The following is a 139,148-nucleotide window of genomic DNA, read 5'->3' on the forward strand; positions in this document are numbered from 1 at the left end:
TTGTGGTTGGGGTGGGATTTTGGAGTAGTCTGGACATCCTGTGCAGCTGAAGAACGAGGCAGCTCGTTTCTCATCCCTCATTCTGGCATTGCTTTCCATCACCACACCCTTGTGTTTGCCAAAGCAAGGCTGCCAGGGACTGTTTGCTCTGGTCTTTACTGGGCAGCAGTGCTTGAATTTGCAATCTCCCTGAATTTCAGATGGAGAAATCAAATCTAAACATGCAGGAAAATATCTTAATGAATATCTTCTAAGCAAGCACCTCTCACCTGCAGAGGTTTTGGCACTGCCTCCTACTTCAGCCAGGCCACAAGGACATGGTTATCTCATTTCTGCACAGGAAATTCCTGCCTGTGCCCATGGAAATGCTGCTTCTCCAGCTTGATTTTAATGATTTTTTTTTTTTTCCACAGATGACTCTTTAGAAGTCTGATTCATTCTTATGGTCAGTCAATCTTTTTCCTAATATTTAGGAGCTCTTTAGAATTATGAACATTAGATATGGAAAATATCTAGCTCTTTAATTTTGACCAATAAAAGTCCCTTCTAGGCAGTTTTTATGCCAGGTTGAGAGAATCACAGGCACCAAAGTGAAAAGGGACAAATAAATTATCCAGTACGTGCCCAGATGTGTCCATGTCACGGACTGTGCATGAGTGCAGGATTTATTGGCTATAAACCCTTTGCTCTGTCCTGGACTTTATGCAATGGGAGTGCACACACCATTGGAAAAGGAGCCAGGAAAATTCTTTCCTGGACCTTTTTTTTTTTACCAGGTCACTATAAATAGAGCTTTTTACTTTGATTTTAAATTCTGTGGAAGTGAAGAGTGCCTGTTCTTCATGCTAAAATACAAGGATAGGATTTTTTACTGCTTTTTCCTCCCAGCAGTAGAATACAATTGTCCAGGCAGAATTGAGAGATTAACAGTTTTTCCTGAATAGCAGCTGTACACAGCACACATCCCTGCAAGAGGGTGCTTTCCTCCTAGAGGAGTTTACAATCTGAATTTCAGGTGCTTCACAGCTTTTAAAAGGGAAAGGTGCTGTGAATAGGCAATATTATCATCCTTAATAATTAAAAAATAATGAATCAGAAGCCAAAAAAGATGTAAAATCTAGTATGAATTGTGAAATGTTTACTAAATAGAAAGAGATTTTGAGTTTAAACTGTTTTGCTGCTTGGTTTTTTTTTTTTTTTTTCCTGAGCAAGCACCAGTAACTATTCTCTTCTTTCTGTGAAAGCTGAATGTCATGGATCACCTCACCCTGGGAGCCTCAGAGAAGGAGGAGGCAGCAAGAAGATGAGTCCTTTTTGTGTTACTGCATTTTTGAGGGCACGGAGCAGCACAGAAGTGCTGGGGAGGTGAGGGGTGGCTGCAGCACAGCTTGGGAAGGGAGGAACCTCACTGATACCCACCCATGGCACCTCCTAGAACTGGCTCTGGTGAGGGAAAAGCCTCTGTGTGTCACTGGGAAAAGTCTGCAGTGTTCAAACCCCGCAGATGTTGTTCTGCCTCAGCCTTGAGGCTTCTTTATGAAGGAGATGAATCCCAAATTCTGCTGAATTTCTCCTTTGCTGCTGTAACCTCCTGTATGAACGTTTTATTCTGGGCTGAGGATGCTTTGTGTAGTCTGGGGAGTTGTGCTCACTGCCTTGGCATTGCCAGGGAGGATTGGGCTGGCCTGTGTAGGAGCAGTGGGCAGGGTTACATTTTGGGGCTGTATTTCAGTTTTTAACCAAGCCTGGTTTGTGTGCAGAGCCCCGGGGAGGGCAGGGCAGGTTTGTCCCCACAGGGGTGGCTCTGGGGGGAGTCCCTTTGCAGCTCAGTTTGCTCACAAGGTCAGAAAGAATCTCTGGAACTTTGAACAGAAGCCGCCTCGATGCAGCTTTGAAATGCTGATTTTTAACTCCTGTTTTGCCAGAGGGCAAAGCAGCACTGGAAGTGCTGATGGAAGAGGACAGCACGTGGTGGTTGCAGATGTTTTATTTGTTATTGCAAATGTTCCTGCCTTCCTGCAGCTGCTTGTCCTCACCCTCTGCCCTGAGGCTTGGGAGGAAGGAGCCGCTGGCCAGGGCACTTCAGGGCAGCCAGGAGCGGGACTAAAGTCAAATAACAACTGCTCTGGGTGATTCTTTCCTCTTCCCCTCTCTCCCTTGTTCTTTCCATGCTGCTCAGGTGGAGATTTTTTCACCTGTGACCGTACATGGGTGTGTGTAACCAAATACCAGACCTTTATTGATTAAAAGATGGTTTTGCAATTCCATTCCTACCTGTGTCAGGAAGGGAGGAGTGGCAGTGTTAACTCCAAAAAGGACCCACTTCCTGCAACTACTGGGATGTGCATTTGTGGCTCTTGGGTATTTATTTACATAAAAGCACAATAAAACAGCCATAAAATGATTTTTCAGGTAATTAGATTATATCTAAAAGATGTGCTGAACATTACCTGGAGCACGTTGCATTTGGCCTCAGTGCTGTTTGTGCAGCCTCCAAATTTCATTTCCAGCAAAACACAAGAAACTATTAAAATGCAACAGCAAAAGCAGCCAGGCAACCAAAGGAAATACTTTTAATGTTCTTATTTAAAATTAATAAGTATCTATTAATGCACACTGCCCTGGCTAAATGGGAACTGAAATAAATGCCATTTGCCAGAGTTCAGTGCAATAAGGAGTTCTTGGGAATTAACTGGAGATTAAAGCTGATTATGGCTGGAATTTCTTACAACAGTGGCTTTCAGCCCTGTTCCTCTTAGGCCTGGAATTGTTTTTTAGCAGTGACATGGATCTGATTTGATCCTACTGGCAAGCAGCACATTTTTTGTTTATGGACCCTTTAAAGCAATCCAATTTATCTTTAGGAATTGGGGATCACTGATTGGAAACTTTTTTCCTCCAAAGCATTTGTTTTATAAAGGAGTCCATATATTTATATGTTTGTGTTTTGCTGCTGTGTGATGGATGCAGCAGCTGGATATCTCCATTTGTGCTTTTGTGATATTCCTGTCCTGTCCTGGAAAGGCCTCTCCTGCCTTCTGCTGTTTGAAATGAACAGTGCTGGGCCTGTGCCAGGTTTTTAAGGGGAAATCTGCCATACTCACTGCTTCCTGTGCCTTCCCCCATCCCCTGAATTTGTGAATTTGGCCCCTCAGAACGGTTGGGTTTGGGTTATCCATCAGTCTGGAGCAGGGATCTTCCTCCCAGTGCAACCTGCAGAACGCCAGACCAGACTGGAAGCTGGTGTAAATCAGCTCAGCTCTATTCCCCAATGTCCCAATCAGCAATTATCAGTCTAAATGAAGAATTAAGAGATCATTAGCACGTTCATTAATGACAACAACAGAGCATTATGGAAATGAACTCTCAGCTGTACTGGAAATCTCTTTAGCACTCTCCTGCTGAATGCCAGGCTCTGTTTTTTCCTCAAAATGTTTCACTTGTCGGAGTGTTCTGACACAAAAAACATTTTCAGTCCACTTTACAAACTTCAGGCACTGCAGTGGGCACGGGGAGCTCATTTTGGGTTTCGTGCTGACATTTCCAAGCTGGGATTGAGTGATGCTGATGTCCTGTAAGGCTCTGCAGGACCAGCTCCTGCTTCCTCCTGGGTTGTGCTGCCAGTCTCTCACTATTGACTGTAAACACAAGAAGCTGTGTGTGATGAGTTCCATGTGACCTGCTGCTCCCTTTTCATGATCTTCTGATAAAGCCAAAGCTCCTGAGCAGTAAAGTGAATGTAAAACAGCCCCAACCCCTCCCAGTCCTTTGGGAGAACCAGGGATCTGCTGGCTGAGGGGTCGCAGGCTGGAGCTCAGCCTGCTTTGGGGCTGGCAGAGGGTTTGTGGGGCTGTTTGTGCTGCCCAGCTGAACCTGGAGGTGCCTTTATTTTGGGATTGCTGTGGTTTGTTGTGCCTTGTCCACAGTGAGTGTGGCACGAGCAGAAATCAGGGATTTCTGGGTTTGTGATTTTTAATTTTTGTGTCATTGTAATCTCAGTCCACAACCTGACTGTGATTTGCTGTTGTGAGTGTGGCATAAGCAGGAATCAGGGATTTCTGGGTTTGTGATTTTTAATTTTTGTGTCATTGTAATCTCAGTCCACACCTGGCTGTGATTTGCTGTTGTGCCTTTGTGAGTGTGGCACAAGTAGAAATCAGGGATTTCTGGGTTTGTGGTTTTTTATTTTTGTTTTATTCTAATCTCAGCCACTCCTGGCTGTCCCAGCCAGGCCAGCAGAGCTGCAGCCCTGGAAGCTGCTCCCTCCTGGGAGGAATCTCAGCCACCCTTTTGTCTCTGCTGCCTCTTGCCACGGGGTTGGGAGCCACTGCTGGTGGGGCTGAAGAGCAGAGGTGAGAACTGCAGAAAAAGCAGCTAAATCCTGGCTTTGAGCCATGCCCAGAGCCTTGGGCTGAGGTTGGTGAGCTCTGCCTGGGCTCTGTCCCAGCTCCAGCTGAGGGTGAAACTCTTCAGGCCAAAACCTGCTTCAGGGCATCATCTTCTCTTGTGGCTTGGGTTTCTTCCACCGGCTTTGGAAAAGTGATTAAACACTTCAGTTATTTGACATGTTTAATTTTTGATTTTAATGGACATGGCTACGGTGGTGAAGCTGAGATGCAAACATTCCTGTGCTGCTCTTGCCACGCTGGGCTCTGTGTTGGTGCCGCTGCCTTGGTGGATTTCTCCACACCAGAAGGGTTTGCCCTTTCTCCTGGCACAGACAAGAGCAATCCTGGCTTTAGTGCAGGTTTGGCGCCGGGAATGACCTCGTTAAATCCCAAGAATTAATTACACTGGGTCATCATCCTAATGAGCCTTTGGAGGGTCAGCTGCTTGTGTGAAAAATCAACCTGATTTTTATAATTTCAGTCAGATTCTCTCTGAAGTGGAAATCATCCTGAGCCTTGCTTTTTCCTTGGAGATCATTGCAGTGCTACAAGCAAGGCCTCTGGTTGGGTAGAATGGCAAATATTTAATATTTAGATTTAGTTCATAGCATAATTAGTACCTGTCTATTTTATTTCCTAGAGATTCTATAAACTAAGGCATAATGGTATTTGATGTGCAAATTCACCAAATATTTCAGCATTGGATGGTGAACCAAATTTCCATTGAGGTAAAATTACTGCTTCAATATTTGAATCCCAGCTCTGACAGCACTTAGTCCATCTCCCAAATGATCTAAAGACTCCACATGTGGGTGGGAAACATTTTGTTGAACTTGGGTCCAATTTTTTATGTCTGATTTTTTTACTTAAAGAAGTAAATTTTAGGTTTATTTGAAATGCAGTTGGAACATGGTTAAGGAGAGGTATAATCTCATTTTTTATGACAAGCACATGAATCTTTGAGTCTTTAGTTTTGGGTTCCTGAATATCTCTAATATGTTCTTGGTATGTTCTGTGGGCTTTTAATAATTGAAATTTGGTGATAAATACTTGAAATTTGAAAAAAAATTGAAATTTGATGATTTAATAATTGAAATTCTGGTGATATTTTAATAATTGAAAATTCAGTATAATTTTAGATGTAAAGAATCTTCTGCAGAACACACGAAGTGGCAAACTGTGCCTGGAGCTGGTTGGAGAACCAGTTTATCCAACCAGGACCTCAGGCCTGGCCTAGATCCCATTGGCCAGCAGATCTGACCTGTTTACAGAATAATTTGTGCGTTACTGGAGTAGAATGTGGGGAAATGATGGTGTGTGTGGAAAAGATCGCATTGTTGTTTTTGCTGTGATTTGTCTGTGCAGTGAAAAGCAGGTGTCAAAGCCCCCGGGTGGTGGTGGAGCACAGGGTGCTGGGGGAGCTGTGTCACCCTGTGCCCAGGCTGGGGACAGAGCTGCTGCCACCAGCCCCTGCCTCAGTGAGTGCTGGGCTCACCAGCCACAGCTTTGTGGGGAAAATTGGATTTTGTGCCATGTCCTGCCATCAGTTCTGTGCCCACCCCCTGCCTGCTGGTGGCTCTCTCTCCTTGCCCTGTCCTGTCTGAGCTGTACCCATCGTTATTCTTAATTGTTAATTTGTTAACATGAGAATTTATGAGAATTTTCTGTCAAATCTGGTAAAATCACTGGGATTTCTTCAGCACAATTAAAAGATGACATTTATGGGGTTTTTTTTTGTTGTCACTGACTGATGGCATCTTCACCTTGCTCTGCCCCAGCTGCTCTGTGCTGCCAGGACAGGGTTTGTGGTGGCATTAATAACCAAAATCAGCCTGTGGGGACAGGGATGTGCCCTGTGCCAGGGAGCAGCTCCCTCCTGTGCCCTGTGCCAGGGAGCAGCTCCCTCCTCCTGTGCCAGGGCTGAGTTCCTGAGGCGTGGAAATCGCCACCTTTGGTGCTGCTTGTACTTTACCACAGGTGCAGTTACAGCACCTGCTACTGCACACTCAGCCTTGCAAAACTGCTGCTCTGGATTTCAGTGTTCCTTGAGATAAATTTCATTGCTCCTTGGGATAAATCAAGCTGTGCCAGGGAGGTTTAGGTTGGATTTTGGGAAAGATTCTTCCCCCAGAGGGTGCTGGCACTGCCCAGGCTCCCCTGGGATGGGCACAGCCCCGAGGCTGCCAGAGCTGCAGGAGGGTTTGGAAAATCCTCCCAGGGATGCCCAGGGTGGGATTTTGGGGCTGTGCAGGGCCAGGGGCTGGATTTGATGGTCCTTGTGGGTCCCTTCCCTTTGATTCTGTGATTCTCTCCCAGGTTCTGTGGCTTGCTCAGGTCATGGCCAGGAGGAGCCAGAAAAACCCGTGAGCAGCTGTGAGGGCAGTTCTGGGCAGTTCCTGTGACATTGTGTCTGCAGAGGTGTCCTTGAGTTATGGAAAAGGCTTTCCTGGCCCAGCATGGCTCAGCTTTTACCTGAGGATGCCTTTTACCTCAGGGGACCTCTGTGCACAGGCTGCAGCTCCTGTGCTGGTGCCAGCAGAGGAGAAGGAGCACTGGGGCATGGCAGTGCCTGCAGGGGCTGCTCCTGAAAAGCAGAGAACAACCCTTGCCTCCAGCCAAACCAGTCTGGTTCCCAGCTGAGGGAGCCAGGCTCAGCCAGCAGCACATTTATTTATTTATTTATTTATTTACCTAGGCAGCTTTAGGCTCTGCCTTACCTGGGATTAACTCATCCTTGCCATCCACGCTCCTGTGGGACCCCCCAGCCCCATCTCCCACCTCTGGGGGCTGCTTGGGAAAGGTGTCCCAGGGCTCCAGCCCCTTCAGAACCTCCCTCACAAACCTCTGAGACCTCTGGTGCAGCTTCTGCAGCACCTCCTCATGGAGAGGCTCCGTCAGCCCTTGTGCCAAAGCTGCCACCACACCCTGTGGCAGCATCCCAGTGCTTGAGTGGTGGGAAAAACCTTCTGCTGTTTGAAATCTGGTGGAAGATCCAACCCTGTCACATGGCAGGAGATGAGATGAGGTGGTGAGTGGCAATAGGACATGAAACGAACGACAGGCACACTGGAACTTCCAAGGTAAAAAGAAGAAAGTTTATTTCTCCATCTCAATATATATATAATTCTAAAAGTGATCCTGGATTGGAGGATGGAATTGCCACCTCTCCAACGACACTGGTCAAACCAAGAGTCCATCAGATTTTTCCTCCTCCAGAAAGGAATGCAAAACCAATCATTATTTACATAAAAGTGTCTGAGAAACTCCTTTATAAAAATGTAATCATCAGAAGGCTTAGAAGAACAAGGCAACAGCATTGGGAGAAAACTCTTCACTGGCTTGGAAGATCATCTCATTCCAAACACCTTCCCAGGTGCTCCACGCCCTGTCCAACCTGGCCTTGGGCACCTCCAGGGATGGGGCAGCTTCTCTGGGCACCCTGTGCCAGGCCCTCACCCCTGAGGGTGCCCAGCAGCCTGGGGTCAGTGGCAAACAGAAACGTGTCCCCCTGTTTTTACTGCACTGCATTCATCTGGAATCAGCTGAACCTGTTTGCAGAGCCACTGCAGCCTCTGCAGGGATAATCTGGATAATCTGGAAAAGGGCCCTAAGCACTGGGAATGTGCCATGCAGGGAGAAACACAGGGACAGCAGCAAGGGGCAGCAAAAGGAATTCCTTTCCTCCTTGTTGTATTAAGATAGAGTTCTCCGCAAAACCTCGATAGCTGATGTGCTTGGCTCTTTTTTTTTCCATCTTCCAGGAGTGAAAATGCTCTTTATTATTTATTTTGTAGTTCTCCTGGTCCCTCAGCCCCCAAGGGGCAGGGACACTTTTGGCCTCTCAGTATTTGTGTTATCTTTGCCCTGCTGGGGCCCCTGAACATTAAACTGCCCTGCCAGGGAACAGGGGATGTTTCCTGGGATGTGTTATCTCCTGCAGAAATGTAAATAATACCCTTCCAAAAAACAACTGCAGAGGTTCTGTTCAGCTTTTTTGTCCTGGGGTGCTTCTGTTGTGTGTTGCCATCTCAGCAGTGGCACCACTTCTGGGCTTGTCTCCTTTTCCTTGCTTCCCCCTTAAAAAAGATGATGTTTTGCAGTAAATACATTTCAAGTGAAGCTGAACCAGCAGCCATCCAAAAACGCTGTCAGACCCCCCCATGTGAAGGTAAGGAAAAGCATCTCTCTTAACCTGGCACCTTTACCTGGCTCACTTCCTTTTGGTTTTTTTTTTTAAATAAAAATTGTGATCTAAGTCATGGGGAGCAGTGGGTGCAGCCATGTCCTAAGCCATGACCTGAGGGGCTCCCAGAAGCCAAATAATCACAAATATATTTACAAACCTCGAAGCAGATCAGGCCCCTTTGTGCAGTGCAGTTAAATCTGTTCCCAGGAAAACTGGAGGTGCCAACCTGTCCTGTAAAACAAAAGGGATTGACACAGCAGCACAAACTTCAATTTGCTGCATTTGCCTGTTGCAAATGCCTGGATAACAATCCCAGACACAGGAAATTCCGTGGTTTTTGCTCACTTTAGGCTAGAAAACAGCAAATGCCCCTCCTGCCTTTCCTGTGCCTGGAGCTTGTTGGCTCTGCTCTGTTTCTCACCTGGCTGCAGCCTGGCATTGATGGATGTTTAATTGCTCACACACCATGCCAGGAATAAAAACTTTGGATTTCATGCTCTGGGAAGCAGAGGGGGCTGTGTCAGTGCGGGCAGGCTCCTGTCCCCACCTGCATTGTCCAAAACCATCTGTGCAGCCCAGGATGGAGCTGAGCATGGGCTGAGTTTATAGTGGCAATAAAGAACAAGCCCTGAAGATGCTTTTGGAAACAAAACTGTTTCAGCTGTGCTGACCTTGCATGGGGAGGGCAGCACAGCCTTGAGTGCCTCAAGGTCACCTGCAGTTCCCTGGTGGGTTTCTTTTTGGTTTTCTTTTTTTGTGATGCTTTTCCCATAGCAAACGTGAAACTTTTTGTAATTTCTGCCCTTGCCTCACCTCATGCAGGAAAAGGAATCCCAGAGATGTGCGCAGTGCCACCAGGGGTGTTCTCACAGCCCCTCTGCTGGGATGGAGGACATGGAGTGGCCTCTCCTCAGTGCCCACAGCTGGAATTTCCAGCACAGAGAACCAGCGGGGACAAGGAGCTTGAGAACTGCAAAAAGTGTGGGATAACTTAAGGTATGGAATGTACTGAAATAGATGTTTATTATTGGGATATACTAAAGCAGCTGGGAATTTGAACACAAGAAAGTGGAGAAAAAAGTTCTAGGGGAGGACGGCAGGGAGGGCTTGGAGGCAGAAATCTTGGAGAGGGGGAAGAGCAGGGCTCTGTCAGGGCCTCCCAAGATTTATCAGGGCATAAAGGAAATCTCAACAGATAAATGAGCTCCAGAATATAGAAATGAAGATGGGATTGGGAAGGAAAAGCAGCAGCAGCAGGCTGGAGGCTGAAGGTAACCTAAATCCTGCCACACATTGAAAAAGTGCTTCACCCCATTTTTGTGGTGCTCAGGGCAGAGATCCAGAGCTGGAACTTCCTAAATAAGATCAAACCCAAAGATGGATTGTGCTCAGCTGTGTTTCATCCCAGGGAACAATCAGACTTAAAAGTCCAGCCTGGCCAGCTCTTCAATGGGTGACTCATCACTTCTTCAGTGAATTTCAAGATGAAGGATTCATGGAGAAAATAGAAATTTGGGTCATTTGCTGGGGAAGAAGATGGAAAAAGAAAATGAGTGAGTAGAGACCACATCATCCAAGCCAAGGCACAAAATGAGCTGTAAGTAGGAACAATTACACAGTGCCTGAAAGATAGAGTCTGTTACTGAGAGAAGGGGAAGGGAAGGGGGAACTCTCAGTGTTGCACCTGAAAATGCATGAGTTGTGGAGGAATGGCAGTGAAAAAAAAAGAATTGATATAAATAGATAAAAAGATTGAGCAGCTGCCTCCCTACCATGTGCTCTCATTTTCTCCTGCTGCCAGAGAACACGGATTTGTTCCTCATTTATTTACTCCTAATTACTGAGATCCAGACTTCCCCTGATGAGATAAATGCAGCTCAGGATGCTGGTTTCCCCCTTCTCTTCCCTCAGGGTGTCTCCCCAGCATCTGCATCCAAACCCTGGGGAACTCCACCTTTCCATCCCCAGCCCCCTCTCCAAGGTGCCTGTCTGGCAGGAATCGGTCCAGCTGCACAGGGCATGGCACATCCAGCAAAATCTGGACTGGGTCAGTGGGAAAGGGATGGAAAAGAAGGGGGCAGAACAGGGGGAGTGTGTGCTCAGAGGGCTGGTGGAGGTTGTTGGCACGGCTGACAAGGGCAGAGCAGTTCCAGCTGGTATTTATGAGGCTGCTCTTTCCTTTCAGGGTGATGAACAATCCTTTTTTCCTGGCTGCTGCTGCTGCAATTGCTCACCTTTACCTACCAAATAATACAACCCTGCTCCTTTCCCAGTTGTGTTTCTGCACAGCAAAGCCCCTTGTTACGTGTGCCAAAATGTGAATTGTGCAGATTTTATACATCCACAGTTCTGCTGTCTCCCTGAAATAACCTGTGTCACCACAGCTTTGCTCTCTGCCTTGCAGAGCCTCTGTGGAGGAAAAACTACCAGGAAAGGAAAGTCATTCTGGAACGAGCTTTGCTTCTTGGTTTTTGGCACAAAAGCTTGTCCAGAATAGCTGAGAACCTGAGCAGAGGAGCCCAGTGGGACCTGAGCTCGCTGGGTTCAGAGAGGGGCAGAGCAGGGAGGTTTCTTTCCATCGCTGCCCTTGTTTAGCAAACACTTCCCCAGATCCAAGCAATCCTCTTATCTGGCAGGAGCACTTCTCTAAGCCCCCTCAATCATTCCTGGTGTCCAGAACAAGTTGTCAGCCAAAATACTCTCTGAGAATGGTGTTTGTTTTCCAAACACAGCTCTGCTTGGCGGCTGCAGCGCCTGCACAGAGATAAAAGAGACATGGCTTGGCTCAGGAGCTCAGATCCCAAGGGAGGGGGCACCTGGGCCACCTTTCCTCTGCCCAGAGGTGCTGCCAGGTGGAGACAGCTCTGTGCCCAGGGGAGAAGCTCCAGGTGCTGAGCAAACACCCAGTTTGCAGCCAGAGGTAAGATTTGGTGATGTGTGCAGGGCAGGGAATGGGATTTCTCCTCATCCCAGTTCGGTTCCAAACCACAGCCACTCTGGGTCTCCCCTCTGGAGTGTTTTTCTCTCTGTCTGTGGTTCAGTTGTCACAAAAAAGCTGTTTTGGTGCAGCTGCATTTTGACTGAAAAAACCTGGAGTGGCTCTGGAAGGTGTTTCTGTAAATTAAGCAGCCTGAAAAAGCAGGGTGGTTTCATTGTGCAGATGGGAGCCCCTGATTGATGCAAGCCACTAATGCAATTTGAAACTATGTAATGTTGAAGGAAAAAATAATTGGCAAATTATCTCCCTTACCCTCATCTTGATTCCTAAAGTGTCCCTTGGAATATCTTAACATTTCCAAAAGAAGGGTTTGCCTAAGTAGCAGTGTCTTGACAGCAGAAGGAGTTTTAGTTTGAGTGAAATTCAGAGAAATTTCACTGAAATTGAGTGAAATTCCTGTTTCTAAACAAGAGGGATGGGGAAGGAGCATGGGGGACTCTGTAGCTGTGCCCCTGATTTGGGGGTTGTGGTTAATCAGCTCCAGAAGTGACAATGAATGAATCAGCCTTGGAAAAACGCTTTTGTTGGATTTGTCTGAGATAATTTCCCTTTATTTATTTATTTATTTATCTATTTATTTACATTTTCTTTTTCATTTCTTTATATATCAATAATTGGTTTATATCTATTTATAATTCAAAGTTATTTAGTTGTTTATTTCTATTTTAGCAATTGGTTTATATTTTATTGTTAGTTCGCGTGTCCGTTTCTTTGTATTTCAGTAATTGGTTTATTTATATTTTATTGGTCGTTTATTTATATATTAGTAATTAGTTTATTATTTATATTTTATTTATTTATTTATTTATTTATTTATTTATTTATCTGCCCATGCCACGAGCCCTGGAGCTAAGCACAGCCCCCATGCTCGTGCCTGCAGCCCCTCACCTGTTGCAGGCATCTTTCATGAAAAATCCTTTCTTAGGATTTTTCCTTGTGAGAAGCTGCAGTTTCAGCAACCAAGAGTAACCAATGGTTATCAGCTGCTGTGGAATGCAACAGGTAGACCCGTGATTGGTCTCCTGTGGATGTTTGGATTTCCTGACCACTCATGGCAGAGCTGGCTCTTGCTCTCTGTCTGAGACACAGATCTTTGTTATTCATTATTTCTATTCTTATCTTAGCTAGCTTCTGAAGAAACCTTTTCCTTTCTATTTATTTTTAGTATAGTCTTAATGTAACACGTATCATAAAATAATAAATCAAGCCTTCTGATCATAGAGTCAACATTCTCGTCTCTTCTTCATCCTGAAAACCCTTGTGACCATGGTCACACTCGCTCCTGCCTGCTCTCCCTCCTTAGCTCCCCTGTGCCCATGGAGGACACGTCCAGCCAGGAGCCAGCACCCAGCAAAGCCCCCCTGGGCTCCCTCGGGCCACCCGAGGCTCCTGCCACCTTCATCATCCTGGAGGAGCAGGAGCCCCCAGGCTGCAGCCGCCGGGAGCTGATCCTGGAGAAGGCCAGGGCCGCCTGCAGGTGCAGCCCCGGGGCGCTGGGCCGCGCCCTGCGCCGGCTGCTGCCCGTGCTGGAGTGGCTGCCCCGCTACGAGCCCCGCTCCCAGCTGCTCGGGGACGTGGTCTCGGGGCTCCTGGTGGGCGTGGTGGCCATCCCTCAGTCCATCTCCTACTCCCTGCTGGCCAACCAGGACCCCGTCTACGGCATCTACACCAACTTCTTCTGCAACATCATCTACGCGGCCACGGCCACGTCGCGCCACGCCAGCGTGGGCTCCTTCGGGGTGCTGTGCCTCATGGTGGGGCAGTCGGTGACGCGCCGCCTGCAGCTGGCAGGCTATGGGGACAGCAGCGCCGCCCTCGGGGACAACTCCAGCTCCCCCAGGAACGGGACAGAGCCCTGTGACAGGAGCTGCTATGCCATCACCGTGGCCCTTTCCCTGAGCTTCCTCGTGGGCCTTTACCAGGTACAAACGTTCACTCTGGTGCTGTTTCCTCCTAGGAATGTGTCTGAGTTTGAGGTCTCTAAGTGTTGGGTCAGATTTAAGAGTCCTGAGAAATGCTTCTAGACCCCAACACTTGAATATTTGTGAATGCAGTGATTTTAAAAGTGCAAACACAGCTGAATTGGAGCTGTTTTCCTCCATGGGATAACCAGGTCCTTGGATGTGTCTGAAACATCCTCAGCTCAAGAGAATCTTGGATCTGTGAACCACCTTCCCAGCACCCCAGTCCTGCAGCTGGGCAGCTCAGAGCAGGTTTGGGGCAGACCCTCAAGGACCCTGCCATGCTCCCTGGCAGTGTCCCCATTGCCTAGGCTGAGCTGTCACAGCAATTCCAGGCTTTTCCACTGGGACAGCTGAAATTCAGGGCATCCCAAGTGAGTGCTACCCAGAGCTGCTCTGATGGGGTTGCTTGTGAGGAGGCAGCAGCAGGGACCTCATAGGATTTTCTGTGTGGCACCCCCAGCCACGGGCAAGTGTTAAAGGTAGGTCTCTCTAGTATTCCATAGCCCAGATTAACTCCTGAAGACAAATTCCTCCCATGGAATGCTCAGCACATCCCCAGACAGAGTAGCCAGAGCTGCTAAAGTGGCAGCAAAGTGACATAAGTTGCCAGCCAGCCCTTCCAGCCCTTCTCACCCGTGCTGCAGCTGTGGCTGCTTTGCTTTTCAGATCCTGCTGGGGGTTTTACAGATGGGCTTCGTGGCTGTCTACCTGTCAGAGCCTCTGCTGGGTGGCTTCGTGACAGGCTCCAGCCTCACCATCATCACCTCCCAGATGAAATATCTGCTGGGCCTGAAGATCCCCCGGCACGAGGGCGTGGGCTCCTTCATCCTCACCTGGGTGGACCTCTTCAGGCACATCCACAACACCAACATCTGCGACCTGCTGACCAGCCTGGTGGCCTTGGCCATCATAGTGCCTGTCAAGGAGCTCAATGAGCGCTACAAGGAGAGGCTGAAGGCCCCGTTCCCCATCGAGCTGCTGGTGGTCATCGCAGCCACCCTCATCTCCCACTACTTCGACTTCGAGCAGCGCTACAAGGCCGCCGTGTGTGGGGACATCCCCACGGGCTTCAGGAAGCCCACTGTCCCAGACATCAGCCTGTTTCCCAGCCTGGCACTGGATGCTCTGCCCATTGCTGTCATTGGCTTTGCCATGACCGTGTCCCTGGCAGAAATCTTTGGCAAAAAGCACGGCTACGCCGTCAGCGCCAACCAGGAGATGATCGCCATCGGCATGTGCAACCTCATCCCCTCCTTCTTCTACTGCTTCGCCAGCTCTGCTGCCCTCACCAAGACCCTGCTGAAGGAGTCCACGGGCAGCCAGACCCAGGTGTCCGGGCTGGTCACCTCCCTGGTGCTGCTGCTGGTGCTGCTGTGGATCTCCCCACTCTTCTACTCGCTGCAGACCTCCATCCTCGGCGTGGTCACCATCGTCAACCTGCGGGGCGGCCTCAGGAGGTTCCGGGACACCCCCAGGATGTGGCAGCTCAGCAAGCTGGACACGGCGGTGTGGTGGACGACCATGCTGTGCTCCACGCTGGTCACCACGGAGATCGGGCTCCTGGTGGGCGTTTGCTTCGCCCTGCTCTGCATCATCTTCCGCACGCAGCGGCCGCGCGCCACGCTGCTGGGCAAGGTCGGCGACAGGGAGGTCTACGAGGACCAGGCTGCCTACAAACAGCTCAGCAGCATCTCCAACATCAAAATCTTCCGCTTCGAGTGCTCCCTCTACTACGCCAACAAGGATTACTTCAAGGCTGTGCTGTACCAGAAAACCGGGCTCAACCCCGTGCTGCTGGCGGCCAGCCTGGGAAACCGGGCACGGCCAGAGCCAGGCAGCACCAGGGGCTGCTGTGCCTGCCTGAGACAGGGCAGGAGCAGGGCTGAGAGCCCTCCAGGAGATGCCTGTCCCCCCTCCACAGACATGAACACCCTGATCCTGGACTGTGGGGCCATGCAGTTCATAGACACCGTGGGCCTCTCTGCACTCAAGGAGACGCACCACGACTACAAGGAGGTCGGAGTCCAGGTGCTCCTGGCCAACTGCAACCCCTCCATCCGCCAGCGCCTGCGGGAGGGAGGCTGGGCCGGCCGGGCAGGCGGCGCTGGGGGCCAGCTGGCCTTCCACAGCATCCACGATGCCGTGCAGTTCGCTGAGCGCTGGCACCGCGGGGACAGCAGGGACAAGCAGGCTGCTCTCCCGGAGCCCGAGGAACAGGACTTCCAGGCGTCCCTGTAGCCCTGGGTGCGAGGAGAGGTTTCTAACGGGGGAGCAGGTTCGGTGTTTGTGCTGTCAGAGCGAGCAGGAGGGGCTGGGATGCTCTGCCAGTGGGGCAGCAGGGTGGGAAGGGTTTGGGGAGGGCCGAGCTGGGGATGGAGCCAGGAATTCGGGAAGGGTTTGGGGAGGGCCGAGCTCGGGATGGAGCCGGGAATTCGGGAAGGGTTTGGGGAGGGCCGAGCTGGGGATGGAGCCGGGAATTCGGGAAAGGTTTGGGGAGGGCCGAGCTGGGGATGGAGCCGGGAATTCGGGAAGGGTTTGGGGAGGGCCGAGCTGGGGATGGAGCCGGGAATTCGGGAAGGGTTTGGGGAGGGCCGAGCTCGGGATGGAGCCGGGAATTCGGGAAGGGTTTGGGGAGGGCCGAGCTCGGGATGCGGGGCCAGAGCTGCGCCTGCCCCGCGTGGCCGCTGGAGGGCGCGAGTGAGCCGCGAGCGGGGCCGGGGCCGGCCGGGAATTCGGGAGGGAACCCCAAAATCTCATCCCCACATCCCAGCCCATCCCTGCTGTGACAGGGACCCCGAAATCTCATCCCCACATCCCAGCCCATCCCTGCTGTGACAGGGACCCCGAAATCTCATCCCCACATCCCAGCCCATCCCTGCTGTGACAGGGACCCCAAAATCTCATCCCCACATCCCAGCCCATCCCTGCTGTGACAGGGACCCCGAAATCTCATCCCCACATCCCAGCCCATCCCTGCTGTGACAGGGACCCCAAAAACTCATCCACACATCCCAGCCCATCCCTGCTGTGACAGGGACCCCAAAAACTCATCCCCACATCCCATTCCCACCCCCAAAAGAAATCCTGCTGGAGGGAATTGTGGTTTGGAAGCCCAGGGACGGGAGACTGCTGGAAATAAAGTGTGTGGAAAAGAAATCCTGTGGCTGTGCTCAGGAAAATGCCTTTTTGTGCTTAAAATTTTATTTAAAATGGATTTAAAAATTGTTTTCAATGGTGTACCTGGCTGCTTGCAGTCCTGGCAAGGCTGTGCCAGGGGGGCTGAAGTGACCAAAGGTCTCCTTGCAGGGAGGGATGGATGTTTGTGCTCCAGGTGTGGGTGGGATGCAGCTCCCAGGAGCTCTTTCCAAGGGTCCTCCCAGGCCATCCCAGTGTGGGGAAACTCCCCAGGGAGTTACCTCAGCCCCAGAACAGAGAAATGGGGCACTTCATGGGGGGAGTAAAACCAGCAAGGCAGTAAAAACCTCCTGTTACCTGACCCCAGTCTTGGTTCAGGGCTGCCTAGGACACCCCCCCTTCCCCTTTTGAGCAGCACTGCCATCATCTCCTTCACAAGTCTGTTTATGGAGAAATTGAACTGTTTTAATTAGGCTTCAGAGGTGTTTATGGCCTCAGTGGGGTCATAAAGGCCCAGCAGGAAATAAAGGCAGTGCTGGCAATGCCCTGGCACAGCCTGGTGCAATCCAGAGCCGGGATCCTGCAATGGGGCACTGATCACAGCTGGGACAGTGCCCCAGAGACACCCAGCACTTCTCAGGGCTGATGGCCTCTGCCCTGTCCTCTCCAGCCCTGGGGCCTTGCTGGCAGCCCCTGCCCTGCCTGCTTGCCCAGCTCTCCCACCCTTCCAGCCCAGGCACCCCTGTGCCCACGCTGCCCAGGCACTCAGGAATTGCTGGGTTTATATTTTCACTCTCTGTGAGAGGCCCAGGGCTGGAGCTGTGACCCAGGAGGGACAGGTGACACAGCCCAAGGTTGGTTTGCAGGCAGAGCTGTGGAAGGTCAGTCCTTGGGTCATCCTCCATCCCTTGGCTGGGTGCAGGGGAGGGCAGGAAGGGGCAGTTCCTGGTGCTGTGGGGTGTTGGGGAAGATGAAACAGGAAAGCCTTATCAATATGATTGCCTGGCAAAAGATGTTGAGAATATGGGAACTACGAGTGAGATTGAAATGAAAGCAAGCTCTGAGATCCCTCAGTTACTGAACAACTGGAAAACAATGGCATGGCCAGCTGAAGGTGATCCCCTTTTGATGGAACAACACCCTCTGCTTGCAGACAGGCCCAAGGGTCAGAGCAGACCCTACAGCTTGGCAGAAGGGGCCCAAAGAGGAGTTTTTAGAGTTTAAAATGTAACCCAGTGTGGTAATGTAGTGATTCTTATAGGCTGTATGGAAATGCTGTAGGATTTGTATCTTGGACTAGATTGGTCAGTGAGAATGAGAATATTCAACACAGAAGATGATTTATGGTATTGTAAGGGGAACCTCGCTCTCAGCTCTCAGCTCTTGTCTCTCAGCTCTTGCCTTTTACTCTCTTACCCTTTTACTCTCTCACCATCTCATCCTCTCTGCCCCTCTCCTCTCTCAGCCCTGCTCCAGCTGTGCCTGGCAGGGCCCTGCACCCAGGCCCTTTGCAATGAACCCCAAGTTCCAGCCCTGGCTGCAGAGATCTCTGCTCTCCATCCATCCCCACCATCCCACCCCCATCAATCCCACAGTGGGGGCTCCAGCTGAGGACACCAGCCCAAATCCCCCCTGTCCCATGGGCCTGGCCCCAGGACCTGTCCCTGTGTCCCAGGGGCTGCACCCCTGCTGGAGCTCCCCAGGGGCTGAGGAAAGGCCCGGCAGCTGAAAGCAAATGTCCAAATGTTCCCCCTGGCAAGCAGCTCCCTGCTCCTTGTGCTGCTGCCCCTGCCTGCCCGGGCTCTATAATGCTCCAGCAGGGGCACCAGGAGAGGCTTTGCTGCTGAGCCTTTGTCAGCCACAGTGGGAGCTCACTGTGCTACTGGTAATTATGGCTCAGCAGCAGCTGGACAGGTTTAAATCCTTCTGATGCTTTGAAATGCTCCCTCTGGGGAGCTTTGAGGAGTAAAGGTTGTGGCTGGTGCTGATTGCTTCCCCTCTGGAGACACTGATTGCTGCACCAGGGGCTGCTCTCCTCTCTCCCAGTGCCTCTTCCTGGGAAAAAACAGCCCCTGGGATGGCAAGAAGTTGCTTCTGCAGCTCTCAAAGTGCTCTGAAGCAATGGCAGTGCTGCCAGCATGTGCTGATCTGCCCATGTGCGCCTCCCCAGCAGAGAAAACTGAGCTGGAGAGCAGGGAGCTGCAGGTGGCGATGGCTCTGGATTTCCTGGGGTAAGAGCCAGGGCTGGGGACATTAATGCATCCCTGGAGAGGCCCTGGTGACACAGGAGCCAGCAGAGAGGGGCCTGGGAGAGCTGAGGGACAGAAAAAGGGGAAGGACAGGATGAGAGGATCTGAGGAGGAAAGTGGCTCTGGGTAGAATTCTTGCAGTGGCTGAGGTGCCTGGGATCCCCCCAGGGGCTGGGGAATCCTCCTGTAATTGCTGCTCTGCCTCTGCCCCTGCCCCTTTTCCACCCTGGCTGCAGAGGAGCTGCAGGGAGCCCTTCTGTCCCACTTTGTGTCACTTCTCTGCCCCTCAGCCAGGGAGAGGAGGCAGATCCAGCCCCCCTGCTCCCTTTAGTGACAAACCCCGCAGTCCCCTGTCCCTGCAATGAAAGCCTCTGGCATTCCCAGCCTCCAGATGAGCCAGAAAAGGCTCAAAGGAGGGCAGGGAGAAAGAAGAGATAAACGGCAAGGCAGGAAAGGAACTAAAAGCCCTGAATCAGGAGAGGTGAGTGAGAGCACCAGCATTGAACTGGACTCCAGTTCCAGCTGCACTGGAGCAGCTCTGGTCACCTGCTGCCCTTGCATTTATTGAAATCCTGCAGTTTGGTTTCATGTTCCACAGCTTTGGGGTTTTCAGGTTGGTGCCTGAACTCCTGGGAGCCACAACAGTTCATGGAGATGGCTGTTGCACCTTGAAAATAAAAAGGGTGCATAACCCACAGAGTTATGAAAAGGAGCTACAGAAAAGGTGCTTTTTTTTAAGTTTAAAGGCTGAAAAAAAGAGCACAACAGGAAGAAAATGTCTCTTTTTGTTTTCTTTCTTTGGTGGCTGGGGAGTGTTTCAGCAGGTACAATTGTGGTTTCTATAGAAAGATGAAATGTCTTGTGGAATCCCTGCCAAGCCTGCAGCAGCTGAGGCTCCCAGGCAGGCAGTGCAGAGCAGATCCCAGAGTTCACCAGGGCAGAGCAGAAACAAAAGTGCTGAACGCTGACATCTCACAGCTGGTTCTATTTCAGACCATCCTCACCAAGGAATCTGTGTTTTCTACCTCACATTAATTTATTCTTTTTAAAGAAAATGGCATTTGACCGGATTTTTGAGCTTCCAGCCAGTGCTTGGCCTTCTCTTCCAGACATTTCTGTGGATGTGACAGCGGGCAGGGGGTGTCCCTGCCACCCCTGCCATGCTGGGGACAGGATGGCACAGGGATGGGCAGCTCTGCTTGATCCCAAATGAGGGAAAAGGAGGAAATGAGGGCACCCCAAAGGCAGGACGTGCTGGGGTTTGATCCTGGAGCTTTATGGCAGCATCAGCCTCACCACATGGCTGAGACAATTGGAAGGTGGCAAAACTCATGTCCTGCCAGCAGCAGCCAAAGATTTCCTTGTTCCAGAGCATTTTAAAAACTTTCCAGCCAATAGCACATTGCTGAACTCACAGATAATTGTTTAGGCAACCACTAAAAGCACACCTACACCTGCTGCACACAAAGCTTCTCTGCTTTCTATTAACAATGCACAACACTTCATTATTAACCTCAAAACCTTCCACTACCTTGCTTGGCTTATTTTTCTTAAGGTCTATCTTAGCAAAGCCCAAAACTCCAACTATTGCTCCACGTCCTTGCTTGCTGTACCACTGTGACTTTCCCACTGTCACACCTTGCAGCTGCAGCTGGCTCCAGTTCCTCTGCTCTGTTTCTGAGGCCTCCTTCCCCAGCCTTCTGAAAGTCTTCTTGCCTTGGCCATTTCCCAGCAGGGCAGGTGAGGGCTCTTGGAGTGTCACACTGCTGTCCCTGCCCTGGGGCTGTGGCTGGACCACAACCAACCAATTCTTTCTATTTTTTTTTTATATTCTATTTTTTATATATATATTTTTAAATATTTTCTCTTTTTTATCACCCCAGAAGCTGCATTTGTGCAGATAACTGTGTGTGGCCCCAGGGAGCAGGGCCAGCAGCTGCTGCTGGTGAAAGGTGATTTATTCCTGCTGAGCCCTCCCCACCCTGTGCCCAGCCCATCCTCACTGCCCTTTCAGCTCAAAGCCCCTGCTGTGCCTGGCAGCTGCAGAATGGCTTTGCTCTCAAGGCTTTGCCAGGAATTTTGCTCAAACCAGGGTGGAAACTGCAGGAAGGAGATGTGAGAATGGCTGAAGGTCAAATGTGGCACGAGAGGTGAGTTAAATTTGGGTGGGGAACTCCTGGTGTGCGTTTCCTGGAAGGGCAAATACCGAATTTTCTTCTGCATTTATCGGACCCAGGGCTGGCTGTGCAAATCCCAGCTGTGCCTTGGAGTGCCAGCCAGAGAGGGGAAAAGCCCTGTGTCCATCTTAGCAAAGCCTGGCCTAAACCTGTGGGTAGCACAGCTTTGGGATGGGCAGCTCTGCTCAGCTCCTGTGCTGCAGATCCCCGAACAGCAGCCTGGAAACACGAGAGGAACGTGAGGAAAAACCATCCTGGGAAGTGGAGCCCTGGCAGGGGCTGAGCTCAGGACTCACTGCCCTGGGCACAGGTTGGTTTTACCTCTGGGGCTTGGCAGGGAGGGTTTGCAAAGCCCCTGCAGGCTCCTCTCGTCTCTTTGAACAGCTCTGAATAAAGAATTCTCCTTCTTTTTCCTTTTTTTTTTTTTTTTTTTTGATAGGGAATTAATAATCAGAAATGATGTTGCCTCACCAAGCAGGTAAAGGATTTGGGAAATTGGTTTTGCATCTCACAGAAGCCCCAGACAGCCCAGGGAGCTCAGAGGACAAGGGACAGCAGCAGGGGAGGAGCAGAGGGTCCCCAAGGCCAGGGGTGGGCAGGGGGAAATCTCTCTGCAGGTTTATTTTGGTTTGCGCTCAATCCGAGCGGAATTGGCTCCGTGCTGCCATGGAAACAGCAGCAGGGGCCCAACAGGGTTTGCAGCCATCTCCAGGGAGCCATCCTTGGGAAAATCACCCCAAAGCATCCCTGTGGGGCTGGGGGCCGAGGGAGCCACGCTCAGACAGGGCAGGACCTTTGTCACACCAGTGAGGGGACACAGAAACAGCACACACAGAGCTGGGGGGTCCTGCCTGGAGCAGAGCTGACGTTAAAAATCCCAGTGTGAACCCAAGGGGTGTGAAACCAGCAGGGAAGACACTTCAGGGGGAGTCTGCAAGGGTTAACCTGACAGCAAATATCTCATTCAGCCCAGCAAAGAGCAGGAAAATTACTCGGGTTTAATCTACTTTGTGTCCAGAAATATTCCATTAAAGAGGGGGGAAATAAATTCAGGGGGGGGGCTCGTGGGCATCCTGAGAGCAGAAAAAGAGGTAAAATTAATCCTATCAATAATCCATGATGAATGATTCACTCAGCTCTCTTATTCACAGCCCCATCAGTTATCTGCATTCACAGGGAGTTACACTCACATGGAATTACACACAGCCTCATCTGCATGGAAATGAGCAGCCCAGGAGGGCTCCGCATCCCAGGACTCCTCCCTGTGCTTGCCAGGGAAGAGAAGGAGCTCTGCGGGGCAGAAGGACAGACACCCACCCACCCTCAGCCCTGGGGGATGGCAGGAGGTGGATTTCTGCTTCCCTTTTCTTTTTCCTCCAAAACTTCCTCGCTGGAGCAGAGAACCAAGTGCAAATTGCTCATTAGAAATAGGATTTTGGGAAAAACCAGTTAAAATGATGGGAAGTTCTGTCACACTTGTGTGGCCTCCAGAGAGACTGAGATGGGCCCGGACTCAGAGAGCTCTCCCAGGGGGAGTCTCATCCTCACATTTCTGAGGGCTTGTTCAGTGGTTTCCAGCCCACAGATTGTAAATGTGGAATTTGCCTCCAGCTCTGACTCTCCAGGTGATGCTGACATGGTTGCCCCTTGCTTTGGTTCCACCTTTGGTCCTGAGATAACAAATTTGTCCAAGGGTCACTCTGAGAGGGTCTTTCAAAATAATTCTGTGCCCCTCCAGTGCCAGCTGAGCCAACGATGTCTGTGCTATGAACAGTGGCAGTTACACTGGTAAAAACGGCCCAAATGTTCTGCTTTAAAGCCAACATTTAACTATTTAACATTTAGCTGCCTTAAGCTGGGATTTAGGTTTATGTCTGCAGGTAGAGCTGTAAATAACCTGTGGGGAGTGGCTCAGAGTGCTCTGCAGACAGGGAGAGCTCCTACCACAGGCTGCAGAGTTGGATTATTTAAAAACCTGTCAGTTTGGGAGCCACCAGGGTGACCTTCTTCTCCCTGACCCTTTCAGTTTTGAGCTGGTGCCCACCTGGGCTTGGCTGGGCACTTTCAGCAGGAGCCTGGGAATGTGGAGTCCTGGCAACCCCCAGAGCTCGGGTGTGAGCGATGTGAGCAGAGGAGGTGCTGACAACAGAGAGACAAAATCCTGTGTAAGGACAAGCACCGACCCAGCTGATGCTGTAAATCAGCTGCAGAGCAGAATTTTCCTCCTGCCTCTCCTCTGATGTCCCTCAGAAAATCCAAACCCTGGGAAATCCCAGGAATTCAGCTGCTGCATCCCGACTTTCCAGCCCAGCTCTGGGTACCGATTGCTGCTGCATCCCAGGGTTAGTGGGGGATCTCAGAGGGAGGGGGAAAGCTTGCATTTCAAAAGGAACAGAAGGAAAGTTCTTCCCCAGGGGAGTGGGAGGCTGCGTGATCCAGCCGTGGGTAAAACCCTCAGAAAATCAATGTATTCCGGCTCCCTCTGGATAAAATCCCTCCCACGTGGGCAAAGGAGAGCAGGGCTGCTCAGGGGGGGCTCACCCAGAGCTGCTCTCTCTGTTTTTATGGGTTCCTGTCCCACTCTGCTCCTGGAGGGGCAGCAGGGAGGGATCCGGGGCAGGGATGGAGCTGCACCTGCAGCAGCAGCAGCAGCAGCAGCGAATTCCTCTGCAGAGTGACTGTGATTCAGTCCCGATGAATCACTCAGCCACTCTCCCTCTCAACCAGATCTTGGGATTCATCATTGTTACAGCAGGAGGAAAAGGAGGAGGGGAGGAAAAACAGGAAAAAAAAACCCCCAAACTCCAGTGCTTTATCTCCTTCTTTGATACTTTCCAATTTTCCTGTTTAAAAATTTAATTCCTTTTTTTTTTTTAGGCATCCCATTCAGGTGGAATAAACTTTTGCCAGTCCTGGAGAGGAAGCTGCATGGAGAGGAGTGGGATGGACCTTGGCCACAGCTGGGGCCAGCGCTGGGGCCAGGATGTGCTAACAAACAAACCTGCCCAGGTTCGCAACAGCCAGGGATGGAAGGGGCTTGGGCTCTGCCTTCTCCAGGCTCCAAATCCTCCCCTGAGCAGCTTTGACCCTGCCCAGAGCACTGCTGGCCCTCAGCCCACCTGGGCATTGAAAGGAGAGCACAGAAACCCACCCAGCCTCATTCTCCCCCTGCTGCAAACTCAGCACGGGCTTGGCTCGGGGCTCCACGCTCTGATTGTTCCCTTTTGTGCCGTTTTTCCCCTTTAGGAGGTGCTGCTGGAGAGCCTGGCTGGGAGCACCTTGGGAGGCAGGTGAGGAGCTGCTCTGAGCACTCAGATCTTGCCAGGAAGAGCTACAAGTGTTTGCTCCAGGAAGAATTTATATATCAATTCAGCATTAAAGCCAGAGGCTATTCTAGTGAGTAGCTACCATTAGTGCCTACTATTAGTAAATACTAATAATGTCCAGAAAGCTCACATCAGTACCACGGAGAGGAAAATGCAGGCAAACCAAAATTGTTTCAGGAACTCTTTAACAGCTCCACCCAGACCAGCTTCATTCACTTTGGTTTGGGTCCTCTGAGTCTGAGAAAATCCACTCTGTGACAAAGAGTTTCTTCATGGATTGGATGGGGTTTACTTTTCTAATGTTATTCTTCTCTGTCTTTCAGTTTCTATAGTGATGGACAAACACATGCAGCCTGGGTGCTGTTTGCCTGCACTGCCTGAAAACACCACCAAATTTTGGAGAAATCCATTGAAAAATTTTTGCCAAAACCCCCCAGGTCTTAAAAGAAATTAGTCCTATCAAACAAGTTGATAATGTGTTTAATATAAATTTACTTTTTGGATGTATTTTGTCGGCAAGCAGCAGGTATTGCGCTTCTGTGGGTGCTCTGGTTTCTCCTGCATCCACACACAACTGGAGATGTCCTTTGGAGGGGCAAGGACCTCAGCTGTGCTTAAAGGGCATGGAAATGCTCCAAACCAAATTACATCTGTGACCCTGAGTGTGCTCTGGATCTGCCTGTGAATGCAGTAATCTCTGAGAAATCCCAGCCCTGCACTGACTGTACAAAGGCACTGCAGCTTGAAAGCCCCAAGCCCCAAAGTGCAGCTCCAGGAGTGAAAGGTGAAGGAGCTGCTCAGGTCCCGGGTTTATGCTGGCTTTATTTCAAGGGGTATTTTAAAAGTTCAGCTGATGAGCTGCTTGTGGTGTCCTGCTCTGCCAAGACTGAGCTTTGTTAAGGGTGTCAGGGCCGGATTTCAGCTGCCAAAGCTCCAATAATGTCAGAGGAGCTGGGCTGATGCTGCAACTGAAAAAGCCCTTGCAGCGTGCTTGGAATTACCGCCAATTTTTTGTTTATTTTGAGAAATCCATTGAAAGATCTTTGCCAAAACCCCTCAGATCTTTAAAAAGCGGCTCCAATCGAGCAAGTTATAGTAACATGGGCTTGCCACGCTTCCCTTCTGCACGCAAGCAACCAAACCAAACCACCGATCCCTGAATCGCTGCGAAAGGGAGGGAGAAGCATCGGCGAGAATTCTCGGGATAAAGGGGGAGCTGCGCTGCCCACAGCGCCCGCACGGCTCCCGGGGCACCCGGGCGAGCTCGGGGTTGGTCTCTGGAGGGGACGGCCCCGGCTTTCCCCGGGCGGGGCGGGGACAGCGCCGGGCACCCCCGCGCTCCGTGCGGGGCGGGCCGGGGGAGGCGCTGCCCGCGGAGCCTCGGCGGGAGCGCAGCCCCGCAGCCGCACCTGGGCGGGCAGGACAGACCGACAGAATCCTCACCTGGGCCGGCAGGACAGACCGACCGCATCCCGGGCAGGACAGACCGCACCCGCACCTGGGCGGGCAGGACAGACCGACAGAATCCTCACCTGAGCGGGCAGGACAGACAGACCGCATCCCGGGCAGGACAGACAGACCGCACCCGCACCTGGGCGGGCAGGACAGACAGACCGCATCCACACGTGGGCGGGCAGGACAGACAGACCGCATCCATACCTGGGCGGGCAGGACAGACAGACCGCATCCACACGTGGGCAGCGGCCGCAGCCGCCCTGCCCCATCCCGCCAGCATGAGCGGCCGCGCCGGGGGAGCCGCGCCGGGCACTGCGGGGCTCTGCCCCGGCCACGGTGAGCAGGGGCCGGCGGAGGGAGCGGGAGGACGGGGCTCCGCTGGGCATGGGGCAAACCCGCCCCGGGGGGAAATGATCGCCGGCATCGCCCGAGGAGCGCCCCTCGGCAGGGGCGGGGGTGATGCGGGTGGGGATGCGGGTGCGGTGCCCGGTATTCCCCCATGTGCGGTGCCCGGTGTCCCACCCCGGGTGCGGTGCCCGGTATTTCACCATGTGCGGTGCCCGGTATTCCCCCATGTGCGGTGCCCGGTGTCCCACCCCGGGTGCGGTGCTGGGCATCCCCCGTGTGCGGTGCTGGGCATCCCCCACCGTGTGCGGTTCTCCGTGTCCCCCGGTTTCGCGGCAGAGCCCCGGGGCTGTGGGAGGGAGCGGAGGGGAGGAAGGATGGAAGGAAGGAAGGCAGGCAGGCAGGCAGGCGGGCTGGTCCGGTCGCGGTGGCACAGGTGAAGGTGGCAGCGAGCAGCACCCGGGGCTCCGCTGGCGTGAGCGGCTCCCGTGCCCAGCAGAGCGCTGGGATGGGCAGCACTGAGCCGCAGGAGGAACGGGACTGGGGCGGGCATGGAGCCCCTGGCACGGGGGAAGTCACCTGGAGGGAAGGGGAGGCTCGGAGGGCTCTGCACGAGTGGAAACTCGGCTGGAGCGAGGATGAATGGCTGTCCCTGCAGGAGCTCCGGGCACGGGCAGCTTGTGGCGCTTGGGGACAGCGTCAGTGCTGGGGGAACGGCTCGAGCATCTCAGAGGGGATTTCCAGCCCTAGCAATTGTGCAATTCTGTGGTGAGGAAGGTGTTTTCCAGGACTGGGCAGCTCCGTGCTGTGCCAGGGTCCAGAGTGCAAAGGCTCCCCAAGCTCTGTGTCTGTTCCGAGCTCGTGTCACTGAGGTTGGAGCATTTCAGTGCTGCTGAAGCTTGCTCAGAATGACTCCAGGGCGAGGGAGGCTCGCGGGAGTCCTGCCCAAGGCCGGGTGCTTTGATTCAGGTGCTGGGAGTGCAGCCAGCGTGTGGCTCCCACTCGGGGACAGACAGAGCAGGGTCACCCCCTCCAGCCCCGGGGCATCTCCCCTCGCTCCAAAACAAACTTCACCCTCGGGAACTTGATAGAAAGGTGAGTAATTAAAACATTACCCAGCTGCAAGTTTGTGCTGCTTGAGGGCAGTGAGGAAGGAGCCAAGTCCTGGTGTGCCAGCTTCAGAGCCCGGAGAGTGCTTTGAGATGTGTGATGTCATCATGACTTCATTTCTCCTTAAACCCAAAATACTTTCCTTTGAGAGGGAATAATATTGCCCAGTGTTCCTTGAAGGAGGATGACTTTTCTCTGTCCCCTGTTACTGCAGTTGGCTGGTTTTGCTTGGCAAAGGCAGGGTGGAGTTTTTAGGAGTTTATTTGGATTTTGTCAGTGTAGCAGAGGGTGGTGGATGGCCTGGCTGAGGTCACTCTCCAGGGAAGGCACCCAGGGATCTGCACTGCCACTGCGTGGGGGAAGAGCCCCAGGTGAGCCCAGGAGCCAGGGATGGGAGCATTCCCAGCAGGAATGGGGACTCTGTGATGGGCAGGGAGCAGCAGCACCTTCCTCTCCTCTGAGATCTTCCCTCTGTCTCTTCCATTGCAGCCTGACCTTGGCTCTGTCAGTGCTGTCCAATAACGCCGTTAAAAAACAAACATGAGTCAGGCTGAGTTTGCTTAAACAACAACTCCTTCCACACCGAGGTGTGTTTGTCTTATTTCCTCAAGCTGGCTCTGACCTGACAGACAGAAATAGTTGAGTTTGCCCAGGACTTTGTAAGCACTGATTTAAAAGTAAGAGTGCTCTGACTGAGCCTGTTGGCTCCTTCTAGGAAGTCTCCAAATTGTACATTCAGCTCCCCTGTGCCAACTGTGCTGCTGCAAGTGCCAGCAGTGCTTCTGCCTCTCCCCTCCTCATCCCCATCCTCTGGAGCCAGCTGGCAAGCCTCGATTTTTCCACCTTTTCCAGGTATTCCAGGAAGTCTGAGGCAGAACAAAGAGCAAGGGACAGGTGCCAGCCAGAACAGGCTGAGCCCTTGGGGCTGGAAATACCTGGAACCTGTGGAAGGAGTTCCCAGGTGAATTCAGGGGAGATGCAGCTGGATGTGGGATGGAGGATGCAGGAGCCCGTGTTGGGAGTGGGGCTGAGGAGGAGCTGGGATTGCCCAGCTCTCCTTTGAGGATGTCTGTCCTGCTCTCCACCCTCCTCTGCTCCTGCAGACAAGGAGGAGGACAAGGCCCCGGTGTCCTCTGTGGGGACTGGCTGTGCTGGCTGCAGGAGCAGTGGCAGGGGTGGAAGGAGAGCCAGGAGGGTGTGAGGAGGCAGCAGCTTGCCCTGCACACCCCACAGTCACACTGCACACCCTGGAGACGCTCCCTGTGCGTGTTGGTGTTTGAGAGCAGAGCTGCTGTTTGGGGGAGAAGCAGGAGAGAGCATCCCCCAACACCTGCTGCAGTGCAGGATTGCCCCTGGCGGGGTTTGGTCGCAGAGGCAAAATGGGAATGATCGGAGCCGTTCCACTGAGGAGCCCCTCTGGCTCCAGCTGCCTGGGGATCCAAAGGACTCGGCCTGGATCAGGTGGGATCAGCAGGAATTTCCCCATGGAAAGGGGGCTCAGGCACTGGAACTGCCCAGGGAGGGTTGGATCCCCACCCCTGGAGGAGGCACTGGGGGCTGGGGACAAGGTGGGGATGGGGCACAGCCTGGACTGGATGGGCTGGGAAGGCTTTTCCAAATGATTCTGGGATTCTGTGACTGCAGTAAATGTTGGTGTAAATCCTGAGAGCCCCATGGTTAAAATCTGGGGTGACAATGCCAAGTTCTGGGGGTTAAAGGAAATCTCTCATGGAACACAACTAATTAATGTCCACTCAGGTCTTCCCTGCCCATGTGCAGAGCAAGACACTGATGAGTGTCAGGTTAGAGACTGTCCCCTCTTCTGACCTTGTCATTCATTCCTTAGAGAGTCTCTGAAAAAAGCTCTCTAAAAAGACCAATACACCCCATTAAATGGTGCCAATGTTCTTTGTAAACCTGGTGGATCCCTGAGGAAGCAGAGTGTGAAGAACTCATTGTGGTGCAGTTTATGGGAGAGGGGGGAAAGTATTTAATGGCTTTTGCATTTAACCCCTTGCAGTTCTGTTTTCTGTGTCTGTGTTCTTTTCCCTGGTGCACTCTTTGTGGGACTACCTTTATTAGATTATTATTAACAGCAGGAGATGTTACCTTTGCCTCAGCTGGGGCAGAGGGTGGCAGAGGGATGAGCCATGTGCTTGTTCCCTCAGCTAACACCAACCCAGCCCCAGGATTTGCAAAGCAGCTGCCTTTAATCTGCTGTCGTTGTGTAATTCCATTAGAATTATTTTTATTAGAGCCCATAATGTGATTCAGAGCCCCCTCAGCCCTGGGGAGTGGCTGCAGTGTGGGGCTGCAGGGGGAGACACGGCCAGCAGGGCCTGGGGGAAAGCAAATTACTCTGCAGGAACACAAATGGAGCTTGGGCAATTTGATGTGATTAAGGAAACAATTAGAGAAAATGGCTGGAGGTGCAGTGGCCCCGAGGCTCAGGAGGAGATGCTGCTCTGGAGAGGGCACGGGGTCCTGTCCCCAGCCTGGCATGGGGAGGTGAGGGGGAAAAGCCACTCTCAGCCCCTCTCTGTGCGTGGTGTTGGGCGTTTCTGCCCTGCCCTGGTGCAGCCTGGAGGGTTTGGTTGTTCCTGGGTGGGTTTGCAGAGCAGTGCCCAGGTTTGGGTGATGCAGCAGGGGCTGGGGCTGTTCCTGCTCCAAGCTGAGCAGGGAGATCATTCCCCTGCTCTGGGGCTGTGTTTTCCTGGGCTGGGGCAGCAGTTCAGAGCCCTGCCTTCAGTGAATCTCATCCCAAACTGTTCTCACCCCCAAACCACCTCTGCTCTCCTCTCTTTGTGCCTGCAGTGTCTGGCTGTGCCCACACCTGCCTGAGGCTTCCTCCTTTGTGCTTGGGAGTCCTCAAAAGCTCTAAAATTCCACATTATCCCTGCCAGCACCTGAGGCGCTCTCAGAGCACCCATGGAAAGCCCACACCACCTTCCCCGGGTGCACAAGGGTTAATCTGGCCTCATTAACCCCCATTTTGGGTGTATCCATGGAAAGCCCACACCACCTTCCCTGGGTGCACAAGGGTTAATCTGACCTCATTAACCCCCATTTTGGGTGTATCCATGGGAATCCCACACCACCTTCCCCAGGTGCAGAAGGGTTAATCTGGCTTCATTAACCCCCATTTTGGGTGTACCAGGGCTGCTGTGCCATCAGAAGGTCACAATTAAACCTTTCTCTCGAGGGATGCAGCTGCAGCTCTGCACCCAGCAAAGGAGCTCTTCCCTGCTCATCACCCAGAAGTTGTTCTGAGGGGTCCTGGCCCTTCTGGGGCTCCTCAGCTCAACCAGGGGGTGCTGGGCTGGGCCCTGGCAGGGAAATGATTGGTGAGGTGAGAGCCAGGCTGGTTCCACATGGGCCAGAACAGCTTGAGGAGGATGTTTGGGGTGATCTGGCTCTTCGTGGCTGCTTTGACATCCCTGAAGCCAAGGCTGCCCCCATTAAAGCCCCTCTCAGAGCTCTGTCTGACAGAACTGCAGCTGATTTCAGATGAGCCAAGGCAGTGGAACGTGTTTCTTCCTCATGGGCCCTCCATGGGATTGTTACAAAAACATGTTTTCCCTACCAGGAAAAACTGCCAAGCAGAATTTTTATCATTCAGCAGAGAAGGGAAAAGGGAAATAAAATAGAAACCCAAACCCAGTCAACACTGTCCCCAGAAAAATAAGGGAAAGTTGCAGCTATGAATATAAATTAGGAATTAGAACATGTAGGTGTCTGATAAGGGAGGCTAAAGGAATCTGTGAAATAGTAATGAGCAGGGGGTTAAGGATGAAGGGAAAACATCTCCCATGAACAGTAAGAACCATCAGAATGTTGTGTTCAGGAACTGCTCTGCTGGGTTCAAATGGAAAAAGCAAAACAGGAGAGGACAGAGTTGGATTGAACCCTCCAAGAAACAAAACCTGCTGGGCTATCACCAAACTCCAGGTGGGAGAAGGCACTGGGCAGTCGGGGGCAGAAATGGGAAAGTGAGAGCAGAACAAGTCCTGTGGCAGAGGCAAACAGCAGCCAAGAGCCTGGGCTGCTGTGGAAAATGAAGGGAATGGAGTTCCCATTCCCTCTTGGTGTGGAAAATGAAGGGAATGGAGTTCCCATTCCCTCTTGCTGTGGAAAATGAAGGGAATGGAGTTCCCATTCCCTCTTGCTGTGGAAAATGAAGGGAATGGAGTTCCCATTCCCTCTTGCTGTGGAAAATGAAGGGAATGGAGTTCCCATTCCCTCTTGGTGTGGAAAATGAAGGGAATGGAGTTCCCATTCCCTCTTGGTGTGGAAAATGAAGGGAATGGAGTTCCCTTCTGCTGTGGAAAATGAAGGGAATGGAGTTCCCTTCTGCTGTGGAAAATGAAGAGAAGGAAGTTCTCTTTCCCTTCTGCTGTGGAAAATGAAGAGAAGGAAGTTCTCTTTCCCTTCTGCTGTGGAAAATGAAGTTCCCTTTCCCTCCTCCTCTTCTTTGCCTTCATCCCCTCCCTGCCCTTGGCTGTGCCTGCAGGCTGTGCTGCACAGGGACCCTCTGTGACAGGCACAGGAGATTCAGCTCTGCAGCCTCCAAAATCTCTCATTGGGGGCCAGCCTGAGCAGCCCAGCCTGCTCTGAAGCCCAGGGGCAGCAGGGAAGTGCAGAGCAAGCATCTCCTTGCTGGTCTGAGTTTAGGAGCCTCCCTGGTCAGCAGAAAATCATGGAGCTGATAAAAGCTAATTGCAAAGATGCCTTTTATGAGTGCCTCCTTTTCCATGGGCTCTGCTTGGCTGAGTTGTTTTATTGATCAGATCCCTTCTATTGCAGCTCAGGGAGGAAAACAAGCAGCCCTTCTGCACTTGTGTTTGCTTTTAATAAAATACAGCAAGCAGAACTTGCTGGGGGATGATTAAAACACAGACAGGGAATTGGGAGCTGGAGGAAGAAGGGATTTCCTTCTGCCTGTTCAGCTCAGGATTTCCCTGCTCCATGGAAGAGCCATTTACCAAGTAAATGCTAAAAGGGAGGAGAAATCTGGGTTGTTCACCTGTGGGGACAGTCTGGGGTGAGGCCAGGGCAGTGTGAGCACAAATATCTGGAAGCTGGGAAATTGTGAGCTCAGAGGAGAAAAGCTTGGAGCAGAGCTGAAGGGTTTCCAGCAGCCAGGAATTCCTGCTGCATGGAATTCTGGCCATGGGGAAGGGCTGTGAGCACACCCCACTGTTTGTCATTAGCGATAATCCCAGTGGTGGCAGCAGATTAATTCTGGATTAACGTTCCTCTCCTGCTCATTTGTGTGTGTTTGCACCCCAAGGGCTCCCTGCCCTCCCTGGCAGGGGAGCTGAGAGCTCCCCTGGCTCTGCAGTGCTTCCCAGGCAATTCCTTCCCTCTCCACATCCCTCCTTTCAGCAAACATCTCATCCCTCACTGCTCTCTGGCTGCCCAGACATTTATTGTTCCAGCTTTTGTTTATTTAAAAGCAAACACAAACAAAAAACAGAATCAGCAACGAGAGCCCAGATCAAGGATCCAAAAATAGGCAACCCAGGAGAGACTGAAAGCTCCAGCCTTGGCTCATGGGAACATTTTTAGGTGATGAGCACTTCACAAATCCCAGCTAAAAGGAGCAGCACCAGGGTGAGCAGCCTGGAGAGAGGTGAGAGGTGGCTGTGGGGTGAGCAGGACCCACTCCCCTGGGATTCCCCTGGGATTCCCTCCCCATCAGCCATGGAAACCTGCAGGAGGCTGCTGTGGCATCAGATGTTTATTGAAGAGGAGGGATGTGGAGAGGGAAGGAATTGCCTGGGAAGCACTGCAGAGCCAGGGGAGCTCTCAGCTCCCCTGCCAGGGAGGGCAGGGAGGCCCTTGGGGTGCAAACACACACAAATGAGCAGGAGAGGAACGTTAATCCAGAATTAATCTGCTGCCACCACTGGGATTATTGCTAATGACAAACAGTGGGGTGTGCTCACAGCCCTTCCCCATGGCCAGAATTCCACGCAGCAGGAATTCCTGGCTGCTGGAGATCTGGGGACAGGTTTGCATCCCCCAGGAGCAGGAATAAACAAGGGCAGGGGAAAAAGTCACAGCAATAAAATGCAGCAAGGAAGATTTAGGAGAGAGCCTAAAAATTCCCTCCATGTGCTTCCCCCGGGAGGCTGCACAAGGAGAATGTGGAATCTCCATCTCCAAATGTCAGGGTAAAGTATAGCTGGGTCTGCTGAGGCTGCTCCTCAGGGTCCCTTCCAGGCCTCCTCCTCCATCTGATTCCCCTCTCCATGGCCTCAGAATCTCCTTTACAGCCTGGAAAGAAACACAGAGCTGAAACAACTGTAGGACAGATTTCCTTGGTGGTGAGTTGGTTTTTGAAGTGACAAATGGGAACTTCCTGTTGGAAAAGCCCGACTGCAGTGTAATGAGATTTTCTGTGAAAAAGCCAAGATCACAAAGAAAAGCTGTTTGCTGGATCTGCTGCCTTGATGCTGCTCTGAGCTTTTGTTGGATCTGCAAAGTTGGTGCTGACAAAAGATTTTGGTGCTGTTTTCTCTTCGGATGTTCTTCCTCCAGACCAAAAGCCTGACTAAATATAATAAACCAAAGGTGCAGATAACAGGGCAGGAGGCTGTGCCAGCTCAGGGTTTCCTGCTTCCCTGTTCACTGCCCCTTCTTGCTGGCTGTCCTGGCTGCCTTTGAAAGGTGTGACGTGGGCAGAGGCTCTCCCTCGCCCTTCCTGAGTGCACCAGGATGAACATGCCAGGATCTCCAGGCTTTCCAGCAGCTTCCATCCCTGGGAGGTGCAGGGACAAGGCCAGGCTTGCCATGGGACAGGGTTAATGTGGAGGAGCCAAGAATGGAGGGAGGGACTTCTACAGGAGCCTGGAGTGCCAGGACACAGGGAATGGCAGAGAGTGGGTTCAGATGGGATGCAGGGTGGAAATTCCTCCCTGGCCCAGGGTGCCCAGAGCAGCTGTGGCTGCCCCTGCATCCCTGGCAGTGCCCAAGGCCAGGCTGGATGGGTTTGGAGCAGCCTGGGGCAGTGGAAGGTGTCCCTGCCATGGCAGGGGTGGAATAGATGAGTTCTGGGGTCCTCCCAGCCCAAACCATCCCATTCCATCCCATTCCTCCCAGCCCAAACCATCCCATTCCATCCCATTCCTCCCAACCCAAACCATCCCATTCCTCCCAGCCCAAACCATCCCATTCCATCCCATTCCTCCCAGCCCAAACCATCCCATTCCATCCCATTCCTCCCAGCCCAAACCATCCCATGTTTCTGTGATTTGGGCTGGTCCTTTCCATGCCAGGCCCTTCCTCACCCCGTGCTCAGCTGGCTCCAGTCCCAGGGCAGTGGGAGCCACTGGGGGAACTGGGGCTGCCGTGCTCGTGGCACTGGTGCCACCCCTTCCTGCAGAACAAATGCCAGGATAAATCACTTTGCACTCTGTCTCCCTGAGAGATGGGTTTATTTTTTATGTCACTAAGCAGGGTTTTGTGAGAGCACATCTCTGTTTCTATCATTAGCAGCACAAGTGCAGAGTCAGGGGCTGGGTACTCACCAGGCTGCTCATTGTGATGTCTCCACACTTTCCCCTCCTCCCTCACTCCCAAAGCAATGAACAGGAAATCCAGCTGCTGCCTGAATGGACACATTTCCAGCAATCTTCCTTAATTCTTTATTTGCTGTAAAATGAGCGGGGCAGAAACTGCAACGTCAGTTCCTCTCCTGGGGCTGGGCCTGCTCCTCCTCCCAGCCCAGCCTCTCCCTGCCCTCTCCCCATCCCAACCTCTGAGCTGGGATGGAAAGCAGGGTGGGGGAACACCCGATTGCTGCCCATGAATTCCTGCAGGGAACAGCTTCCAGGGAATTGCTGTGAGCAAAGCTGAGCGCTCAGTCCTGGGTGTCCCTCCCTGCCCTGACGCTGATTTGTGCTAAGAGAGCTCAAACTTCGCTTCTGCACCTTCCAGAGCAGGGCCTGGTGGCCTCTCCTGCCAGGCAAAGGGAAAATTCCGAGTGTGCTGCTGTGAATGAGGAAGGTTTGTAGCAGTGGGGAGGGAGCCAAGGACCTGCCTGAGCCAGGGGAGCAGAGATGGATGGAGAACAGGAAGGGAAACCCTGTGCAGCCTGTGCCTTCCTCCTCAAGCAGAGCCCTGAGGATGCTCCAGGGATAACTCAGAGCTGTGAGCACACACCAGACCCTGCCCTGCAGAGGGGACATCTCTGGGATCCCTCTGGCATCTCCCTCTGCTGCTCTGCACAGATCTGGGAACACCTGGGGGCACCTTGCCCTGGTCCCAGCAAACAAAGGGAGATCCCAGAGCTGCTGAAGGCAGCCCTGAACCAAGGGAGGACTCAGGGGGCTCTCCCAGGAATTCAGCCTGAGCTCGGCCCCTCTGGAGCAGGAGGAGAAGGAGAAGAAGGAAGAGGAGGAGGAAGAGAAGGAAGAAGGAGGAGGAAAAGGAGAAGGAGGGGACAAAGGAGAAGAAAGAAAATAAGGAAAAGGAGGAGGAAGAAGATGGGCAGGAGGAAGAGAAGATGGAGGAGGAGGAGGAGAAGGAAGAGAAGGAGAAGGGAAAGGAGGAGGAGAAAAAGGAGGAGGAGGAGGAAAAGGAGAAGGAGGAAGAGGAAGAAAAGGAGCAGGAGCAGAAGGGCTGCAGCAGACAGTGCAGATATGAGACAGCTTTGGGGAGGTCAGGACAGAAATGAGACAGGATTGGGGAGGTCAGGGCAGAAATGAGATGGGTTTGGGGAGGTCAGGGCAGAAATGAGATGGGTTTGGGGAGGTCAGTCCAATTGGTTCCATCACATCTGGGATTTCCAAGGTCAGGGGTGAGATGGATGCAGGACAAGGTCCAAAATCCCAGTGGGCACAGCTGGAGAAACTCATGAATTCTCCATCCACGTCCTCCATCCCCGGGAGAATCTCACCCACTGCAGGCTGCTCTGCCCCTTGCAGTGACCTTGAGGAGCCCTGAGCTCTGCACAATCCTGCAGAAATGCTTCTGTGCATCCACTGGGGTGTTAGGAAAGATCTCAGGGATTTCAGGGGTGCAGGCAGGTTGGTTACAGAGGATCCAACCCTGATAAATCCACATTTAACTTTAACAGCCACTGTGCCCTTGGCTGGCCCTTCCCAGCCTCTGCTGTAAACCATGTGCTCAGCAGCCTTTTAAAATTATTATTTATCCTTTATCACTGTTATTTTAGGTTGTATTGTGTCTGGAGGAGCTTCCAGAGGCAGCTGAGGATAAAAATCTTGGGACAAAAATCAATAAATTGGTACCAGCACTCCAAAATCCAAGATCAATAATTATTATTTTTAATTATCATAATTAATTTCATTAATTCCTAAGGGATTTACAGACAGGGTCTGGCCACAGTGGGCTGGGTCTCTCGTTCTGGTAGAAATTATATTTAATTGGAGTGAAGGAAATAGAATTAATTAATAGAATTAATGCAGTGGGAGAATCAGCTCTCTAGTTAAGGTGGGTGTTTATTCCTCAAAGGAATAATTTCTTTAAAGGGCACGTTAGGACCCACTAAAAAGTGCAGCACTGCTGGAGTTAGGGGATTTCAGGGTAAAATAAACTCAAAGCAGAAAGGTATATGATGATAAATGTGTATGGGGGGTTCTTAAATGATCAGGAGAGCAAGAATGAAAAATAGAAATTAAAAAAAAGAAATCCAAAATGACAAATTATTCATTGTGAGTGAGTGTGATGTGGCTTGGGAGGCTGCCAGACCATTCTGGGAACTGAAACCCCCCCTGATTTCCTTCCCAGCCCTGGGAAAAGCATCCAGGTAAAAGAAATGACTCTCAAACAGCTTTTACTTGGGAGCAAAATTTGGTTTTATTTCAATAGCAGTGACATTCCTTTTGTCATATCCAGGCTCTTTTGTTCCCTCCAATGCTGCAGCTTTGGGTGGAAGGAGCCTGGCAGCCACACCTGGAACTTGTTTTCCAAAAATAACATTTACTTTTGGCTAATTTAATACTTTGCAACTTCTCAGGAAGAGTTTTTCGTTTGCTTTCTGAGGGACTGTGTAAATATGAATAAAAGTCAGCTGTTTCATGAGCAGGGAAGAAAATAAAATAGAAAAGGAAAAAAAGCTCCTTTGGCAAACACCCACATGGAAGTTTTTAAAAGCAGCCTCAAACTGCATCTGTAGGCTGCAGCTCCTCCTCCACCCCTGTGTGTCCCTGTGCTCCAGAGAGGGAGAGCAAACAGGAATTCACCATTTCAAAGGCACTTTTTGGGGCTTTGGTAAAAATTTGCAGCGGTGCTGTGCTGTCCCCAGGCATCCCTGTGCTGCCAGGTGTGAGCCTGGAAACGAGGAGGGAATTCCCGAGGTAAGGTGGCAATTCCCTTCTGCAGCTCCTTTGTGGAGAACTTGCCAAGTTTGGATTTTCTGTGGCACAGTTTGGAGCCTCTGCAGGTGTTTGGGGCTGGCTCAGGCCCAGCTGATTCATAGCTGAGACCAGGGCAGAAAGGAGCTTCAGCAGGTGAAACGAAGGGAATTTTGCTGAAAATGCCCCAAAGCACCTTGAATTAAGAGGATTTCCAACCTTCCTGGCCAGCAGAAGCTCCTGCCCTGCCTCAGACCCCTGCCCCAAATGAACCCACAAAGGAAAACCTTTTATATCATATTATCCACAGAGATTTCAGGCCTTTCTTAAGCTGCTTTACCTGGTTGTGACCAAACCTTTTTCTTGTTTAAAACCACAGAATTTCAAACTAAAGACCTTCATGGATGCTGCCTGTGCCCTGTGCAGTCTCCCAGACCATCCCATCCATAAATCCCTGCAGTCTGAGCATGCAAAGTAATTTAGCACAGGAGGAACCCACCCTGAGTCCAGGTGAGCTCAAGAATAAGGAAAATCTCACTCCTGAGAACTCTGCAGATGGCTCAGCACTGACCTTCATACTGGAGGTTTTCGGATGTAGATGAATTTTAGATTAAGAACTACGAATCACAAACTCTGACAGCATTCAGATTCTTTTCTGTGCTGATTTGTGGGCTATTCACTGCAATTTTTTGGTTGCTGATGCTGCAGCTGTTTTTGTTCAGTTCCAAGGGACATAAAAGTCACAGGCTGTTGATTCCTTAGTCCTGTTGAATTATCTTAGGGACTAAGTCAGGTTTTTGTTGCTAATCCTTGCCACTGTAAATTCAGAACTAATTAATCCCTAATGCCCAATATTCCGTTAAAAATCTGCTGTTCCTAGGGGATTTCTGATCAATTTGTTTGCTGGAATATTCCTGGTGGCTGTAAGCGGCAGAAAGTCAGAGACTCTTTGTGCACAGGAATAAAAAGTAGAAAATTCTTCTCACGAGCAACATGGGAGCTGCAGGATGCGTTCAGGAGGATTTTTAGAAGTTTCTTTTTGATAATTTCAGAAGGAAGTGGATTGGGGCAGTCAGTGCTGCTGGGGTGGGGAGGCTCTGGGTGGGTGAGCTTAGAGCAGTGCTGGCCAAGCAGAGCCAGGATTTGAAGGCTCCTGTCAGGAGGAGCTTCAGAGGGGTTGAGGATGAGCTGGAGAGAGCCTGGGGAGGCTGGGGGGGCTGGGATCCTCCAGGCTGAGCAGGAGAGAGGCTGGGAAGTAGGGAGGGACCTGCCAGAGACACTTTTTTCCAAGGCAGATGTGGTGGGAGGAACCATCTGGTGTTTGATGGCACTGGCTCAGTGCCCCAAGCAGTGAGGGGATCCTCAGCACCTCCCTGTCCCACCTCAGCCCCTATGTGAGGCTGCCAGGACCCAGCTGAGCTGGAGGTTTCTGATGGAGGCCGTGGCTGTCGTTAGCTCAGCTCTGTCCATCCCTCATTGTGAGAGAATCCCAAATCCCCGAGGCTGGAAAAGTCCCAGCTGTGCCCTATCCCCACCTTGTCCCCAGCCCTGAGTGCCACCTCCACCTGCCCAGCCCAGGAGATTTTTTGCGGTTCCACAGGAGAATTGGGGCAGAGAAGGACACCCAGGCCAGGAGAGCCTCCTGTTCCTGCTCCAGCTGCAGATCCATAAACTGGGGCTTGGCACTGGGCTTCAAAGCAGGAGCTGATTTCCTGCTGGTGTTTCACAGCCTACAAACCCAGCTTATGGCAGCAATAAAAACAAACCAGGGGCTCTTAACTCTGACACAACAAAGCTGTGCCTGTGCCTGTGCCTGTGTCCCAGATGGGGAGCAGCACGAGTCCAGCACAGCAACCTGGGCAGGAGAGGGGCAGGAGCAGGAGCTGGGGCGTGGGAAGGACAAGTTGTGCTCTGCTGCTGCCTTCAGAGGCTGCCTGGAGCAGAGGCTGGGCAGAGTTACAGCAATAAATTGGTTTTTATTAAAAGCCCTTCACAGGACACACCTTGGGCAGTGCCAGAGCCCGGCCGTGGCTCCACCCCAGATGGATCCTGGCCACGAGTTCTCACACTTTGATAAGTTTGGGTCCATTTCCACGCTGGCTTCATTGTCCAATTCCAGCTCCAGGTGATGCAGTCCCACCCTCCCAGGTTGCTCCCCTCCATTCCCTGTTGTTTGCACTTTTGGGGCTGAAGCTGCAGCGGTGTCCTTGGTCCTGGGGCTGGAAAAGGATTGTTCTGTGGGACTGAGCTGTGAGGAGAACCTGCTGACACTTGATATGGAGTGCAGAGTTCTGTACCAATGCAGTGCAGAGGCTGGGAAATAGGAAAGCTCAAGCTGAAGGCATCAGCCCCTGCAGCAGGCTGGGAGTGACCAGCAGCAGCACCCCCATGGCAAAGCTGAGGGATTCCCACATTCGCCAGCATTCCCAGTCTGCATGCACAGGAAACAAACCAGTCACTGGACACAGAAAGCACAGCTGGTGCCTTTCTGGGGCAGCAGTTCCCTCACCCTGGTGCTGGTGTGAGGAGGAGAAAAGCTGGAAGGTTTTTAGGGGGGAAAATGTGCGTTCTGAGGAGGTTTGGAGAGTTGCGAGCAAAGAGGGAGCACAGCACAGATCAGTCGGGTGGTGAGAAAGGATTCACCCCTCCCTCTTGCCTTCAGCTGTTCATTGACATCTCTTACTGTATTTTTGGTCTTCTGAGAGAGCCAGGCTGTCCACGGGATGTCTCTGGGCTGCGGTTTGAGTGCAGCTGAAGGCTGGGTTTGGACAGCAGAGCTGACAGTAATTGCTGAAGGTGAGAGCAGCGAGCTGGGAGAGCTCCTAGCGGCCCTGTCACAGGCAATAACCCACAGGTTTTACAGCTGCTCCCTCTCCCTCACACAAACACAGCCTGGCAGAGGCAGGGAGCGCTGCAGATGCCTCTGCTCTGGAGCAAAGTCACCCTTGAGAAGTTTACTGCTGTCAATATTTGATCCAGGAGGACACAACCGCCCGGCCGTGCCCTTTCCTGGGGAGCAGCCCTTGGACTCTGCTGCCTGCTGGGGCTATTTTGGTGCTCGAGGATGAAATTTAAGCTTTGCCATTGACAGAGTAATGTGATGTGAGGCTGAGGAGGCTCAGAGGGCATGGCTGGGGGCTGTCAAGGCCAGGCTGGCACCCAGAAATGCTGTTTGCACACGAGGTGTGGCTGCCACTGTCACCCCAGTGCCACCTGTGACTGGGGAACCCCTAAACTCTGCCAGGTTGGGGTGGGCAAGCCAGAGGCTTTCCTTAAAGGGCTTTAGAAATATAAAGACATTTCTTCTGTGCTCTGTATTTCAAGCTGGACTCCATTTCATTTTTGGGGATGTGTCACGTCCCTCTTAATTTCTGTATTTAAGCAAAGTGCTCCATTTTGCCCTGCTGGAATGAGGCTGGATTGAATCTGCCCAGCAATCTGTCTCTGCTGACAGCTGAGGGACTCCTTATCAGCTCTGTCCTTCCTGGGGACAGAAGAGACAGCAGAGACAGGGAAGGCAAGAGGTGCTGTGGGAGGGGGCAGAAATTGAGGGAAATAAACCCATTTTTATCTGGGAGAGGACAAGGTGAATCACTTTGATATTTCCTGTTCCTCAAGTGTTGTCATGGGCAGGATATTCTCTTACAACACTTGGAGGGTTTTGGACTTCTCTGCAGTGATGAGCAAGAAGTTTTCTTTGGATTGAGGTGACTCTCATTTCAAAAATAGCAGTTTAGTGTGGGCTGGGGAGATCTGGTCCAGTTAACCCCTGCTAACAGCTTCTTTTTCCCTGATAATGATGGAGCTTTGAGGAAAATCACCACCCCAAAAGTGAAATGTGTGGGGAATCGAGCAACAGCTCTTTTTTTATTGAATCCCAGCTTCAGTTTAGCAGCTGTTCACCACAGAAAGTGAGGAGCCTCTTGAAATCATGGATTTAATGGTAAATGCAGTCTTTATTTATGTCAGAGTGGCTCTGCTGGTCTCAATCAGGAGTCCCACACTGGATGGGAGCTGAATGACTCCCTGCACTTCCAGGAACTCCTGCATGAGCTGGGGGGGACAGCGATTTCCAGGGGAAGGCTAAAGAGTCCCTAAACATCATCTGCTCTGTGTTACCCCATAAAAACCATGTGTCTGCCAGAAAACTGCACTGGCATCAGCCCTTACTGCACCCCACGCTGTGCTCCAGAAAGCTGGCAAAGCGTTATTATAAAGAGGATTTTTAATCTTACACTTACAAAGAGAAGAGCAAAGTCACTCAGTGATAAGTCCAGCTCTTCACTGAGAGCATGAGACATAGAAACTGAATTTAGTTTAGTAGATTTAGTTTATTATTTATTATTTAATTTATTATTTTAGTTTTAGTAGTTTATTTTTATTATTTATTTTAAAATAATTTTTAGTATTAAATAAATATAATTTATTTAATACTAAAGACTATTAAATATATACTATTAAATAAATATAATATTTTTAAATTTTAGTTGTTTATTATTATTATTATTATTATTATTATTATTATTATTATTATTATTATTATTATTTTAGTTTAGTAGTTTTAGTTTATTACTTAATTTTGGAGGGTTTTTTTTTAGTTATTTTAGTATTTTTTGTTTCATTTTAGTTTAGTTTATTTTTACATCTCCCTCCCTGCTCTGTGGTGCAGCAGAGAGTGTCACAAATGGGTAATTTTGATCACTCAGTTATGTCCAAAGGTATTGGCAGAAGGGGTTTGGTAGGATGTGGTAGAAGTGTGAATTAAAAAGGTTCAATGGCAAGGCTCACTCTGCTCCTTACTACAGGGAGGAAAAATACAAAGGAACAGAGAGTTAAAATTGATCTAGAATGATTTACAAATGATTTCCACAGTGACCAGAGACCCAAAAGGGTCAGGGAGATCCCCCAGTGAGTTGTGAGGCTCAGAGGACCCCTCTGCTCTCTGAGCTCCTGATGGAGTCTGGGTGCAGCTGGGTCCAGTCTGAGCATCCTGTGCACAGTTTGTGTCTGATGGAGTTGGTTACATGGATTTAATCACAATTCATTCAGGAACTGAGGTCTGTGATGAATACAGGGTGAAAAAATCCATTTTATCCATCAGCCTTGCCTAAGGGGGAATCTCTCAGTCTCAGGTAAGGAACCTTGTTGTACTTAAGGAAAAAAGCTTTTGGCTGGAAGTCAAATTGCACTCGCTGGGAAGGTGTGTGCGAGACTCCTCACTTGCTTTGTTCCTTGGTTAATGAGTCCTGGAGAGGCTGCCAGCTGCTCTTCACGTGCTCATGGTGCTCCATGTCCCTGCTCCCCTGTGAGGCTTTCCTGGAGGAATTCCTGCCTCTGCAGCCTGTCCCTGCCCATTCCTAGCTGGGTTCAGGTTTTCCTGGAGGAATTCCTGCCTCTGCAGCCTGTCCCTGCCCATTCCTGGCTGGGTTCAGGGCTCAAACCCATCCCTGCCAGAGCAGGAGGGCCAGGGTGGGTCTGTCTGGAGGGAAATGGGCTTTGCAGAGTGCTCAGCCCACCTGGGACTGTGGTGTGTCAGACATATTTTATGAAAAACCCTTTTGCCAGGATCTTTTCTCCTGACAAGCTTCAGCTTCTCCATGTTTTGCTGCTTTGGAATGTGATTTGGAGAACTGTTTACCCAGCATGTGGAATTGTTTTTACTTGGTGATCAGTGACAGCCACCTGTGTCGAGGCTGTGAGCAGTCACAAGATTTTATCATCATCCCATTCCTTTCAAGCCTTCTGATGTCTCCTTTCTCTTTTCTTTTAGTATAGTTTTAATATATCATTTTCTTTTAATATAATATATATCATACAATAATAAATCAGCCTCCTGAAGCATGGAGTCAAGATTCCCATCTCTCCCCTGGTCCTGGAACCTCTGTGAACAGCACCCCAATGGTGGAGCAGCTTCCCAGCCCAGCACTGCAGGAAATGGGGGTGGCAGTGACTCAACTCTGCTGTCAGCACTCAGCAGTGGCAGAGAGGAGCTGATGGGCTCAGGGACGGAGAGTGGCAGCGTCTCAGTGAGCTGCTGCTGGCAGGGGACACGGTGTGGCCATTGCTGCCATCTGGGGGCACATCTGGTGAGTCTGTGGGGCCTTGTGGTCACCTGCTGGCCACCAGCCAGCCCCCCATGGCTGTGACAGGTGAAATCTTTGTTAATGCCTCAAATCCAGGGGTGGATCCGTTCATTTATCCATTGATGGGGTTTATCCATTTTATCCATTTACCCATTCGCTGGGTTTTCCCATTTCCCTGAGGAGAGGAGGAGGAGAAGGGGCAGAGCCAGGCCAAGGGGACAGTGCTGTGTGCTGCTGTTCACAGGGGTCCCAGGATGAGGGGAGAGATGAGAATCTTGACTCCATGTTTCAGAAGGCTGTTTTATTAGTTTATGAGATATATTATATTAAAAGAAAATGATATTTTAAAACTATACTGAAAGAATAGAAGAAAGGATTTCATCAGAAGGCTTGGAAGGAAAGGAAAAGAAATGGAATGATAATAAAATCTTGTGGCTGACCAGAGAGTCCGAGACAGCTGGGTTGTGATTGGCCATTAATTAGAAACAACCACATGAGACCAATCAAAGATGCACCAGTTGCATTCCACAGCAGCAGGTAATTATTATTTTTCTTTTCCTCTGAGGCTTCTCAGGAGAAAAAACTCCTAGCCAAAGGATCTTTCATAAAACGTGTCCGTGCCAGTTCCTGTGCCAGGTGAGCTGAGCTCAGCCTGGCAGCTGAGCACCCCTGAGATCCCCAGTGCCACCAGTGCAGCCTTTCCCTGCTGCCTCCTGGATTGCCTTTGGGTTTTGGGGGGTTTTGTCTGTTTGTGAAGATTTTTTTACCCCGTTTTAGAAATTGTTTTTGGGGTTGGTTTGGGGTTTTTATTTCACTCTTATCTAGAAAGTTTCAGTGATTGTAGAAGACTCCATGATAGCAAGATGGTACAGATATTGTGTAACATCAGTGTTACTGATGCTAAAATGACATTTTTTTCTAGAAGAGCAAAGGAAGAAAGATGCCCCCTAACTGGAATTTTGACATACAAAACCACTGAAAAGTTTTTCATCCGTTTTGCAGGAGAAATCAGAATTAATTTTATGTTGATATCTCACAGGGTGAAACCACACCAGGTATTTTGTCCTATGGAAGAACTCCAGAGCAGGAGCACAGGAGAGTGGATTTTTGGCTTTTTCCTCCAAATTCAGGTTGGAGGTCAGGCCTCAGGGACACGGAGGTGAACCTCTAGACCTCTCCCCCTTTTCTTTGCAAAACACAGCAGCAGTTTTTGAATCAGCAGATTGCCCAAAGAACCACCAGCTGAAGCTTTAAGCTGCAAACAGGGGCCAGCCAAACTCTGCCTTTTTGACAAAAATATCCTTTTGACTCCAGCAAATTTCCCTTGCAAAATGCTGTCTAATACACACATCCTGAATTACTCCTCTGGCAAGCACCAGCCAGGTCTGCAGAGTGGGGGGCTCATTTGCATTGCAAAGCTGCCATCAGTGTCTGGGAAGGCTGAGGCACTTTTATTCTCATTTTCCTTTGAAGCCAAGTAACCACAGTGGCATTATTTGCATCTGGGCTGGCATTGACAGGCTGTGGTGGTGCCTTTCTCCCTGGCTCCCTGGAGACAGCACAAGGGGTAATCAACAGCCTCAAGTGCTCCGAAACTGAGCCTATTTTTTCCACTGGATTAGCAGCAGCAAATGCACAAGCACATTATTAAGATGGTGCATTCATTTCTTTGGAGTCAGGACGGAATTTTGATAGAGTTAAAAACCCCATTAATATTTACATCACTTAGTGGTGCTGGAAGTAAGTACATTTATTTTAACTCAAGCTGCAAAGCATTTAGTTCTTTGTAATTACAGCACTGCTATTAAGTATTCATAAGGCTGCACAATAGAGTGTCACAGGAAACCTGGTTTAATTTAGTGGTAAGTCAATGTTTTAGGTTTGTGTAAAAACAGAAACTAATTTACCAAGCCTTCTTGCTTGTGTTTTCCCACCTGGGCTTTGCAAACTTTCTTCAGCTTGGCTCTATTCAAGCTCCTTTTTGTACCTTTGGAAGTTGGGAAGTTGCTGGGGAAGTCTTGCAGGTGTGCAGGTGATTTGGGATGGGCAGAGCCAGGCTGGGGGGAGAGCTGGAAAGCTGCCTGATGGAAAAGGAGCTGGAAGTGCTGGTGTAAAGCAGCTGAACATGAGCTGGTGGGTGCAAGGGGGCCAAAACACCGAGGGCACCTGGATCCTCCAGTGAGTGCCTGCAATGGGGGAAATCTGCATTTATGGGAGATCCTGGAACCAATCCCTGTATTCCTCTCTCCCCTGCAGGATGAGGTCTCTCCTATGGACGTTGAACTCCCAGCTACCTGAGCCTGCTGCCTGTGATGGAAGAGCTGGATGTGAATGTGAGGTAGGAGGAAGGACTCAGCTGCTGCAGCCCCTGAGCTGGGCTGGGCAGGGACCCTCAAATGCATCTGCAGGGCTGCAGGGAGCATTCCCTCCCTGCCTGCTGATATGATAAAACTCCCTGCTCATGCAGCAGGGCCTGGATTGGGGTTTCCTGGTTGGGAGCTCCTCTGAGGACGTGACATCACCCTGGTGTTTGGAGGAGTGTCAAACGTGGCCTAGACGAGTCAAGGATTTCTTTTCAGTAGAAAATGTTATGAATTTTGAAAAGGTTGCAGTGTGATGTTGGAGAGACATTCCTGGAAAATTTTGACAGTTCAGTTTGGAACTTGCATTCATCACAGCTCGAGGGAGGTGGCAGACCTCATTTTCTCTAATTCCAGAGTAGAAAAATAAATGACCCACGAGTATTTCCTATTTATATTTTATTGGATTTTGTAATTTCACGTGTTTCAGAGATTGTTATTGGGTACATTTATTACAGGCAGTAGGTTAATGGGATCCTGTCAAGGGGTTTGAAATGAAAACCTCAATTTGGTTACAGCAATCCAGAGAGGCCAAGCTCTGCCTGGCTTGGGCTCTTACCAGTGTAAATCACAATTGTGCCGTGTTTGGGACTATGAAAGCCTCACCAGACTTTGGGTGAGGCTCCATCATCTCCCTGCAGAGCATTCCCAGGTGCCAGGAATGAAGCAGAGCTCCTGGTGGTCTGACAGCCCGTCCTTATGTCATGGGAGCTAAATCTCATTCTCTTGTATTTTTGGAGCACACGTGACTCTTATCTACACCAGTTCTGCATGGCAGTTTTGCCCTGCATTTTTCTGCCTTTTTTTCCTGCCCTTTTCCCTCTGCTCCTTCTCCTCCCTTCACCCCCACCCTCCTTTTTTTTTCCACCCCCTTTTTCCCAACTTTTTGTTCTGCCATTTCCCCCCCACATGTTTTTTCCTGTCTGATTTTTCCTTTCTTTTTCCCTGCCTTTTTTTCTTTAGCCTGCTTTTTTTCCTGCCTTTCCCCCCCTCCTTTTTTCCCATCCTTTTCCCTCCACCTTTTGCCCTGCCTTATTTTTCCCCCCTCACCTTTCTTCCCTTTTCTTTCCTCTTTACCCGTTGCAACAATTTAGGAAATGGCATTTAACTGAGAATCTGAGCTTTGCTCAGAGCTGGCACCTGATTTTCCTGGGCTGGCTGAAGTTTCCCTTGGAAAATCTCCTTAATGCTGATAGGGGAAGATGTGTGTTAATGTCTTCACAAACAATTCCAGGGCGTTAATTAATGGCTTTGAAATGGCTCTCGATGTCTCCAGCAGCCTCAAGGGCAAGGCTGTTACAGACCCCAGGCAGGTTTGACTCCTGAACTTTAGGGTCACAGATAAAGGCTCAGCACTTTAAAGCCTATCACAGAACCAGTGGGGAAAGGAAGAGGGCTACAGGCACCCAGCAGTTGGGATAAAAGGGATTTTGAGATTCCCCAGTGGGCTCTCTCCTTTTATTCTAATCAAGTTGCATGACTCCTCTGTCCCCTTTATGGATGCTGGCTTTCCCCACACGTGGGAAATATGGAAATACTGATCTCACAGTTGTGTTCCAGGCAGATTTTGGGATATTGTCCTGAGTGCTTCACACTCAGGAAAGGTTTCTTGTTTCCTCAGGTTGTTACGCTCTGGATAAACAGGTGAAAAAAAAAATCACCAGCACCTTTAATGCTGGTGAACAGCTTTTACAAAACCCCTTTAATTCCAGCTGCTGGTGAAGGCAGACTCCCTTTGCTAAGTCAACTTTGCAAAAACAGGGTATTACTTCAGTTTGCCACAGCAGTAATTGCTTTTTATTTTTAAGCTGAGCCCCCAAACCCACTGAATTTGAGATTGATGTTAATTGCTCCCAAACTTGGCTTTATCAGCTTTGCTTTTCTCACTTTGCTGCTGAAGGTGTTTTCGTGGCTTGAAAAGTGCAGAGCCCTCCAGCAGTTCTGTGTGCAGCTCATTAATCTTATCTTGACTTTGAGGAATGAGCAGAAGGTGAGGGAACAAGGAATCACATCGGTTGGGTTGCTTGTGTTTGTTTGGAAGCAAAGGCAAAATCCCATTTTTTAACCCAAAACCCTGGTACAGAGGCATGGGGAGCGCTGGTGCTGACAGCTGACCTCCACCCACACCCTTGGCAGGGATTTGTGTGTTTGGGGAGTCCCAAACGCTGGAGTTTGCTGTGCTGGCTCCTTCTCTCCGTGGAGCTGGGATGGGTTTGGCTCCTGGTGCCGGGCACGGGCAGGAGGAGGCAGGGAGGGTCCTCAATCTCCTCTCCCCATCCAAACCTGGCAGAAACAGGAGCAAGAGTCATGGAGGGAGAGAGAGGGACCCAAACACCCATCCCTGGAGCTCCAGGATGTCCTAGAGGAGCTGGGGGTGCCCTCATCCCCTGCTCAGGACGCTGCCAGCCACTCCTGAGGGGGACAAGAGCTGGGCTGAGTGATTGCAACCAAACAGGCACCAAAATGACCCAAAGTGTAGGAAATGGAAGGAGCTGAGGGAAGAGTTTGAGTGCTCTGAGTGCCCTGGCAGTGGGGATTCATGGAAAGCAAACAGCTGAGGTTGCAATAAAGTGTTTATTCCTGTGTACACAAGGTCTTTTCAAAACCTCTCCAGCTCCTACACTTGGAGTCATTAAATCATTGTTTATCTCAAGTCCTTTGATCACAGTTGTGTTTAGGTGAGAAATAGCAGGCTATAAAATGTCATTTAACAGGCCACAGTCAGCCTGGAGCTCTCTTCCTCCTTCCCTTTCCAAGGGAAGATCAACTCTAATCCTTCTGTGGGATCAGCAGCGCCCAGCCAGAGAGGGATTTGCTCTTGCATTTCTGCAGAGCTAAATGAACTGATTGGGAAGATTTTCTGCCAAATCCTGTCTTCTCCACCTGGTCCCCCAGGCTGGGGAAGGGTCTGGAGCCCCAGGAGTGGCTGAGGGAGCTGGGAAGGGGCTCAGCCTGGAGCAAAGGAGGCTCAGGGGGGCCCCTGTGGCTCTGCACGGCTCCTGCCAGGAGGGGACAGGGACAGGAGCAGAGGGAACGGCCTCAGGCTGGGCCAGGGCAGGCTCAGGGTGGGCACAGCAGGAATTTCCCCATGGAAAGGGGGCTCAGGCAGGCTCAGGGGGGCACTGCAGGAATTTCCCCATGGAAAGGGGGCTCAGGCACTGGAACTGCCCAGGGAGGGTTGGATCCCCGTCCCTGGAGGTGGCACTCGGGGCTCTGGGCTGGGGACAGGGTGGGGACAGGGCACAGCTGGGACTCAGTGCTCTGGGAGGGCTTTCCCACCTCAGTGATTCCATGAAATGCTGTAAGCAGCCAGCTGAAAGAGGCTGTGGGGTTTGCAGGTTTATCCTCTCTGTGCCTGGAGGTGCTGGTGTGGCTGGGCACAGCAGGGACGCTTTGGGAGGAGTGCACACAAAGGCCTGGGGCGTTCCTGAACCTGCAGCCACAGAGCATCCCCCACCTGCCAGCAGCACCAGGGCAAGGCAGGAGGGAGCAAGGAATGATAAAAATTCACTTTTACATTTTGTGCTACCAGCCAGGAATTTCCAGTAGCCAAAAGAACCCTGGGGGAAAAGTTCCCTTTCCTAAACGCTCCCTCCAGCCCAGGCCCTGCTCCATGGGGGAGTCACAGCCTGGGTGTTTTTCATATTGTTCAACTCTTTTCTCAGTTTCTAGGGAAACACTTTAAAGCACTATATTTATGGGAACATCTTTCCAAACACCTCCGCCAACACTTAATTAATGGAGTTTTTAAGCCTGGCTCCAGCTCCTGCAAATTAATAGTGTGCTCTGATGGCAGCTGTGCAAGGGAGACACACAGGCTCTGGAAATAGAGCTGGGGGTGCAGAGGGGCAGCTCCTGTTGGTGTTTGTGCCCAGCCCCACGGGGAGCTCAGGTCCCCACACTCCTCTGTGAGGCTGCATCTGCTTTTATCAGAGCAGTCTGTGCACATGGAAATTCCCTGCACTGAGCTGGCCCACAAAAATGAACTTTTTGATGTCTTGAATGACATTTTTAGCAGCAGTGTCTGTGCACAGAGGGGCAGTGAGTGAAGATCTGGAAAAGGCTGTAGAAGGATGTGAAAATAATCCTAAAACCTGGGATTTCCTGGGGCAGGCTGGGCTCCAGGGCTTGAAATGGGCTGGGCCTCATTGCCAGCCTATGCCCAGGGCAGCTGCAGTGCCAGGGCCTTCCCACAACACCTCCCTTGATTTCCAGGGCTCACCCCCAGCTCTAGGCTGGCAAAGTTCCACTTGTCCCCCTGTTTGCCTTGCCCTCTCTGCCAGGAGCGGCTGTTCCCAGCAGTCAGGGACCCCTGCAGGTGAGCACCTTCCTGCTGGGAGCTCCTGCCCTGCTCAGCCCCAGTTGAACACAATTAACGAACAATTAACAAACACTCCCAGGGCCTCCCAGGCTGGTCCTGCCTCCTGGGTGGCATCGGCTCCATCTGAGCTGAGCCTGCACTCCCCATGCTCAGGGCACCTGGGCCTCCTCTCCTGTTTATCTGGAGTGAGCAATGTGGTGAGGGCTTTGTGGAGAGCATTCAGAGCATGCACTTAGCTGGGCATGGAGGAGGAGGTTTAACCAAAAACCGAGGAATTGAAGGGTTCTGCTCTTGAGTCAAGGGCATTCCAGGTCCTCGCTTAGAGACGACACCTGTCTGGAGCCTCCACACCAGTGAGGGCATAAAAGTGAGCTGGTGGACACCAGGGGCTGGGAGGTTTCTGGCTGCCACCACTGGAATGATCTTGAACAAACTTTGGCTTTTTATAGTAAAGCTCAAAACGAGCTGGGAACTGTTTTTGTGTGGCTTGGAGTCACACAGGGGGTCAGGGAGGGTCTCAAATAAAATGTATTTTAGAAATCAATGTTTTATCCTGTCTGTGCCAAGTCTTCCATTAGCAGAGGTAACTGCAAGGAACTTTTTTGCTCCTCTGGAGGTTTGAAACTGGGAAACTCTCCAGGAAACATCAGAAGTTAGACAGCCAATAGCTGTATTTGTCTCTTGCTGTCCAGGATGTAAACAGGCAGTGGGAAAAGGGCACAGCCTGGAGATTTTAATACCCAGCCTCGTGCCAGGACACTTCCAGGGGTCTTGACTAAATGTCTCTCATCTAACAATATTTTCCTGACTGCAGATATTGTTTGAAAAAGCAGAGCAGGACCTCCATGGTTTCTGATTTGAATATGTGGCAAGTCTGGGCTTTGGGCAAAGATTTGGGAAGAAAGGTTTGAGAAAGAGAAGTCAGAATGAGAATGACTGAGAACTGCCAGAGGGGGTTTTGATCAAGTGGTAACAAATCTCTGGGTGTAGGGCAGGGCTTATTTGGGGGGAATTTTTACAGGAAAAGGTATAAAAAGATGGGACATTAAATGCTTTGAGCCCAGGAGCAGCAGCACAGCTCCTGAAGAGTTATGGGCTCTGTGCACACCAGTTTTGCAGCTGGCCATTGCAGGAGGCAATGAATCTCAATTTCTTAATTCTGTGAGAAATCTGGGCGCTCAGAGTATGTTTGGTGTGAACCTAAACCTTTATTTTCCCACTCTGCGTCATGGATCTGCACCCAGTCCCTCCCTGTTTCTAAACTCCTGAGGTAAAGCTTGAGTTGTGCATGTGTGTAATGGTGATGCCTCTGTGAGGTAAAATAATTCTGTACAGCGGCCAAACGACAAACATTCCTGTGCAGAAATGCACCCTGGGCTCTGCCTTCAGCACTGGGAGAATATGGAAGGGAAATGAATGAGAATTATTGGGAATATTGGAAATGAATGAGGATTGTTGGGAATATTGGAAATGAATGAGGATTATTGGGAATATTGGAAATGAGGTGCTTGACTCCATCATCTCTCCTGAGCACAGCTCTGTGCTGTTTGTTGTGGAGCAGTCAGCCTTGTGTGTGACAGGAGAGAGGCAAAGCCACCTAGAAAAGAGGGGATAATCACATTGTGGTTATGGAATATGCACCAAAAGGCAGGATTGCTATTCTGCTTCTTTCATCCCCTCTGTTCCTCATGAAGCTGCTGTTGGTTTGGCAGAGGCTGGGGGCTCACTTTCTAATTCTAATCAGGAACTGATCAAGGCATTTCTGATTAAGCTTGTGTTTGATCTTTGGTTTTATTCAGCATTTACAAAGAGAAATGATTGTTACAGCATCTCTGCTGGGCTGCGTAGTGTGTCCAAATCCCTGCCTAAGCCAGAGATTTGGGTTTTTTCATTGGGTTGTGGGGTGTTTGGCAATTCCATTCAAACACTCTGGCTCTGCACAGAGCCCCAGCTCTCCCAGCAGAGCTGCTCCATCCCTCTGAGCCTCCTGGTGCCTCCTCTGGGCAGCTCCAGCTCCTCCCTGGGCTGCACCTCCCAAAGTGTTGGGAGAACACAGGGGGAATGTTCTGCACGTGGAGGGGACAGTTGGATTAAAGTCTGCACACTTGCAAATATATTTTAAGGAAAAAAGACTAATCCAGGGTGCTGCAGAGCCCTGGTGGATGTGCCAGGGTGGCACAAGGGCTCTCTGGAAGTTGTCAGAGGGGTGCCAAACAAAGGATTTGCAGCAGCTGCCTTTGCTCCATGTAAATACTGTGATCTTAATCTCCTGCTGATTTCAGAAGTTAATTTTAGCTTATATTCTAGGTGACAGTCTAATGGGTTTTGAGGGCTGTGCTCACATGCATCAGCCCTGCAGTGCTATCTGCTCACATGTGGGTGTAAATTATGTAACTGGGGATCTGCTGCCTGCCAAGGAGCAGAGCCAGGCCTTAGGCAGAGCCCAGAGCTCCCCAGGCCTGGCTTTATTTCCTCCCTCATTCCCCAGGTGCAAACTCCTGCCTCTGGCTCAGCCCATGATAAATCATCTCCTGGTCCTGGGTGAGTGCTCGGCCCCAGATCCAATTTCCACTGAGCAAAAGGAGAAGTTCTGCTGCTGCCAGCTGGGAGAGAGCAGGGAGAGAGCAGGGAGGGAGCTCAGGGATTGCTGGGCTGGCACTGGGAGCTCCCTGAGCCTCACCTCCAGTCCTGGGGGCAGGCTGGGCACCACAGTGAGAAAAACATCCCTAAAGCTTGGGAGAGCCTCCCAAGGGGGACAGGGGATGGGGAAGGGTCTGGAGGGGCCATGGGGGAGCAGCTGAGGGCGCTGGGATTGTGCAGCTGGAGAGGCTGAGGGGATGGGAGAGAGAGAAAGATAGAGAGATAGAGAGATACAGAGATATAGAGAGATGGAGAGATGGATAGAGAGATAGATATAGAGATATATACAGAGAGAGAGATAGGGATGATAGAGATGGGAAAAGGGGGCACTGTTTTAAACTAACATAAAAGCAGGATTTAGATTAGGTGTTAGGAAGAAATTCTTTACCCAGTTCTGATGGAAGGTGGCCCTGCCCATGGCTGGGGGAGTGAAGGTAGATGCTGTTTAAGATCCCTTCCAAGCCAAACCTTTCTGTGGTTCTCTGATTCTACGAAAATCCAGCAGCAGGACCCCTGAACCCTTCTCCAGGCAGAGCACCTGAGAAGGAGATGTACACAAGCACTGAAAGGAGATGTACAGCCAGACCCAGACTGGCATCTGCAATGTGTTTCAGGGTCTGCAGCTCCAATCTCTGCTCTGGGACAGGGACAGGAGCCAGGGGAGGGCTGGGGCTGGGCCAGGGCAGGGTCAGGGGGGATTTTAGGGAAAAGTTCTTCCCCAGAGGGTGCTGGCACTGCCCAGGCTCCCCAGGGAATGGGACACTGCTCCAGGGGGGCCCAGGGTGGGATTTTGGGGCTGTGCAGGGCCAGGAGCTGGGCTGGGTGATCCTGTGGGTCCCTCCCAGCTCAGGATATTCCAGATTCAGGCCCGGAGGCTGAGGTGGGAGCAGGGCTGGAGGTCCTGGTGTCTCCCCAGCTCCCCCCGTGTGTGGCAGCCCCAGCAGGTCCCTGTCCCCAAACCGGGGAGCGCTCCCAGCACGGATTGACTGCTCCAGCCCACACACAGCAATTTCTGAAACATTCAAACTGCCTGTCTTCTCTGCTTCATCCTGACAATTGGTTTTAATCAGTGTTATCAGCTGCTTAAAACAATTCATTCTCTGGAGCACTGCAGCTTTCAGCCTCCGGGAGATTCATGGGGCAGGGTTGGTGATGGTATCAGGAGTTTTGTTTCAAACCAGCACAAAAGGAGAAAACCTCATCCCTTCCCTCCCACCCCACCACCACAATTTATTTGATTTTTTTTCTAAACAAAACCTCAAATAAGCGAATCATATGACCGAGTTATTTTGATACGTGGAGTGCTGTTTATTCCTGGCTTGTCAATACTTTAATTAATTTCAGCCTGTTTCTAAAACAGAAGTGAAGGACATAATTGACTGGGATCTGCTGGGAGCTGTCCTGCCATCTGCACGGGCTGAAGTGAAGCAATGCAGCATTTAAAGGCATTAAAGGAAATTAAATGCTTCTGGATTAATGCTGACTTCTGATTAATATTTTAGAAAAGGACGTGGGAACAGCTGGAAAGGCAGAGATCAAATCATCACTTCCTTATTGTCATGTTTCTGTACTGAGCCACATTATCAGCTTTACTCATAAACAGCTTATCTCGATTTGTAGGTGCTTAAATCCTAATGATTTTTTTATGCCTAGGAATAATCGGGGAAGCAGGAAGGAGGAGAGGCCAATGACAGCTTATTTGTGGTTATGAAATGTTACAGAGGGAAAAGCCCTGGCTGGAAATGATCAGCCCAACCCTTTATTCCCCACACCCCAGGGAATGTTAAATCAAGAGAACTCTTTCTGAGGCTCCCGTTGCTGTGAGTTTTTAATCTCAGGGGTTTCCCCTCTGTGTGCAATGGGATGCAGGGAAGGTGCCTGCTCTGCCCCCATGACTGATCTGTGCTCTTTAACTGCTGCAGAAAATATGCAAAAGCACTTGAGCTCATTTAGAAAAGTTGGGGTGTTTACAGGAAAGTGAAAATTGAGCTTGAAAGAGTAATTACCCTTCTTTTTACTTTCACATTAATGACTATGCAGAAGAGCTTTTTAAATATGTCCATATGTGGGTTTTAAGCATTCATTCCCCATCAGTATTTCACCTTTTTCCTTAAGTGATTTCTATATTCCTGCTAACCAGCAATCATTTTGCCTGAATCTCATTTCCTCATAATAGCAAACCCATCAATCTCTGCTTTATTGAAGAGGGAGGCAAGCTTGGGAGCCAGAGCACTCCGATTTGATAAAAGATGTTATGCAAACCATTGATTTCAATTTACAGCAATATCCACTTCTTCCATTATTAACAACTTGGAATTACTCAGACTGAATAATTAACACGTATTCCTGATGATGGATTATTCCAAAGGCAGAAAGAGCCCAGATGAAATCCCTCCAGCACCCCAGCGAGGCATCTGCTGTTCGATGTTCCCCGGGGGAGCAGTGGGAAATGGCACGAGGGAAACCCTCCCAAAAGCGATTTCAGAGCTAAAGTTCCTCTCCCAAGTGTGCCAGGGGCAGTTCCTGCCCTGCTGGGCTCTGCTCGGAGCCTGGCGGTGACCGCTTCTGCCCAGGGATGCCACCACCCTCAGCGCAGGGTGGGGAATGTGGATTTAAATCCCTGAGAGGTGAAAACGCCCCAGGCAATGTCTGCAGGGATGTGGGCTCAGGGCTGCGCTCCTCTGGCGTTTCCAGAGCTTGTTTGGGTGAGTAAAACTCAACATTTCTGGGTGCCAGAAGTTTCGAATCTCTTTTAGCTTTTCTCCAAATCGGGGAGAGCTCAGTGAGATAAAGTGTAAAAAGCCTGGGGTGTTGTTTAGTAAATGAAAAGTGACCCCAGGGCCAGTCAGGGTAAAACCCAATGACAGTTCCATTTTTCAATTACCTGAGCAATCTCACAGCATTAATCCTGGGTGTCCAGCACCAGCTCTGTAGGCTGAGAAGGAATTTCCCTGCTGAATTAGTGTCAAGTGTTGCTTTTAATGCCACTTTATCTCCAGCCACAATTGATAACAGGAAAAACCCCTTCCCCACCTGTAAAGTCACATAAGCAGGTGAAGGTTTAGGATGCAGTTTATTCGGGATATATCATTAGAAACAGCTTTAGGAGAAAAATATCAAAATTTTGTAATAAAATCAGGCTTATGAGGAATTTATTGCATGCTGGGTGTTACCTTCTGAAAAAAAATAACAACTTTCTTTGATACAGCAAATTATTTGTAGAAATGCAGATTTAAAATATGGCTGACATTGTGTGGGGGGGTTTTGTGTTATTCTTTCTTTTTCTTTTCTTCCTCTTTGTTAACTGAAAGAAATTATTGATCTCAGAGTAGGGGAAAATTAGCACTTCGAAAAAAATGATTTCCTTTTCCTAACTCTGGAAAAATTACTAAGTAAAAAAAGAAAAAAAAGGAGGTAAAAAAAAAAAAGAGCCAGACTGTTTTGTGTTTTGTAGCACAGAGTGAAGAGAGAAAAAGGCAAAACATTACGTAGATTTCAAAACTGAAGATGTAAAATGCTTGTCTTGAGGAAAGTTTGAACCCATTAGTCCTTGTCACATCACATCAGGAACTGCAGTGACAAAGAGTGATGGGTTCAGACTGAAAAAGGGGAAATTGAGGTTACAGGTAAGAAAAAATCCTTCCCTGTGAGGGTGGGGAGGGTGGGGATGGAATTCCCATCCCAGGAGTGTCCCAGGCCAGGCTGGACAGGGCTTGGAGCACCCTGGGACAGCAGAAGGTGTGGAATGAGATGAGTTTAAAGGTCCCTTCCAACCCAAACCATTCTGTGATTTTACAATACTAAAACCTTGTGAAAAAAATGGAAAAAACTACAGGGAAAAAAAAAAAAACCAAACCAAAATGCTTCAGCATGGAAAATAACATGATTTATTTGTGTGTAAAGAGAATGGAGATGTAAGGAAATTACATATAAATTGTGAGGAAATGTTATGTACATTGTGAGGAAATGATATACACAACTCCCAACACTCAAATCTGCACTATTGCACGACGGGTCAGGAGTGAAACAAAACTAAAGAATTCCCAGAACATGTGAAAGAACTCAGAGCAATATTTGAATATGTATAATCTTCATAAATATTCGTCTGATCAGTGCAATGGAAAAGTATATAATGAAAGTTGTTTTAACTAACTGGTGTGCTCAGGGCAGTTTGCCAAGCAGCCCAACTGTACTGTCCCTTTTATCCCTTATTAAACTTAGAAAAATGTTAAGGGGTGAGCCCTGTTTCTCACACCTTTGTCTCTGGTTCCCCCAGTTCCAGTGAGGGCTTCGGCATCGCGGAGAAGATCCTGCTGCTCTCCTTCATCTCCGCCGTCATCCTCATGGCCATCCTGGGCAACCTGCTGGTCATGGTGGCCGTGTGCCGGGACAGGCAGCTCAGGTGAGCCCCTGGGACACTGCCCCTCCCGGCTGCTGCAGCACAGGCTGCTCGGTGGTTTTTTAAAGCATTAACCCAGTGATAAATAAGAAATCCAGCCCGGCTCCATGAAGCAGTCTGCGCTGACTGACAGAGGTTCCAGCCAGTAACAACTCTCCTGACATGTGGCTGGTCCAGAGGCTGGGGGTGTGGGGACCAATGGCTCTGTAGCACTGGGAGTGTTTGAATTGCCTGTAGAAGCTGCTCAGGAGCAATCAAACAGGCTGATGTTTGGCTGAGGAACAGTGGGGATCTGCTGGGGGCTGTGGTGGTGTTCACAAGGGTCCCAGGACGAGGGAAGAGATGAGGATCTGACTCCATGTTTCAGAAGGCTGATTTCTTATTTTATGATATATATTATATTAAAACTATACTAAAAGAATAGAAGAAAATATTTCATCAGAAGGCTAAAATCAGAATGATAACAAAAGCTTGTGACTCTCAGAGTCCAAGCCAGCTAACTGTGATTGGCTATTAATTAGAAACAACCACATGAGACCAATCACAGATGCACCTGTTGCATTCCACAGCAGCAGATAATCACTGTTTTTCTTTTCCTCTGAGGCCTCTCAGCTTCTCAGGAGAAAAATCCTGGCAAAGGGATTTTTCAGAAAATATCAGAGCTACAGTGGGTTAAGTCCCAGATGCACGAACATTGTGGTGTTGAGATGGCAACCTGCTGGTCCTGGTGGCCAACCATGGCCAACCTGCTGGTCCTGGTGGCCCTGTGCCTGGACAGGCAGCTCAGGTGAGCCCACCCAGGGGCTCCTGATGAGCTGAAGGCAGGAGCTGCCCCCAGGGAGTGCCCCTGCCTTGCAGACCCTCCCTGCCTGTCACAGACACATTTTATGAAAAATCCTTTTGCCAGCATTTTTTCTCCTGAGAAGCCGAAAAGCCTCAGAGGAAAAGAAAAACAATAATTATCTGCTGCTGTGGAATGCAACAGGTGCATCTTTGATTGGTCCACGTTGGTTGTTTTTAACTAATGGCCAATCACAGTCTGGCTGTCTCAAACTCTCTGGAGAAAAATCCTGGCAAAGGGATTTCTCAGAAAATATCGTGGCCACACCTGCCCTCAACTCATCCCACAGTGCTTTTTAATTCCCATCCTTGTTTTTTAGCATTCTCTGTAGAAAACCAGACAAATCAGTGAGAAGCACATCTAAGCAGCGATTCCCTGCAGAAGCAGGTTGGCCTCTGGCCCTTTCCCATCTCAGATTTCCCAATGAGCTCATCAGCAGCACACAGACCAAGGTCTGGTTGTGGTTGTGCAGCACCAGCACAACTTAGCAAATGTTGCCCATGATTTGAGGGGGTCACAGGCACAATTCCTGTCTCAAGGCTGCTGCTAACCCTGGGAATTGTCAGCCTAGCCTTAGGAGCAGAGAGAGATTTAACAGCCTCTATTCATGCGCTGCGTGGGATTTTTAATGGATTTAATTCTATTTTATTGTTGTGATTTAAAAAGTACTCTTCAAGTTAAAATTACAGCTTCAGTCTAGATTATTCTCTAGTGCTTTCTGGAAGGATTTTTGCCATTTACAAGTTAAAATAAAATCCCCTTCCTCCACCCCAGAGTCTCCAGTGCAAGCTGTGAGGCTGAGCCACATGCAGAGGCCTGTGAGCATCCATTTGCTCCTCTGGATGAGCAGAAAGATTTAGGCCAGGAAAATGGTGGCTATTCAGCTTTAAAAACCAGGAGCAAGCCAGGGGTGACCATATAAAGTGAGGAGTTTTTAGTGTGATTTTAGTTTTTAGAGAGGAGCTTTTAGTGCGATGGAGCAAATTAACCCCAAATTCAAGCTGGAATCTCTGTCCACGAGTGGAGGCTGCACTGAACCCACCCTAATTTTGTGATCTGCCTTGCAGGAAAATCAAGACCAACTATTTCATCGTGTCCCTGGCCTTTGCTGACCTGCTGGTGTCAGTGCTGGTGATGCCCTTTGGAGCCATGGAGCTGGTTCAGGACAACTGGATCTATGGGGAGATGTTCTGCCTGGTGAGGACCTCCCTGGACGTGCTGCTGACCACAGCATCCATCCTGCACCTCTGCTGCATCTCCCTGGACAGGTACGAGCTGCAGAGGGGCACTGCTGGAAGGCTCTGAGAGCTCTGGGCTGTCCTGAGCCGCCAGAGGGCAAAGATGGGAATGGCAGAGCAATAAATCCCTCCCAGGGGCTGATCTGGGAGAGAATCCTGCTGAGGGCAGAGAAATTTGGAATGGGATGAGATTCGTGGGGAGGGCCTGGGTTGTTCTGGGCACAGCTCTGCTGGCAGCACTGGCCAGGTGTGGTTCTGCTCCTCCTTTGGAGGAAAAACACCTCAAGTGTGTGCAGAGGTGGGAGCTGAGCTGGGGCAGAGGGAGGGACACCGTGCACAGGGGTTGTTCCAGCAAAGAGGCTCCTCTGCTCCCAGGATGAGGGGAAGCAACCTCAAACTGCACCAGGGCAGGCTCAGGGTGGGCATCAGCAGGAATTTCCCCATGGAAAGGGTGCTCAGGCCCTGGAGCTGCCCAGGGAGGTTTGGATCCCCATCGCTGGAGGTGTCACCTGGATGTGACACTCAGTGCTCTTGGTGACAAGGTGGGGATTGGGCACGGGTCTTCTCCAGCCTAAATCTCCTGGGAGATCCTAAAAACTTTCCTTTCTTTCAAACTTTTCTTGCCACCTGAAAATAAAGCCCAAAGCCTCGATAATTTATGGTGAGCAATTCTGTTTGACTGCTGTCTGCAGATTTTTTGGGTAAATGGCAGAACTTCTATAAGAGTTTTTCACAAGATAAACACTCAGTAGAAATCATTTTGGCTATTCTGATAATATTTTTAGAGGTTGTTTTTTGGGGTTTTTTTGAGTTCTGTGTGGAGATTTCAATACTTTTAAAAACCCTGTTGCTTAGTATTGCTAACAGGGCCAAGATAACCATAATTACTCTTGTTATTGTGACAGCTGATATTTAAATATGTGACATTTCAGTACCTTGAGAGTCTGAGTGCAGCCAGACTTCAAAAAAAAGTTGCTTAACCTCTGTATTGATGGGCAGCAGTGCTGTGGGGTGGGAGGCAGGGCAGCAGCAGAGGCAGTTTTGTATCCAGAGAGAAGCTGACATCCAACAGCCACAGCTCCTGTCCTTATCTGCAAGTTTAGATGGCTGGAACACAAATGGGAAGCTCGTTATCTTCAAACCATGGACAAATTGCCACTCTGGGCCAATTACCAGGAAAGCAGATGTTGGGCAGCGTGCTCTGGACACGACCTTGCTCTCTGAAATGCTGGAGTTTGATTCTCCAGGCTCTTAATTAAATAGAGAGGGTTGTGGAGAGAAGGGAAAATGGGATTTCAGCCCCAGCTCTGCAGCAGGGGATGAGGAACCTCCTGGGTGGGGGCACAGAAAGGAGGTTCCCCCTTTCTGCTGCCCTCCTGGAGAAACCCCCCTGTCCAGAGCTGCTGCTGCTGCCTGTCCCCATCTGTCCCCAGGATCCTGGGACGGCCTGGGCTTGGGGTTGATGCTCTAGGGACACCCCTCCACCTGAGCCCTTGGCATTAACCTGAATTTCTCTGACATTTTGTAGCTGGTTTGGGGTTGGTTTTTTTCCACAGCAAGGACTGATTGAGACCAGTGTGAAGGGGCCAGAATAGATGAGGAGAAAGGGGTGGATGACCCCAAAAGGGCAGAGCAGGTGGATGAATGAGAGGTTTTTGTGGAGGGAAGGATGACTCAGCCCAGCATCGATCCTCCCTGGGCTGCAGGGGCAGCACTGCTTCCTTCTCAGGACTTAATTCAATTTTTTCAGCTGTTTGCTCTTGTGTTCATTCAGAATTTATGGGAGTGTGCTTCTTCTAGTTGGTAGTTTTTCTGTGATCTATTTCCTGCCTTCTGTTTTATTTCAGGGCATGCAGGTGTGAGTTTCAAGGGTTTTCTGAAGAAAACTGGGTGTTTAATCTAGTCCTAAAGACTCAGTTTGAAAGTCATTCCCTTCAGCATATTCACAAAGTGTTGCTTGAAAAGACTTTTATCTGATAAAGTCTTGTATCTATTTCCACTGCTGCCTCTGGAAAAGGAGGAAAAAAGCTCTGAGGCTTGAATTCTCAAAGGCATTGGAGAAAATCTGGAGAAATCACCACGTAATAAACTGATTTTACTGCTCAGACACAGGGAGAGAAGTACTGCAGACTGCAGACTTCTGCTAGTCTCAGTTGGAAAAGGGATTTTCCAAGGTAGCAAAGGTATCTCAGGGCTCACTGAATCCAAAGTTTGCTGCCACTGCCTTAAGCTTTTTCATCATCTCTTTGATATTCTAATACATTAGAGAGATTTACCCTTGAAATATTTATTTATTGCATGTTTTATGCATGCATGTCCATCCTTTGTGCCAGTGCAATAAAAAATAATTGCCCTGCAGATAAACAGACCCAGAAGCTCTGATGGAGTCTCCAAATACAGCGAACCTGTCAGGAGAGGCAATTTTCTCCTCCAATATTTGCAGTCCAATTTGCAATGCAATTACTTCTCAAAGTCTTTGGGGGGGGGGGGAGAAAACAACAGAGAAACAAACAGGTCCCAAATGTCTGTGGGCTGGGGTTTGGATGCACATCTGGAGCTGGAGCATCCTCTGCCTGCCTCCTGCCCCCTCCCGGCTGCCCCAGCCCAGGAAGGTCCCCCCAGGGCTGTGTCCCTGCTCTGTTTGCTGGGGTGTTTCAGACACCTGCACACCACAAACCAGCCCTGAGCGTGTCCTTGGATCCCAAACTGATCCTACACTCAGGCCCAGCCCAAAATCCCTGCTAAGCCAGGGCTAAAGCACGGCAGATGCAGCCGGAGAGTGACAGCTGCTCCTTGTGCTGCTTGCAAACATTAATTACCATTAATGGACAGCAAATTAGCTCAGCCCCATGGGAGAGGCGATGCTGTAAAGCCTCCAGCCCTGTGGTGCCATCCTGTGACAGCAGCCCTGTCCCTGTGCCTGGGCACGGAGCGCGGCCCTGGGGACACGGGCGGGCACTGCCCTGCTCCCGGGGCTCCAGCCCAGCACTCCCTGCTTGTCCCCTTCCCACGGATCACAGAGGGGCACGAGGGACTGCCTGGTGCCCAAAGGATGCCCAGGCTGTGGCTGGGAGCACAGGGTGTTTGCCCAGGCTGGGAGGAAGCTGCTGTGCCCTATAGAACATCCCTGCCTGGCCAGGGCCACAGGGAGCTTGTTAGTGGGGAGAGTGATTAAACTTTGCCTAGCTGGCAGTAATTAATGGCTACAGCCTGATGAAATGCCCCAAATCCCAGGTTGTAAATTGCTGTGCCTGTCTCACTGGATCTGACAGCTCAGGTGGGAGCACAGGGGCAGCACAGGCAGGGACAGCCGGGGCTGTCCCCGAGGCAGGTGACACAGAGAGGTGACACAGCTGTGGAGCTGTCCCTGCCAGGCAGGACACGAGGCAGGGACTGCAGAACGCAGCTCTGAGAGCACTGAGGAAAATCCCAGAGCAGATGGCCACAGCACAGGCTGAGGGACGCTCTGCCCTTTATTCATCTTTGCAAACCCTCCAGAAATATTTCATTTATTTTGCCACCCTTACTGCCAGTAACCCTCACACACCTCAGCCTCACAGGGACCATCAGGAGCCCCCTCTCTCTCCATTTGGCAACATACATTTGTTTGTGTTCCCTGCTAAATTTATCCAGCTCCAATTAACTGTTCTCTTTAGCATTTTTCTCAGTGTAATTATCTCAACACCAGCAGGCCGTTGTTTTTCTAATAAGAATTTAATTTTGTTAGATATAATCACTTTAGGACATTTTCTTTTCTGGACCAACAATGCAGAACTTTATTTTCTTTGGCGCAATGAGAGCCCAAAGCTTATATGCTCAGTGGGAAAAAGGAAAATAGAAAGAGCTGTTCTTTCCAAAAAATGTTAAAATCTGGTTATACAGAGGCCAGAACCTGTTTTCACTGAAATATCAGCAACAGCAGTGTTGGATTAATTTCCAAAGGCACAAATAAATTGAAATTGTGGCTCCTTAGGTTCATCACTTGGTCAGGGCTCAGCTGGAGACTGTCCCAGGCTGGATTCCCTGAGGGACAAGGACAAGGGCAGTGACTTCCCACTGACACTTGCACCCTAACTTTGGGAGAGATCCAGTAGCACCCACAGTTTTCCCATCCTTTTGCCTTCTTTTATCCAGTTTTCCCATCCTTTTGTCTTCTTTTTTCCAGTTTTCCTATCTTTTGGCTTCTTTTCTCCTAGATGATTTAAGGGGGGTGAAATATTACTCAGTGTGAGTGCTCAGTGAGCGTTCTGTGGCTCATCCTGGCCCCAGGATGATCCAGCATATGCTCTGTACATCATTTTCCATATGCACATGACACCAAATGCTTCGAAGTGTGGGCCACCCCCAGAGCCAGGCTGTTAATAAGGCTGGGGGTGGATTTGTCTGTCTGTGAGAGCTGAAGAGCTCCTTTGCAGGGTGGTGCCTGCAGGCTCCCAGCTCCAAACTGCTCTGCAAACCAGGAGATGCTTTCATCTCCCTCCAGGGGCAGGGAATGATCTCCTGCAGCTCAGTAATTCCATTTCTGCCGTGCCCAGCAGGCAGGAAGGAGCAGTGCTGTGGCCAGAGCCTCGGTGGGGCTGGGGCAGGAGCTGAGCACTCCAGGGCAGCTTTGGCACAGCCAGGGGATGGAGGAGGTGTTGGGATACATCAATAATTCCCTGCCATGGCCCACAGCCCGTTGTGCTGCTGGCAGGCAGATCCAGGAGCTGCAGGAACCCTGGAGCTGGGTCCCAGGGGTGCCTGGGGGAAGATGGAAAAACAGTGCCAGGACAAGGGAGTGGTTCCCATTGACAGAGGGCAGGGATAGATGGAATTTGGGAAGGAATTTCTGGCTGGGAGGGCGGGCAGGCCCTGGCCCAGGGTGCCCAGAGCAGCTGGGGCTGCCCCTGGATCCCTGGCAGTGCCCAAGGCCAGGCTGGATGGGGTTTGGATCTCCTGGGACAGTGGGAGGTGTCCCTGCCATGGCAGGGGTGGAATTAAATGATCTTTAAGGTCCCTTCCCAAGTCCCTTCCTGTAGTTCAACGGATTCCTCGCCTTCCCTGTGCTTCTGTGATTTTTTCAGTGGCCAGAAGAGCCATAAGGCCAGAGGAATGATGGATTTCTTCTTTTTAGCCACCTGTGAAATGTTAGCACCTGATTCATTCCTCTGGCAAATGGCTGATAAGGAAAAGGAGAAGTATTTTAATAACCTTTGCTTTATTGGAAGAGCTGCAGCCCTGGGAAGGGATTCCTGTGTTTCCCCTTCAGTGGAGAATGTCATTGCAGAGGAGAGGAGGTTTCACATCAGCTGCTCTGCTGTAGAGAACAGGGAAGTGAACATTTGCAAGGAGCTTGACTGATAAGAGAGAGAATTAATATTTAATTGTGCCTGGACATGGTATTAATCATGTGTATGTGTTGCATTATATGTTCATCCATCACGCTGCCACAGCAGCACGTGGCAGACGTTCCTTGGGAGCCCAGGAGAACAGCTCTGCTTGGAATGGAGCAGGAGAACAGAGCATGTCTTCATTCCACCTCTGACTAAGACTATTGACAAGCTCACAGATATAATTACTTTTCTCCCAGGAATAAATAGCTGTTAAAATGCTCAGGCCACCACATACATCAAACCAGCAGCTCCTGCACCAGCTGTGACTTCCAGGCCTTCTGGTGGCACCCACAGGTGTCTGACATCTGATTTCCAGAGTGGAAACCCTGCTGGGCTCTGAGGAGTGGGTGCTGTGCTCCTCTGCCTCCCTCCCCATCACACAATTGTCACCCACACCCTGCTCAGGGCACTTTGTCACCCAAAACAGTGACAGGAGGAGCCCAGCTGGGCTGCCTGAGCACGGGGGAAATTCTGGTAGCAGCCAAAGTGAAATAAAATAAAATCTTCTGACGCGAAAGTGGAGGAAAATTGCTGCTGAATCACTGGGGGGGAAGAAATATGAGAGCTTAAGGTGTCATTTTTACAGGCATAATTTTTACTCTAATGGCCTTTAATAGCAGGAACAATTCAGTGTAATTCTTTCAGCTGCAGCAGAGAGAGGAGCAGAGAAATGTGATCACTCAAACTGCTGGCAAGAATTGTTTTCCTGCTGCAGTTAATTATCAGTGTACAGTGCTTTTCCCTTCCTGTTTGCTTATCCAACTTGTCAAAGGCTGGCTGCTGGCTTGGCTGGTTTTATCCTTTCATTTATTGGATTTCTTCGTTTGCCCTTTCTGCAAAGAAATGGAGTCTCTTGTGCTTTGCCTTTGATGCCTTTGATGTCCAGCACTTCCAGTGGGTGACTTTGAGATAAGAAACAATGAAATAGTTTAAATTTATTTTTTAATATAGATCCTTTGTGTTGAGAGTCAGAGGAGCGGCTCTGAAGCTCCCTCTGCCCCAGTGAACCTCCCCAAAATTCCTGTTGGAATTCCAAGGTCATTTCCTGGGCAGGGATCAGCCCCAGGGGAGCTGGAGCTCCACCAGAGGAACATTTCACCCGCAGCTCTAAAAGAGCAGCTCCTGGCAAATCCTATTTTTTGGAAGTGCAGATTTCCAGAGGAACAGGCTGATTTTTCATGCACACAGGAAACCAGAGGAGAACAGAGGAATTATCAAATTGCAGGAGTTGAATGCCTGTTTCAGCGTTTTTCCCCTGTGACATTTTGAATCTTGTTTCAAAGAGACTTTTAAGAAATGTTTTCTTTTGACACTTTGATATTATTTCAAGCCTCTGTGTGGAATATATCATCTGATTTTATCAAAATAAAGCAATTCAGTTGACTCCACATGACTTAAAAAAAAAAAAAGCCTTAGGAAAAAATGGAAATTCTTATATTTTTGTGCCTGTTTAGGACAAAGCTCTTGGTTCCCACTCAAATCTTGGTGAAATAAACGCACAGCTCGAAGAGCAGGTCTTTAATACACACATGTGTCCTTGCTAATTTAATTCCTCTAATTCACGGTTCTGCTGCCCTCATAAAATTTTTTTTACAGAATCTGCTGAAATCCAAAAATCTAAAGAGCAAAAAAATATTTTATTGGGAACCTGAGACTGATTGTCAGGTCAGGACCAGTGAAAGTCTGCAATTGGATATTTGCTGATCTGGTCTTCTTAGGAATAAATAATAATTTCAGAGCCAGAGATTTCCAGCTTTAGGTTTGCTACCCCTTCCTGATGGAGAGATCCACCTGCATGGAGTAATGGATGCACATCTGGCACAGGGATCAAACAAACAGAAAATTTGATTTTTTATCTCTTTGAGAAGATATTTTTAGGTCATAACTGTTTTAGGGGCGGGGACCTGTTGTACTTGGGATATTTGGAATGGATCAGGAGGAGAGAGGAGAGTTCAGGGCACATCCCCTTGATGGTGCAAAGACACCTTTGCCCTGTCCTTGGGAAGGTTAAAGCCCAGCTGGAAAAGAGGTGAATTCCTGGGAAATGGAAGAACACACCTCATTTTACTGCCAGTTTCACAGCTTTGGGACAGTTTGTTAATTTGTGCTAACAGCTTTTGCAGCCTTTTCAAAATAAATGCCCAGTGCAGGAAATTCAGCTAAGGCTGCCTGGAGGGAAGGGATGTTCCTTGGAGGGTGGGGACATCCTCAGTGCAGAGGATATGGAATATGAAATTCCATATTATTGAATGTGGAATTTCTCCCTTGCCCTGCCACCTCAGACAGCCCACAGCATTTACCTGGGCCTCATTCTCCTTGGAAAGCAGAAAACTCTGCCTTTTCTTTACCAGCCACTGTAAAACCTGGGGAAATGTCCCAAGTTCCTGTGTGAGGGGCCCCATGGAAGCAGGATACAGACCCCTGTTTTCCCTCTGGTTTGAAAGGCAGCTGGAGAAAGGGCTTGACAGTTTAAGTTTTAGAAGGCTTGGAAGTCTCTTCTTACTGTTTCTGTGCTGGTTTTGGGTTGTATACAGGTAGGAATCTTCTAAGAGAAAAGCTTTATCAAATCAGGGCTTAGGTCTGTTACTTTTCTAAGTACAGCTAAGCAGCTAGCTAAGTTCCATGCAAAATATTCTTGAAAATGAAAGTCAGTTAACACAAGTTCATCTTTTGAAGAAAACCAGTTTGCACCTTTAATAACAAAAGATCTGTCCCATGAGAACCCACAAAGAAAACATATAAACACCTGTGAATAGAAAAAATCTTAAATGTACACACAAAACCACCTTCTAACCAATGAACCGAGCAGCAGGAAAACTCCCAGCTAACTGGGGTTGAACACAAAGTCTGTGAAAACTACAGAAAAATGAATAAAGAATAAAAAATAACGAATAGGGAATAAAGAATTGGCTTTTCTGCATGAAGAACCTGCTTTCTGACCCATTTTTGCCCTGCAGGTACTATGCCATCTGCTGCCAGCCCCTGGTGTACAGGAACAAGATGACCCCGCTGCGCATCGCACTGATGCTGGGGGGCTGCTGGGTGATCCCGACCTTCATCTCCTTCCTCCCCATCATGCAGGGCTGGAACAGCATTGGCATCATTGATCTGGTGAGTAGCCAAGCAGGGACACCAGTCCAATGTGCTGGGTGGGTGCTGGGTGTTCTCTAAAAAGCAATTTTCAGGGAAAGGGGAAAAGAAGGAGAAACTCCTTGTTGCCAGTGCAGAGGGGCTGCTGAATTTCTGGAGGGATCTTTAAGGGGGGTTGAGGTGGCTCTGTCCTGGAAGGACTGGCACAAGGACAGGGGTGGCCTGGGAGAGCATTTTAGCCACATTCACTCTCAGTTCAGTGAGGAGTCCTTGGAAAAGAGGCCAAGCCCAGCTGGCTCCTGACAGCACCTCAGGAGTCCTTGGTCCCCTCCGCTTTTGCAGCTCTCATTTAAATAAGAAGCAGAATTATTCTCTTGGTAGAATACACGAGAGTTTGTAGTGCCAGGACAAGGGAGTGGCTGCACACTGCAGAGGGCAGGGTTGGATGGGATATTAGGAAAAAATCCTTCCATGGAAGGTGGTGAGGCCCTGGCAGAGGTTGCCCAGGAGGTTGTGGATGTGTCCAAGGATGGCTAGATGGGGCTTGGAGCAACCTGGTCTAGTGGAAGATGTCCCTGTCCATGACAGGGGATGACACAAGATGATTTTTAAGGTCCCTCCCTGTTAGGGTCCTGGATGCTGAGAATTTTAGACTTTCTGGGTTGACAGACTCTGACTCCCAAGAGAGCACGACATTTGACCTGAGGCCATAGAGAAAGCTTCCTAAATTGATTGATAGCATTGAGATTATGACCATGGAGTTGACACCTCCCAACCCAACCCAACCCAACCCAACCCAACCTGTTCTCTGATTCCCACTTCTCCCCTCCTTCCTTGCCTCACCCTCCCCTCCGCACCCCAGATCCAGCAAAGGCAGTTCAACAAGGCCTCCAACTCCACCTACTGCATCTTCATGGTCAACAAGCCCTACGCCATCACCTGCTCCGTGGTGGCCTTCTACATCCCCTTCCTGCTGATGGTGCTGGCCTACCACCGCATCTACGTGACGGCGCGGGCGCACGCGCGGCAGATCCGCCTGCTGCAGCGCGCGGGGAACCCGGCCGAGCCCCGCCAGGGGCCCCAGGAACCACGGCAGAGCCTTCAGGAGACACATCAGGGCCCTCAGGAGCCACAGCAGGGCCAACGCCCCCAGGAGACACATCAGGGCCCTCAGGAACCACGGCAGGGCCCCCAGGAGCCACGGCAGAGCCTTCAGGAACCATGGCGGGGCCTTCACGAACCACAGCAACACCCCCAGGAGCCACATCAGGGCCCTCAGGAGCCACGGCAGCACCCCCCTGACCAGCACAGCAGCCACCGCATGAAAACGGAGACCAAAGCTGCCAAGACCCTGTGCATCATCATGGGCTGCTTCTGCCTCTGCTGGGCCCCCTTCTTTGTCACCAACATCGTGGATCCTTTCATTAACTACACGGTGCCCGGCAAGCTGTGGACGGCCTTCCTGTGGCTGGGCTACATCAACTCGGGCTTGAACCCTTTCCTCTACGCCTTCCTCAACAAGGCTTTCAGACGTGCCTTCCTCATCATCCTCTGCTGTGGTGACGAGCGCTACCGAAGGCCTTCCATCCTGGGCCAGACCGTGCCCTGCTCCACCACCACCATCAACGGCTCCACGCACGTGCTGAGGTGAGTCTGCCTTCAGAGGCTGCCTAGAAGGCCACCTAGGCTACAGGGTGACAGGAATAGAGATTTATTAAAAAGCCTTCAAAGGTTGCACCTTGGGCAGTGCCAGAGCCCGGCCGTGGCTCCACCCCAGATGGATCCTGGCCACGAGTTCTCACACTTTGATAAGTTTGGGTCCATTTCCATGCTGGCTTCATTGTCCAATTCCAGCTCCAGGTGATGCAGTCCCACCCTCCCAGGTTGCTCCCCTCCATTCCCTGTTGTTTGCACTTTTGGGCTGAAGCTGCAGCGGTGTCCTTGGTCTGGGGCTGGAAAAGGATTGTTCTGTGGGACTGAGCTGTGAGGAGAACCTGCTGACACTTTCTATGAAATTTGGAGTTTTGTACCAATGCAGTGCAGAGGCTGGGAAATAGAAAGCTCAAACTGAAGGCATCAGCCCAGGGCTGCCCAGAGCCTGCAGCCACCAGCAAGAGGAGTTTGTACAGGACTGCTTTAATTTCAAATATCTTGGTGGTGTCAGTGCTTAGAAAGGGATGGGGCAAAAGCAATCCTGAGGTGCTCAGACAGGGTTTGTAGGAAGCAGGTGTGGGCAGTCCCTCCAGAGGTGTGCCCAGAAAGAGCTGGGAGGATGCAGAAGTTGTGTGTGAATTTTGGCATCTTTTGGTCTGAAGGGAACAACTTGACCCTGTGGATGCTGCCTGCTGCATCTCCTTTAGGAAAGGGACCAAGAGTTTCTGCAAATGGGGAGGTTGTGGCAGTGGGATTTTACAGCTGCTTTTTGTCCCCTGGCAGGGAGAGCGGTGGCAAGAGGGACAGACCTTGTGCTGAACTCAGCTATGACAAAAGTTAGCACAAAAATGAACTGTAAATAGGTGGGGATTTCTGGGTGTTCAGGGCTCTGTGCAACACCAGACTGAAAAAGCCAAAATCATCTGAAAAATGCTGTGCTCCCCTTGAAACAGAGTGTTTGCATTTCTTCTGTCACCAGTAGCTATTTATTCAACACAAACCAACAAACTCCTGCCTCCATGAATCATTGAACTCTTGTACAGCACAAGTGGATGGGGAGCCAGGTCAGCATTGCTGGAATTCCTGGATAAAGCAAGTTGTGGAATTTTGCCATAGCAAAGAAGATGACTTTGGGTGAAATGTATTTGAGCAGTGATCAGAGCAGACAAACTCTGGCACATCTGGGTCAGGGGGGTCACTCTGCTGTGTTCCCTTTTCCTCTCAGAAGCGCTCAGAGCCCTGCATTGCTCTCTTCAGGGAAAGCTCTGGTGAGAGGTTTATTTACCGCTCCTTTTCCACCGCTGAGAGGTCTTCTCCAAATGTCAATAGGATTTCTCCAAGGGAAAACACTTCCTGATTTTTCTCTTGAATGAGCCAAGAGAAACAAAGTGGGGAAAAGCAGAAATGAGCACCTGGGGGGGTTGGAACTGCAGTGAGCCCCAGTGCTCCCTGCTGCCCCTGGAACCGGAGTGCAGCAGCTCAGGCTCCAGTTTTTAGAGGTTTAACAGCTCCGTGGATCCAGTGGAATAAAAAGAAATCCCTGGTGGTAGGAAAGTGGCCAGAGCTGCTGTGGAGCAAAAGGATGAGTGATCACAGAATCCTGGAACCATAGAACGGTTTGTGTGGGTGTTTTGAATGGTTTGTGGTGGTTTTTTGAATGGTTTGTGGTGGTTTTTGAATGGTTTGTAGTGGTTTTTTGAATGGTTTGTGGTGGTTTTTTGAACGGTTTGTGGTGGCTTTTGAATGGTTTGTGATGTTTTTGAATGGTTTGTGTGGGTGTTTTGAATGGTTTGTGGTTGGTGGTTTTTGAATGGTTTGTGTGGGTGTTTTGAATGGTTTGTGGTGGTTTTTTGAATGGTTTGTGATGTTTTTGAATGGTTTGTGGTGGTTTTTTGAATGGTTTGTGATGTGTGGCTCTCAGCCAGGGTTCCCCCACAGCACAGGTGTGCTGGGGGTGCAGCAGTGATCCCACCCCACCTGGGAGGGTGGGATTTCATTGAGGGTGGGATTTCATGGGCTCCAGCTGTGGCTCAGCTCAGGAAATGCAGAGGTTGTCCTCAGAGCTGGTCCTGGTGCACCCAGCAGGTCTCTCAGGATCTGGGCTGACAGGTAAAATATCTCCTCCTGTTCTTTATCTTCTCTGGGCACTCAGGCAGGTGAAGAGCCCATGGAGCTTCCCAAGGCTGTGCTGGGGGTTGGAAAGGGTTGAAATTCCTGGGAATTTTAATGATCCTGCAAGATGAGTCAGAGCTCTGAGAGGTTCTGTCTCCTTCAGGACAAGTTCATGGACCCCAGGTGGATGTTTTGGGCTTGCTCTGCCCTCCCCATGTTCCCCAGACTCCCTGGTTCACAATGGATTTGCCCTGGGCATTTTTGGGGGTATTTTGGAGGCAAGTGTGGAGTTTTTGTGCTGATGGCACCTGCAGAGCCCTGGGGTCTGTGTTGCCCCTTCTCCAGCAGTTCCTTTGTTCATGGCATCATCAGGGAGGAGTTTTCCCCCTTGCCAAGGTGCTGATAAAGCACATTCCCACTAAATTCTTTTATTGGAAATGCCTGAGCAAAAGCCTGAGAGACACAGCAAATGATGAGCATTTAAAAATGGTGGGTTCAGCGGTATTTCATTTGTTTTGCCCAGGGCAGGGCAGCCAGAGGTTGCTCAAGATGTGTTTTCCACTCCAGAGGTTTCAGTTCAGGGATCAGCTCCCTGTGCCAGCAGAAGTGGCTCCAGACCAAGCCCAAGCTGAGGAGATCTGATTGCTGCCTGGAAATGCTAATGTTGTTAAATAGACAAGAGGTAATTTGATTTTCACCTAAATTTCATTAGCTGCCAACCTGGAAAGGAATTCTCTAAAAATATGGGGGATGATTAGACTCAGTTACAACTAAAAAAAGAGTTTTGTCATTTCTTGAAGGAGCTTTCTTAATTTTTTAATGAAGCTTTGCCAATATTTACAACCAAACTTCTGTTCCAACTTGCCTGGCGTGGTTTTCCAGCTTGGCATCAGTGCCAGCCTGCACAGTGCCATTCCCTGTGCCTGGGGCTGTCAGGGCACTGTGGCCATCTGAGGTCCCTCAGACAAATTGGGGCTGAGTTAGGGGAGATTTGGGGTCTGCTGCAGGGTCCAGGAGCAGAGGAACCCTCGGGTGCAGGACTGTGGGTGTTCCACAAAGCCCAAGTCACCGCCCTGTGGCAGAGGAGCCTCCTTCCCCCAAGCCCTGCTCCCCAAAGAGCAGGAACTGCTGAGGCCTTGTCCCAGGCTCCAAAAATGCCTCCCCAGAGGGAACAGAGAGCTTCTGATGAGAGAAAAGCTTCTTGTGATTGTGCTGAGTGAAATCAAGATGTTTGTCTTGTTTCCTACAAAGGAGAGAGGGGATTAGAGTTTTACAATAGCACAGTGTCCTTCAATTTTCGAAAGATAATCTCTTTCAATATGCCTGGATGTTGGAAAAAGATATTACAGAGCAGCTAAACCCCTTTTTGTTCTTTGGCCCAACACAAGATTCGGGATCAGAAGTTCTGCATCAGTTGGTGTCTGGTGGGGAAGCTGAGGCTCTGCAGAGCACCTGGAGCTTTGGGAGGACTGAGATGTAACTCATCTTTGCCTGCTTTAATTGCACCATTTGTGCTTTGGGCAGTGAAGGTGTTGTGGTGGGGCAGGGTCTGCCTTGCAGCTGGAATTAGGGATCCATGGCAGGGCAGAGCCCTCAGCCCCACATTCCAACTGCATTTAGATAAACCACAGCCATCCCTCATAATGCAGCACCTATTGAATCCAACTCCCAGCCCTTTGCCTCATTCCAGAGGTCCAAAACAGGATTTTAAACTAATTTTGGTGCCTGAGTAAACTCTATTAAGGATAGAACTTTGCTCTCCACCTACTCTCCTTCTGTTTCAACTGACCTTTGAATGTGTTGGGCTGGTTGTCTCCAGAGATTAATTTGGTTTATCAGCAAAGTGTTTTCAGACAATGCAAATCAGCATGTGCAAAGAGCTCCACATGCCTTAGGGTTAGAAATTCTATGGAAACCTCAGCAATTATTGTCATGTTCTGTTCTCCTCGGGGCAGCCGTATCTACAACTCAGAGCTAATTGTGTAAGTGCATTTTAATTTTAGGTTCACTTCTTTGTTATTCTTTTCAATAATTCTCTTCCTTTCTGATTGCTGGAGGAGAATTTATTTAAGCATTGTGTGCACCACCCCATTGTAAAGTCACAGTGTGGAAAAGCTCCCTGTTTCTGTGTTAAAATTGCTTTTAAGGCTTTTGGGAGGTCTGTGGGAGAGAAAACCTTGTTATTCCTGAGATGTTTTGGCCAGAAATTTGCTATTTCCAGGAAGGTGTCGAGGACTTTCAGCACATCTCTTGTGATGTAATTGGTTTTTAACAATTTGCCTTTTTTGGGACCCCTCCCATTACCTGTGGAGCTCACCCACCCGTGAGCCCAGCCCCTGGACAACTCTGAGCATCCTTCCACCTTCAACTTTCCATTTCAAACCAGGAAATTGGCCTTTGAGGGTTTGGTTTGATTCACTTGGCACGGCAGAGGTGATCCTTGCCACCATCTGCTGCTCAGCGCATCTTGAGTGGGTGACCTGGCCTGGGAACTGATCCAGAGCCAGCCTTGCTTTGGGTTTGCCACCAGTAAAGCTGCACTTTTGCTATGGGAATGTGGGAATGAAATCCTGCCCTGCAAATATTCCATCCCTATTAAGCCCAGCTGACTGTGGCTGCTCCTGCAGGAGTTGATGATTTCCAGTGCTCACTTCTGCATTAATCTGCTCTGGGGCCGTGCCAGACCATTGCAGGCACCCAGAACAGAGCGTTTGGAAATACAGGTAACCAGATTTAGGAGGCACTTCGGGAACTCCCCAGGGACTCCTACCCAGGCCTTCTGCTGGGCTGCCCTTAAATTGGATTGGAAGGCACAGCCACGTTCCAGGCCCGGTCTGAAATGAGTTTTGCACAGTAATCCTTGGGACAGGCTTGGCTCTGTGCCCTTTCCTTGCGCTGGCAGTCCTGGGCTGGGAGCAGGAGCATTGCACGGTTCATCCGGAATTGCTCCCTCCCTCTGCTGCTGTTTCCCCTCCGAGCAGCCAGAATTCCCATCTTGCTTCATTCAGCCTTCCCTGGCAGCGGTTTCAAAGTCAATCACGTCCCGAGCGTGGATTGTGTCTGTCGCTGACAGCCCTTCAGAGATGTTCCTGGGGATCTGGCAGAAGGGTTGTTAATGAGCCTGTTAATTTGTGCCATTCCACTGAGCCATCAAAGCGCTTCGGGAACGGCAGAGCGTGTGGCACTAAAGAGCTTTTTGCTTTATCTCTGAATTGTTTGTGTTATCGTGGAATCCCTGAGGCTGGAAAAGCCCTCCAGGATCGAGCCCAAGCTGTGCCCCATCCCCAGTTTGTCCCCAGCCCAGAGCACTGAGTGCCACCTCCAGGAATTCCTTGGGCACCTCCAGGGATGGGGATCCAAACCTCCCTGGGTACCCCTTTCCATTTTTTTTTATGCTTTGCCCTGATGTGATGTCACAGCCCAAAGATGTGACATCCACACAGGAGCCTTTTCCTGCTCTGAAATCCTTTTCTCTCTCAAAATGAAGCCTAACAATTCCTTTAACCTCCATGTTGTCCAAGCTCTCAGTCCTGGCAGTGCTTTTTCCATCACTGAAGTGAAGCCACTTCTGGAAAAACACATAAACCTCACTTTAAGTGCAATGTTGAACAATATATTGTGGAGATTTATTTAAGAATTGAAGGAAAAAACATGGATTTATCCCTTTGCAAAGCTACATGAAACAGAGCAGAGCCAAACAGGCAAACTCAAGAAAAAAATCAAGAAACTGGTCATGTCTCACATTAATGTTATCTATGAGTAACTTTATCACAGATTGATCTGTCAGCGCACAGAAGCAGTCCCACTTTCCACTGATATATTAAAGGCACATTAATGCATTCAGGGAGATTCATGCCCTGTGCTGCTTTTGTGACAGGCTTTTACAGCACCAGAGCTGGTGTTTATTAGCACTGAAAGCACTTCATAACACTTGGAGCCAGCTTTTGAGACAAGAACTGCACAGAGCAGCTGCTCCGCAGGCAGGGAGGCAATTAGGAGTGACACGGCCACAGGTGCTGCCAGGAGAGCTTCCAAGAGCTGAAGAGGGGGATGTTTTATCCTGCAGGAGTGTCCCACCCATCTCCCAGGCAGGGAATCGGCTCCTGGGCATCCCTGGAAATCCCTCCCTGGGCACAGCCCTGTTCAGCCTCTGTGGGAGCGAGGAGAAGCAGGCTCTGATCTCTGCTCTGGGACAGGGACAGCACCGAGGGAAGGGCTGGATTTTGGGACAGGTTCTTCCCCAGAGGGTGCTGGCACTGCCCAGGGAATGGGACACTGCTCCCAGGGATGCCCAGGGTGGGATTTTGGGGCTGGGCAGGGCCAGGAGCTGGGCTGGATGATCCTGTGGGAACTCAGGATATTCCATGGTTCTATTCTGTGAGAGACCCCATAAAACAGCAGCTCACAGAACTCAGGGAAATGAGCGATGCACTTCAGTGACAAACCAATTCCTCTGTTTTTGAAAGGATCTTTGTCCTTGATAAATTTTAAAGCAAGCCCATAAAATCCTTTAAAATAAGCTGCAAGCTAAATTAATTTCCTTCAAACCTTCTTTCCCCCTATGCTTGGCTTCGCATGTGTTTGCCTGGGAAGGTTTGGCTGTAAAATTGTGTCTGCTCGCCTTGGAGCTCTTCTTGTCCCATAATTCGTAGTTGGGCACCCAGGCTGCTGGGCTGTCCTGGAGCCCCCTGCCCTCCTCTCCTCCCTCGTGGGCTCTCCTGTTTGCAGGCACAGCACACACAGAGCTCCCAAGCTCCTGTTTCAGACTCAGCCACGCTCAGGGGCAGTTCTACATTATCCTCTCACGGCATAAGGAAAGCTGTTTAACTCTGAGGAATTGTAGATGCCTGAAATTTGATTTCTTCCAGTCCAGGAGTGCTGTTTTATAGGGGAATTTTCTTTTTCATTTGCTCTGTTTCAGGCTCTTGTTGGCTCAGGAGAAAAGTGCAGGATGAGGGAGGGGTTACAGCTGTTTTAGGAGCCCCTGGAATTCCCTGTTGCACTCCAGGGGATTGGTGAGGGACCAGCAGCCCACAGAGGGGGGTTTTGCAGCTCATCCTTGCAGGCAGGAATAGATGCAGCTTTGGTAAAGGTGAAGAGGTGACTGCTGTCCCCCTGCACTGCTCCCTGAGTCAGGGAGCTCAGCTATTGCTCTCCCATCTGTACCTAAAACCCCAACCCAGCATTTCCAGCACGTTGAAGCTGTCAAAAGACTCCAGGACCACTCAGCCAGGGATCTCCAGCAGCTCTGCACTGCCTCATAAATCAGATTTTTTTAGCAGTGAGCACGGCTGCTAAAATCATGGGGACAAATGAAGTGGCCAAGTTACAGCTCCCTGGAATTTGGTTTAAAGCCAGATGTGGCTTCCTCCAGAGAGGATCCTCAGAGCAGAGGGGTGGTTGGTGCTCATGGAATGGTTGGGAGGAAGGCAGGACCCAGCTCCCAAATCCCTTCCAGAGCAATGCTGAAGAGGTTTTGGAAAACAGGCTCGGCAGAGAACTCCTGCCTAAAACCCTGTGGGGAGATTTTCTTGAAAAGCAGGATGAGTCCCAGAATGGTTTATGGAGAAAAAGACTCCAGCTGGTGGCTCAGGTGGTTCTAGCACTGAAGTCAGGCTCCTTTCAGTGGGAGGTTTGGGGATGTAGCTCTGACTGATGCCATTGACTGCTCAGTGTTTGATGTGGGGCTGTTTCCCAATTAACCAGTGCTGTGTTTTTTCCTTTTTCCCCTTTAACTCCCTCACTGTGTCTGTCTTTGCTCCTTCCTGCACTAAAAGTGGCTGTTCCTCTGTCTCCAAGCTCCTCCTGCTCTTCTGCAGCAGACCAGCTCCTGTCTAGCCATGACCATGCTCTGTAAGTCCCTTCTTTTATTACTGCAGCTCTGTCTGTTCACTGTTTATTGCAACCCTCTGTAAACCCTCCCTTATTTATGGCTTAACACTTGTGGGGTGGAGGCAGCAGCCCCAGGGGAATGGGGGTGTCTGGCAGGGCACTGGGAGTGGCCTCCTGGCTGCAGGGTAATGTGGATAACAGGGATTTTCCCTTTGGGATGGTTGTTCTCACTCCAAGGACCAGGCTGCAGCACTGCAGGGTGTCCTCAGTGGGCAGCACACAGAGAAAAGCAGGATACAGAGAGTGGGTTTGGATATTAGGAAAAATTCTTCCTTGTGAGGGTGGGGAGGCCCTGGATCCCTGGCAGTGTCCAAGACCTGTTTAAAGTTGGTTAAACCTGGCAGCTCAGAGGCTTCCCCGTCCCTCAGAGGTTCCAGGAACAGTCTGGGCTCCTGCCACCATGGGAATGCTCCAGGGCCAGGCACTTCCACACATGCAGCTCCAGCAGAGTGGAATAAGTGTGGGATTGGCTTCCTCCTCAAAATGGTTTTGGAACGAGGGCAGGGGAAAGGAGCAGGGCTCACCCCAGGGCTGAGAAATTCCTGGTGGTGACAGGGACAGCCTCCCTGTGTGGGACCGGGCCTGACAAGTGACAGGGACTGAGAGGACCCAGGGAATGCCCCTCTCCCTTCAGTGCCACACCCCACAGCAGCTGCAGCATCCCCAGGTCCCCATCCCTTCCCCCCCAAATCCTGGGCGCACTGCGCAGCTCCCTCTGAACCTGCATTATCCCAACAGATCTGGGGCAGGCAGGGGCTTCCCTCTCCTTTTCCCTTCAGTGCTTTTGTTTATTCCTCATCGGGCACACAGGTTTCAGCAGTTCCCTTCCAGCAGCAGAGCTCAGGGCAGTTTCTGTTGCCTCCATCTGGAAGTTTCCCCAGGGAGGTTCCCTGGGAGGGCTGGGCACAGGGGAGGCAGAGCTGAGCTCAGGCTGCAATCCGCTCCCTGGAGCTGCTCTGCAGAGCACCCAGCCCTGGGGGAGAGCTGCCACCATCCCTCCCAGGCCTGCAGGAAACAGAGAGTCATGGAATGCTCTGGAAGGGGCCTTAGGACTCCCCTCTTCCACCCCCTGCCATGGGCACCTTCCACCCTCCCAGGTTATTCCAAGCCCTGTCCAGCCTGGCCTGGGACACTCCAGGATTCCTCACATTTTGGGATCTAAGGCTTCACTGAGCACTCCAAGGTCTCCATTGAAGCTGCACTCAGCTGTTATTCCCTCAGTCCTTTGTGCCAGGTGTCTGTGAAATGTCCTCTGTCAGTGTCTCTGTGTGCTCTCACCCCTCTGGAAGCATCCCTGTGTCCATCCCTTTGTTGTGATCCATCTTGGCTGCAATTTTCCCAAAAATCTGCGCTGGAGAGAGGCTGCAGGTGTGCTCTGCTGGGTGTGCTGCTCTCTCTGCTCTCCAGGGGAGTTGTTGCCTCTGTCTGGAACAATCCAAGCTGAGCTGCTGCCAAACCCTGTGACCCTTGGACATAACACCTCTCTCCTGGTTCTGCTGGGCACAGGGAGGAAAATCTTGATTTTCCATCATATCTATGCAAAGTAGTTACAAAACCTTCCCCATCTGGTCTGGTAGGAATTTACACTTCCCTGGTCAAAGTGACAAATACCTCCCTCAAGGTCAGGACAGCAGCAAAATTATTCAGACTCAGGAAGCAGCAAGGAGCAAGGACAAAAAAATCAAAATGCCCTGGGAAAAGGTGCCCTGGGCAGCCCCTTCCATGCTCTGGGCCAACTTTCCCTGGTCTGAAGACAGAACTGGGGTGAGAAAACTGCTTCTTGTTCTTCTGCTCCTCTCTTTGTCCTTGTTTATATCCCCCAGTTGATTTTGTCACAGCTGTTATTGATGAGATCCTCGGTGAGGCTGCACAAAAGTTATTGGAGATTGTGCTGGGGTTTTTTTGAGGCTTAGAAGCACTGAGAGAGAAGTTGTCAGTGCCTGTTGTAGGAGCACAGCTGATTGAAACACCTCAGGCATCAGAAAAAGTGCTTTCAACTTGTAACTCAAACCTTTCCCCACAATGGTCCTTGGAGGCTGCAGGATGTGCCTGGAAGGAGAAGGAAAAGCTCCTTTTTGTCTTTTTCCCTTCATCAACAACCCCTTGGCGTGGTAAGGATGATCCCTGCTGGGAGTTCTGGCTGTAGTGGTACAAGAGATGCCTTGGAAAGAGGCTTCAGCAGCAGAAACCAGGGGCTGCCCAACTTTCCAAAGCATGAATCCTTCAGTTTTGAGGAACAGAACCGATGGAAATTCCCAGCCTGGAACAGGCTCCAGTTGGAAGGGCAGTAAGGATGACCAGTGCTTCACCAGCAGCGTCTCCAGGATGAACTGAGCTGGATTTGGGCACTTTGCTGGGCAGGAGCAGAGGGTGCCTTTTCCCAGCACAAGGAACTCCAGGGCTGGGCAGCAGCTCTGGCTTGGACCCAAAGAGGAGGACAGAAAACTGCCCTGGGGAAATGAGGAAAGAGAGGGAGGCTTTTCCTTTTTTCCAGTTAAACCCAGGGGAAAGGGGAAGCAGGCAGGTGTGGTGTGTGTGTGTGTGCTCTGTGTTCCAAGGGCACATTCCAGCAGCAGACTGCAGCCAGCACCTCTGAAGGCTTCTCCAGACACCTCACTGGGACCTTTTCCTCAAGGTTTCAGGGACCTGAGCGCAAGCTGCTCCTCCATCCTCGTTCCTTCCCCCTGAGGAGCACGAGGAGGAGCAGGGGGGGATGGAGCCTCGCGTGGTGCCGATGGCAGCGCCATTTCCAGAGCTATCAACAGTGTCATTGTCATAGCTCTTGGAATGGTTCTGCCATAAGCACTGGACTGCCAGCTGCCGTGCTCGGGAGGGCCTGGCCCACCTGGAATCTCCCTCTGTTGGGATGGAGCCGGTTCCTGAAGGATGGATGGAAGTTGGCCCTCAGAACTTGAGTCTCCAACCATCACCACGCTTTCCTGACCCACAAATCCTGCAGAGATGGCTGATGCATCCACACCTCCCTGCTTGGGCCAAGAAGGAGCAGAAAATCCATGGAAATGTTGGGAGCAAACCAATCAGGCTCTGCTTGTCTGTCTTTGGGAAGAATTGCACTTCTGCAGTGAGTTTGGGTGCTCAGTGTGCTCATCCTAAGCAGCCCACCCTTGGAAGGTTGTTGTGGAGCTCCTGTGCTGCCCTGCAGTTGTGTTCATGAAGGAATCACAGCTGGAGAGAAGATCCTGTGACAAAGTCATCACAAGTGGAGCTGTCAAGCAGAACAGGAGCACCAGGAGCGCCGGGGTCACAGGACAGGCCCTGCCTTTGCTGCCTTTGTCCTTGCTCCAAGAGTTGCCCTGCAGGGTTCTGTGTTTTGCAGAGTTCTGTGTTTTGCCATGCCAGGTTCTTTTGGGCAGAGGAGAGGAGGAGGCTCAGCAGCTCCAGGCCCTGCTGGGCACAGAAATCAGCTTGGCTGTGCCAGGGTCCCAGGAAGTGCTGGGGAAGGGAATTCCCACCGAGCCCTGGCAAACAGGGGGACCATTCCCTGCTGGAATTCCCATTCCATGGCAGCTGATCCCTTCTGGGGGCTGGCTCAGGCTGTGGCTGTGCAGAGAGGGGCCAGGGCACACAGGGTAAAGCTTTTGGAACAGGAACCAGCTGTAAAGTCTTGAGCAATCCCAGATCTCCCTGTCTCCCATGAGTCTGATTCCTGCTCCAGAAGATCCCACAGGGATCTGAGAGCCCCAGCAAGGGTAAATGTGTCTCTGGCTCAAGGTGTGCAGTATCAGGGGTGGATTCTGGTCACTGAAGAGTCCAGGCATTTGTGACAAACCCACAGTTTACCTGGCCAACCCTCTGGAGACATTCTAAGAGCTAATTAATTCTTTCAGCTTCTGGATTAAACTCTTGTGCAAAACATCCCATCAAACAGAGACCATTATATGGTGTGTTAGTGTAATTAAATAAAGAGAGAACTGAGCTCCAGAGATGCCCACAACACTTAATTAAGATTAATTAAGCAACATGAATTACAGCTGGAGAGGATGAAAGGGAGCAATTCAGAACTGGCTTAGCAAAGGGGTGGGATGCTGGGTTCATAAATTGTTTTTCAGAAGCCAAGTTGATTCCAAGGGGTTGGGTTTAGCCCTAGAGCAGCCCCAATCTCATGGCCAAACACAGGGATCCCTGTGCAGCTGGAGCAGTGAAGGCCTGGATTTCTGGAGGCTCTGTAGCACAGATAAAGCTCTGCCAAAATAAACACAAATTTCCTTCCCTTCCTCTCTGAGGCAGCAGCGTGATCTCTATTCCTTGGAATCAGAGAATCCCAGAATGGTTTGGATTGAAAGGGACCTTAAACCTCATACACTTCCAACCCCAAAACACCTCCCAGTGTCCAGCCTGGCCTTGGGCACTCCAGGGATCCAGGGGCAGCCTCAGCTGCTCTGGGCACCCTCACAAGGAATTCCCCCCCAATATCGAGCCTAAACCTAAAATGGTTTGAAGCCATTTGCTAAATTATTGGGCAAAGCACATCTTTGGTTGCCTCAACATAACACAAAGAATTGTGCTACAAAATTGGGTTTATTTTGTGAGACCAGTTATGGCTGTAGGAGAGCCCAAACTTTAGTCAGTTACACTGGAAACTTGATGGGTGAAAAGCAATTTTCTGTTCCATTTACCACATGTATCACTGCTTTGCTTTTCCTCAGGAAGGAGCAGACATAAATCTGAGCAGATTTTATTTACCAAAGCAGGGACTAGGGCAGAGATTTATGGACTGTGTCATTTCCTCTGGAGCAGAAAATAGACAGGCCCAGGGGCAGCCAAGGGATGGCACAACCTTCAGAAGTTTGAACTTATTTGTTTGCTCTGCACAGCAAATTTGGTGGCAGTGTATGAAGAATTGGACAGGTGGGGTCTCACAGGTGAAAGACACTCAGATCTGCAGAAGGAGCAGAAGAAAGCACAAAATATCAGAAATAACCTGGTGTAAGCAGCAGGGATGTGGAAATAAAGGGTTTACACACACAGGTGTTTTGATGGCCTTGGTTGCCTCCTGCTGTGCTCAAAATCAATTCATTGAGCAGTGGAACTCTTCATGTCATGTGCCAATCTGCAGGGAGTTTCTCTAAGGAATGGTCTCCAGAGGAGCTCCTGAGAGCTGGTTTTACTCTGAGCAAAAGAAAACCCCAAACCCATCAGAGAATAAATAAATATCTGCTTGTTTATGGTCCCTTGTTTTTTGTGTTCCCCTCATCGTCCCCACAAAGCAAGCTGTGCCTCATATTCAGATTTCTGCGCCTCCTTGCCCTGGACAGGGCACATTCAAATGTTGAATTTTCTTTTGAGCACCTTCAGGAGGTTTGAGGCTCTGCTCTTTAGGATGCTCAGAGGAAAAAGAAAAAAGGTTTTCCTCAGGTTTTTGTTCCAGAGAGTTCAGAGGGTCCCTGAAATCCCAGAGGGAGCAGGGCCTGGCCCCACTGCACAGATCCTCATGGGATTAATTTGAATAAAACCCCAGGAGCAGCTCCTGGAGAGACTGAGGTGGGATAACAGCAGCAGCACAGGAGCTTTGGGGACAGGGTGACAGAAACTGGGGCCTCAGCAGCCTCTGAATCACAGCAAGATGAGGCAGCAGCTCCTGTCCCCCTCCGGCAGAGGATCTGACCCTGCTGGGAGAGAGCTCTTGGCAGGGAAGGGGATGAGCCAGGGCAGCATCATCCTTCCTGAGGAACAGGGGAAGGAACACAGCCCAGGCAAGCTGTGCTCCTTGGCTGGGAACCTGCACAGCCTGAAACCGGAGAAACTGCCCAGGGAAGGAGCCAGGGAATTCATTGGGAGCCTGAAATCCCAGCCTGCACTCAAAACCAAGGCTGTGCAGGGAGGATCTGGAGATTTTATTCAAATTCAGCACCCACTGCCAATGTCCCCATCTGTGGTGTGACATTTAATCCTGATAAAAGGCTCACAGAGGATGAGGAGTGGGGAGCACAGCTCACAATTAATTAATATTGTTCACAAGCTCAGGGATGAAGCTGTACCAATTCACACCCAGTGGGTTGTAAGGGAGAAAGTCCAAAGCCAGGAATGTGCTACTTTAATCACATCATAGAATTTTTAATTGGAAAATCTGGATACAGAAGGAAAGGGGAGAAGAAACTCCCACTGAACACAACACAGTGGAACCTGGTGTTTGCTCTCTCAGCAGGATGGAGACCTGAGGAAAGGCAGCCAAATAAACTTCAATTAAAGTTGGCATAAGATTGATACATAAGATTTACTGAGCTTAACCTACAACAGGTCCTAGTCGAGAAGTTAAAGGCATCACAAGGTTATTTATTATTAATTTTAAATTGGTTTTTTTTTCCTTATTAAATTTAACAGGTTTTAATTGACTATTATTTAACTGGTATTTTGTTATTTAATTTTTATGTCATTACTCCATTACAAGAAAATCTAATTTTCAGCCCTTAAATCAAATACCTTAAGGTAAGCACAGCTTCCCAGCACCACCTTGGGGCTGTACAGAAGTTCCCAGGACACAAAACTGTGGATCTGGCAGGACAAAAGGCAGGGAGGGCTGGGTGAGCCATTCCCTGGGGAGCAGAACTCTCCCCTCAGCCTGGAGGGTGGGAGGGAGACCCAGCTGCTCTGGGGGAGTTGGTGCCATTTGCTCCTGAGCAGCCCAAAGCAGTGGCAGGAACAATGTGCACATGGCAGCCTTTTGTTATCAAACACATGATGCTGGGCACAAAATCTGCTTCTGACACCTAAAAAAAGCTCTGCTGTTCACACACAAAGTAGGGAAGGAGGGGGAATTGTTTGCCAGATTTCAACGAGCTGTAATTCCATTTTCCACTGGGTATTTCAGTGAGGAAAAGCCACCAATTCCCAGAGGGAGAGGGTTGGTAAATACTGAAAGGGAGGTTTGGATCCCCATCCCTGGAGGTGGCACTCAGAGCTCTGGGCTGGGGACAGGGTGGGGACAGGGCACAGCTGGGACTGGATGGGCTGGGAGGGCTTTTCCAGCCTGAGATTCTGAGATTTTCCCACTGTGGCACATTTAAAACCTGACAAACTCCACTGAACAGCTCCAGGTTTTGCCACTGTTCCACTCCACAGCTTTAACAAATGTCGGTTTTTTGCCAGCAGATAAAAGATGTAATTATGCCAGTGGTGAAACCTCCATTTAAAAAAAAATACATCTTTCTCTTCCATTTGAATATTATTAATTGATCCTGCTTGTTTTTCATTAATTGAAACACTTAAACCCAGCAGCTCCCATCTGGGAGCTGCTCCTAATGGGCTGCTCTGTGCTTCTGCTGTGTCTGAGCACTTCCAAGTGCCCTCCTCATTATCAGATTGGGGCTCTTATGGCTGTTGCATTAATTATGGTGCAAAAACGAACTGGAGGCCAAAATCTGGAGCTAATTAGTGCCTGTAATGGAGTGCCAAGCTTAACATTAACGAGAGAGAAATGGAAATAGGGAGTTAATGGGAGAAAAAGGGGAAAGGGCTCCTCTTCCCCACATCCCCTGCCTCTCTCATTTGTTTACTTGTTTACCCTGGTTTATAATTAGCAAATGCATTTCACTCACTGCAAACAAGGAGCTCCTCGTTGATTCTGAAATTTGCTTCATTTCTGTCCTTTGGTGCCCAAATTGCTGCTTCTGTTGTGGAAACATCAACTCCTGCAACATTAAAATGGCACAAATCGAAAGCAGAAGAGCTCAGCAGCTCTGGGCCATCCCCACCTCGTGGTTTCTGTCTGGATCCCTTGGTTTCCATCCCCAATTCCTCCTCATAATACCCAAATTCCAGAGGTTTCAGATGAAGTTGAGCAAAACGTCCTGCAGTGGAAAATAGGGAAAATTATAAACATTATCCAGGTGGAGCAGCTGAAAGCAGGAGAGTGGGAAAAGGGGAAAATTATCAAATTCAGCAGTTGTGGTGAGGGGGATTGGAAAGGACCACAGAGAAATTCATTAATAGAGCCTGGCAATAAAGAGGATAAAAAAGAAAGATGGAAATGAGCACCTGCAGTCCCAGGGAAACAAAATTTGGGTGAAATTCAGCAGGAGAAAACCAAAAGGAAACCAGATGCTGAAGGGTTTGGACATTTTATTTCAAGATCCTATTTCAGGTTATTATTTGCCTGCACTTCTAAACATCCTCCTTGAAAAGGATCCACAGCTCCTGCAAACACAAAAATAAATGGACTGGAGGGAGTTTAGTCTTGGTTTGCCAGAAAAAAGAGAGATGATGGAACAATAGGGGGAAAAAAGAGAGACACAAACATATTGGGAGATGCTCTCTTTGTTTCCTGAGACAAAAAAAAAAAATCTCCTCTTTATCTTCTTCTTCTTTTCTTTTTATGCTCCTCTTATTCAAGAGAAATAAGTATTGACTTACTCGAGAACTGCTAATTTTAAATCTGGATTTCTGCAGAAATCCTACAAAGTGCACTGGAAGCTGGGTGGTGTGGGCTGGAGACAGATGTTTTATAAAACCTCTGCCTGATATTTAGCAAAGAATGACGAGGGCTGAGTTCAGCTCCCAAGGTCGGAACAGCATTATTTGATTTAAAGATAATTAAGAGATTCAGCTTAACTGCTCAGGAGTGGGAAAATAAACACTTGTCATGAGACAGAGAGAGATTTGTGTTTAGATTTGACTACAAAGGACTCTAAAATCAACATTGCTGTCAGAGCCATGTAAATAATTCAGCAATTCCAACGTTTTCCCAAGATCTGAGTTTTCACATTGGGCTGTAATGGGATAATTCAATTTATTCTTACCCCGCTCTAATGATTTTATGCTGATGGCCAAGTGCAGAACTTCACTGCAGGGATGGGAGCAGGATAAATTCAGCCCAAAGGTTACAGAGTTACTGGGAAGCTTTTGATTTTCTGGAGTTTGTGAACCTGGGAATGCTGAGAGAGGGAAAATTCTGCTCTCATTTGTGGAAGTCTCCTATGCAGCTGCATTAAAAGCAAATGTTTTGTGAAATTCCATTTAATTTGGCCTCTGTGGATTCATTTTTTCAGCAGAAGAGGCAAATGGAGCAATGCAGTTTGTTCCCAGTTCATTCTGACATTTGGTGGAGTTCAGATTTGGGGGTTTTGCTCTTTCAAAGTGGAAAAATGTCACAGATTAAAATAGGGAATTCCAGAGATTCTTGGATTTTGTGTCACACTTTTCTCAGTTCTCTGTTTCCCAGCATCTCCCAATTTTCCAAAAATATCAGAAGTCCCTTTCCAGCAGACAGCAGCAGGGGACATTCCTGATGTCCTGGAGAACACGCTCAGATTTTGTTCCTGGCCCACTGCAGCTCCAGCTGTGGGATCTTTCCTGGTGCTTCCAGCCTGGGGAATTCCTGGTGCCACCCAGACCCATCCTGCCCTTCCAGGGCTTGGCTCCTGGGGCTTTGTGGCTGCCATAAAACACAGAAATAAAAAAAAAAACCAACAAAAAACCTCTTTTCCACCCATTCCTGACACAGGAATGGAGCAGAGCAGAGCCAGCACAGGCTGGGATAAAGCACAAAAATCATCTGAAGCTGCACTCTTCCCCTCACTTTTAGAGTGGTTTATGAATTCTGTTGTTTTCTAATTCAGAATTTATAATTCTGGAAGTGAGCAGATGGTGCAAGGCTGATTTCAGGGATGTGTTCATTGAAATAACCTCTGCCAAGTGATTGTTCACCACAATCCCCACTGCAGATCAATCATTTGTTCTTGCTCTTGGAAGTCCCTCTGGAAGCAGCAGAGCTTTGAGGAATGGACACAATCTGGAGGGTGAAGTTCCAGCAGTGGTGCTGCAAATATTCCAGAGGAAAATCACTTTGGCAGAGAAAGGAAAATGCAGGGAAAGATAAATTGTGGAGCAACACACTTGTCAAATCTTGGAAAAGTTTCAATCCTTCATTCAGCTTGGAAGCTCAGTTCCATTTAAAATGTGGCTCCAGCCAACTTTTACCTCAAAACTTCTTCTACCTTCCACTATTTCAGGTGGTGGAGGAGAAAAATGGTAAAAAAATAAATTATTGAGAGCAGGATTCTGCTCAAGCCAAATGCAAATCTTCCCAGCTTATCCATTTTACATAATTTCATCCTGTTTTCCTCTGGTCCCAGCAAATCTTTCCTGGGTGCTCCTGCAAATAACAAAAGGTTTGTGATACAGTGGGAGCCATCGTCCCCTGCTTGCCTTTTCCTTGGAGATCTGTTCCAGGTGGGATGGTGGCTGCTCCTGGGGGAGTTTCTGCTTGTAGATGAAGGAAGAAAAGTGTTTGGAAGTGTTTCATTTGGAGCTGGGCTTCAGCAACTGGAAAAGGAGAAAATGAAGACACAGGCAGTGAATGTTCACTCCCAAAATTGCCAATATCACAGTGGGGAGATCAGTCCCCTGATAAAAGCAGAAAAGGGCATTGAACATCAATTGGAGTCTGCTCTTTTCTGCTTTTTTCTTCTTTGTTTTATCTCACAAGGAGTTGAAGACTTGCTCCAGATCAGAAAGGGGGAAAATATCTGAAAGTGGAGAAGTTTGGAGAATGAGAAAAGCAAAAAAGTGAACAGCTCAGAACAGCAGCAGGTCCCTGGAGGGGCAGGGCCTTCCCACTGTTGGGATTTATTGTTTTTTAATTTATTTATTGGGGGGTGCACAAAACCCATCAAGGAGCCCATCAGGGCAGGAAAAGAGCACAATTAATTTGCTGCAGATAATTTACTTAATGCATTTAACCCTTTTAATGTTCTTTTTTCCCTGCACACATATTCCAGCTCCCTCAGATGTATTTTTTTCTCACACCTACCTGGCTGCTTTCTCTGGAAGCCTTCAGCCCACACAGGGAGGGTTCCAGTGCTGCTTCCCCCTTGCATTGTAGGATAAATCCCTGGCTGAGGCACACCGGGTGTGTTCCTGCGGGGGGAGCAGCTGAATTTTGGGTGCAGATGAGAACTTCTCTGAAACTTGCTGCCCACAGGTACCAAGAGCTGAGAAATGAGGTGTATTTTCAGAGGGAGATCAGTGAAGGTGCAGGGAAAGAGAGAGAACAAAAACTTTGTGTGACAACAAAAGCAGGGCTGTAAAATCCCAGCTTTTATCCAGCACTAAATCAGTGCCCTACAACTGGCAGGGGGCTCTGAATTTACATTTGAAGGGAAAGGCTGCAGGGTATGGAAAACCCCACGGAACACAAAGGCCTGGCAGCAGAGGACTCCCTTAACAGACTCCTGGAGATGTTGGGGATATTTTAGGAACGATGTGCTGGTACCTGAGCAAGCCATGAGCCAGGGATGCTCTTTCCTCCTGTCCTAGCAGTCCTCTTTCCCCACAGGGTAAACAGCTGGAAGTGTTGAACTCACTGCCAGAGGCTTCAGACAGACACTTTGTACCACACGACATCCTGGGACACCTTAAGGACTCCTCTTTAGCTTAATGAACCTCTAACAATCAGCACCACCTGCTCTTGCTGCCCTTGCTCCACTCTGGGATGGCCGCAGGACACGGAGGAAGGTTTGGATCCTTGGGTGTCGCAGTCCTTGTCCATTGGGATCCTTGAGTGTCCCAGTCCTTGTCCAGATGGATCCTTGGGTGTCCCAGTCCTTGTCCAGATGGATCCTTGGGTGTCCCAGTCCTTGTCCAGATGGATCCTTGGATATCCCAGTCCTTGTCCATTGGGATCCTTGGGTGTCCCAGTCCTTGTCCATTGGGATCCTTGGGTGTCCCAGTCCCTGACCAGATGATTCCTTGGATATCCCAGTCCTTGTCCATTGGGATCCTTGGGTGTGCCAGTCCTTGTCCAGATGGAACCTTGGGTGTGCCAGTCCCTGTCCCTCAGGATCCTTGGGTGTCCTAGTCCTTGTCCATTGGGATCCTTGGGTGTCTCAGTCCTTGTCCGTTGGGATCCTTGGGTGTCCCAGTCCTTATCTGTCTGGATCCTTGGATATCCCAGTTCCTGTCCATTGGGATCCTTGGGTGTCCCAGTCCTTGTCCAGATGGATCCTTGGATTTCCCAGTCCCTGTCTGTCTGGATCCCTGGATATCCCAGTCCCTGTCCATTGGGATATCTGGATATCCCAGTCCCTGTCTGGATCCCTGGATATCCCAGTCCTTGTCCAGATGGATCCTTGGATTTCCCAGTCCCTGTCTGGAACCTTGGATATCCCAGTCCCTGTTCATTGGGATCCCTGGATATCCCAGTCCCTGTCCATTGGGATCCCAGGATATCCCAGTCCCTGTCCATTGGGATCCCTGGATATCCCAGTCCCTGTCTGGATCCCTGGATATCCCAGTCCCTGTCCAGATGGATCCATGGATTTCCCAGTCCCTGTCTGTCTGGAACCTTGGATATCCCAGTCCCTGTCCATTGGGATCCCAGGATGTCCCAGTCCCTGTCCATGGTGCTGAGCTGCCCCAGGTGTCCGGGCTCTGTCCGTGTCCTGTCTGTGGCAGAGCCTTTGGCATTCCCGAGGTGTCCCGGCTGGATTGTGTCCCACAGTGTCCCTGTCTGACCTGGTCCCTCAGTTCCAGCTCTGTTTTCTCTCCGTGGCTGTCTCGTTGGAGTCTGTTCAGTGTGAGGTGTAAAATGTCTCTGCTTGTTTCTGCCATCCAGTCTGGGACTTGTTGGGAGCACATTTTAAAAATTCCTGGTCCTTGTTTGAAGTGCTGGAGTTGAGTTCCAAGGGATGTTGGAGGGAAACACCTGCACGTTCAGTGCCCTGGCCATGGTGGGAGCCAGCATCCAGCTGGGAATTCCTGCAGGAGCATCCTCAGCCCACACCCAGGCAGTGCAGCTCACCTCAGACACCTGAAACCCAACAGCTTCTTGGTTTTCAGAGATTGCTTTGACTGCTCCACACTGAAGATTTCATTCCCAAAGCAGGGATTCACACTTTTTAATGTGGGATTTGGATATTTGGAAGAATCACTCTCTTAAATACACTTTGGGGTTTGTTGATCTCATTTTCCATCAGTTTGGCCTCTGAGCTGGCACTGACCAAGGTTTGTGTTCCCCTGCCAGGTACAAGGTTTTACACAACGGACACCACCAGGAACAAGAGAAGCTTCCCATCCACCCCGACCCTGAATCCCAAGAGTCCTGTTTCTAGTCCTGGCCCAGAGGAGGAGGAACAGAGGCCTTTTAGGATATCCCAAGGATTCACAGACAGCAGCACTTGAAAATCCATCCATCTGCATTGTCCTGGTGCCTCCTGCAGTGAATTCCCAGGAACGTCCAGCTGTGGGAGCTGGGTGGGAGCACGGGGAGGGTCAGGACTGCTGTCCCTGTCCCTGTCCCTGCAGGAGCAGCTGGAGCTGTGCCAGAGCCCTGCTCCAGGAGTGAGGCATTCCTGGCAAAGCCAGGACCAAAACAGCTCCAAACCAGCCTGTGCAGGGACTCCTGCTGCTCCTTTCCTTCCCAGCTGCTCCTTTCCTTCCCAGCTGCTCCTTTCCTTTCCAGCTGCCCCCTGCTCACCCACCCCACCCTGGGGGTCACAGCTGTGGGGTGGCACCGAGCTGCCCCGTCCCATTGGCTCTGCCTGGAGCCTGGGCACTGCCAGGGGAGGAGCAGCCCCACGTTTTCTCCAGGAGAACAAGAGGAAACGTTTGCCGCCCTTTGGTTCCAGCCCCAGCTGCTGCTCCCCGACCCTGCAGAGCTCTGCAATGCCCTGCTGGTGTTTCCTGGCCAGGGAGGACCCCAGGGTGTGCAGGAGCTGATCAGGGCCAGCCCAGCTCAGAGCCATGGCCCTGCTCTGCCATTCCCAGAGGATGGGACGTGCCCTGGAGCCCAGAGCTGTCCCCACCCCTCCCCTGAGCAAACTTTGGGCATTCTGAGGCAGCAGAGGCTTGGCCAGGAGCCAGAGCCAATGGATCACTAAGTGCCATCTTGGAAAACAAACCACCTAAACCCTTTTCTAGTTACATTTGGAAGAGAGACTTCTACTTACCTTTGCCACCTTTATTTTTCTATTTGTTGCTGGTCTCTTCCAGTCGAGGCAAGAAGTTTTCCAGACTTTCCAGTCTCACATTTGCCAAGATCTCAGTCCTCAGCTGCTTCCTGCATGTTGGTGTTGCCACGTTCCTCGTGGGCTGCTTCCCCCTTTGCATGGAAAGGGTGGGCAAGGCTCTGAACTCCACAAATTTTGAAAAAAGGATTTTCATGCAGGATCAAGACCACGAGCCTCAACCCTTTTTAGGTGAAGATCTACCCCAAGATGCCACCCTGAGCCTAGAAAATACAATTGTACTTTGTCATATCGTGGAACCATGTACAGATATTTTTAATGTACAAAGAAAAGCTGACATTATTTATTATTTTTTATCAGGAACATGTGGTTTTTTCATTAAAAGCTTCTAGACCAAGGAGCTTAACATTCAATGTATTATTATTTAGTAATATTTCTGTTGCTATGTGACAGGTATTTACTGCAAACAGACAAATCCCGCTCGGAACAAACAAAAATGTTGCTCAGTAGGAGAAATGTTGTGCATGAGAAGAGCAAGTGGCTTCCTGGCCATGGTGTCTGACTTCTTTAAATACTTCTTCCACAGCAAAGTCCCTGATAAAGCTTCACACCCTTTTCCTGTAGGACTCAGAAGGACACTGGGCAGAGAGAGCCCAGCTGGAATGCTGAGGTAGAAAATTGCTGGCTGCTGGAAAGACACCAATTACCTGTGCTTGTGGTGGAAGGTGCTCCTGGTTCATCTCTGGGACCTGGCTGGCAGTGACCTGTTTTCACAGGGTTTTATTTCCAAAAAAAATTCATTTAACTTTACTCTTGACACCAGAACTGTGGAGAGAAAAAAGCCATTATTGAAAATTTGGAAAAAAAACCATCCAGGGCTGCTTCAGTGCTGTGATCCTCCCCTCTGTGGAAATGCCCACAGGGGTTTGTTGGGCTTTGGGCACACGAGGCTGCAGAACAGTTCGGCTTGGTTTCACCTCCAGTGTCAAATTTCTCAAAGAAATCCTGAAAAAAGCTTTTCTCTGTCCCCATTGAAGGGCATCAGATCTTGGTGTGAGATTTCCTGGAGTGAGATGGAACCAGCAGCACAGGGAGGCGTTCTTTGGTTCTGCTTTGTCCTTCAGGTGTTGTTTTCTCCTTTATTTTTACGTGCATTAGGAAAAGATCTCTTTTTAATTTAAAATAACCTCCCAGTTTCCCCAGGGGCAACATTCCCAAGGCTCTGTCAAAGGGAGCAGTGGCTCAGCAGCCAAAATGGTCAAAGGCTCTCACTGGGAGAAGCAGCCCTTCCCACTGGATGAAATTCCAAACACCAAATGCCCATGTCCTGGATGGACACCAGGACACCTCTAATCCCTCCCTGGGCTCAGCAACCCTGTCAGGACCCAGCCGGCAGCTCCTGCTCCCTCAGCCAATAATCCCAGCACAGCTTCTGTGACCCAGCAGTGCCATCAGCAGTGGAGAATTCCCCTGGAAAAGGAGGGGTCTCATGGAAAGCCCCACTCTGCATTCCCCTGGCTGCTCCTGTGGCCTCCCAGTTCAGCTTTGCCCATCGTGGCTGGTGGTGCCAGTCCTTGCCTGTGCTCAGTGGCTGTGCTGCAGTGGCTGTTCCTACAAATAAAAATTCCTCTCTGGACATGGCCGTGAACTCCAGCTTGGGCTCGTTTCTGGTGCTGCTGGCACTCCAGGCTGGGAGCAGGTGCCACCTCCCAGCTGCCCCAAAGGAGGCTCCAGGGGCAGGAGCAGGGAGGGGAATCTGCCCCTCTTTGCTTTTCCTACAGCTCCTGCCAGGAGGGCACAGCCGGGGGGGCCGGGCTGTGCTCCAGGGGACAGGGACAGGAGCAGAGGGAACGGCCTCAGGCTGGGCCAGGGCAGCCTCAGGGTGGGCACAGCAGGAATTTCCCCATGGAAAGGGGGCTCAGGGCAGGCTCAGGGTGGGCACTGCAGGAATTTCCCCATGGAAAGGGGGCTCAGGGCAGGCTCAGGGTGGGCACAGCAGGAATTTCCCCATGGAAAGGGGGCTCAGGCACTGGAACTGCCCAGGGAGCTGTGCAGAGCCACAAGGGCCCCCCTGAGCCTCCTTCTCTCCAGGCTGAGCCCCTTCCCAGCTCCCTCAGCCCCTCCTGGGGCTCCAGACCCTTCCCAGCTCCTTTCCCTTCCCTGGGCACGCTCCAGCCCCTGCAGGTCCCTCCTGCCTGAGGGCCCAGAACTGGACCCAGAACTGGACCCCCTTGGAGGTCCCTCAGCAGGGCCAGCACAGGGGACAGGCCCTGCCCTGCTCCTGACTGTCCCCCTGCTCACAGGAATTTGTTCATTCCCAACTGGGATTTATTTGCAGTCCAGGAGCCCCCACCTTGTCCTGGTCCCTTACCTGGAGGGTTCCCAGGTCCCTGTGGAGCTGCTGATGGGATCAGAGCCATCCAAAGGGATTCATGTGAGAAATGAAAGCCGAGGGTCCCCTGGATGTGGAGCAGTGAATCCCCTGCTCCAGAGACACTTTTTTTGGCAAACTCTGCTCCTCCAGGGATGTCTGTTCCACCAAAGGACACTTCAGGGAGGATGGACGTTGGGAATGTGTCACTGAAACCTGTAGAGCTGACAGGTAAACAATGCTCACCTTGCCTCTGACTCAAAATGGCTTTGATTTTACCTCATCTGCTCCTCCTGTCCCCTGCTGGGCTCCAGAGCAATCAGCAATGCTGTACTGGCTGCATAAATGCTGCTTTTGCATTTCCAAATACTCTCAGTTCAGGGATTACTGCAGATATCTTCAGCCTAGAGCTCATCTCACCCAAGATCGTGGCTTTAGGGTGGAGTTCACTCCCAGCTGGCCCTGCTCAGCAAGAGGAGGGAGAATCTGAAGGTATTTAAGGCACTTCTTTGTGTCAGCCTGACTTAATAACGTGCCCAGAACCAACCAACGGGGCCCAGATCGTGTCCAGCTCATTCCCAGCACAGATGAAAAGCAGGGAGCAGCTCCAGCCAGGAGCTGCTTTAGGAGCAGGCAGCCCACACAGGCACTGAGTCATTCCCACCCAGCTCTGGGAGTGCCGAAGCCAAGGAGAGCATTTCCATTCTGTACCCGGCAGCTGGGAACCCTTCCCCAGTTCAGGATCCCCTTTTCCTCCACATTTGAGCTCCTGAGCCACCTCTGAGCACTCCCAGGCCAAAAGGCAAGAATCTGTAGGGGATTAATAACACAGACTCAATGAAAATATACCAAAGCTTTTAGTTCTTCCAGTTTTTGTACAAACCTTCCTGAGTGAATCCCCAGGGAGTGCTGAGGAGCTGAGGGGAGCTGTCCAGGGGATGGGCCCTGGCTCTGGCTGCCCTGCTGTCACACGCAGTGCACACAGGGCCAAGGTGTCCTTGTCCCACCCTGACAAGAGGTTAAGTTAAGTTGGAATTGTTTAACTGGGAACTAAAAGTGGAAATCCCGGGCAAGGGGATCCTCACACCCTGAGCAGCCTGGAGAGAGAGCAGGGGCAACATTCCTGTCTCCATCAACCCCTTACAGCTTCTCCTCAAACAAAAACACTTCCAAAATCATTTCCTTTCTGAAACCCAAGCCCTGATTCTGCTCTCCTCCTCAAGGAGAGGGAAAAGCAGCCCCAGCACAGTGAGCAGGAGGCTGTGCCCCTGTGCTGTGCCCAAACACAGCCTGGCCTTTCCCTGTTTACCTTCTGTACTATTTAGATGACATTTCCAGGCACCTGAGCCTCTCCCAGCTGGGATCTCTGCATCCTCTTCCAGGAGGAGCTGTGGGAAAAGCAGTGCCGGTCACCTCAGGCTCAGTCCCAGCCAGTGGAACCACCAGCACCAGCAGCAGCTGCCTTCTCCAGCTGGACTGGGCCTGGGCTGCTCAGTGCTCCCCAGGGACTGCACCTGCACAGAGGGACAGAAACCCCACCAAGATTTCACCTCCCCAGTGGGGCTGAGTCAGAGCTGACCCAGGGAAGAAATTCCTGCTCCACGTTTTCCCCCAAAGCCACATCCAGGGGGAAGCAGGGCACAGAGGTGGTGCCCTCACATTTCCTCCATCATTTCCTTACCTTGCAGCTCAATGCTGGCCAGGCTGCCTTAGGAGCTCCCTCTGGGACCCAGGAGCAAACATCCCTGGGTTCAGGGGCTGTGCTGGACCCCAGGCTGTCCCCACAGAGCTGGAATTCCCGTGCTGCAGGAGGAGCAGCATCACTGTCCCCTCACCTGCACGGACAGCAGCTGCTCCTCCTGCCACACACCAGGCACAGGAGGGAGGAGAAGCCTGGAACAGAAACACCTGAGCTGGGCAGAGCCAGGAAAAGCCTCCCCTGTCGTGGTGATTGAATAAAAGTGCCCAAACCAGCACAAAATAGAGAGAGGAAGAACCTCAGAGCCAAAAGATCAAATCCCCAGAAGATCCCAGCTCCTCCCTCCCCGCAGCCCTCAGGGGATGGACCCAGGGGATTCAGGCACTGGTATAAAATGGGTGTCACATTTCAGAGGGCAAAATCACTGCAAGGTTCAATTGCTTCCAGAGATACTGAATATAAACAAACACTTTATTTGTGTAAATACTTCTGCAAAAGGCTGCAGTGAGGAGATACCAGCTGGAGACTGGTGCAGTACTCCAGAAACTCAGTAACATTTTCTGGACTAAAATGGTAAATCTGACAGAATCAATGACTCAGAGGACTTGAAACACTTCTAGAAAGGGTCACAATTGTTTTGGCTGAATATCATTGAATACATTATCTATGGTTAATTAAACATGGGTTATAATAAACCATTGACTGTGATCCTGCATTAAAGCAAATTTAGTAACATTCACATTCTCTGGTGTTTAGTGCTCCACCTCCAGTCAGCACAGAGCAGGGCTGAGGAAATGCCCCCATTAGGCACCATTCTCTCCCTCTTATCCCACATATTTCTAGTTCCACATTATCCCAAGAATTCCCACAGAGAGCCTGAGAAAACCAACACTGCCTTGGCTGTGTGGAGCAGCTTCACCCCAGTTTTACAGAGCTAAACATTACAGAAATCCCCATTAGCCACATTTACCCCAAATTCAGGAAATCACCATCAGGATGATGAGCAAAATTGGATAAAATGGTCTAAACTGTACAGCTTTTACCTCAGGAAGTGTACCTCATTTTCTAGGCTGGTAACAGCAGTTTTAAACAAGCATGGATGAGAGACCAGGCCAGAGCTGGGAATTGGCCTCTGCAAGGTCTGCCAGCCCTGGGAGCGCCAGCCCAAAATGTGCATTTCACACCCCACTGGCAGCAAATCCCCACCAAACACCTGTGGGCACTGGGAGCACCTTTCAATACACAACACACACACATTTTGGGGCAAATAGCAGCAGTTTTTACTGACCAGCTGGAAAATGAGCATTCAGGAGGGAGCAGAACCCAGAGCTCCCTGGCTGTGTCGCAGAGCCCCTGCTGCCACAGCCACCAGGCAGCTCCACATCCCCTGCTCTGCCTGCCTGGAGGGAGAGCTCAGCTTCCAGCCAGCCACAATGGGCACAGTTATGCTCAGGAGGGTGGAACCAACCATCAGCAACTTGATTTCCATAGTACAGAGTCAAATACACCAAGAAAATGAAATCTAACAGTACAAAATGCTTGAGAACATTCTGTTTCCAAGGTGCTAAACATGGGGGCTTCCTTTCCCCCAAAAAATGGGTTGAATATCTCTAGAAACTACCACAGATCACCAAATTCTCTACTTTTTTTTTTTTTTTCCTGCTTCTGGCCTTCTTTACAACAGCTGGAGAATATTCTGACCCTTCCAAAAATGCACACAAGACACCAAGATTGTGCTCAACAGGTTTACTCAGACTGGACTCTTAAATGCTCAAGAAAAAGGCACAGATTAAAAGAGACTCTGATGACTCTTTTGAACACAGCAAATGGAATTGTTGTTTATAAGGAAAAAAAATACTGCTATGAATTGTATGGGTTGAAAAGTTCAAATCTTCTTCCCCTTTCCTAATTATTGGCCTTCATTAAATTGGAACTTAAATTAAATTGTATAAACATATGAAATAAAGTCTCAGTATTAGGAAGTTTTGTTTTTGTTTTTTTTTTGTTTCCTCTATGTACAACTCTTAGTATACAATTTGTACTTTCCATTTTACATTTAACTACATCCTCCTGGCCACGGGGAGAGCCGAGGGCGCCTCGGCGGCAAATGCTTTGCATTTGGAAAGAAAAAAATCCTGCTTTTTCTTGGCCAGCAGTGCCAGGGGGAGGGAGGGCAGGCCGGGGGCACCCCTCAGATGTAGTCATCCTCCACGGGCTCCCCGTTGACGTCGCAGTAGTGGATGAAGATGGCCACGACCCTCTGGAACACGCCCCTCCGGACCTGGCGCAGCTCCGAGATCTCCTCGCCGATGGTCTCCATGCAGATGTCAGCTGAGAGCTGCCCCTTCCTCCTCGGGGCGTAGATGGTGGCTGGCCAGAGACAGCAAGGAAAAGGAGATGTTTCTCCCAGAAGTGTTCCTGCCCCAGCCAGGCTGGGTCTGCATTCGGGCTCCAAGAGGAAAAGCTCCCTCGAGCGGCCGCGTTTAAGGGACGCTCTCTCCTGCCTTCCTCAGGGCTCCCCACAGCTCCAGCCCCCAAGTCCAAATGGCTGGGAGTGAAATGAACCCCAGAGCACCAGAAAGCCTCTCCCTGAGTCCTCTCTGACATAATTCCAGGTTATCCATTACTTAAATGTTTTATAAATAACAGCAATTGTTATAAATTGCAAATAAAGCAGCAGCGCTCTCCTGAGTTTTCATGGCTTTAACACCATGACTCTTTAACATCCTGACTCTTAAATACTTATCATCAATTCTTTGGTAATTCAGACCTCATATTGAACTACAGGCATCAAGCCAAGCTAAAATAAAATTAAATTACATCAGTCCAAAATAAAATTTTAAAAAGAAATTAAAAAATAAAATCAGAGAAAAGTATAGCCAAAAAAAAAAAATATAAAATCTCTTCCTCATCCTCTTGAGATTCCTAAACTGGAGCTGGGTAAGAATATCCAAACCAGGATCAATTAAAAATACCTCTAATGAAGGTAGAGGTATTTTTAACCAGGATGTCCCTAATTAAGTAATGGAAGAACATTATTTTTCTCTGCTAGCAAGCAAGGTTTTTAACTGAGCCCCAGGCCCTGCCTACCATCATATCTGAGCAGACAAGCTCCTCAACAGAAAGAGCCACATCTGCAATAAATTCTAACCCACATCATCTCTGTGCCAGAGTTCCCAAGTCCAGTTTTTAACTTTTACATCAAATTTCTGTGAGTTTTCTCACTTCTCTCCAGCCCACCTTAACACCAGATCTACCAAAACCAGCCTAAGGAGCAGGAAGCTGAGAAGGAAAGGGAGGCACTGCCAAAGAAGCAAATCTGTGAAGAACCAGAGCAGGTTACTCACTCCTCTCATCGTCCTCAAAGTCGTATCTGGCGTAGCTGTTGGGCTCTGCTGTCCTCAGGGACCTCAGCCAGGGGAAGTCAGTGATCATGGAGTAAGGAGCACCATCCACAATGCCTGCAGGGGGACAGGTCAGGAGCCAAGAGGAGAAAACAGCACCCCTGCAGCACCAGCACCCCCAAACTCTGGTCAGCACAGAGCAGCTCCTCACTTATTCCCCCACTGAGCTGTTTCCCCACTTCCTCACAAGGAATATTCTCCACATCTCTGGGGATGATGCAAAGCTCTCCTCTCAGCAAGGGGCTGAGCAGGAGCCCTCAGCTCCCCACAACTCTCTCACCTTCCAGGGTGTAGATGTCCCTGCCCCAGGGGTACTTGGGGTATTTCTTCAGGTCCTCCTCAGTCCTGGTGGCCTCAGGGAAGAACTCGTATTTAATCAGCTCTCTGGGGAGAGGGAGGGAGGGAGAGGTCACAGCCAGGAAATGGGGAGGTGGCAGGGACAACAAGCAAAGGAGAAATCCTAACACACAACTTTCCCTTCAATGAGCCTGAATCCAAGGAAAAACTGCCCCAAGAGCCAGCTCAGCCTCCATCCCTTCACTCTGGAGAGCAACCACAGCCAACAGGGACAGTGCAGAACTGCTGGATGAGATCCACTGACACAATTCCCTGCTGCTGGGAGCTTCCAGGAGCTGATACTGACTGAACATCACCTTCCACAGAAACCAACACTATTCCCTGAAGCAAACCACTCTTTTAAAAATGACTTGTCTTCAGCTTTGAAGACATCTCCTAACAATTCCAACAACTTCAATGTACAACTGAATTATTGCTGGATGAATGTGAGGTCATTGCTGGAGAATTTATAGGATTTTCCATATGGGTTCACAATCTGCTTTATACTAAATACATCTTGACACTGGATTTACATTGCACCACCCAGAATTCAACCTTCAGTAGTAACCAAAGGTTGTTTTGTGTGGGTTTTTTTTTTTTTTTTAATTTGGGTGGAAGAATAGAGCGAGTCTGGAGCTGCAGCTGCTCCAGGACACCATGGCAGAGTCCCTGGGGGGCAAATGCTCCCTGGGGAGGGTCAGGGCTCTCTGGTTGTGGGCAGTACTCTCTGGATGTGGCAGTACTCTCTGGATGTGGGCAGTACTCACTGGTTGATGTTGGCTATGGTGTCTCAGGGCTCTCTGGATGTGGGCAGTACTCACTGGTGGATGTTGGCTATGGTGTCTCAGGGCTCTCTGGATGTGGGCAGTACTCACTGGTGGATGTTGGCTATGGTGTCTCAGGGCTCTCTGGATGTGGGCAGTACTCTCTGGATGTGGGCAGTACTCACTGGTTGGTGTTGGCTATGGTGTCTCAGGGCTCTCTGGATGTGGGCAGTACTCACTGGTTGATGTTGGCTATGGTGTCTCAGGGCTCTCTGGATGTGGGCAGTACTCACTGGTTGGTGTTGGCTATGGTGTCTCAGGGCTCTCTGGATGTGGGCAGTACTCTCTGGATGTGGGCAGTACTCACTGGTGGATGTTGGCTATGGTGTCTCAGGGCTCTCTGGATGTGGGCAGTACTCACTGGTGGATGTTGGCTATGGTGTCTCAGGGCTCTCTGGATGTGGGCAGTACTCACTGGTGGATGTTGGCTATGGTGTCTCAGGGCTCTCTGGATGTGGGCAGTACTCACTGGTTGATGTTGGCTATGGTGTCTCAGGGCTCTGGATGTGGGCAGTACTCTCTGGATGTGGGCAGTACTCTCTGGTTGATGTTGGCTATGGTGTCTCAGGGCTCTGGATGTGGGCAGTACTCACTGGTTGGTGTTGGCTATGGTGTCTCAGGGCTCTCTGGATGTGGGCAGTACTCTCTGGTTGATGTTGGCTATGGTGTCTCAGGGCTCTGGATGTGGGCAGTACTCACTGGTGGATGTTGGCTATGGTGTCTCAGGGCTCTGGATGTGGCAGTACTCACTGGATGTGGCAGTACTCACTGGATGTGGGCAGTACTCTCTGGATGTGGGCAGTACTCACTGGTTGATGTTGGCTATGGTGTCTCAGGGCTCTGGATGTGGGCAGTACTCACTGGTTGATGTTGGCTATGGTGTCTCAGGGCTCTCTGGATGTGGGCAGTACTCACTGGTTGATGTTGGCTATGGTGTCTCAGGGCTCTCTGGATGTGGGCAGTACTCACTGATTGATGTTGGCTATGGTGTCTCAGGGCTCTGGATGTGGGCAGTACTCACTGGTTGATGTTGGCTATGGTGTCTCAGGGCTCTGGATGTGGGCAGTACTCACTGGTGGATGTTGGCTATGGTGTCTCAGGGCTCTCTGGATGTGGGCAGTACTCACTGATTGATGTTGGCTATGGTGTCTCAGGGCTCTGGATGTGGGCAGTACTCACTGGTTGATGTTGGCTATGGTGTCTCAGGGCTCTGGATGTGGGCAGTACTCACTGGTGGATGTTGGCTATGGTGTCTCAGGGCTCTCTGGATGTGGGCAGTACTCACTGGTTGATGTTGGCTATGGTGTCTCAGGGCTCTCTGGATGTGGGCAGTACTCACTGGTTGATGTTGGCTATGGTGTCTCAGGGCTCTCTGGATGTGGGCAGTACTCACTGGTTGATGTTGGCTATGGTGTCCATCCAGCTCCTCACCCGCACCTTGTTGCGGACGTTGGGGGGGTTGCTGAACTCGTGGATGATGCAGATGTGGTAGGGGTAGGGGCCACTGAAGATTTTCTGCTCCAGAGTCAGCGTGTCCACCTGGGGACAAAGACTGGTGAGCACCACAAACACTGCCATGGGGCTGCAGAGTCAGGAGCAAACAGGCATTGACCAAATCCCTGGGAAATGTAGCAATGGGAGAGAATTCTAACAGCACAAATAAATACAGGGCTGAGGGCAGTGAAACCTCCTCAGGGCAGCTTTGCCAAAGTGCTTATCTTCTTAAGCACTGGAATTGGATGGGAAATGTCTAATTTCTGGGAGTCTTTCCCAACTCCAATGTGGAAATAAACTCCATAAAATTAGAAAATGGTCTAAAACTACTTTTTTCTACTTGTACTAATTTTTGTTACAAGGAGGGGATCAGTGATTTGGGGTTTTATTCCCATCTAATATTTTTACCACTGTCCTTTAAGAGATGTGGTTTCAAAGCAAAGCTGATTTTATGGATTTTATGTGCAATCAACCTTCCCCTGTTGGCAAACCAAGACAGGAAAGCAGGAGAGGAGCAGCACCACAGAAGGATAAAATCAAACATTCCCAGCCTTCCAGATCTTAAATGAAGCCCTCATAAATCCTCACCAGATGATTTAAACAACTCCCTAAATGTCCCTGCTTCCAGCTCCTACACAGCCTGGGGGAGGAGAGGGGGCTCCCAGTCCCACCAGTGTCCTGCAAAAGTCCAGCATCAGGAGGGGATGGAGCTTTCAGAATCCCAAACTCTGCTGTTGCTCAGGAAACAGGACATGGGTCAAGGATTTCAGATCCCTGTGCCATGCTCTGCTCACTCACAGCTGCCAGGAGCACCCAGGCTCTCACAGTCTGAGTTATTCAGTTTGAAATGAACTCAATGCATCTGTCCTAGGGTGACTTTATGATGCTGGGATCCCCAATCACCTGCTCTGCTTATGCTGGATATGAAGTTCTGCACCTTTAGGAGTGCAGTTTACCATACCCTCTAATGCAGTGAATTAGAGGGTATTGTTAAACTGGAACTTAGTAAAGTTCACTGGAGATAGTGAGCTTTGATATTGAATCTAGCAGAGTAGGTTCTGCAATAAAAGCCCTGCTGGGTTCACACACCGAATTTCAGGGCTGTGTTGTTGTGCCATTCCCTGCCCCAGCTGCAGGGGAGCCCAGGGAGGCCAGGCTGGCCCTGTACCTGCTGCATGGGACGAAGGTAGATGATCCTGTTCCTCTCTGGGGGCATCCTGAGGATCTGATCCAGCACCTGATCCATGTTCAGCTTCTTGCACTGGGCGTAGTCAAAGCGATTCACCACGGGGGCATTTTCCACCTTCAGGTGCTTCAGCACACGGCACCTGGTGGCTGGAAAAGGAAATAAAGCACCTCAGGAGCCTCCTGTCAGAGCATTTCACAGCTGGCAGGTTCAAAAGAAAGCAAACAAGCAACAGAAGTTCCAAAAGATTAAATGAGTATATCAGATATAGCCCAGCTCTTCATTTTCTCCATATTATCATCAAACTTTTCTGCTGTGACCCTGCCAGAACTGGCCTTTTAAAATGCCTTGTAAAATTTCATCTAATAACCTTCTCCTCCCTCTGTTTCCTTTCACTGAAATGGTCTGAGGGCTGCCACAACTTCCAAAATCAGCTCAAACATGGAGGACTGGGAAGCCACACAATGGAAAATAAAATTGTTTCCTTTCTAGCAACACCGCTCATGTTATCACAATTGCCTTCAAAATCAATGTGTGCTCTAAGTATTCTGCAATAAAGAAATAATTCTATTCTTTCTGCTAAGTAGACAGATCTGATGTCAGAAGGAAAAGTCTTCATTTGGATGGTGCAGAAAACAATAAATGACCCAATCCAGGAGCAGTCACACCCTGGCATGAGAAACTAATGCAACCTAAGTGCCAGCACTGCAAACAGATTTTTATCATATCAAGGAGCAAAAGTATCATCCTGTCAGCTGAAAAACCTAGGGGAGAATGAAGAAATGAGAGAAAAACAAGGTACTCAAATTCATTTCATCAACTCCTAATTACTGTATTACCACTCTTCAATAAACATCTCATCTCCCTAATTGTCAGATCATTTCAGCTGTTGATTTTCAGATATTAATCTTTATTAAAGCTGCTATAAGAGCCATTCAGAGTGGGAAGCAGCAATATTTGGAGTTCTAATTCATCAGCAATGCAGCTGATGAATACAAAATGAGCAGTGGCCTGACTTGAATTCTTTCTTGAATTTCCAATAATGCCAGAGGGAGGAGGAAGCCCTTCCATGAACCACATACCATGGATGAACATCATTTTGGGGCAGTCTTTCAGCACCAAATCTGTTATTCCACAGTTGGTCAATGTGATTCCTACAAGGTTTTTGGATTTCAAAGTCAGTACCTGGGGAAAAGGGAAAAAAAAGTATGAAAGGTTAAAAATTAAAGAAAACTAAATTGAATTTTATGAGATACAGGACGATATTAATTAATATAATACAGCTTCAGTTCCCACCAGGTGTTTATGGTGCTAAAGATGCAGGGGTGAAGGAAAAGCCCTTACCTGAACGTGATCATCCTCAATCACAGGGTCACTGGTGCTGGTGGATTTGTCAGCTGTCCTTTTCCTCTTGGTGGTTTGCCTTGGCTTTGGCTTTGCTACTTCTGGAAACAAAAACACGGCAAAATCTTTGCTCTGCTCCATGTCAGGACAGCTGAGAACAGCCCATGACAACTTTTCCCACCCAGGTAAATCCAAACACTGCCTGCCTTCAGAACAAATCCCTGCTTGCTCAAACCCCACTGTCAGCTTGGTGCTCAGAATTATTAAATAAATAACTTTATAGGTGAAAACCCAGGAATGCTGAACCTACACCACAGAAAGATGTGGAGCCAGGGGAAGAAAAGATTCATGGTTAGGTTACACTTGAATCTCTGCAGGAAACAGAACATCCTTGACAAATACAAGACCCAAAATAACTTTAATGTTTAAATAGCAGAAATTATCTCAAACTTCTGGAAAATCTGTTCTTTGTAACTGTCACTAAATTTTGCCTAATACTGCAAAGGATGCCCAGGTATAAAAATCCTTTAATGTTCCCAAGCTCCACGAGGGACCTCAAATTCCTGCTTGATTTGACAGCTGAGTCTCTGAAAAAAATCACCACAAGCATTACTTCCAACACAAAGAGGGAAAAAAATGCCCTAGAATTAATTTTCTGTCATTAACACAGCAAAATGAGAAATTATTTTACTAAAACTAAGCTGTCTTTATTAAAACATATGGCATGTGCACAAAGATCCCCAAATTAATTACTGGTCCTAAGGTAGAAAGCAGACATTTTAAATTTATTAGCAAGATCTCTTCTTGAAACCTGAGCTGCATCTACCTGCAGAACATCTGAGGTGATTTAGGTTTTGTTAACACAAAAACATTAAATAAACCGGAGCATTAAATAAACTGGAAAAACACCAGGATAAGAAGTGTTTGAATCATTCCATGTTAAGAGAGGCAGGAATTTGCCCTCAATCATCCCTACCTCCAGCACTCACAGATGTGTAAGCACACATTTCATCTTCCAGTTTCATTTTACCTGCCAGACATTCCCAGCAAAGAATCCGGGATATATGAGGTTGTGCCACACTAAGATGATTATTTTGGAAACCAAGAATATTCAAAAGAAACAGCCAGTTCCCCTCTCACATCTGTTGTTTTCTCCCTTCATTCCAGCCCTTCAGGGGTTTTATTTTATGTCAGGTGAACAAAATAATAACGTGAAGCATGAAGGTGTTTAACAAAAGGACAATCTTCAGTAGGTTTGATCACCCTGCCTTAAACACTTGGAAGCAGAACCCAATGCAGGTCCAAAAGCCTAGCTCAATTGTAATTATGACTTTATTGGCTGATAAAGCACCAGTTGTAACCTCTGCCCTCTTGTTCAGATCTAAGTGTAGCTGCTGCCTTTGCATGGAGTGTTTTATGAAGAGACAACTTCTGTTTCAATGAATCACAGCCTCCACAGGCAGGCAGAGCACCAAAAAATTGCATTTGCTTTTCAATGGAGTAAAGCAGATACTGGTTAGAATGGATGAAGCACAAAAAGAAAGAGCTGCACGGAGGAAAAAGTCAGTGGCACTTTCAGAGAATCCTGGTGATGGCACCTGTGTTCCATCAAGCTCTGACCTTTCAAACCACTGGGGTTTAAACCCCTGACTAACAAACTGCACCTCAGAGCTCCTGGGGAGCTGCAGCTGCTCACTGCATGCCCTCAGCCCTTCCTGTGGCTGTGAGTCCTACCTGGCTCTGACACCAGAGGCACGTGGGACAGCCTGCTCCTGGCCCTGGTCAGGGGTCTCCGTGGGTACTCCTCCTTGCAGTCCAGCTGCCAGCCCGGGGGCTGCGTGCTCTGCTCCTGGCTGCCAGCCCCACAGGCACTCCCACTAGTCCTGTCATGCCCAGGCTCTCCTGCAGCCCCACAGTCTGGCAGTGTCCTAAGTGCAAAGTCTGGCCCGTCCCTGCAGGCCCCGCTGGTGGAGGGGCTCTCCCCATCCCACCCCCCGCTCGTCCTGTGCTGCTGTGCCCGGGAGCAGCAGCGGGAGCACACGGAGCTCTCCTCGGGCTCCCTCTCACTGCACCCATCCCTCCTGCAGGGAGAGCAGCCACACTGCCTGCACTCCTCTCCAGCTGCTGGGCTGCTGCCAGCAGAGTGGCTCTGGGCTGCCTGGGCACAGTCAGGGCTGGGGGAAGCAGCACTGCAGGAGCTGGGTGCTGCCGTGGGCGCCGGGGCGTTGCTGCAGCTGCCGTAGGAATCCTTGCTCTTGCTCCTCTCGGGCATGTCACTGGCTGCTTTCATGTCAGCTTTGATCTGCTCACTGGTCACCTGGCAGCCCTTCTCACAGCTGCTCTCCTCCACGGGGAACTGCTTGGCCTGGCCCCCGTGGCTGGTGCTGCATCTCTTCCGCAGGGGGGTCTTGCCTTTGCCGCTCACTGCGGGAGGGAAGGGAGGAGAGCAGTGAGAAACCCCAGCAAACCTGAGTGCTCCTCTGTGAAGGTACTGAAACACAGGGCAGCCCAGAGGCCAATGACAATCTCCCCAGGAATGGCAATTATTGGTATTTGTGGCTGTTGCTGCACCTTTGGAACATCTTGCAGCTATTTTTGGAGTGATGTGCTGGAGGGTTTGCCACACAAATCCACCAGATTGTCCAGAGCAGCTCACTGCTCACACAGGCACAGCAACATGAAAGACACACTGATAGCAGAATCAAATATGGAATAGTTTGGGTTGGAAGGACCTTAAAGCCCCTCCAGTGCCACCCCTGCCATGGCAGGGACACCTTCCACTGTCCCAGGCGCTCCCAGCCCCAACGTCCAGCCTGGCCTTGGGCACTGCCAGGGATCCAGGGGCAGCCCCAGCTGCTCTGGGCACCCTGTGCCAGGGCCTCACACCCTCCCAGGGGGGATTTTTTCCTAATATTTAATCTAGAGAGGCTTTTGTTTTCTCAAATATGAGCAATCAAACAGGAGCAGACAGGACTGAAGTTCACGTTTCAGCAGCGACACCAAGCTCCCCCTCCTGGGTCTGGGCAGTGCTGCCAGCAGTAACAGCAGGCTCAGCTCACAGGTGAATAAAAACCCACACAAATCATAACAGAACTTAACCCCAGGATCACTGAGGTTGGAAAAGCCCTCCCAGCCCATCCAGCCCCAGCTGTGCCCCATCCCCACCCTGTCCCCAGCCCAGAGCACTGAGTGCCATCTCCAGCCTTTCCCTGGACACCTCCAGGGATGGGCACTCCAACCCTCCCTGGGCAGCCCCTGCCAAGGCCCGAGCACCCTTTCCATGCAGGAGTCCTCCTGAATGTCTGCATTAATCGTCTCAGCCCATTACACTACCCCAAGCCCCAGATCCCCAATATTGGCAATACAAAAGTTCATGTAAATTCCCTCCAAACACAGATTCTTTCCCCCCTGAAACCAGAACTGACATCCACACTGTGGGCTCACAGGCCTGATAAATTCTGCCCACTTGGAATCCCAAAGAGGAGCTGCAGGTCTCTGGTCAGTGCAGCACCACTATCTGTGTTTCTGTACCTGTGACTGCAGCTCAAACATCTCCTTCCACCCTCACTCTACATTCCAAACCAAGCTGGAAATGAACCTGAACCACATGGAAAGACTGAAAGTTAAGAAGGAATGTTGCACACCTGAAGGTTCTCTGGTTTCCACTGGATCCCTACTCTTGTCTTCCCCATCTGAGTAACTCTGTGCAATGCTGTTGGAGATGCAGGCTCTGGAAGTGCCCATGTTTTCCTCCTCATCCTCACTGTCTGAATCATGGATGGTAATAGGAGCTGCTTTTACAGCAGGTTGAATTCCACTTGGTCCTGAGAAGAAGAATATCAGCATTTCATGTAAAAATTAACCAAGCATGGATTAAAGGGCTGAAAATCTTTTAGCACTGCTTGAAAAACTGATAAGAAATTAATTGGAGTCAATTTAGTCTGCGGGCCATCTGCGGGCCCCTCACTAAAATCTAAACGGGAGAAGAGCAAAATACTGCATGTCAGCATTAAAGCATTCTGGTTTGGAAGGGGAGGAGTGTCACAATGGAGTGTTACTTCAGGCTGTTGGGATATTCAGTAGAAAATTATATTGTCCAGCTAAAAGTGGCAATAAAAGAATCAAGATTGCCTTGTGTCACTAATTAAATTAAATTAAATTAAATTAAATTAAATTAAATTAAATTAAATTAACACTGGGACAAGTTGTGTGGCTTGAGAAAAGGCAAGAACAACCCAAGTGCTGCAGTGAAAAAACTAAGGCCATGAACACCAAGAGAGCAACAGGACAAGTTCATTGAGGCCTTCTGACCTTTATTATACTGAGCACAAAAATCAGGTTTATGGTCAAGGTATTTCCCTGCACATGCAAAGAAAGCTCTGGGCTGTAACAGAGAATAAATTCCTTCACAGAACTAAGCTGTGCTAACATCATTATTCAAAATCAGACAACCCTGCTGAAGCCAAACATCCAAAACCAGAGTTAGAGTGGAAAATGAATCCCTCAGGGAGATACCAAGAGGTGATTTCTTCCCAAACCCAGTTACCTGCTTGCTCCTCATCCACCTCCATGGGAACAACAGCCTGGCTGGGAGCTGGCAGCTCGTCCTGGCCCTGCCCAGCGGCCTCCCCTTCCTCCTGTGCCACCTCCTCCATCTCATTCAGGGCTGCAAAGGGCAACAGGAGGTCAGGAACAGGAAACAGAACAAACTGAGCCCTCAAACACCCACAGGAAACAAATAAACACTGCCTTGATTCCTTTGGTGAGCCTCTGGGCTTCACAAATTATCTCACAGATTTGTTCTACATCTCTGTAGCCAAAGCCCAGCCTAACTTTTGGGGCTTAGTTCGCTCAGATTAAAACTCCACACCAGGAGCTGAAAGAGCAACAAGCTTTCAGTGCAGATTCCCATCTTCACCAGGAGCCTGTGTGAGGGGGACTGCAGATAAAATCCCTCCCCAAAGCTCCCCCAGGATTTCCCTCAGCTACAAATCCCCCCAAAGCTCCCCCAGGATTCCCCTCAGCTTACAAATCCCCCCCAAAAGCTCCCCAGGATTCCCCTCAGCTACAAATCCCCCCAAAAGCTCCCCAGGATTCCCCTCAGCTACAAATCCCCCCCAAAAGCTCCCCAGGATTCCCCTCAGCTACAAATCCCCCCCAAAAGCTCCCCAGGATTCCCCTCAGCTACAAATCCCCCCACAAAAGCTCCCCAGGATTCCCCTCAGCTGCAATTGCCCCCAAAGCTCCCCAGGATTCCCCTCAGCTGCAATTGCCCCCAAAGCCCCCAGGATTCCCCTCAGCTGCAATTGCCCCCAAAGCCCCCAGGATTACCCTCAGCCCCAATCTGCTGCTCCTCAGCGGGGCCCTCCTGGCGCAGCTCGTTCTCCTCGTTCTGCTCGTTGGGGTGCTGGTGGTTGTTGTGGTGCACGTTGGGGTTGTTGTTGTTGTTGTTCTGGTGGTTGTTGTTGTTGTCATTGTCATTGTTGGAGTTCTGATTGCTCACCAGGGCAGAGGAGACCCCAATTCCTGTGCCTGCACTTAGGCCCACACGAGCACAGCCCTGAAACAAAGGCAGAAATTCAGATTTGAGAAGATGGAGCTGTTATCTCAACATCCCCTAAAGGCACCAGGGAAACCACTCTGCTGGAATGTCTGGGACAGCACAACACTGCCAGGGAAACTGTCCCTCAGATTTCCTGAGTGCAGAATCCATCTTCAGGCTGGCAACTCCAGAACTTCAACTCCTAATGAAAGGGGAAGTCCTCAACACACTTCATTTTAATCTATGAATTGTGTTAATCTATTAATTTGCTGTGGGACGATGAATGAATACAAACAGCAGATCAGAGCCTTCCCAGCACTCCAGGTACCATTAATGGCCAAAGGAAGCAGGTTTTACACTTTCCATTGCCTGCCAGCAGCTTACCAAGGATTTGTGTTACACTGTGGGGGGGACAACACGAAGAAATAAAATTCCTAAGCTCTGAAAGCACTTCAAAAGTGAAACACTACCCCCATTTCACCCAGCAAAAAATCATAAAAACCTCTTAGAATTGTAAAGAGAGGCCTAAGATGAAAAAACAATACAAAAAGCAGCAGCACAGTGAAATATCAGCAGAGACCTTGAGAGAATCAGTGAGTTTTACTTTTGAGAGAATCAAAGAGTTTTTTTTTCTCGTCACACATTCATTCCCTGCCACTGCTCCCATTTGCAGAAGCAGCACCACTCTCCCCATCATATGATGCTAAAAGCAACTGCAAACCAAAGTCATTTATTAACAATCCCTTCAATTAATGACAGCTTTGAGAAGAATGCACACTGGTGTGCCAATGAAATGGAAACAAGTAAAAACAGTGAGAAAAAGCCAAATCATTCCCTGGAATTTACCTTTGGAGGCTCTCTAAACATCTGGTCCAGAGAAATGAACTCCAAGCTTGGCAGTAACTCGATGAACTGACTGAAAGAGTCCAGCTTGATGGCATGGCACCTCACCAGGGTCAGGTCAACCAGGCGCGTCCACCTCGAGTGGTCTGGAACACAAGAGAGGCCTTTCCTGAGGGATTCCCACCTCACTCCTTGTTTATCACCCCCTCTTCAGATCTGAGAGCAGCATCCTCTGCATCTCCATCCTGCTCCCAGCATCACCATGGCCCCAAAGCAAGCATCATCTACTGTACTTACTAACAACAGAACAAGCAGTACTAGAGCAGAGAAATTCTGGTTTAGCACAGAAATTCATATAATAGCTCTGAAATTTCAAAGGTGTGCAATACCTGTGATCCAATTATTTGGGTTATGTAGATGTGGGCAGTTGTAAATGACCAGATACTTGATGAAAGAAAAAACTTCATTTACAGCTTTCATACCAATATCTGTAATTATTCCTGGGTTTTCAACCACATCAGCCAAGCCGTACCTCACCAAGTCCGTACTCGTCATTTTACCTACAAAAGAGAGGAGCAGACACAGCAGTAAATTTGTCTTTTATAGCAGGATTTTCTAACTCCCTACTGATCAGATCATTCCTTTAATAAAGCTCAGCTTTCCCAATTTCAGGGAGTGAGGAAAACCAGATTTGGCTGTATGAGATCAGCAGCCTCAATACATGCAACATTAATATTCTCATTAATCACTGAGAACATGATGGAAAACACAGCAATTTCTGTAATCCTGGTGTTATTTATGGATATAAAAAATGTCATACACTGTAGTAAAAACTCATCAACGTAGCCTAGGTGAAGAGTTTCAAACTGTGGGAATTCCAGTTCAGCCATCTTCAAAGCAGAAAAAACACCATCTTTGGTCAAGGAAGGCTGGATCCGCACTTCGTGCAACCTGCAGGGAATTCAGAATTGCTCCTATCAAAATTCAGGCCAGAACACAGAAAACACTCAAGAAGGTGCCCTGCTCTAATAAAACAGAGAATCTGGCAGGACCCAGAGGGTATTTGCAGTTATTTTAATCACAGAACAGTCTTGTTATGCAAAGTTTGTATGTGTATTCCTTAAACTCTGATGGTTGTTCTGGCTCTTGGATGTCACTTCTAAGACATTTATTTTGAAAAAGGGGAAGCCAAAAGAGATCTGAAGGGAGGTACCTTCGTGCAGCAGTTATGATGAGGTAGCCAAGATCCACTTCAAGTGCATTCTTGCAAGCTCCCAGAACTATAGTGTGCAAATTCCTAAAACCACCTGGCAAATAAAGAACAGCTTCTTACACTTCAGCCTCACATCACAGCCCTCAGCCCTACACATTTCCACCAGTGTTGTCTTAACCTTTTTCAGCAAATCAAGAAAACAAATATTTGCACCTAACTCCTCCAATCCTGGTTCTGCTCATCAACAAATGTAGCTCATTAAGAGTTAACTGCAGTTAGAATATCAAAATTATACCCAATACAGAGCATGTTCAGCACTATGACCATAGTTCCAAACACTCAAAAAAGAACGTGCTACAGACAAAAAGCCCCCAGAATTTGCTAAAGCTTTAATTAATTAATTTATTTCTATTTAGGTATGAGGGAGTAGGAGTGTCCCACCAGATCTCCAGCTGTCTTCTACCACGTGCTGGATAAGTCCTCCAAGAAATGGAACACGGACCAGCTCCAAGTGCTCCAGATTCCTGGCAGAAGCCAGGCCTGTCACCAGGGGAACATACTTCAGAGAGTTTGTGGGTCCTGCACACAACAAGGCCAGAAAGACAGAGCAGATTGTTCACTTCTCCCTGCATTATCCCATGGAAGAACTAAAACACATCCACACAAGTCCCTCTAGAGCAGCAAGTCAACAGAACCACACAGCACTAAGTAAGGGACAGGACAGGGAGAGATTTCTGTCCAACACCACAAATCAAACAAGGGCTGCTCTGAGAATGTGGAATTCCAAGACTTTAACAGAACCAGATTTCCTCCATGCTCTACCATCCCCTTCAGACAGGAAGAATCCCTCTTACCAGCACAGTTCCTCATGACAAAAGCACGTAAGCTGATACAAAGGAAATCTTTAAAAGGCTGTGGTTTGGTGAGTCTCACCCACTTCAAATAAAGGTGCCTCAGCATTGGGATACAAGGAATCTCAGGGACATTCACCCCTAATAATACATAAACAAAACAAACAAACATTTTAAACAAGCTTTAAACTAATCCTCTGCATGACAAATTCCTGGCTTTCAAAAGGAAGCTTTTCTGTGCTTTGTGGCAAGTGAGAAAAGCTGTGAACACTTGAAACACAAGTTCTTCACCTTGGTTTGTCAAAAATTCTTTAGAACTTGCCCTCTGCACCTGCTATCAAATATCCAACTAAGATCTCCAAGATGCCACAGCCCAAACTCCCTCTCCTTCAAAGAATTACAAATCTGCAGAGTTTCAAAGCCTTTAAATCCACCTGTGTTGAAGCCAACTACTTCACCACGACCACACTCACCTACTAAGTGCAAAGTCTGAATTTTAGCTCCTATAGGAATTTTCAGCTTGTTCTCAGGAGGAATTGGAAAAGCACCATTACGATTACGAAACTTCCCTAAAATGTGGACTTGGGGCATGTATGTCCAAATAGCTTCCACCAGCTCTAAATGAGAGGTCTCAACACCCTGGATAAAAGGAAGCAAAGCAAATGCTCTAACACCAGTTCAACAACAACATCCTCTTAACCATGTAAACTACAGAATGCAGCATTATTTCACTTTTCATTTCTAGCAAGACTTGTCTGTTTCAAAGCAGAGGGATCAGAGCTTTAATTCCTTGCTGGGCTTAAGAGCACCTGGGATTCCCAGTGGTGCAACTAAAAATAGTTGTGATCAGCAAACAGGGTCACAATTAACTCCTCCCCGTGCAGCCGGGCCTAAACCAAAGCCCTGGAAGCACCAAGTCCCTGTCACAAGTTTTAACAGTGTTGAAGGAGGTTCTCTCCCAAGTCCAGCCACTCACCAGCAAATTTGGACAGGCCTGCAAAGCCTCTAAAACTCCAGGAATGCTGAAAGCTTCGTGGCCACGGACTCGGCGCCTTTCCAGATACCTGGGATGAAGACCATAAAGTTGTTCAATGTCTGGCATCTTCCTCAGCAGCGTTAGGAAGCTGGAATCAGTGAAACCTAAGACAACAACAACACATTTGGTATTGGTGTGGCAGCAGACACTCGGCTCTGAAGGGAAAGCCAAACACACTTCTCTCTTTATGTGGCAGTACAAGTTCTGTGGTGTTGAAAAGATGCACTTGGTGAAGCAATAGCTTTTCTTTTACTTCCACATTCTAGAAACCATGACCTAAATACTCCTCTGCCTTCAATTTTGCAGGTTTGCTACAGGTTTCCTTCAAAGGAGCTGCATGGCTGCAGGGTTCACTGTGCTCTCTCCCTCCTCACATGAAGCTTTGTGGGTCTATTTTTCCTGGAATTCCATTTATCAACTCCATGGGTCAAAAAAATCCCAGCTGGATCCCTTATTTCAGTTCACTATTCACCACAGCTCACATTTCTCACAGAAACAGGATGGTTTCTTAAAGCAAAGGTTTATTTCATTCTAGTGAAAGACAGCATATAAAAAAGGATTTTAACTGGCTAAGTTACTTGTATTTACACCAATTTTAAGTTAGGTCTCTAAACACCTGCTTAATACCAGCCATAGTCAATCTCAATTTGCAAATCCTCTCATTTTCAGAATTCCCTCATTTTAGCTGTGTCCCCACCAAATCTCAGCAGTGCAATTTAAACCCAACAGAAATCCTGGTACTCACAGGGTTCACCCAGACTGACAAATTTATCTATTGATCTGCAGGTGACTCGAGGTGTGACATCAAAACTTATCCTTACATTGTTAAGTGCTGGCAGATGAGTTGCTCTCTCACTCCATAGTATTTTTTGCTGCCTGCATGCAAACAGCCTCTTCATGGCATAACCCCTGGATAAACTCCCTTCCAGCAATCAGACAAACACAGATTGTATTGACAGGTGCCTACAGAGCACTCCCAGTCACAGAATCACAGAATGAACTGCCTTGGAAAAGACCTTTGAGATCATCAAGTCCAGCCTATGACCTAATACAGCAATGCCAAATTTGTATTTACACACAGACAGAGACTTGGCAAAGCCACTCCCCAGGGCAGCCAGGCAAAGGAAGGGGAGATCCAGTCAAGTGCAGGGTTAGTGAGCAGAGGGGAGAGGCAGGGAGCAGCTCACCTGTGGGCATGTACTCCCACCAACGCCCCGCACACAGATCCACCACCTTGACCACGCGCAGGTACAGCGTCACCGCCTCCTTCAGCTTCCGGGACAGGCACTCCATGCACATGATGTCCTGCAAGGGCAGGTACCTGGGGACAGCACAAACAGCCTGCTGCAGCCTCCAGCATGGCCTGTACCTGGGGACAGGTACCTGGGGACAGCACAAACAGCCTGCTGCAGCCTCCAGCATGGCCTGTACCTGGGGACAGGTACCTGGGGACAGCACAAACAGCCTGCTGCAGCCTCCAGCATGGCCTGTACCTGGGGACAGGTACCTGGGGACAGCACAAACAGCCTGCTGCAGCCTCCAGCATGGCCTGTACCTGGGGACAGGTACCTGGGGACAGCACAAACAGCCTGCTGCAGCCTCCAGCTGGCCCAAACACAGCCTGTACCTGGGGACAGGTACCTGGGGACAGCACAAACAGCCTGCTGCAGCCTCCAGCTGGCCCAAACACAGCCTGCCTGCAGCACTGGGGCATTTCTCACACAGCATTGCCTGGAGTTCAATCCACAGTTCTGCTAAGCAGTGACTCAGCATTCCTGACACTGAGTGTGGAACAGTCACACAAAGAGAGCATTAAATGCCCAGATGATTTGGTTCTCTGGTATATCATAAAAACACAGAACGTTTGGCTTGGCAGGGACCTTAAAGCCCATCCAGTGCCACTCCTATGATGGGCAGAAACACCTTCCACTGTCCCACGAGGCTCCAGCCTGGCCTTGGGCACTGCCAGGGATCCAGGGGCAGCCACAGCTGCTCTGGGCACCCTGGGCCAGGGCCTGCCCACCCTCACAGGGAACAATTCCTTCCTTAAATTAATGCAAACCAACCCAAACCCTGCTGACCCAGCCATTTCCATCAACAGGTTTGATTAAGTTACTTTTTCTAGCACGTACTGCAAGCTCAATTCCCAAATGTTTTGGAGAGCTGCTGTTTTCCAAGAACTTGTGGGTGAGGCACTATGTTTTGGATAACAGGGCTGAGTGAACATCTGGAAGAAGGGCTTTGCTGCAGGGGAGGTCACATCCTCACCCCAGATCCCTTCTGCAGATGCAACAATTCCCAAAAAATCATCACAACTGTGCCCAACCAAAGTGTATTTCTGCTCTAAAATCAGTATTTATAACAGAATTAAATCACTTATTTATTTCTTCTTCATTCTAATATTCATGACGCTCACATAAATTAATTTTCAGTTTACAAATGAATTTTGGAGACTGAAAAAAACATTTGTCATCCCTTTTTATCCACCACTCCACTCATGGTACACCCATTGTTTGCTGTGTCAGAAACAGATGAAAAAATAAAGAACTCTAAAACAAGAAGCACTGAACTGATTTCTGCCAGGCTGCTCACCTAAAGATGTGGCAAAGCACTTCATGAGAGAGTTGGTTCATGTAATCTTTTGGCTCCTCAGCTTTGGTAGACTCTGCCCCTTCCCTGCTCACTGCTTTCACAGTTTTCCGCCGGGGCCCCATCTCTGCTGCGAGCTCTGCTGGGAGGAAACGGGCACAGAGTCATGAAATTCAGGCACCTGAAACACAGAGGGACACAGCACAGAGGGAACAGCAGTGCAAAACCCAGCTGTGCTTCCATTAGACACAAGGGCTCACCCAAAACCTGAGGATTCTCAGACAAACCCTCTCAGCTGAGGGAGTGATGAAGAAACGTCACCACAGCTGTAACCAGGGGTCAGCTCTTTTCATGAATAAAAAACCTCCCAAGATCCCACCCTGAGATCAAGGCAGTCACAGGGAAGCTGTGCAGGGATCACCAGCTCAGCAATGTTCCAGTGCAAAATAAAAGTGCAAAGTCTGTCCAGCAGAAGTCTTTATTCTTTATTCTTTTTGGAATAAATGGGCTCCAGCTGATCACTCTCCAAAAAATGCCCCGTTAAAAGCCCTCAAACCAGCTCCTCTTGGAGGGGAGAACAGCAAGTAAAATATTCAGGGTGCTGAGTTACAGATCAAAGGCACAGGAAAACTGGGAGTCACTGGAAGCAGCGTGCAGGATCCTCTCTCTGCTCCTCCCTGAGCTGTGTCCTCCCCTCTGCAGCACTCCCAGGCTCTGGGGCTCCAATGCTTCATGTAAAAACACCCACAATTACCATGGAAGCAACAAATCAGCAACTAAACAAAGATGAACTCACTGCTGACAGAAAATCACCTTCTACAGATGCTGAGAGATCCTTTCCCAACTGTACCTGGCAAAGATTTATTTTATTCTAACACAAGAACAAGAATGAGGAGGGCAAAGCATCACCAGCTCAGTGAACCTGTTAAACAGGTTGGATGCCAAAATTCAGTGGATTGAGGATAAACAACTGGAAAAAAAAGGGCAGATTTTGGAAAAGCTTTCAGCAAGGCCTTGTTGCAGCCAAAATTTGAAACAGTGACAGCTCCACTGTGATCTAATTACTGCAAAACAGGTGGTGCCACACATTTTGGGGGCATTTTCCCCACCTGGATTTGTTGTTTGACTGGATCTCTGCTCCTTTGGACTGGGGGAATTCTCCAGCCAGGAGTGAAGACCCTGCGTTTGTTGCTCTTTTTTGGGGCAGGCTGGCAGGGGTCAGTTTGGGGTGACCGACCTCATAAAGCCCAAAATTAACTATTTATAGACTGAATTCCGAGGAAAACATCAATCCCCAATCACCTGGGATAACTCAGTTTGAACAGAAGATTGCAACACAACCTAAAACCTTCCAGGCTGGCACAGCCACGTGCTGGGAACAATCCAGCAGGAAAGAGAACAGCAGAAGCACTGGGGCAAAAGGCAAGAGAAATGAAAATATTAACAGGCAAAGCAGGAAAAACCCTGCAAGACACAAATGACTCCAGCACAACCCGCCCCTGCCATGAAGGGGGAGAAGAAGGATTTGTCTCCATGAGTCTGCAGTTTCTGCACAATTAAAGCTCCTCCTGGGGTTATTCTGAGCTAATGAGCACAGCTTTAACACCTCATTCTACATCATCGAGCTGACCCCATTTAAAAATAAAAGACAAATCTTCACAGCAGGAAGAGCTTTATATATCCAATAAATCAAACGGGATTTTGCGGCCCCCACCTCAATTTATTCCCGACAATGAAGGTCGCACGAAACAACAGCTCGACGTGCTCTGTTTTTGATGAATAAACACCCCACGGACCTTAAAAAGCCTAAAGAACCACGGGGAGACTCCGCAGCAGCGAGAAATGAGGAAAAACGCGGCGAGAGCAGCCAGGGCCGGGCCGGCAGCGCCGGTAGCGAGGGGCGCTCCCGGAGCGGGGGAAACGCCAGGACGCGGTGGTTTGTGCCGAGATGAGCCAAGGAAAACCAGGCTCTCCCATAGCCCCGGCACCGCCGGTCACTCCCGGGGGCGCCCCGGGGCCTGTGACAGCGGGGCCGGCCCGAGCCCGCGGGGCCGGGAGGCGGCGGCGGCCTCCGGCTGCCCGCCCCGCCGCCCCGGAGGGCCGAGCCGGCCGCGCCCCCGTCCCCTGGCGCTCGCTGCCCTCCCCTGGCGCTCGCTGCCCTCACCTGCCCTGGCTCCGCTCGCCGCCCTCGCCCCGGTTGTGGCCGCGGGGCAGCCCCGGCCCCGCTTCCTGCGCGGCCCCTTCCGCCACCGCCGCCGCTTCCTGCGCGCCGCTTCCGCTTCCGGCCGCGCTAAGGCGGGGGGAGAGGGGGGGAGGCACCGCCCGGGCCGCGCTGAGGGCACCACGGGTTCTGAGGGCACCGGGGGCTCTGAGGGCACCACAGGTTCTGAGGGCTCCGTTCGGGGCTCCGATCGGGGCTGGGCTCGCTCAACACAGAGCGACAGGGACGGGAGTCAGTGGAGGTGCTGGCGCAGTTGCAGTCCCGGCTGTGCCGAGCTGAGGGACACCCGAGGGATGGAGCTCCGAGCGGCCGCGGCTGCGCGAGGTGCCCGTGGCAGGGCGGGATGAGATGGGCGCCAGGGTCTTTCCAGCCCAAACCATTGCAGGGTTCTGTGAGCAGCCGGCCCAGCTCCTGGCCCTGCACAGACTCCCCAAAATCCCACCCTGGGCATCCCTGGAGCGCTGTCCAAGCCCTTCTGGAGCTCTGGCAGCGTCGGGGCTGCGCCCATTCCCTGGGAAGCCTGGGCAGTGCCAGCACCCTCTGGGGGAAAAACCTTTCCCAAAATCCACCCTTGCCCTGCCCTGGCCCAGCTCCAGCCCTTCCCTGGGTCCTGTTCCTGTCCCACAGATCGGAGCTGCCCCTCAGGAGGAGCTGCAGGAGTCTCCCCTCAGCCTCCTCCAGCTGCACAATCCCAGCGCCCTCAGCTGCTTCTCCACGGCCCCTCCAGACCCTCCCCACCCTCATGCCCCTCCTTTGGAGGCTCTGCAAGGTTTATAAAAGATTTTCCCTACAGAGTCTCTACCCTGGCCCCACACGTGTATTTGCAGCATTGTGCAGGTCTGCGCTGAAGCCTGGTTTTAATGGCTGTGTTTGGGTGGATCCCAGCAGAAATCACAATTCCCTCAACGTTTTAAAGTCATGTTTCATGCAAGCCCCGAGGGATTGGGTGACAAGGCTCGTTCATCAGCCAGCAGACTGCTGGTGAGTTATTTTTTGTGAATGACAGCGTGCAAAGACTCAGCTGCTGGTTCAGTGACAATCCCAGAGGAATCCACAACGCTCTGTGGCAGAGTAGGAATAACAAAATAAATTCTTGGCAATCCCTGTGGATTTTGGATGCGTCAACAGCATCACTGAGGTTGGAAAAGGCCTCAGAGGTCACTGAGTCCAACCTGTGACAGCAATAAAATACACAGCCTCAAAAATAGAACATCCAAGAAACCAGCCCCAAAAATGGACAAGTGAGGGTTCCTGTGGGAAGAGCAGAGCCAAGTCCAGCAGAGCTTGTCCTGCCCTCCCTCAGCCCAAGGCAGGGGACACAGGGGTGGCAGCAAGAGGAGGCTGCCTGAAGGACACAGGAGACCTAAATGGAATTAAGGAATTTGGGCAGGGCCTTGGGTTGAGCTGTTGTTGAAACAGTCACAGAGTGTGAATGGTGAAGTGGTTACAAGACAGACAGCAGAAACCAAAACCACCCCATTTTTTTCTAACAGAAACCCTGTGATCTACCCCACAGATCAGTGGTTTTCTTTGAAGGGTTTTGGGTTGCTCCATTTCTTTCTCCCTCCACTGCCATATGTGGGAAAATTTAGAATTTAAGGCACCCAAGGATATCTGAACTGACCCCCAAAGGAAAACGATCAGAGATGCTGAACAGTCACCAATAAAAATTCTGTTCTGGTCTTGATCAGCTGCAAAATAAAAGAGCATGTTGCATTTCTTGTTTCTCATTTACTGCCGGTGGAAGCTATTTGGACATACAGGGTTTATATTTTAGGGAGGTTTCAGAATCCTGGTTCTCTGACACAGGTATTGCTGAATCAAAAATAAAAGGACCGAGGGAATTAATGCCTTCCTTTAAAAACCCAAAGTTTTGCACCCCACAAACTCTCCGTGCTTAGCAGCATCCCTAGGAGAGGTTTTTAATCTTTTACCTTCTGAGGGAATGAATGTTCTCCATCCTAGCTGGTAAATCATGGAATGGTTTGGGCTGGGAGGGACCTCAGAGATCTCACCCACCCCTGCCATGGGCAGGGACCCTCCCACTGTCCCAGAGCTCCATCCTTGGGCACTCCTGATCACCAAAGGAGACATTAATTACACAATAATTAATTCTGCAGGGAGCAGAACCTCAACATTCCAAAATTAAAGCTTCTGAGAGAACATCTGAGCAGCCAAAGGCCTCAGGTGCACGAGCTCAGGTGAGAATGGTGCTGTGCTAACCCCAGCCAGCTTTATTCTGGCCCTGGCTGTGCTTTTGCAGGGATCCCACTGTCTGATCTCCAGATTTAATCACTGCTCGTCTTAGAATGAAATAAATGTTTTGCAAGACTTCAGAAAAACCTTTCCTTGTCCCTCACCTGTAAATACATCAGGTATAAAGACACAGCAGGTATTTAGGAACCCTTCCAGGGCAGAGTTTTGCACTCTAATCTTCCCTGAGTGCAGGATCTGTTCTGTTTCCTGTTCCACACCAGTATTTATTTTCTGTCCCACAGAACCCGAGCTCAGCTCGCTCAGGCTCTGCTCATTTTCCCTTGCCCGCATTTCCATGGCTCTGCTCCATCCCACAGACCCGACTGGCCAGCCTGGCCAGCCTCTCCAGCATTTTCTCCAGGTGTCACTTGCAGCAATTTGCAGGTGATGTCCTGTGATCTGGTATGTGGCAGGAGGAGCTGCTGTGCTCTGGCCTCTGCCAGCTTTGGGCTGAGGGAAAGCTCCTGGGTGGGCAGGTCCTGCTCTCCTGCTGCTCCTGCCCAGGGATTCCATGTCAGGAATGATCAGACCGGGCAGACTGCAGTGCCAGGAAATGCAGGGGTGCTTTACACCTCTGACTTGCAGCCTCTTGCATCACTCCTGGGGCTGCAGGAGAGTTTTGGAGTCCTAGGTTTGCTGCACAAGCACAGCCCATTAAATATCCCAACAAACCAAAGCAGAGGGTGGGAATATCCATGAGGCTGGAAGGCAGCGAATATCCACAAATCAGGTTTTTCTGACATCCTGAGGAAACCACAGGGATTGCCTTTGTTTTCTCAATTTGATCTTTGTTTTCTCATTTTTATCTTTTTCAGTCAAGGTGGTTTGTTCTAGGAACTTCTTTACTGAAGCCTCTGAACTATGAGGAACTTTTATATTACCTTCCTCATTTTCATTCCTGCTGCCTAATTGCTGGGACCTGGTTTCCAGATAAACAGAATTAAGGATAGGGCTGGATTTGTTCTGTGTCCAGCTGCTCCAAAATTTTCCTCCAATAAGGTCAGTCATTCACAATTTTAATTCTGGGAAAATACATTCCCATGACCAAGTATTGAGTAAAAGACATTAATTAACAGTGAAGACAATCAGGATGTAAGAGCAGGACGTAAATTTCTTTAGATTCTGAAATTTGTCAAGTGAAAAGATTAATGAATGTTCCCATTTAAATAACAGGATTTAACAGACTGCTGCAGTCTTACATTTTACCAAAAAAAAAAAAAAAAAAAAAAGAGCCAGACTGGGAGGTAAATTCCAGAATATACAACTTTTGAATCCCAGCTTTGGATTTTTACCTCTGGACTCAGCCCCTGCTCCACTGCAGTTTTCTGTAATTTGGGAAATACTTGTTAGTCATGGATGCAATAAATTCTCTAGAAAGTTCACCATGGACAAAAAAAAAAGAGTGAAGGTTTATTTTAATAAACAAGTACACTGAGTAGCTGAACACCATACAAGAACCAGAATTGTACAGAGAGGGATGAAAAATAAGCACTTAAAATTCAGCTACAAATCTGGGAGAGTCAGAGTAGTGCCTGGAAAGCTGAAAACCTTTAGGAAAATAATATCTGCTGAAGTTTCTGGGTAAGGGAAAGAAAACATTTGATAAATGAGGGGGACAGACTTGGGGCATTGTCAGGGGATTTGAACTTCAGCCATGGAGACAAAGATCCAAGGAAGGGCTGGCGTGAAGGCACAGGAGCAGCGGTGCGCGAGGACGGGAGGGTCAGCCCCAGCTCTGGAGCAGGAGAGCAGGGCTGGCTCTTCCCCCGGGCTGGGCTTGGCAGGGCAGGATGAGCAAAGGCAGGAAAGGCAGAGCGGAGCTGCCCCAGCGCAGCTCCCTCAGCACGCTCCTGCCTGCTTCATGTGCAGGGCCCCTCTGCTCCTCCTGCAAGGCAAAACACGGCATTGCACACACAAAGCTGCACCGCGGGCCTCTGCAACCCTCTGCGGGCAGAGGAGACACCAGAGACACCCACAGCAGACACCCGGGCACTCCTCTGCAAGCACCTTTCCTTGCAAAATTACACATTTCATCCATAAACCCAAGACGTTGCCAGCACCACTTCTGAATTTTCGTGTGACCTGCAGGCGCTTTGTCAGGTCTCTGCTGCTCATTGGACTCTTTACTGTCCAAACTCACAGGTTCTGCTGGAATAGGAAGCTGCTCACACGAATATCAGGGTGTCTTTTAGTGACTGAATCTTACAGCACCTGCAGCAAGTTCCTCACACAAAGAGAAATAACTTTTTAGTGTTCAGCTTTACAGTGCCTGTTGCAAGTTACTCGTAAAACTATTTTTGGTTTACTATTTTATGCTTCCTGCCAGAATAGGACAGTGCTCACACAAATATCCAAGTAATTTTTTAGTGTCCAACTTCACCATTCCTGCTGGAATAGGAAGTTCAGTCCTGAATATCTGGGTCATTTTTTAGATGCCTATTTTCCACTTCCTACCAGAATAGGAAGTCCTCACCCAAACATCACCATTATTTCTTCTTTAGATCAGTTGGACATTATCAGTGGGAGGAGCAATCATGGTGTAAAGGCAAAGCACAGGAGCAGAGAAGAACCAACCCTAAAGAAACCCAGCAGTTTTATGGGGTGGAAATCCCAGCTGCTCAAGCCCATGGCAGCTCAGTACTCACAGCACAGCCTTGCAGAAGGAGCATTTGTTGTTGTAGGTTTTGCCGTCGGAGCCGCAGAAGGGTTGGTAGAGCCTCTCACAGTAAATGGGCCTCCCCCTCTCCAGCCTCTTGTACTCACTGCAGTCCACCTGCAAAGAGGGCAGCCCTGAGTCTCACACCCCTGAGCCTTACAGGGAAAAAACTCACAAAAAATGGCTTTATAACATCATGGCTTAGGCCTGCTGCTGGGGCTGGGTGCGGCTCATCTGCCTGTTCCCGTGAGAAAAACCATAAGAATGAAAAGTCAGTTAACACAACAATTTATTCTTGTGAGAAAAATAAGTTTGTGCCTGCAAAACCAAGAAATTGGTGCAATGGGAATCAGTGAGGAAGATGTGTAAACAATCCAAGAATAAAGAGGTTTGGTGGATGCACAAAATTCCATTTACTGACCAATAAACTGACAGTGTATTGTTATCCAGTTGGGTTTAACACAGTGTCCTTAGAATTCCTATAAATATGAGATAGCGGAATAAAAATTGGCTTTTTCTGCATGAAGAAACTGAGCCCTGTCTGCTTTACTGTGACACATCCTCCATGCGCAGAAATCATGAATATATCCAATTTTGGGGCATGCTTTGGGGCAGCACAGCCAGGGAGGTGGCACCACCTCTATTGGCCGAGGCTAAGCCCCAAAAATGAAACATTTCTGCTCAGAGGTGAGAGTGGGGCTGCCTGTGACAGGGATGGGCAGGAACAGCACAGCCCCAGAGGAGCAGAGGGTGGGGGTATTTTATTATCTCATCACAACAATCAGGAAATCCAGGTGGGATCAATTCACATCCAGCCCTTCCTTGGACCCTTCAGGGATGGACTCCACCCCCTCCCTTCTTCCAGACATTGACCCCAGAGTACTCAGAGAGACTGAAAATCTCCAGGTACCTGATTTTGGAGCTAAAAGTCATCAGAAAAGCCTTATAAGGTCATAATCAAATAAATATATATTTTTAATTTTTTTTTTTTTAATTTTAGATTTCTCTGTGTTAAAACTTGTCCTTGCCCAATTTCTTGCCCAGAATGCCAAACAGGTGAAAACATCTGGAAGTTGTCAGGACAACTCTATGGCAACCCCATATCCCAAACTCAGGAACTGTCACTGAAACCTCAGCAAATTGGCAGCATTTAATTAAAGTTGAACATGCTTATTTTCTGACCTCATGTTATTATACCATAATTTTCTATCTCATATTCTATATTTTTATCCAGGAAAAAGGAAATCACTCACCTCATTCTGTGTGGCAGCATCTGCAGTGGAAACTGAACCACAAAAGAGAAAATGGAAACCCACAGTTAATGAACACTCAGGTGCAAACCAGGATGACTTCACTCAGCAGCACTGAATCTTTTACCTCCTTAAATGTCAATACTGACAGAGCTGTGCAGTGTTTAGTGAGGCCCAGGTGTCAGAACCTATTGAACAAGTGGGGTTTGGTGCCTTATTTACCTTAGAAACTCTGACACCTGCTGGAACAGCCTTTGCTGGAGGGGGGGAATGGAGCCATTGTTCACCACAAAACCACTGACAGCCCAGCAGTCAATATTGTACTTACTGTTCATCATGTTATTTTATATTTAATGTCCAGGATTAACTGGTGGTTGAACATGACTGGGGTTTAATCCTGAGTTTACCAAGAGCTGCATGTGGCTGTGAGCAAACCACAAATCCCTTCTATACCTGTGTTTCCTGTCAATAATGAGAATTAAATACAACATTGACTGTAAATAACAGTGATAATACAATCTGGCTCATAATCCCACATTAGGAAGCGTTTCCCTTGTTTCAATGTGGATTTTAAGGTGGCTGGCTCCTATTTTTACCTCATTCCTCTGGAGCAGAGCCCTGTCCTCAGGTGGGGCTTCAAGGAGCTCCTTCCAAACAATGCTAATTACACCTCCCACAAAGCAATCAGCTCCTTGGCGTGGCTCCACGCTGCTGACACATTTCTTACTTTCCTTAGGAATGTGTTTGCCCCTCTGCTGTCCCATAATCACATCCTGGGGCTTCCAGGGGTGGCAGTTCCAGGGAGAGATTTCTGTGCAGAAGGAGCAGGAATGTGCTCTGGAGCAGAGCTCTAGTACTTCTCTTTTGGATTAAATTTGGATTTTTTTTTGATATTTAAAGGTTAAACTTTCCAAATGTGTTCTGGAGCAGAGCTCTAGCAATTGTCTTTCGGAATAAATTTGGCTTTTTTGATCTTCAAAGGTTAAACTTTGCACAAAAACTTCCTTTCATAAACCTGTTTACACCCTCGCATCAAATACAGTTGTTCAGCATAAAGAAAATGAGCAGAAATAAAGCTCCAGATCAGGTTTCCATCTCTGTCACCAGAGAATGACTGAGATTTCATTATTCTGGAATTGGATTTGATTTATTCCACTTCCACCCAACCATTCACATCTGATTTTTTCTCTGGTAACCTTTCAGGAGCCACTCTGCAAACGGAGTGAATGCAATAAAGGTGTGGCTCAGAAAGTGCTGATTCATGAAGTTTTCAAGCAGACAAGATAAACCAGAAAGTTCAAGGAAGAGATTTCCTGGAATTCTAATGGGAGGAATATTTCTTTATTTCCCACCAGTTAATGAAACACTGAATGAATTATTTCCATCACATTTCATTTAAACTGCTGTTTTTAATAAAAATTTTGGGGTTGAGACAAATTTCAAAGCAACCTCTTCAGAGCTACTTAAAAGATTATTTTGTGTCATAATTTTGCATTTAACATTTTCATTATTTTGCATCTTTAATGTTCATTATGCTTTAAAACTTCTATACTACCTGCAGAGGTGTGAAGTCTTTCTGGTTTTTTAAATGCACTTCTTTTTCTCTAAAAATGCATTTTTACTGCAAATTTTTAGTAAAAATAAAATTGCCAAGTAAAGGCTGAAGAAATTCCTCCCAGATCCCTCTTTTTTAGAGCAACATATCCCTCAAATCTCCCTGCAGCCTGGAAAAATAAGATTAAAACCCATAATTCCCAGCTGGTTTATGTGACCTGAGCATCATCAGCTGTCCCCTGCTTGGTCAGTTTGGCAGGGCAGGACCTCACCAGCTCCCAGCTCCCTTCTCAGATGGAAATTTAGAAATAAACGGACAAAACCAGGTGGTTCTGAGGCATTGCAGCTCTTTTGAGACACAGAACACAGCTCTGAGCTACACCCAGCAAGGAGCAGCTTCCATCCACCCCAGCCCCAGCTGGGTTATGAAGAACTCTTATGGTGCTAAATAACAGGATTTTAACTAGAAAATCCCATTTTCTCCCTCCCACCCAGTGCAGGAGCACTGAAGGAGAGCCCCGGGGAGCGCAGGGAGTTACTCACATGCCAGGCACAGAGCTGCCGCTGCCAGGAGCACCAGGGTGACCTTCATGGCTGTCCCCAGCCAGCCCAGCTGCCCGCGGTGTGACAGGGCTGGCACTGCGGCCATGGCCCCTTTATAGCCGGGGCTGGTGATGAAATGGGGGAAGGAGGCGCCCAGGGCAGGTCCGGAGATTGTCCCGGTGCTCCTGCCTAAGCCCAGCCTCGTTCAATTCCTGTCCCAGCCCCAGCAGCCAGGCTGACTCAGGGCTGCCTGCTCTGCTATTGCCACGGGGACTCACAGCTGAGCACAGTTCCCAGGCAAGAATAATCCTGGCTTGGGTGTTTGCCAAAACAGTCATCCCAGGAGGGCTTAATTCTTATTTTTTCGTGGTGGTTTTGAGCTGTTTCTGAGCCGTGGTTTGAGCTGAGCTGCTTGTGGCCATGCACTGAGCCCTTCAGCTGCTCTGGGAAATGTGTGTTCTGCTGGAAACCCTTCACACCCAGCCCAGAGCATCCCCAGGGCTCCTTTTCCTTTCAAATGTGCCCAGTTTGGGGTCAGAAGTGATGTTTTGGGAGAGAAACCCTTCACACCCAGCCCAGAGCATCCCCAGGGCTCCTCTTCCTTTCAAATGTGCCCATTTTGGGGTCAGAAGTGATGTTTTGGGAGAGAAACCCTTCACACCCAGCCCAGAGCATCCCCAGGGCTCCTCTTCCTTTCAAATGTGCCCATTTTGGGGTCAGAAGTGATGTTTTGGGAGAGGAGCAGCAGAGGCAGCCCAGGGCACTGCCTGGCCAGGACAGGAGAGGAGTTCCCAGCCCCTGAGCTCCTGCCCAGCCTGGGACACAGGGGAGATTCCTCTGCTCCCATTTCCCCGTTTCCAGCACAACAGGAGGGATTCCTTAAACAAACCCCACATTTGTTGGTGGCTTAACCAAAAGGCAGCAATTTCTGTCTTTTATGACAGAGTCCCCATGGGACACTCAGGTCTGAGGCTCCATTTTCAGAAGCCCAGAGTGATGTGGAGCTTGGAGGTGACAGCTTGGTTTCCAGCCCTCCTTCCAGAGTTGCTTTTTCATAGTAATTTACCACCTAAATGTGCAAAAATCTCAACAGGAAAAATCCCTGCACACCACCTCAATTCCCAGTATTTCAGTGATTCCCTCACTGCAGGGTAGCCCAGGGCTTTCTCTGTGCAGGATTGGGGCCAGAGGTGCTCATTCCAGTAAAAAAGGGCCTGAAAGCTTCTGCAGAAAAGATTTCAATAGGTTGGGTAAGCCTTGGGCCCCTCTAACTCAATCCAAGAGGGATATGAATAATTTTGTCTTTAAGGAATAGAGCTAATCAATAAATGTTGAATTTCTCATCACTTAACAGGACAAAAAAACATAAATGCCATCAAATCCAAATTCCAGGATGGGCAAAGATCCAGTTGGAGCTGGAAGCCTGGAATTTTATTTTTTGAATGCCCTTCAGTGGTTTTGTTCTAAATTTTTTTTTTCTTTTTCCCTAATTTGGACCTGTGTTCCTGCAGGGCTGAGAGGACAAAAGGCAGGGTGGGGTTTGCACTGGGCTTGGTCTGGATCCCCCTGCTTGGGGCTGTCAGTGATTTTGTGTTCTGGGGAGCTTTTCTGGAGAAAATCCTGGCAAGGAGCATGCAGGAACTCGTGGGGAGGATTCAGGACATGTCTGTAGTTGATGGACAATTATGAGCAATTAGGAAACAGGAGCAGAACCCAAAGTGTGCCAGAAGTTCCTCCTGCTCTGGAGGGTTTGGAGCACACACAGCCCTCAGGGGTGTCCTGACACTGAAACTGCAGCGGGCAGATCCTGACCCTGAAACGAGGAAAGGGCCCAGCCCAGTGCTCCCAGTGACTCCCATGCCATGGATGCCATCCCATCCCATCCCATCCCACCCCATCCCATCCCACCCCATCCCATCCCATCCCATCCCATCCCATCCCACCCCACCCCGTCCCGTCCCATCCCATCCCATCCCATCCCATCCCATCCCTCTCAGGGAATACAAATCCTGCCCAGTTCATGTAAGGAGATTTTCCAGCTCTGCACTTGAATTTCAGTCCATAACTGCCCCAGGTGTCCCTGGCGAGGCTGGAGCTGCTGCTCTGGGACAGTTCTGGGCTCCCTGGCATGGAAGGGCCCTGAAATGCTGGAGCAGAGCCCGTGGGGAAGCACCAAGTGAAAGCTGAGGGGGTGAAACACAGAGGAAAACTCGGGAGAAGGGTTTGGCTCCATTGGGAGATGGAGGAAACAGAGGGAATGGGAGCCAGAGTCCTCCTGGAGCCCCAGAGTGAAAGGAAGAGGGAACAGAGCAAATTGCAGGGAGAGAAATTCCAATTAGATGGGAGCAAAACAAATTTCACAACCATGAGAGGAGTCAACCATGGAGACAGGTTACCCACAGAGATCACAGAGATTGTGAAAATGGGTCTGTCCTAAAGGGGCCACAGAGGGTGTGGGCAGCCAGGTGACCTCGTGGGCCATCCCATGGAACTGGGTCTAGCATTCCCACTGGAGAATGTCAAGTGTTGCTGGCATTTTCAGGGACCTTGTGGTGTCTTTGTCCTCATAAATTAATGTCTGACAGAGCAAATGTGGGCGATGAAGTACCACGATGGGAAAAAAGTTCATTGGAAAACAAATGTTGGGATGTGTATAGGAACAGCTGCTTCCCAAAGCTGGGTGAGTAAGGGCTAATTGCTGAACTCATTCTGAAATTTAGGATAAATATGGCAAATAAATTGTTTATATTGAAGAACTGTGAGTGCAATTTTGCCCTCATCAGCAAACCCGTGAATACCTGTAAGTTAATTGTGGAACTCCTGTAATTTTCTACCTTTGCCATTATATCCTGGTTTTTTCCCAAATTCTTATCCCTCCAAGTTGATCTGTTGAAGCAGAAAAAGCAATTTGGGTGTTACATGCGCTAAAATATTAGTGTGCATTTTTCTGAGGGTAAGAAAATTTTCCCAATTATTATTTATTCCAAATTTGAGATCGCTTTTAGCTTTGGAGCCCTGGTTGAAGCACCACTGGGATGCCAGAAATGCTGCCACAGCAGGTCATGAGTTAAGTGCATGGCAGGATGTTCCCTGACTGCATTCCAGAGGAGGAACCTGCTCCCACCCATCCGTGGAGAGCCTCCCATGCAGGGCATCCACAGAGGTGACGAGCAGCACGTGGAAAAGGAGAAAAAACCACTTGGTCACGGGAGGGAGGGTCCAGCCAGGGCTGCTGCAGTCATGGGGGCCCTCCCCTGCCTGGTATCCCAGGTGTTCTCATCCCCAGCCCCAGCCAGGGTGGGTGGCTCAGGGTTGTCCGCCCAGGTGCAATTAAAGCATCAGATTTTGAAGTCTTGCTCAACGCAGGGTTTGAGAACCAAGGGCTGCCTTTGTTCAGGCTGTGCCACAGCCTTTGGGTGTTTGCCTGGGCAAGGAGATGATGCCTTCAGTTTGAGCTTTCCTATTTCCCAGCCTCTGCACTGCATTAATGTGTGACTCTGCACTCCATATCAGGTGTCAGCAGGTTCTCCTCACAGCTCAGTCCCACAGAACAATCCTTTTCCAGCCCCAGGACCAAGGACACCGCTGCAGCTTCAGCCCAAAAGTGCAAACAACAGGGAATGGAGGGGAGCAACCTGGGAGGGTGGGACTGCATCACCTGGAGTTGGAATTGGACAGTGAACCCAGCGTGGAAATGGACCCAAACTTATCAAAGTGTGAGAACTCGTGGCCAGGATCCATCTGAGGTGGAGCCACGGCCGGGCTCTGGCACTGCCCAAGGTGTGTCCTGTGAAGGGCTTTTAATAAAAACCAATTTATTGCTGTAACTCTGCCCAGCCTCTGCTCCAGGCAGCCTCTGAAGGCAGCAGTTGAGTTCCCTGTTTTCCACCCCTGTGGGAGATCAGAGCCTTCCTTCAGCACTGGGGGTGTCAGGCCAGGCCAGAGCCCTGCTGAAGGTCTCGTGTGTTGTCTCAGAAGCTAAAAGCAAACCCAGCAGGCTGTGCAAAGGCAGGAGCTGATCTTTGTTTTCCTTGTCCCTCCTGATCTCTTTGGGACACAGTGCCAGGAGTGGTTCCGGTATCCTGCAGGCAGCTCAGGGATCCGGTGATTCCTGTGTCCTGTTGATGCCTCAGGTTTGGCTTTTCTATTTTCAGATTCTGCTCTGCTTTAGTGTGTGGGTCTGGGCTTCACATCAGGGCATGCTGAGCTCTGTGCACAGAGCAGGGAGACAAAACAATTCCTGCTCCAGCTGGGCACCAAGGACAAATGACCCAAATCTCAGCCCCAGGAGCACAAACCCCGTGGGCTGGAGAGAGAAAAACAAGCAGGGTGGGACTGCAGGGGCTAAAGCTGGAATGGGACAATGAACTGCAAGGTGCAAATGGAGCAGAACTGATCCAAGGCAGAGACCCCGTGCCCGGCCGTGCATTTTGGGGCCATTTTGGTTCATCTTGGGTGCAGCCCTGGCTGGGCTCTGGTGCTGCCCAAGGTGCATCCATGGAGGAGATGCTTTGAATAAATCCCTGCTTTATTCTGGAACTCTGTCCAGCCTCTGCTCTAGCTCAGCCTTCACAAGGCATCAAGCCCATTGATGTTCTGAGCTGATTCTTCACAAAAACAAAGCATTAATGGCTTAACACTTGCACGGAATGGGCTTTGAAAAGGACTGATCTGAAATCGCCTCGAGATGCAATTTCCAGGTGTTTGGATTTTGCCCTTCTGTCAAAGTCAATCAAACTGACATTTCAAGAAAGGTCTCAAGGTGTTTTCATGGCTCACAGCAGGGTTGGAGGACATGCATTGGTTTTCCCTTTATTAAAAATAAAATGTTTCTAACAGAGAAGTTACAACTTATGAAGAAGAGGGGTGGGAAGAAGATCAGCATGGAGAAGGGGTGGATATGAAGCATTTGGAGCTGAAATCTGTGTTCTCCCCCAGAACCCCTCATTAAACATCAGCTCTTTCCCCCTTTTGCTCTCAGCAAGTGCCTGCTTGCTCAGCGCAGGGGCTGAAGCTCCTGGAGAACAGCAAATCCCTACCGCGACCAATTAGTGCCTCATTAAGGACACCGAGTCTTTATCTGCCTGCATTCCTTGAGCCGAGCAGCACCCACAGAAAGGCCTGGGGGGAATTAGTCAGGCTCTGCTCAGAGCAGATTCCGGCAGGTGTGGTGTCCAGCCCAAAGCCAGGGGTTGAGTGATGGGGATGGATGGAAAGCTGGAGGAGCTGCCCCTTCCCAGGGAACGGTGGGGCCTGGGAAAAGGAGAAGGAAAAAAAGCAGAAAAATCTGGGTTTTATACAGTCAGTGACAGTCCTCTCTCAGGAATAAATTAGATCTGAAATTTTATGTCAGAAGCTTGAATTTTGCAATCTAAAGGGTTTTTTTTTTTGGGTGAGGGTGGGGAATTTTGTACATTGTGCAGCCTAAATCTGTGCACTTGACGTTTCCAGAGGTTTCCAGATTATTTACAGTGCAAAAGGAGAGGAAAGAAAGAAGAGAAGCCCAGGGGCTGACTGACACATCAATTATTATGTTCTTGGATGGATGGAGTATGTTAGAATGTGATCTCCTGCGTGTGGAGCCACCACAGTGAATATTTTATGCTTTTTATCCAATCTAGTCAGAGATGGGAGCCTGACAGTTCCAGAGGAGACATTCACAGGCACTTGGATCCATGGAAGGCCCAGGCAATGGATAATTGGGGATCAAAGCCAACCTTACGCCTTCGGGAGCAGCCTCCTGCCAGTCACCTGCAGAGAGAGGGGCAGCTCCAGGCTGAGCTTTGTTATTTTCCTGAATCAACTCAGCCCGTGCCTTCCCCCTGAAGCCTCTCTCATTTTCTGGCACAGAAAGGCACATTCTGAAAGGCAAAGATCGATTTAGGCTTTGTCAGGATACAAAATTTAGCTGAATATTCCAAGGATGGAGACTGGGCTGGGCTCAGGAGAGGTTTCAGGGGTTGGGTTCAAGGGTGCCAAGGATTAAACCCCGAGGGTCAGGAGGGTCCTGAGACCTCAGAGCCCTCAGATCTGGGGCAGGAGGGTTCAGTTCAGAGCTGCAGAGCACTGAGAAGCCCAGAGTTGTCCCCTCCTGCAGGCAGGGCTCAGCAGATCCTGCTGGCACACCCTGCTCCCTTGGCTGGGCCATCCTCTGCACTTTTACAGGCTGGGAATTTGGTATTGTTAATTAGTAGTAATTCATTTGCCCTGCAGACACTGAGACAGAAATAGTGCCTGATCCTCTGGTGCAAAAGTGAGCAGTGACACAAACCATTCTTAAAAGACCACAAATAAACCAAGTTTTCTTGGTTTCAGGTGTATTTATTGTTAGCTCCTTTGTAAACAAGCACATAAGTTGCCTTTCTAGCCAAAATAAGACATGTAAACTTAATATTAATAAATACCAATAGGACTTGTAAATAAATTATCAGCAGTTTCCTGAAATATCAGATACTTCACACATTTCAGTGTTTAAATATCTTAAATTACCACCCATGGCTAAGACTGGGAAAAAGGAAGGAAGCGTGGTTGCAATGGAAGACTTTAATGTCAGTGATTCTGTACCAGAGGTTAAGGCCTGAATCCTCAAAGATATTTCAGAGTATTTTGTCCTCCTGGAAGTCAGGGCTCAGTGTTTTGGGAAGGGATCCACCCCTGGCAGTGCCCAGGGCCAGGCTGGAGCTCTGAGCACCCTCAGAGCTGCAGTGGGAGGTGTCCCTTCCCATGTAGGGCTGGAACAGATGATCTTCAAGGTCCTCCCAGCCCAAACAATTCCAGGATTCCATGAAAAATTACAAAAGTTTCAACCCATGCTGCTGCTCCCTCCCAGAGCTGGGCCCTGGCTGTGCCAGGAGGAGTTTCCCTGAGGTTCTGGGAAGGCACCAACGCAGGGTGGGGCACACTGGACACGTGGGCTACAAAAATCTCTGCTCTAAAAGTCTGATTTCATGGCATCATTGACATTCACACACAGTCTGGGGGATTCCATACCCTGGGGTGCAGTTCCAGCTGTCCTGGGGGTTCCTGACTCCGTGCCCTGTGCTGCTGCTGTGGAATTCCACAGCAGGAGCTGCCCTGGGCACAGCTGGATCGAATTCCACAGCAGGAGCTGCCCTGGGCACAGCTGGATCGAATTCCACAGCAGGAGCTGCCCTGGGCACAGCTGGATCAGGAGAGGCCCCAGCAGTGGGAGCAGGGGAGGCTCTTTGGGGGTGAGGAATGCAGCTCCTGGCTCCCAGTGCTCCTGAGGGGTGAGAGGAGGCCCAGAGCTGCCCTCACACCGGTGCTCCCAGTGCTCCCAGTGCTCCCCAGCTCCATGGATCCCTCTTGGAGGCCTCTCCAGCTGGGCATCAGGCACAGAGAGCTGGCAAGGGCAGCAGGAATCATCCCCAGGGCTCTGCAATTCCTGCAATTCCTTCCCTACCCCAATGTCCTGGAGGGTGAGGACGGCCTGGCCACCCCACACCCAGCTGCTCAGGCAGCCAAGGCTTTCTGTGCTCGTCCCACGGAAATAAATACAAATAAATATTAAATATGCAAATAATTAAACAATTTAAATAATGGAAGATTCAAACAGTTCTTTCAGGAAGTGACTTTCCAAATAAGTTAACACATGCAGTGGTTTAAACAGCAACTGCCATCCAGTGGCCTTGCAAAGTCAATAAATAAATAAATAAATAAATAAATAAATAAATAAATAAATACTAAATAAATACTAAATAAATAAATAGCAAATAAATAAATAAATATGAAATAAATAAAGGCACAATAATAATATAAGGACATACAATAATAGCTGCCAGCAACATGTCAAAATCATGTTCATGAAACATGATGGATGCTAAAAGTGCAACTTGATTCTGGGGGATTTAGAAGCTCCCAAAATCAGGACCACATTCAACTGTTACCAAAAAAAAAAAAAAAAAGTTATGGCTTCTTAAGAATCTCAAATGGAAACTTCTCTTCTAATTGTGCTTCTGTTCTTGTGCTAATTCATTCTTTGCTTTCTCTAGGAGCACTGTGCCACCTTCCTTACAGGTTATCTGTGAAATAACATCAGAAATTTCATTTCCATGTGGATTTCCACCAGAACTCTGGGTTCTCCCCAGCCCAGCCTGGCTGGGTCCTTACCTGCAGAGCGAGGACCAGGAGCTCCAGGAGCTGAGGTAGCAGCGGTCCCTGGCCTGCACCCACACCTCTGCTGGCCCTGGGGGCAGCTGCACCGACTGCTCCTCCGTGTCGTACACCTGGGGACAGGGACAGCTCCTTCAGGGGGGACAGGGCCCCCACAGGCCACCAGGAAGGGTCACTGAGCCCCCACCACAGCCTGGGCTCCCAAAGGTCCCAAAATCCAGGGGCTTGGGAGAACCTGAGCTCAGCAGAAAGAGCTGGAAAGCTCAAGTACAGCTGAGGGTGTCCCAAAGTGACCCAAACCCACTGAGAGGTGTCCCAAAGTGACCCAAACCCACAGAGGGGATGCTCCAAATGACCCAAACCCACAGAGGGGATTCTCCAAATGACCCAAACTCACTGAGGGAGGTGCTCTAAATGACCCAAATCTACTGAGGGGATTGTCTCAATAAGATCCAAACCCTCTGAGGGTGCAAATGACCCAAACCCACTGAGCCTGGTGTTCTGAATGCCCCAAACTCCCTGAGGTGGATGTTCTGAACAACCCAAACCCCAAGCCTAACACTTATTAAACAAAGGGGTGGTTTGTTAATCTGGGCTTTTCTCTTTCCCCTCCTTCTCCCAGAGCAGGAGCCCTGAGATCCAGAGGCTGCTCCTCCTCAGGACCATCCCCAGGCGTGCAGGAATTTTCACCTCCAGGAGCCGGGACCGAGCCCGGGGGAACGGCCCCATCTGCTGGACGGGCTGGATCCATCCCCAGCGGGAAACATCCCCGGGTGCCTTTGGATTCCCCCGGAATAACCATTCCTGACCCGGGATAACCCGGGATAACCATTCCTGACCCGGGATAACCATTCCTGACCCGGGATAACCATTCCTGACCCGGGATAACCATTCCTAACCCAGGATAACCCGGGATAACCATTCCTGACCCGGGATAACCCGGGATAACCTGGGATAACCCGGGATAACCATTCCTGACCTGGGATATTTTATGGAAAATAAAGCACATTCCTAGACTCAATCTGCATAAGATCTTTTTTTTTTTGGGGCCTGGAGGGTTGCAGAGGGCTCTGCTGGTCACCCAGGAATATTTTAAGCACCTGCTGAGCATTAATGCATTTAGGAAAAGCTCTGTTATTGTAGGATGCTGCCTCCAGGGCAGGCCGTTGTGTGTCTGAGGTAATTTGGGCACACATTGGAGATTTAACCCTGAGACAGTTAATTAATCCCATTAATTTACTGGGAATTAGGGGGTGAAGACCAGACTCTCCATAGAAATGCTTCCAGATGAGTCACTGAGCTCTGATTTCCAATTCACTTAGAAAGTCTGAGCTGCCCAGGGATGAACAACACAGGAGGAAATTTGTGTCACAGATCCTGGGGTTCTGGGTTTGGAAATTGGGATTTCCCCTCATGAGGCCCTGCACAGCCTCCAATGAATTAGTAAACACAACCATGCAATGCTGGACAGGATTTTCTGTCCTCAGCTGCCTCAGGGATCTTCCTGCTCATGGACCTAGGAAAGGCTTTTTCTGCCAGGATAGAATTTGCCACTTTTGGGGCTCAGCACCATTTTTTAAATTTTTGTTGATTTTTCTTGCATACAAAAATTATTTCTACTATTCAGGCAAGAAAATTGTGTCTCAAATGTTGTGTTTCTACCTGGTATCTGTGTCTCCTTGTGCTTTTAACTTTGACCTTGAAAGTCAAAGGGAAGTAGGAGTTTGGGGTGCTCCAGGTCCTGGGGTATGTCCAGGTCACTGTTCCATTGGTGGCCACGTGCTGGCACTGGGGGGGGTCAGGCTTTACTGCAAGAGAAAACACAGAGGGAATTAATTCATGGTGACAGCTGAATGTTGGTGTGTTAGTGGTGAGAGTTTTACAGGAATGAGCTTTGGGAGCCTCAGGGTTAGGAGAGGAGCAGCCTTGAGCAGTGATAGCTGCCTTGGGTGCTTTTTATGGAAAATAAAGCACATTCCTAGACTCAATCTGGATAAGATTCTTCTTTTTTTTTTTTGGCCTGGAGGGTTGCAGAGGGCTCTGCTGGTCACACAGGAATATCTTCAGCACCTGCTGACCATTAATGCATTTAGGAGAAGCTCTGTTTCTGTGGGATGCTGCCTCATTTTCCTGTGCCCTGTGGCCACCATCAGAGCCCTCTCATTCCTGTCCCTGTCTGTGAACCTGCCCTGGCTGCCCATCTGGGAATGGCTGAGGAGGGAAACATCCACAGCCTGAGCAGCTCTCAGAGAGGAGCCTGCTGCATTATTCCCTGCTTTGTCCCTTCCCAACCACATCCATCCTCTGGGGACACCCGTGGGTGTTGGGGCACTGCAGGTCACAAGCCTGGAAGATGCTGCTGCTTCACTTCCTCATCCTTTTCTGTCCTGGCATCCCCTGTTCCTGTAACTGGGGCCTGGTGGACATTTACAGAGCACGGGGCAGGGATTCCCAGGGCTGGGCTGAGCCCTGACTCCCACTGGCAGCAGCAAAACAAAGCCCAGAACAGCCCCCACTGCTGGGCTACTCACCAATGTCCCTGATGAAGAAGCTGGCGGTGTAGTTCTCATACACCACCTCATCAATGGCCTCCAGGAGGATGTCAATGGGCTGGTGCTCCTCAGCAAAGGGACAGAAGTTCTCCTTGTGGCACTGGGCTGTGTAGGTGGTCAGGTCCCCCTCGGTGACAGCCACGGGGCTGCTGCAGGACACGTCTGCCTGGGGGCTGGAACAGAGCAGGGACAGGCTCAGGGAATGCTGATGGTCCTGGCAATGGCTGCCACAACAGCAGCACTGGTGAGGAAATGGTTTGGTTTGCCTGCAGTTTGTCTGCTGCAGAAAAGGGTCAGTGGGAGCTGCCACACTCCCAGTGCTGTGGGATGGATTAATGTCAATTCTCAGCCTCAGCTCACCCCTGCCTCAGCAGCAGCAATTAATATTTAAACCTCAACCAGGATCTCCCATTTCCACCATCCAGCTTCCTGCTTTGTGCCTCTGCCCTCTCCCAAACCCTGCTGAAGGAATGAGGGCTGAGGAGTCTCCACTGGAGAACAAAACACCAAAAGCTGCCAAAGCACCACCTGAGGCTGGCCCTGGTTTTGCTCTCAGCCAGCTGCACCCCTTTGCAGCTGTTTCTCCTCTAGCAGGCTGGGGTGACCTTTGCTGGAGCACTCCATGTTTTGGAGAACCCCCGGGGCAGTGGGAGGCAGGAAATCCCCCCAGGGTTCCCAGCACAGGTTTCTGCAGGGTTCCTCAGCCCAGCCTTGTCGGGGCCATGTGCTCTGCAGTGGGGGCAGCCTCCCACTCCACCCTGCCCTGGGAGCTGTGGTTCTTTCTGCCTTGGCTCCACTTCCTCTCCGCCCTCCACCGACTGTTTTGCTATTGCTTAAGTTACCCAGTGGCTACTCCAGACCACTTGGACTCATTCCTTTTTCAAGGTTTTAATAATTTCTGAGTGACTTCCATGCCCTTTTTAAGTTAACTTTGTCCCAGTAATGACTCAAAACATTTTGGGGATGTTCAGACTTGGAAAAGAGATCTCCCCCCATGTGCATGCCCCAACAGCCTGAAATCCTACACAGAGTAACACCAAAGGCTGCCCTGTGAAGGGAAGGACAAACTCTTACCCTTCCAGGCTTCTGATGGTGAACTTCACATTTGGATTATTTTCTGTCATCCAGGAACATGTGAAAATTCCAGAGTAGTTTTTTGCCTCACACTTCAAAAATGTCCTGGGGTCTAGACAGAGAAAAACAGAAACCAGGAGTTATTTACTCTTGTTTGCCAAAATGGCCAAGGCAGAGAGAAACAATTCCTGAATTCACAGATTCCCTGGCAGCACCATGAGGGACTCAAATACAAGACTCAGATGAGTGAGGCTCATGCAGAAAATGCAGAACATCCCAGGCTTGTCTCCTGAATGGAGAGACCCAAATAGCAGCACTTCAAACCTGGGCCAGGTTCTGCCAAATCCCAGAATCCTGGAATCTCCTGAGCTGGAAGAGACCCACAAGGATCATGGAGTGCAACTGCCCAGCCCCAAAATCCCACCTGGGCATCCCTGGAGTGGTGTCCAAGCCCTCCTGGAGCTCTGGCAGCCTCAGGCTGTGCCCATCCCTGGGGAGCCTGGGCAGTGCCAGCACCCTCTGGGGAAGAACCTTTCCCAAAATCCAGCCTGACCCTGCCCTTGCCCAGCCCCAGCCCTTCCCTGGCTCCTGTCATGCAG

The 139,148-nt window shown here is 49.7% G+C and overlaps 5 protein-coding genes and 1 long non-coding RNA gene across 13 annotated transcripts in view; 3 read left to right on the forward strand and 3 right to left on the reverse strand.

Moving 5' to 3' along the window:
• Positions 1-12,888: 12,888 nt before the first annotated feature.
• LOC118692197 (sulfate transporter-like) lies at positions 12,889-15,774 on the forward strand. The gene is made up of 2 exons (XM_036391868.1): positions 12,889-13,494; positions 14,203-15,774. Exons 1-2 carry the CDS (start codon positions 12,889-12,891, stop codon positions 15,772-15,774), a joined length of 2,178 nt encoding a protein of 725 aa, XP_036247761.1.
• Positions 15,775-21,020: 5,246 nt separating this feature from the next.
• On the forward strand, positions 21,021-24,447 carry LOC118692058 (uncharacterized). Its single transcript, XR_004981115.1, has 3 exons — positions 21,021-21,070; positions 23,975-24,106; positions 24,344-24,447. It is a non-coding gene; the product is annotated as an uncharacterized LOC118692058 (long non-coding RNA).
• A 1,342-nt stretch (positions 24,448-25,789) lies between these two features.
• Positions 25,790-91,976, forward strand: HTR4 (5-hydroxytryptamine receptor 4). Of its 4 annotated transcripts, none has more exons than XR_004981114.2 (8): positions 25,790-26,214; positions 45,995-46,076; positions 57,336-57,461; positions 59,367-59,567; positions 67,867-68,020; positions 68,862-69,646; positions 88,950-89,128; positions 90,636-90,741. XR_004981114.2 is itself a non-coding variant. In XM_036391639.1 (8 exons), the coding sequence occupies exons 2-7, from the start codon at positions 46,051-46,053 to the stop codon at positions 77,600-77,602; spliced, it is 1,353 nt and encodes a 450-aa protein (XP_036247532.1). In that variant the 5' UTR covers positions 25,790-26,214; positions 45,995-46,050; the 3' UTR covers positions 77,603-77,617; positions 90,636-90,734. The 4 variants fall into 4 exon arrangements, 3 of the variants coding, with proteins under 3 accessions (XP_036247532.1, XP_036247529.1, XP_036247531.1); XM_036391639.1 differs by lacking the exon at positions 88,950-89,128 and adding an exon at positions 77,542-77,617 and having other exon boundaries at positions 90,636-90,734; XM_036391636.2 differs by lacking the exon at positions 88,950-89,128 and having other exon boundaries at positions 90,636-91,976.
• Positions 91,977-96,098: 4,122 nt separating this feature from the next.
• On the reverse strand, positions 96,099-118,549 carry FBXO38 (F-box protein 38). Of its 4 annotated transcripts, none has more exons than XM_036391630.1 (22): positions 118,475-118,549; positions 116,314-116,449; positions 114,909-115,042; positions 113,662-113,825; positions 113,159-113,324; positions 112,689-112,826; positions 112,276-112,413; positions 111,835-111,928; positions 111,442-111,572; positions 111,104-111,181; positions 110,625-110,767; positions 109,568-109,796; positions 108,783-108,902; positions 107,881-108,060; positions 105,971-106,660; positions 104,237-104,337; positions 103,975-104,077; positions 102,875-103,041; positions 101,606-101,751; positions 99,333-99,436; positions 98,996-99,109; positions 96,099-98,018 (listed from the first exon to the last, which is right to left on the reverse strand). In XM_036391630.1, exons 2-22 carry the CDS (start codon positions 116,433-116,435, stop codon positions 97,840-97,842), a joined length of 3,441 nt encoding a protein of 1,146 aa, XP_036247523.1. In that variant the 5' UTR covers positions 116,436-116,449; positions 118,475-118,549; the 3' UTR covers positions 96,099-97,839. The 4 variants fall into 4 exon arrangements, with proteins under 4 accessions (XP_036247523.1, XP_036247520.1, XP_036247522.1 ...); XM_036391627.1 differs by having other exon boundaries at positions 111,011-111,181; XM_036391629.2 differs by having other exon boundaries at positions 111,011-111,181; positions 116,314-116,452; positions 118,475-118,511.
• Positions 118,550-122,190: 3,641 nt separating this feature from the next.
• Positions 122,191-126,999, reverse strand: SPINK9 (serine peptidase inhibitor Kazal type 9). The gene is made up of 4 exons (XM_036391852.2): positions 126,791-126,999; positions 124,697-124,728; positions 123,433-123,560; positions 122,191-122,672 (listed from the first exon to the last, which is right to left on the reverse strand). Exons 1-4 carry the CDS (start codon positions 126,894-126,896, stop codon positions 122,627-122,629), a joined length of 312 nt encoding a protein of 103 aa, XP_036247745.1. The 5' UTR covers positions 126,897-126,999; the 3' UTR covers positions 122,191-122,626.
• A 7,779-nt stretch (positions 127,000-134,778) lies between these two features.
• IL12B (interleukin 12B) overlaps positions 134,779-139,148 on the reverse strand; it is a 5,805-nt gene continuing 1,435 nt past the window's right edge. The window contains exons 3-7 of one of the 2 annotated variants that reach the window (XM_054516461.1): positions 138,550-138,661; positions 137,455-137,648; positions 136,586-136,731; positions 134,921-135,036; positions 134,779-134,832 (exon numbers count right to left, since the gene is read on the reverse strand). In XM_054516461.1, coding sequence (XP_054372436.1) covers positions 134,829-134,832; positions 134,921-135,036; positions 136,586-136,731; positions 137,455-137,648; positions 138,550-138,661 — 572 coding nt within the window. In that variant the 3' untranslated portion in view covers positions 134,779-134,828. Of the gene's footprint in view, positions 134,833-134,916; positions 135,037-136,585; positions 136,732-137,454; positions 137,649-138,549; positions 138,662-139,148 lie in introns of those variants that run through there. The other variant, XM_036391904.1, reaches the window with a different exon arrangement.

Source organism: Molothrus ater, chromosome 15, assembly GCF_012460135.2.
Source record: "Molothrus ater isolate BHLD 08-10-18 breed brown headed cowbird chromosome 15, BPBGC_Mater_1.1, whole genome shotgun sequence".
In the NCBI taxonomy this organism is placed as follows: domain Eukaryota; kingdom Metazoa; phylum Chordata; class Aves; order Passeriformes; family Icteridae; genus Molothrus; species Molothrus ater.

Coding starts and splice junctions, on each gene's coding strand:
- LOC118692197 (XM_036391868.1), top strand. CDS start 12,889: ATGGAGGACACGTCCAGCCAGGAGCCAGCACCCAGCAAAGCCCCCCTG. Junction 13,495..14,202: donor TCCTCGTGGGCCTTTACCAG/GTACAAACGTTC, acceptor TTTGCTTTTCAG/ATCCTGCTGGGGGTTTTACA.
- HTR4 (XM_036391636.2), top strand. CDS start 46,051: ATGGAAGAGCTGGATGTGAATGTGAG. Junction 57,462..59,366: donor TGCCGGGACAGGCAGCTCAG/GTGAGCCCCTGG, acceptor TCTGCCTTGCAG/GAAAATCAAGACCAACTATT. Junction 69,647..90,635: donor GGCTCCACGCACGTGCTGAG/GTGAGTCTGCCT, acceptor TTCCCCTGCCAG/GTACAAGGTTTTACACAACG.
- FBXO38 (XM_036391627.1), bottom strand. CDS start 116,435: ATGGGGCCCCGGCGGAAAACTGTGAAAGCAGTGAGCAGGGAAGGGGCA. Junction 111,929..112,275: donor AGAAGACAGCTGGAGATCTG/GTGGGACACTCC, acceptor TTTATTTGCCAG/GTGGTTTTAGGAATTTGCAC. Junction 98,019..98,995: donor CTTTGAGGACGATGAGAGGA/GTGAGTAACCTG, acceptor GTCTCTGGCCAG/CCACCATCTACGCCCCGAGG.
- SPINK9 (XM_036391852.2), bottom strand. CDS start 126,896: ATGGCCGCAGTGCCAGCCCTGTCACACCGCGGGCAGCTGGGCTGGCTG. Junction 123,561..124,696: donor ATGCTGCCACACAGAATGAG/GTGAGTGATTTC, acceptor CCCTCTTTGCAG/GTGGACTGCAGTGAGTACAA. Junction 122,673..123,432: donor TCCTTCTGCAAGGCTGTGCT/GTGAGTACTGAG, acceptor TTTGCCTTGCAG/GAGGAGCAGAGGGGCCCTGC.